General features: G+C 46.0%; 5 protein-coding genes across 10 annotated transcripts in view; 4 read left to right on the top strand and 1 right to left on the bottom strand.

Moving 5' to 3' along the window:
- The window catches only part of gbe1b (glucan (1,4-alpha-), branching enzyme 1b), an 82264-nt gene extending 46624 nt beyond the window's left edge, over positions 1–35640 (top strand). For both annotated transcript variants that reach the window (XM_076036794.1, XM_076036795.1), the window contains 4 exons: positions 6545–6729; positions 9923–10053; positions 23607–23724; positions 33183–35640. In XM_076036794.1, the coding sequence (XP_075892909.1) occupies positions 6545–6729; positions 9923–10053; positions 23607–23724; positions 33183–33245 (497 nt within the window). In that variant the 3' untranslated portion in view covers positions 33246–35640. The remainder of the gene's footprint in view (positions 1–6544; positions 6730–9922; positions 10054–23606; positions 23725–33182) is intronic.
- Positions 35641–39740: 4100 nt separating this feature from the next.
- On the top strand, positions 39741–48914 carry LOC142895590 (high affinity cationic amino acid transporter 1-like). Of its 3 annotated transcripts, none has more exons than XM_076036771.1 (12): positions 39741–39856; positions 43127–43538; positions 43624–43782; positions 43908–44079; positions 44174–44307; positions 44401–44623; positions 45220–45356; positions 45562–45664; positions 46391–46572; positions 46653–46804; positions 47121–47229; positions 47349–48914. In XM_076036771.1, the coding sequence occupies exons 2-12, from the start codon at positions 43169–43171 to the stop codon at positions 47507–47509; spliced, it is 1902 nt and encodes a 633-aa protein (XP_075892886.1). In that variant the 5' UTR covers positions 39741–39856; positions 43127–43168; the 3' UTR covers positions 47510–48914. The 3 variants fall into 3 exon arrangements, with proteins under 3 accessions (XP_075892886.1, XP_075892884.1, XP_075892885.1); XM_076036769.1 differs by lacking the exon at positions 45220–45356 and adding an exon at positions 44753–44892; XM_076036770.1 differs by lacking the exons at positions 39741–39856; positions 45220–45356 and adding exons at positions 42549–42799; positions 44753–44892.
- Positions 48915–49316: 402 nt separating this feature from the next.
- mtus2b (microtubule associated tumor suppressor candidate 2b) lies at positions 49317–67812 on the top strand. 2 transcript variants are annotated; one of them, XM_076036766.1, is made up of 15 exons: positions 49317–49494; positions 51758–53655; positions 53966–54143; positions 54306–54494; positions 56879–57004; positions 57714–57803; positions 58348–58529; positions 62206–62272; positions 63042–63256; positions 63338–63443; positions 64094–64167; positions 64258–64356; positions 64462–64581; positions 64710–64807; positions 65157–67812. In XM_076036766.1, exons 2-15 carry the CDS (start codon positions 51976–51978, stop codon positions 65362–65364), a joined length of 3432 nt encoding a protein of 1143 aa, XP_075892881.1. In that variant the 5' UTR covers positions 49317–49494; positions 51758–51975; the 3' UTR covers positions 65365–67812. The 2 variants fall into 2 exon arrangements, with proteins under 2 accessions (XP_075892881.1, XP_075892880.1); XM_076036765.1 differs by having other exon boundaries at positions 64707–64807.
- Positions 67813–67903: 91 nt separating this feature from the next.
- On the bottom strand, positions 67904–72077 carry stoml3a (stomatin (EPB72)-like 3a). 2 transcript variants are annotated; one of them, XM_076036768.1, is made up of 8 exons: positions 70770–72077; positions 70512–70733; positions 69718–69821; positions 69344–69416; positions 68894–68976; positions 68610–68813; positions 68251–68385; positions 67904–68149 (listed from the first exon to the last, which is right to left on the bottom strand). In XM_076036768.1, exons 2-8 carry the CDS (start codon positions 70588–70590, stop codon positions 67958–67960), a joined length of 870 nt encoding a protein of 289 aa, XP_075892883.1. In that variant the 5' UTR covers positions 70591–70733; positions 70770–72077; the 3' UTR covers positions 67904–67957. The 2 variants fall into 2 exon arrangements, with proteins under 2 accessions (XP_075892883.1, XP_075892882.1); XM_076036767.1 differs by having other exon boundaries at positions 70774–72077.
- An 816-nt stretch (positions 72078–72893) lies between these two features.
- On the top strand, positions 72894–100161 carry foxo1a (forkhead box O1 a). The gene is made up of 4 exons (XM_076036760.1): positions 72894–72988; positions 73109–73983; positions 95417–95608; positions 96213–100161. Exons 2-4 carry the CDS (start codon positions 73339–73341, stop codon positions 97413–97415), a joined length of 2040 nt encoding a protein of 679 aa, XP_075892875.1. The 5' UTR covers positions 72894–72988; positions 73109–73338; the 3' UTR covers positions 97416–100161.
- Positions 100162–109301: the final 9140 nt, after the last annotated feature.

The following is a 109301-nucleotide window of genomic DNA, read 5'->3' as shown; positions in this document are numbered from 1 at the left end:
CAATTCCAGACAGACTGGCTCACATTTTTAAGCAATTAAGCCCCCCATAAAAATGATTTGAAAGCGCTCGTGACAAGAGAACAATTTCCACCGGTCTGTGTTTCCCACTATGTCCTAAATTACGCTCTGGGTTTTAAATTTGCAAATTTAGATTTAGATTTTGGCTGTCATCCAGTTGTCTGACTTGTAGCAATAGAAGTAGAATGAGTGATTAAAGTTGTTTGCTGTCTCAGGCTTCATCTTCAGATGTAGAAAATTCCAACATGTTCAACATGTTATAAATAAACCCTTAATGCACCTTTAATGCAAGTTGCCGCTATCGTCTAGTTTGACGGTGGGATTTCTGTTCTCTGTCGCTCTTTGACCTCATTACAGCCAGAAAATGTAAAACAGCAGCCCTACTAATCTCTCAGTGATACATTTAAAAAAAAAAAAAAAAAGCTGCGTGCATTTATATTCAGTACCTCATCTATCTTAGATAACGGTGACCCCTAAGCAATACATTACAAGGCGCAAATGATGATTTTATTTATTGGCGTAAAGTTGTTGGAATCCATCATGCCGTATTTCATCTTTGTACAGAAAGCGCTATCTGCTTCACTTCAGCTGTGAGGAGGCGGTGGGAGGCTATTAAAGTGGTGATTAATGCAGGCATGCTGGAGGAGCAGCGCTGCGTTATCATTGCCGAGAGGGAAATGATTACCTAATGGAGGTGTGTCCAGTGTTTTTTTTTTTTTTTTTTTTTGTGAAGCTAAAGTGAAAAGGAAGGAAAAAGCTTCCACGGACCACTAAATCAAGCTGTACACAAAATCAATCATCTCCGCAAGTAGACGTTATGAAATAATCATACTTGAGCGTCTGGTTGCACTTACGCCGTTAAGATGATGTTTAAAAAAAACTTTTATCAAGGCTCCAGCCTGCTGCCGACAGATACAAGACAGTTATGTCCTTTTTAACCTCTGTGTGTATGTGTGCGTGTGTGTGTGTGCGTGTGTGTGTGCGTGTGTGTGTGTGTGTGTGTCCATCTGTCTGTCCGTCTTTTTGCATATTGCTTCCTTTTCTGTCCATACACTCCCAAGTAGATTGAAAATATGTTTCATCATGCAAACAGACGTTCACTTTAGCATTTTTAATAATAGAACAGTGTGTCTCCAGCCTGTCGGCGTGGTAAACCCCCCTATGCTCTCATAACTCCACCCCAGCACCCCATTAGAAAAGAACCCATTACCTTTTCTGTTTGGTTTCAATCGGCCCTTTATGATGTCACAAAGGATACTGGTACTGCTCCCTGCATTGGTGGCAACACCCTCTGCCAGATCGTTGTCCCACACTCAGATACTGACTCACACTGTTGTCAACAACGAAACATGGAAAGTCCAACGTTTGTGCGGCAGGCTGTAAACAGCGGGCAAAATGCGCTGCTTTCTGATGACATGTAGGGTGTTTTGAATGCAAGGCAAGCAGGGCTGCTCTGAGATGACCATGAGTATAATATGAAACCTTTGGATGTGTTTAAATGGTCAATGTCTTGGCCAGTGAGGAAAATTTTAAATCCAGGTGTATTGTCTGCCATTTGTTTTCACTGTCACAGTACAGCTTATATAATGGGTTAGACAGCCCATACATATTACATATTATCTGAAGACATTTACAGGAAGAAAATGCAAAACACAAACAGGAATTGACTTTGTGGGTTAATTATAACTGGAGTAAAATAAGCTGCGTTGTGTTTGGAAATATCTAAAACATCACACATCACAATGACTGTCTGACTGTCTTTCTGGTCTGAAGAATCAGAAATCTCTCCGTGGGGGGAAAAGAAATAATAAAATATGGAGTGAAACGAAACATTCTCCGTTCCAGTGAGCTATTCTGGATCTCTGGCAGATGCCAGTCAAACTTTATCTTTGGAGAAACAAAAAGCAAACACCTTCTTTTTTTCCCCCCTTTCGTTTTCACCCTGAGATTTCCATTGCATCTTTTTTTTTCCTTCCTCCTTCCCCATCGTCATTATTCAGTTTGTTATACTTTTTTTGCCACTGAGAGTAGCTTCACCGTTTCCCAAGGGGCACTGAATGTGGAGGGGGGGGGGGTTGGGGGGAAACATGTCCAAGAACAGCCTAGCAGGACTCGGAATTCCAATATCAATGCTCTGTGTCCTCAAAACCTGCTTTAAGATTGGCTGCAGAACTGGGACACGGCCCCTGCATAGACATAGTTTGAATACCTGTGTGATGCATCTGCAGACTTCATGAACATGTTCAAACGGCGCATCGCAGTCATTACACATCCACGCACCGATGGATTCATCCCACTTTCTGCATAAATTGAACAATACACCGGATGCAGCACAGCGTGACGCACAGAGCCCCGTTCCCTCAGGTGCGACAGAAGTCTTTCAGAGGTGGGAACGCTGGAGGTTGGGGTGGGAACGTTGGAGGGTGGGGCGGCACGCCCACTGGAAACGTTCCCTCAGATTTCTCATGCAACCTTCTGGTAAAGAGTTCACAGTAAACAAATTCAAAAGGTGATTGGACGATCGTTCACCCGGTTACATTCAAGTGGACCAATCGGATCTGTTTCTACCAGCTCTATGGCCTCCTATAGCTGTAAGGAGTGACGTCAGCCACCACTTACTGTGGCGTTACGTTCAACCTGTTTGGGTGTTACATAGAAGTCTTGCCAAAGCCAGTCAGGAAGAACCTGGAAACATGTTTCCCACTGAGAAAAGCCTTCAAGTCCATGTACCTGCGACTCTAACAATGCCCATGAATGTTCATCCTTCCTTTCCATCACAATGGGACCTCTCTCGCCTCTACTCCCATGCCCCTTTATCTCCAAGGGAAGCTCATATCTCGTGGGATCCATAGAAAATTAATTGAAGCCCTGCTTAAAAGGCTTTCTTTGGCGTTTGGCCCGATGGATGAGCCAGATTTCAGGGTTGAAATCTGAACGATCCAGCTGTCAAGCCAAGCGTGGTCGGCCCCAAAGTGAACGCCGCAGAATTGTAAATGATGCACAGAAAATGGCGTGTTGGCGGCAGTGATGGAGTGTTTCTGTGTGTGGGAATTTTCCCTCTTTGAGCACAAGCTCCTCGCTGGAATCGGTGGATCACACGACTTATTCTGCGTTGGCCTCTCAAACCCCGAGGTCGCTGTTGTACAATGTTCTTCCTCTCTCCTACCTGCCGTGCCCATGAATTCTAGATCGCCAAGCTGTATACGATTGTGTTTGATCGAGGGGATTACGGTTCTTTTCTGGACGTTGGGGTTTTCAGAATGTAGCTCAGCTAAATCAAAAGCAATTCAAAGAAAAACTGAGAGTCAACATACGCGGCAAGGTTTTTCAGCACTGTAACTATGAGTGGAGGTCTCATATTTGGCCCGAGAGGCTTGTATTTTCCACTTTATACCAGCCGTAGTCCAGTAACCATTAAAGCAGGGACGCAACCAGTAACCTGCCGCCCCACACCTGGTAATGTTGTAAAACAGAGGGATTGGGACGACTAAAAACCACAGTTGCACTTAAATTCTGCCCGCCTTAGGCCCGCATTACTGTCAGGAGAGGGTGGGCTTATAAACCAGCCTGAATTTAGCAGTTGCGTGCGCATAAGGTCAATCAATGCTATAAAACTGTCACATAATAAGTCCGAGCAATTTTGCTTATTGGGCTGGTCCGGAATAATATCACACTGACTGCACAAACACAACTCAACCTTATTGCTGCGCTGCAGAAACCGCTTCACGTTTGGGTTTTCATTTATTCTTTTTTTCTAAAGGAAAAATGTAATGCCTTAAAGCTTTAAAAAGTTACTTAGGTCCATGAAAAAGGGAAGCCATTTAATCCAACTCGGGAGTGTCGAACGAAGCATTTGCAACTCCTCAGTATTCTCCACAAGTTTATGGCTGAGATGCAGGCCAAGGATCTGCCGGCTGCAGAAATTCTGCTCCTGAAGGGAAAGTGTTTTGTCCATAAATAGCTTATAAAGAAAGCTTAGTGTGCTCATTACGCCGCAGCAGCTTGGCAGTCTGCCTTATTTTAAATTCACACCATGGCTGTGTTTACAGGGATTTGATGTTCTGTTTTTTTGTTTTAATCTTTATCTATATTATTCAAGTGCACAGTGTAAGCGTAATATTCATTTTTTGGGGGGGGCATCATATGCAGAGAGGCTTGGATGCTGCCGCCTACCGATTACAGATGCGCGATTTCTGCCACCCTGATAAAGAAAACCTTTTGAGTTTTCAGTTACCGACAGCTGTGTGCATCCAATGAAAGGAAACCGCGGTGGCGACACTGTGATCATCTCACATGGGGAGAGGCAAAGTTTGCCTCTCAATCTGCGATGTGACGCTGGCATTTTCATAGTGCTCAGCGGCAGTGAGCCCAGAGAATAGATTTAAAATCACTGCGGTTGGTGTTGCGCACAGTCGCCGTCGTAGGCACGTGTGTAAACAAGACGGAGTAATCAGAAAGAAGGATGGTGGGGGTTATCACGGATAAAGGGATAAGAGTTACCACGATTCTCTGCATGTAAACACCGAATCTTGAATCAGATCAAAACGGAGACACGGCGCACCGCAAGAATTCTCAAGTCCTTGGAAATGAAGCTGATGGAGCAGGAAATTAATCTGGTATTTTAGAAAGCGTTCGCGTAAAGAGTCCACCTAGTGGCGAGAGAGGGCAATCAGCAACCGGCTGTGGAATTTCCAGATCTGTGAGCCTTGACACAATTCGCTTCTTGCAACAACATCTGTGCTGAAATTGCTCTTCTCGCCGGCAACTCATGGGAACCCGAACCTGCCGACTCCTGCACTCTTGGATTTTTTTTTTTTTTTTTCGAGGCATTGATGTGATGTAACCTGAGGTGGATGTGTCTCGTAGGGAAACGCAGGGATGAGCCAAACATGAAGCGTAATGCTGACGGAACGGTCCTCGTGAATGTCTTCCTTCTTTAATGTGTGCACGCGGGGGGAAAAAATATAAAGATATTTTACATTTAATTCTGAAGGATATTCAAATATCTCCCATGCAGTCTGCGTCACACATTGAATTCCACATGCTGTCAATCTGATGGAGCACAAGATATTTTCCGTGCTAGTATTTAAGCAAGTGTCATTGGAAAATGTGCTCGGTTCCCTCTCCGACAACAACTCACTCAGAAATGGAACAAGATTGAATGCTACATAAACATGTGGATATTTTGCGGTATGCAATGTAGGTATAGACAGATTTTGATTTATATAGATGAAAGTTGCATTGATAGATTTTTATAAAGATGTGTGTGTAAATTCAAATTGAACAAAAGATCTAGATGGATGGATGGATAGATGGATAGATGGATAGATAGATAGTGCTGCTAGTTCTGCAAGTGTGAGGTGTCATTTTTTGCTTTACATTCCAAGTTCAGCTGTGTGGGCGGCTTGTAATTCATGCAGATGTCACAAGAAAAAGCTTCCTCTCCCCTCTCCCTCCTCCTCTTCCACCTCTCCTTCTCTCTCTCTGCCCTAATTCTCAGGCAGAAGTTTTTTTTTTCCTTCCCGACTTGTTCTGATGGCAGCCCCTGCCTCATATTGTTTGTTACTTCTTTAACACCTACATAATGTATTTCATTTGAATCCGCTGCCACTTCCTGTCCGTTCCAATTCATCCCGTGCCCGTGCCTGTGCGTGCATGTGTGTGCGTGTGGAGCGAGGCTCTCTGAACACCACATGAACCACCAGCCTGTATTGTGCTGTCGCTCCTGCCTCCTTCTTCCTCCCTCTGCTGGGATTTCAATTACCCTGCTGTTGTCTTATGATGCCGTCATGACATCTGATGATGGATTCATTATCTCCGCCGCTGGCGTGACGACGCAGTCGCAGCACGGCCATTGTTTCACGCCGTAAGCTTTGCGTCCGCCTTGTGGAACTTGTTCCACTTTCGCCTTTAATTGCAAAGCGTCTGAGTTGATAATCAGCCTTTCTTTGCAGCGTTATTAAGTGTGAAGTAATGCTGAATAGGAGTCAGAATTATTGACAGGCAACATTTCGAGAAACATTTCTGCTGATTTTTCTTATTTCTCATCTGCTTGCTGTGCTTATGAATATGTCTGTGCATTATCTCCGTGTTGCCGGCTCCATCTTTAAGAAAAAGAAATGTGCAAATGTGCGAATATAACCTGATCTGCTCACTTCCACATCCAGCTCGAAGCGACGGGGGTTTTTTATTTGCACAGTGCGTCGACTCGTGTTGTGCTGTTTGTGTTGCGTTGACTTCGAGGTTGAAAGTTGCAGGGTGATGGGGAGGTTGGCTCGCTGTTGTTGTTCCAGTTTGAGCTTTGTTGCTTTGAGCTTATTAACCTCTGCGGGGGTCACCGCGAGGCCGCAGCGCAGCCGGATTGAATCGTCTTTTCTCGACTTTGTTTAAACTTTGCGTGATGCCCGAGCTCCTGGGCGGAGCCTCCTGTTACTGTGCACAACGGAGCTGAATTTGAATTTGCCAAAAAATTCCTTTGCCGCCCCCTCTTCCACATCGTGAACCTTCTCTGCTGTGTGTGTTGCAGGGAATGAGTTTGGTCATCCCGAGTGGCTGGATTTCCCCAGGGCAGGGAACGACCAGAGTTACCACTATGCACGGCGCCAGTTTGACCTGTTGGACGTGGAACACCTCCGCTACAACCAGCTCTACGCCTTCGACCGGGACATGAACCGAACGGAGGACAAGTACGGCTGGCTGGCTGCCTCACCCGTAAGGACACTTCACAGCTTCACGGCTTCACGGCTTCACAGCTTCCGTTCGTTCCGTCGCAACATTAAAACCAAAACATCACGACGGCAAAGAATTATTAGAGCGTCCCAGCCTAATTCTGGCGAATTATTCCGGTCATATTGGGTTCATATTTTTAAAGCTAAAAAAAAAAAAAAAGGAAAATCTCTCCCGGGCACATCCCTGTTCTCCACAATGAGGAGCTGCTCTCAGGCAGCTGCAGATAAACTGGAGCTCGTTTGAAGGAACGGCCTGTTTCTGTGGCGACTGTCAAGGTAAACACTGAAAGATTTGACTCTCATCCTGCAGCTTTTCTTGTAGCCTGAATTTGAAACCCATGGGAGAGACAAAAGATGGTGTGTTTTTTCCCCCACCTCCTTTGAGAGGCTTCTGCGATGGAAAAATACCAGGCAGCAGAGTTTAGCTACAGTGGCAGAGCTCTTAAAATCCCTTCTTTCCATTGCAGCCCTGTTTATCCACCTTTTAGCCTCACTGTGCTGCGCTTTTAGACGCTTATTTCCTGTTTACAAACTGCTCAAAATGGTATTTTTTAAATATGTATATATACTCTCCTATTATTAACGATCCATCAAATGCACCTGTGAATTCTGCCGCAATGTGGCCACGTGGCTTACGAACCGCTCGTCCTTCAGCCACTCTGGCAGATTTGAGCTTTGCGAAAAGTATTACGGCCGATCTGTTCAAATCATCTGACACTGCTGCAGGTGTCTGTAGGCCTTCTGCGACACCCTAAATTTTTACATTTCTGTCACCCATTAAAATTTATATCGGAGCCACTCCTGCTGCTCAATTCCCAAATGTGCAACTGAAGCTAACGACAGCTCTCCATCAGCTCCGGCCGCTCAAAGTTTTCCTCTCCCTGTTAGTGCAGCGTTTCTCTTGCCCCCGTGCTGCTTTTTAATCACGTTCGCCACCAAATCTGCACACTTTGCTCAAACTGGCCATTTTCGCACACAGGCAGCACAGACGGTCACCGCTTGTCTCACCTTTCCACTCACAGAATGATTCTTTGGCACTGGCTCTAATATTTATCACATTCTGAGGCGACGGACTTCCCTGCTTATTTTAATCCCGGATAAAACGTATATTTTAGGGAGTTATTTTTTTCTGCACTTTGTTGCACTTCGGGTCAGTCGTAAGGCAGGACAGCGTATCATTGACATTGGGGAGGTAATCGTGCTTAGTGAGAGAAATATATGTATATATATTTCCCGCCGTAGTTGAGTTTTTTTTCGCTGGGATTCAAGGGCGTTTCAAAGGTAAAATTAAAAAGCAAAGAGGGTCTGTCAGCAGCTCCCCCTGTTGTCTCAGGTGTATGTGGGAAGAAATAAAAATGCCAAATGCCAAAATCTTTGTGGATACGCAGCTGCTTGCTCAGAAAACAGAACTTCAGGTGTAATTTGAAGTTTCTGTTCAGAGAAAATGCCACAGCGCTTGTCAGAGCAAACCCTAGCAAGCAGGCTTCATATTATTCTGCTTATAATTAATGAGGAAGTAATAACAACAGTATCCGTCACTGCTCGGTTACAGGGGAATTAAATGTGCCGATTAGACCATGTAAATTTGGACTTTTTAAGTCCCATAATCAAATAAACTTGTTTTCTATTATTGATGCAGTCCAAACCTGAAAACCTAAAATGTTTGTTCGGGATCCAAGGCCAGAATTCAAATTAGGTTTGGGCACCAACAGTGCTGGCTGCAACTGAATTAACTGGAGTTCCAGAAAGTGGTGGAGATTTCTCTCTGAAAGTAGACTGATGAAAACAAGCCAACTATAAAAAAAAATAATAATAATAAAAAAAAAAGCCAACAGCAACAGTGTAAGGTCATAAGATGGAGCTGCTTTTGTTGTGTTACGTTCCATCCAAAAACTGTTTCAAATGGAACAATGCTGCAGGCCTGGACAAAAACAGCCTCTTGGATCTGATGCCCAACTAAGAGATGCAGCATCCAACGTTTACAGGGTTTCGTGTGTTGTTTCTTCTTGCACGCAAGACACATTTTAATTAGATCATTATTAGAATTTTTCAGACGAACCACAATGAAATCAGAAAAATCTCGATGTCGGTCGTGATCTGTGCATCTTGTCCCAAAATCTGCCCACTTTCACCATGGACTCCAGTGGAGTAGCCTGATGCATTTATAATTTCAGAAGAAAAAATACTAATCTCCAGAAAACCTCTGGTCTGTCCGCAGCCCTTCTGCAAAACACAAGTTTTACAATTCAGCAGCACATTTCATGGCCATTTTCTGTTGTTGTTTTCCATCCAGCACCACGTACAAGAGACGCAGCCCAGCGCAATTAACAAAATCAAAACAGAAATCATTTAAAACCCAATGTTTGCCAGTAAACTGCAAATTTAGAGGGGGCTGGACGATTGCCATTTGTGACATCACAAAGGGCTGATTTTGAGTACTGTGTTATTTACACCAGCAGAACAAGCAAAAGCAGAACAAGCCAAACAAGCAAAGGAGGGACTTTTGTCATGACCGACCAGACACCACGTGTCATTGCAGTAAATTGTCCTCATTGTGGGCCCTTTAAGTCACATTTCAAAACATCTCCACAGAAGTTTCACCGTTTCTCCGCTTGAGTAACTGGACTTCAGCTGACTCCCCCCCCCCCCCCGGCTGCCCTCTCTCTTCTTCTCTGACCTTTATCCCTTCCGCCGGTCCACTTTTTTTTTTCCCCTCCGCCGGCGCTTATCTCGCCGTTCAGCCGTGAATATGTCGCCCTGAAATTGGCTGGGGCGACTGGGCGCCACGAGCGCGGGAGGTGTGGGAGGAGCAGATGGGAGGGTTGGGTGACGGTGATAATCTCTGCTAATGACACGTTAACAGTGGCTGGCTGCACGGGAGAGCGGCCGCCGTCTGAAGCTGACAAGCGCGGCGGCAGCAGACGTCCAGGCTTGCCGGCCGCCGCCTCCTGCCTGCCTGCCTGCCTGCCTGCCTGCCTGCCTGCCTGCCGCTCCTGCTGTGATTCTCAGCCTGATTGGAAAGCTGCGACCCCCCCTGATATACTGCACACATCCCCTTGTACCCCCCTTATTGCAGACCTCTAAATCCGAGACGACGGACGTAATGACTATGCATGAAGGAATATTTCATTAGCTTTCCTCTCTCTCCACCTACCCCTCCCTCGCCCCCTCCACAGGCCTTTGTCAGCAGCAGGCACGAGCAGGACAAGGTCATCGTGTTTGACAGGGCGAATGTGCTTTTTATCTTCAACTTCCACCCCAGCAAGAGCTTCCAGGACTACAGGGTGGCGGTAGGAGCTCCAGGAAAGTATCCTTTAATCGCTCATCTGTCCTCTCGCCGCCTGCCCACCGCTTATTTCCCACGCGACGTGCTCCCCCCTCATTTCTCGCGCCGCGGTTTGACGGCTGACATCGGGAATAATGGTCTAATTTTATGCAAAGGACGCGACTCAGTTTTTAAGGGTCGACGAAGGCCGGGTGGCGCATTTTAGCCGTCCGCCCAAAGGGTGGAAAGGAGAGCGAGAGATCAGGATTCTGAGCTGCAGATCAAGTAGGTCCACAGGTGTTCCAAACCAATTGGTTCCGGTGCATCTTTTTATCCAGCAAGACTTTTGAGTAACCATTCCCATTTACAGAATGAAGGTTTTTGTTCTCACAGTAAAACTATCCATGCATTGATCCATTTTCAATACCCGCTTCTTCCTGAACTCAGGGTTGCAGGCTCAGTAAAACATTTTTTATTCTATTTTTTGGGAAAAAATTTAACCTTTTCTTCTTTGGGAGATTTTGGTGTTGCTTTCTCCAAATGCGTTACTGTGCAGGAAGGTCTTTCACCTCTGTCGAGCTACGCTAGCTGTGTCCAGCTATGACTCGACTGCCTCTGTCAACCGTTTCTCTGTAGTTGCCGCTCTGAAATGCTCTGCTTACCTCACTGACAAGACACGTCCACAACCGCGGTGATTCCGTTCCATTTCTTCCATTAGAAATCGAAACTCTCTCTCTCTCCCACCTCCACGCCTGCTTTGTAAAGGAGAGCGTGGACAAAGCCTCCTTCTTTTTCTTGGAAAAAAAAAAAAAGCAATGACGACAAAGTCCTCACTCTCCTCACTGAGTCCTCATCACTGGAGGGTGAATCTCCTCTTTGAAAATCCCCCTCGCGTAAATTTCGGGGGTTTTCTTTCAAATCTGCATTCATGCGTTCAAAAATCTGGCCCTTCTGAGTTGTGCATTTTCTTAAACATCCATCGCATAAAGACTTCGAACTTCAAAGATTCTCGAGACCAAATGACCGCTTTGGCTTTCAAGCATCTGCGCTCTGTAGCGTCAAAGGGGCGATATTGTGCGAGTGCCGCTGGTAGCTGTATAGGTTTCCCGCTCAACTTTCTGGCTCCATTTAAGAGGGGGAAAAAAACTTCTGATATTTATTTTTGATCTTTGACTTCAGTGGCGGAACTTTTCATTACCCATAATACAAACTGTGTAGGTCTTTAGAGGAAAAAAAAAATCACACTTTTTCATCCTGCCAGGTATGTGAAGGTAGAGAATGTCGGCGACTGTATCCCACCTGTCAGAACGTATTTTCCTCGCCGTCCACAAAAGCAGCGGGTGTATAAGGAGCCCAGTCGTCCTTTTAAACTCTCAAATGCCTTTGTGAGATTGTTTGCATAATCCTTTGTGCATAATGAACGGGAGCAAAAATCGGCTGTGTTTTAAAGGTGACCGTGCACTTCGATGTTTTTTTTTTGGGGGGGGGGTTTGGTTTTGGTTTTTACATTAAAAAAAAAACAAAAAAACATAACTGTCCTTTGCTGATACACATCGATGATGTTTTTGTTTTAATGTTTTGGGTCACCTTCAGAGTCGCATCATTCAGAGTTGAAAAAAATATTGCCAACCTGACTAATAATCAATTTCCTTGTGCGTTAAATTAATTCAAACTGTTCGTGCACATCGCTTAAAGTTTTCTACTTAAATTTGAGGATTAAATTTTGGGAACGGGGGCTTTTTGTTAACAAATGGAACAGTCACGTAACTTCAAACGGCTCGCTGTACAAGTTGGTGCGCAAAATGAAAAACACATCTCAGTGAGGACAGAGATAATTAAATAGACATGGAAAACTTGTTGACACTCTTTATCAGAGAACATGGATCGCTCGCCTTCCCTTGCTTCCTTTTTTGCTATTTTATTTTTTGCTATTTCTAACTTTACTGAGTTTGCTGCTGGTGATAACATTCTGGTCCTGAAAGTCGAGTCAAGGCGACTGGACTGTTTTTTGGAAGCATGAAGACGTTTCGCCTGAACCTGTGATTCATTCGGCTGGGGACACGCTTAAGAATTTTTAAAATTTTTATCAGACGGGGGCTGAATGGATTATTTGTCTAACCTCATCCTCAAATGTGTGACGTCAGTACAGTTATTTTACTGCAAGTCAAGGAAGACAGCAGATCGGATCGCAACTTTCTAAATGTGTTTGACAGTTGTTTACGAAGGTTTAGCATCAATTTTTCGGATGTGTCCCAGTCTTACTGTAGCTTTTGGGTTAGAGTGACCGTACAGCATTGTTGATTCCATGCTGAGTGGCAAAGCCACACACACACACACACACACACACACACACACACACACACACACACACCGGAGGCAGCCTTCCTTCAACTTCTTGATCGCAGATTTCCAATGTGGGAACTTTTTTCCTACCGGGGGCCCAAACTGCTCCTCGCACTGTCAAACCTCCGCGGGAGACTCTGCTTCTCCACCTTGAGCTCGGAGATTGACAGCAGCGGTTCATGGCTGGTTAGTTCTGACTGCCAGCTTGCTTTTCCGGGCTACGGTGAGCGCCGGTCAGTCTGTCACACCGCCGGAGTGTCAGTGTCTCTTCACCTCTCCTCATACATCACACTCCTCGCTGGCACAGGCACAGGCACAGGCTCCGGCATGCAGGGCCGTTTCAGAGAGAAAATCACAGAAGCCGGTGATGAATTGTGGATTGGAAACCAGACAAATGTGTAGGATGGCTTTGCTTAAGGAGAGCATATGATCGTCTTCTCGAGGACACAAGAAGAAAACATTTAACATGGGGTGAATCTAGAAAGATGCTTCGCAAATCAAGCCTCTGCTGTGCTGATTCACACACGCAGCCTTTGCTTGCTTTGTTTTCCAGGTCAATCAGCTGTGTGCACACAGGTAGACACGGTGCTCTTGATGCGGCCTAATGGGCAATGCAAATGTTGGTCCTTTATTTTTTTTACAAGGCGACTGGAAGCCAGAGGTTTATTGCTTCCACCGCGATGCCTCCTGCTGTAAACACAAAGCGGTTAATGGATTTCTGGCCGTCTTTGTTGCTGACCTGCGCTTGTGTGCAGCCGCACTTTGGCGCCACTGCACACTTGCGCGCTCTCGTACACTTCACTCTCTCCGTGCGCGTTGCGGCAAATCTTTTAGGCTGCGTTCAGACTGCAGGCGAATCTGATTCAAATCAGATTCCTTCTCAAATCCGATTTATCCAATTTAGGGCTGACTGTCCACACTGTTTTTAGAAAGTATCCAAATGGGATCTGGCTCCACGTTTTTAAGCGATTTGACAGCTTGCTGTAGTAACGGCGTCGGATCAGAGGCGTCGTCCAGCGCGTGTAGTGTGTTGACGTCATATACAGCGGCACTTGTTGCGATACATGCCCTGGAGCTTGGCTTGAATGGAGCCATCTCCCCACAGACTGATGAGCCAATGAGTTTCCTTCTCGTTCCATTACGTTCCAGCTCCGCACCTGGAATGGCGCTCTCTGGTGGCGCATTGGGTCTTGCATCACCTACAGTAGAGTGACGTCACGGACAGTCAAAACCGATCCGTGTGTTTGGAGCTGTTCACACTGAGACACATCTGTCCAAATCCATTTGAAACTACCTCCCGAAGTTGGTTTCAATCTGTTTTGCAAAAATGTTTTGTAAAATATATAATGTAATTTGCGACTGTTCAGACTACAAAAAAGCCCCCCTGTTTCAATCCAGATGGGCTGAAAATCGGATTTTGGTTGCCAGTCTGAATGTGCCCTTCGAGCTGATCGCTTATTGGTTGCTTCCTTTTTGGTCGGAATGGGGCATTCGCTCAAGACCACTCCCCCTACAGGCTTTAGGTTGTATTGATCAAAACACAAAATTCTTAAAAATGTGTTTGTTAATGCTTGTTACAACCAAATTAAAGTTTAATTTTTAAAGATTAAAGGCTCAAGAAACTCATTTTCTTGCTCTTTATGAATTTCAGGTAAACTTTTAGCCCACCGCTATGCAAAGGGAAAAACTGCAGACGGAGTAATTATAGTCTGTGGAAATGTTTTCAATATTAAATGGATTATTATGCAAGAACTGTCACTCTTTAGAAAAAAAAAAAGAAAAAATTAAGTCAGCTTAGCTGGATCAGGTCTCCTAACAGCCTGTCAGACCTGTTTAAAGTGAAGGTGATTTGTTAGGGCCCGCAACTTTAATCACAGCGTTCTCTCCGAGGCTTATGTGATGTAATTTCTGCGGCCGTCGTGCAGAGGGATATGAGTGCTGTTGTTATACTATTAGAGAGAAACAATAGCAGAGCCCAGTGATTCGGGAAAGCGCCCTCTTTAGCAGCGTCGGCTGTCTGTCTTCCCAGCAAGCAGTGCGGAGGAATTTAATGAGTCCCACAGTTGTAATTGCAGCCGGCTTAATGACCAGGAATGTGTGCGAGACTGAAGGCTGACAGATTTGTATTTGTTATAATGGACACCATTCTCTGGTGGCGCCCACTGAAGCTCATGCCAGCAGTTTCCTGGATGGGTATGAAACAGCGCTGGCTTTTTTTTTTTTTTATTATCATTATTTATTTATTTTTCCCCCCAGCCTTGACTTAAATAATTGGTGATACTGAGTGGAAGCCTCGACGGAGTTTGTCACTTTTAACTGTAGTCGCTGATGCTTCAGATCACAATCCATGAGCTGTTCTGCCTCCAATTATAATGATCCAATTGGCCAACGAGGAGAGTGTGAAACTGCTGTTGTTAGATTGATTTTTCTTGTAGTCTTGTTTCTTTCGGGCCATTTTGGAGGCTGACTTGACGCTATCCGCAAATGATTCATTATGACATTAAATTAACAAGAGGGGAGCTTCCATTTTATAATCAGAGAGGAATTTGCACCAATTTTTTTTTCCTGGTTAGAGAGTTTATAACTGTGCGAACCAAAAGTTCTAAGTGAGATTTTAAAGGAGCTAAATCTGAAAATCGGTCTCCCGCCAGACTTTTGGAAAAACGTTATTTCCCTCGACAGAACTGCCGACGTCTAGACATCGAGACATCTAGCAGTAAATCACATCTTAGCGCCCTCTATGTGTGTGTTTTGTCCGGCGCATTGTATCCCTCTTCGCTCCAGGAAGTAATGCTGGCCAAACTGGAGTCCACTGAGGACGTGCAGGGAGGCGGTTTGTTTTTGGATTTACTCGCAATGCAAAACAGGATCTAGTGGCAAAATAATTTTGCATATATTATGCGATCCTAACTGAAAAAAATCTGACTTCTTTGGCTGAATTAAAGGCGCAGTGCAGAAGATTCAATACCTCGTAAAGGCAAGACTGTGTTTCGGCAGGGTCATTGACGTTATTCTCAGTTTCCTGATGTCCAGCTGCTTTATTCCATTGAAACAAACATCATTTATATTCGTCAGTCTTATGTAAAGCCATCTCTGACACTCTTTGATTGGTAATGGGGGGAAATCTCTCTTTACAAGCTTCCGCAACTATTCTTTCCTGTTATTTCCCCGAGGCCAGGTTTGGCTCAGGCACATATTAAATCCACTTAACATGGTGTTTTCAAATGTGTTGATGATCATTGAAAGAGCATTAAAAGGTCGTATTTTGCCTTTACACTCGCTTTTCTCAAATCAAACACACCAATTAGCTGCATCATGTGGAAATTTTTAATGTGACAAATAAGGAGGCAGGAACTTTTTCATAACACTTTGCATAATTAAATGTAAATAATGAGAGAGAACAACAATCACGCCTAATTGGCATTAAATAAAAAAAGCGAAATAGGAAGCGCTAATCTCGTTATACCGTGTTGTTAATTGTGGGCTCATCTGAGGCAGAACAAATGTCTGTTGTGCCGTTGTGGTTTCAACGACTAATAGCTCTGATGCGGAGTCTGCAACACCGTTTTTCTAAGGATTTGTTTTCATTTGGATGGAGCTACATCTTCTCCCAGTACCGCTTTTGATGTTTAAGGAGAGGCCTCAGACACCGGGTGGGTTGAGAGAAAATGCAAATAAATGAGAGGCTAAAGCTCTTTCTGTCATTATGCCGCCGAGCTGTAAACACATAGAGGCAAACGTGTGTGTGTGCGTGTGTGTGTGTGTGTGTGTGAAAAGGTACATGTGCCGTGTGTGTGTGTGTGTGCCGTGTGTGTGTGTGTGTGTGTGTGTGTGTGTGTGTGTGAAAAGGTACATGTGCCGTGTGTGTGTGTGTGTGCCGTGTGTGTGTGTGTGTGTGTGTGTGTGTGTGTGTGTGTGTGTGTGTGAGGAGATGCAGATCCTCCAAAGGGAAAGTGTGCAGAGGATCCAATTAGGGGAGAAGACAGATGAAAGTGCCACTCAGTGGCAGAGGAGCTAAACAAGACCGGCTCAAAGAGTCCAAAAGTGCTTTTTCATTTCGCTCAGCCGTCGCACACTCTCACATTTCTGTTTCTCTCCCCCCGACCCCACCCCACCCCACCTGGGTGAGGGCTGGGCATGTCAGTCACAGCGGAGCCCACTGCCCCCCCCACCCCCGCCCGACCATGTTGGTTAACTGAAAATGGATCTAAACGAGAGTCGTTTCCTGTGGCAGTGAGCCAGATGTCTTCTTGTTGAGCAGCAGTCTGTCTCTCCTGGTAGAGGTTTCCTGGTAGATGGGCCAGGTGTTTTGTTTCCCTTTCACTATTTTAGAGAAATTGGGTATGCTGGTCAGTGAAGGGAGGGATAGGCTGGTGGAAGGCTGGATGAATGTGTAAAGCCTAAAGTAAAACCCAACTTCACTCCTTAAGACTGCCTACTCACCGTGTGATTCTCAGCTGTCACAGAAGGAACCAGAGTGAGAGAAATGTGGCAATATCTTGGTCTCGACTCTGAACCCCTGGTTCCACGTTGTGCTGTGAGACGGCAAATGAAATTTGGAACGAGCGTCTCACTGTGTGACTGCCGCTGAAACGTGTGTCAACCAGCCAACCAAACCAGCCAACCAATGGAATTGGGTGTGAAATGACCTGCAGACCAGCACCACACCGGCTCTAAAGCCAAAACGGTGGTTTGTCACTTGACGTGGAGGCGAAATATTTCATGTAAAAGAAATAAATAAATTGTGGGACGCAGGTAAAGAGGAGAACCTTGCAGAGTCGAGAAGAAAAAAAATCAGCTTCTATGCCATTTCTTTCGAACTGCCTGGTCTGGAGCCTTGCCAACATCGAGACAGATACAACATGTGTATATTTACACATACTGTACGTGTGTGTGTGTATATATGTGCACTACCAGTCTAAAGACATCATATGATCATACATCATCCTACATTGTCGCTGGCCGCGAGTCAGTTTGTTTCCATCCTCAAGTCTGCACACAGCAAACTGGACGTCCAGTTTATTAGATTGCTATTGAGCAGTGGAGCACAGGCTGCGAACTTATGAAACTGTTGAAATCCCACAGCGCGTAGCCGACCCCACACGGGAATATTGGCTCTTTGGCCTCCTCACACCTTTAGACAAGCCTCTCTTTTGCTTTTCATTTTCCCCTTTTAAATGTTTTCTTTTTTGTTTGTTTTTTTCCCCCGTCGTGCCTCTACTGGAACAGGGCACAAAGTAAAGTGAAGCAAATTGTCCAAAAAAGGCTTTGAAATACAGTCAATATCATATTGTTGACAGGCTCTCCATCAGTGTTTTTTTTTTTTTTTTTTTTTCACTATTGTCATTATGTTCTTTGAAGTTTTGGTTTCCACGCGGCTTTGTCCGTCTGGTCGGACTATTTGAAATTCCAGTTGGCTTCCATTGTGATGGCTGTAGCTGTCAGGGCAGATTGGTCTGTGATTTACACCGTGCCAATACTCGGCTCAGACTGTGTCAGGTCATCCCTCTTCCATTCTGTCTGCGCTCCTCCTCGGATGTCATTTGGAATAATTAATTAATCCACAAGTGCTCTGACAAGGAGCCCTGCAAACCAGACTGAAATTAATGCTTCCAGTCTCGCAAAAAAAAAAAAAAAAAAAAATCTCGAATTCAGCAGCCGAGGTTTTTCTGTGGATGTTTCAGGTAGAGACACGGTGGAAGCGGTACACAGTATACAATTATTTTTATTTCAAATTTCCTGATGTCTTCGACTCAATCAGATGTTGACATCAAGTCAGAGGTTTAATCTTTCATCTGACTCTTATTTCTTTCTAAAATGGTGCTGACAAGTAATTGAGCTGTTTTTGCAGCTGACGGTGGCAGCGGCAGCCTTGACTTGTTTTTTCGGCTTCTATGTGGAAGGTCCAACTGTGCATCAGTAGTAGGCTAAAATTAGCATTTTTGATAAGAGGCTGTAAATATGCTGTTTACCTCAGAGTGGTTGATTTTTTATTTTTTATTTTTTTTTAATCTTGCAAGGCTCCACAGGAGTCAGGGGTGACAAATAAAGATCTGAAAATGGGCATAATGTGGAACCTTTTAAGTTGCTCGCATGCAAAATAACCCACTGCTGTGCTGATCAATATCACCCGCCGGGAGAGAAGTGGAGGGCAAAAGCAGCGAGCAGGTACCGCAGGCGTGAATGCAGAGCTGCTGAATACATTATGACTTTGCTCTTATTTTGACGGTTTCGCCGTCGGCCCCCTCGCACTCGTCCTTGAAATGAGGCGTAAATTCACTCGAGCGCGTTGTGTTCGTTCACTGCACAACAGCCCCGATCAAACAAAACATATGTATTTTCCATGTTGAGCTCATCGTCCAATTCATATCACTTCCACCGTCATAAAAATGAGCAGCAAACTTTTGCCCCTGGTCTTGGTTCAAAATAGAGGTTTTTGTGGGGAGATTTGTACAATTGAATTAAAGATAAAAGTTGGGCATATTTTCAAAATATTTGCAAAAACACAGGTAATATGTGGCAAGAACAAACTCTTTTCAAAGTGCAACAATCTCTAGTTTACATCCTCTTGTTGCTCACAGCTCCTATCAAATTTAAATAAGCGTGTTCACAGACATCAATTAAGAGGATGAGGTACAATATTGAATATGTTGTTTTTGTTCCATGTTCAAATGAGCACACTTTCAAATGACTGGAAAATAATTGAACAAAGGCTCCCAACAATTATTTTGAAATAAGTTCTTTTTTCAAAGAGAGTCAGCTTGACAGCCTTGATCTCCTGTCATTTGTTGTATTTTTGTTTTTTCCTGCCTAAACAGTCGGTCTTGGATCTTTGAAGGAAACCGTGATGTTACTCGCGCTGACTTTGTGATACCGATGGAAAATTTCCAGTTTTAATCGGTGAGATGACTGCATTTAGATTGCTTTAAGAGACCTTGCAGCACGATTCAGAATTACACTCGCAGCCAAGGGTTGTTATTACCTCTGTGAGGCCAGGAAGAAAGAAAAAAAGATAGAAAAAGAGAAAGATGGAGGAACTAAGTGTTAGCTTGGTCCGCAGTCACGTTCAAGGGCGGGTTGTTTCCAGGCTCATCAATGCATCAAATCACCAGTCTTCAAACTGTCTTATTTTCTTGTTTGCGCTTGATTGTGGTTTTAAATAACCCCCCTGTCAGGCCCCACCAAGAGACAATTGATCATAATACCTTCCAGCTGAACTGTTTCCTGTTATCTGGCCGCAAACAAAGCCACGATGAGCCTGAACTCCCCCCGGCCGCAGATTTGTGGTGGAGAATTTTTCCAGGAAACTTAAATTTCACTCGCAGGGTGCACACTGTGCGACGGCCGTCAGCAGCACAAGTGAAGCGCACAATAATGGGTGTGATTTTATGCCACTGTGTGAGCGGCACTCCAGACTTTAAAATGACAAATCTGCTGTTCGCCCAGCCCCACGTTCAATGGAATCACGTGCAGAGTGTCTTGTCTAGCTGCGTTTCCATTGCAGTTTTCGCAAGATAAAAGGGATATTTCTAAAAATTTCGACAAAGTACAATTGCAATTTGCAGGCGTTTCCATTGAATGGGGTGAAGCCCATAAGGCGTAATTCTCGTAAAATCTCGTCCCGCGAAATTTCCGAGAATTGCGTTTTTTTTTGTTTGTTCGCGTTTGTTTGCTGTCAAGAATGGTTGTTACGTTTTTACCTGTGATTAAAATATTCTGTCTCCTTCTCCGTCCAAAACATAATGCTCCATTTTCACTTGAAGTGAACTGGTCACATGACCCCTGTAAGTCACGTTCGATGACGTGTAAATGTGAAAAAAGCGATATACCTCTATATCGATGCGACTCAGAAACCACCTCATGAGAGCGTCAGAACCTTTTAGCCATATTTGAGAGGTTTTTTTTCGAAGTTCAGGAGTTTCCATGACCAGTTTTGATTGCGGTATTTAGTTTTCGCGCAATTCTAGGGGTCATGACGGGCGTGATTGAAAAAGTCTCACGTTTCATTCCAGCGGTGAGATGCCGCGAAAACGGGTTCGCCGACCGTCATCGAAGCAGCAGAGACTCCAGGCGGGTTCACAGGGAGCGCGAGACGGGTGTCGCGGGGGGTCTTCCTCTCCCAGAGCGGAGACAATGCGACGGGGCTGCGCCCCCGCCCCTTCCTTTTAATCTTTGCTATCAAAGCAGACAAGCGAGCAGCAAAAGTGGAGTTTTCCCCAGCTCCGGGGCAGAATGAGGCAGCGTTTGAGGATCACACTGGCACTCAAGAATACTGCCGACGGTGGGGGGAGGGGGGGGGGGAGGTGATTATTCAGCCAGCCAATTAGGCGCTGTTTGCATGTCGGCGCCGCTCTCCTGGTGATTGTTACAGTTGCGGCTCCTCGCAGCAGCGGCAGCAGCAGCTCCCGTCCCAGAGAGAAATATGGCACCGGTGCATTTTTTACCTAACACGTGGAAATCAGGCCGGTGCCCATGCACCACCGCTGTAATTTCCAATTTGCACAAGCAAGGCTAAAGTCGGCTCAAGGGGATGAGTTTGTTCACGTAAACACAAATTTACATGCCGCAGGTTTGCCACGGGCGCGCAAGTTCTTGCGTTTTTTTTTCCCCCACGTGTCACGCTGAAACGAGGCAGGAGGCTTTTTGAGAAACGTTCTACCCCATTGCCCCCCCCCCCCCCCCCCCGTCCCTGTGTAATTATTTGCGTTATTTCTATAGCATAAAAGGCCTAATTTGTCCCGCGGCCGATGTAAAACGAACCACTGTTCTTACCAAAGTGTAAAATGGGGGAAGCTTTCACTGTCACCGACGGGATGATTTGCATATTTCAGGCAGTGTCTCTGCATCTGCAGAAAAGAACATATTCCATAAAACGGAGGTAACCTTATTACGGAAGCTGTCATCTGTCAGCTCCTCATAACCAGAGCGCCGAGCCCACCTCCCCCATTCGGAGGCACCGCAGAGAAAAACAGACGTCTCACACTCACGCTATACACCTTTACTGTAAGTGATCAAAGGATGTTGTAATTTATTTATTTATTTTTTGTATTTTTAACTCTATGTAGCAAAAAAAAAAAACATGTTTTGTCTGGCATCTTTTAATCTTTTTTTTTTGTGAGGAACCGATGAAAAGCAGCGAGGCGAACGAAAGCCTGATCTTAAGTACAGACAATATACACTTTAGGTCAAAGTTACTGTGTTTTGCGAGCTGTGCTAGAACACTTTCTGACTCAAATATGTCCGAGATAGTGTCTGATAGTCTATATTTAAAAGTGTGCAAGCTGCTTCAAACTATATAGTTTATTTTCCCCTGAAATATTTCCCCATGTTATTTCCATTATCACATTAAAATCTGTCATTGTACAGTCCAGTGGAGCTGATTCTCACGATTGTCTGTCCAAAAAGAACACAGCAGAGTCCTCGTCAACATCATATGTGACCCTCTGTTTGCAGCCTCCTGTGAAAATGTATTGTTTTAGCAACCTGCTAAAAGTGCTCTGTTGTACCTGACACGTGCTTTGTTACGTTGAGACCAAGTGCTCTCAGCAGCCAGACCTGCTAGAGGGGCGTTGCCAGTGTCATAGGGGGATGAGTATGTGCCCCTGATGACATCATAAAGGGCTGTATTTCAGAATTGCAAAAGGTTAAGGCAGACAGACACTGACTGGCTGGATACATGGATTCATTCATTTAAGTCTAATATATCGACACGGTGAAATTTTTGCAAAGACCCCCCATGCGAAACCTTTTAAGATGTTTGTAGTTTGTTGAAATCAGCGCTCTTTGTGCGTGCCTTCGCTAATTCATCACCTTCATCACTCTAATAACCTGCCTGCTGTTTAAAACGGCCAATCACTAATCTCCCAGCTGCCCCGGCCTGCTTCTGCCAGCGCCCCTCTGCATCCGGGCCGTCCTTATCTTGATGCACAAGTTGTTCCCCTTGGTGTTGGACCTGGGGAGGGCGAAGGGGGACAAAAAAAAAAAAAAAAAAAAAAAGAACGTACCTGGAGTGCACAGACGTCCAAAGTCGGCGTGAGATAAACGGCCGAACGGCAGCGCGGTTCACAAAGTGAGACGCTGCCAGAGGGTTGAGTGGAGGTTATCACCACGCAGCGTCACCGGGGCGGACCAGCAGAAAACAAATGTCACTTCTCTCGCCTTTCAAACCCCGAGACACTTAAGCTCGTTTGGAGACATTTAAAGGAATGTGTCTGACGGAGATATGAGTTTCAACCGGCGCGCGAAAAAAAAACAATCAGCGGGAGAAGAGATTAGGATGGGAATTAGCGGCGTGTCAACTTCGCGTCTTTCTGCCCTCAACCTTCAAAATACAGGTAAGCGGCACGCAGATGTGACAAAAAGCCAATCTAGCGGGTGGATCCTAACAAGGCGTCGGCGTGTTTGTTATATTAGATGTTACTGCCGTCGTGAGCACTTCCATCACATTCTGTCCAAATAACAAGTTTGTCGACCAGGTCTTCCCACCTGTCAGATATGACGTGTTTTTTTTTTTTTTATTAATAATATTTGTTCTAGCCACAGCCAAAACACAAGAAGCGTAGTGGTGGAACTCAGGTACCAACGGCAACAAGAAACGGCTGCCCAATGATGTGTGTTGCGTTTTAGTTTTGCTTCCTCTTTTTTTTCTTCTTCTGGACCCTGAACCTTTATAAACAAGCAGAAACAAATCTGACCGACCCGGAAATGCGCGCGGCCCATTGGAATAATTCTCCCCGACCTGTAATCTGCGTCAGAAAACCTTGAATTATTTCATTGCAGCACCTCAGTGTGGCGAAAGAGTCGAGCACTAAAGCGTCCCGGGGAGCGGATACTTTAGCCGTCGCTCAGCCGAATCGCCGCCTCTTTTCCCGTCTAAATTCATTATTTTTTCTTGGCGCGTGGAATTAGGCCGTTTAGAGAGGCAGGCTGGATGGGCTGAGCCACGGCTAAAACCCCCTTTTCTGGCATTCATGTTCACTTGAGGCAGTGTTCTCTTTGTCTGTCAGGTCTACGCACTGTCACTTTGAAGAGCTATGAAGGGGAGCTGAATGCTGATGGATGTGGGGATTTCAATGAATATAAACTAGCTGAGTACTGCTAAAACCCCGTCCGCACACCCCAAGCAGCGCTGATAAAGCCTTTTCTTACACTTCTCATGTCTCATATCTCATAATCTAGTTTCCCTCTGCTTTATTTTTTTTTTCATCCCTTTTTTTTTTTTTTTTGCACCTTAACCTCGGCTTTTTGATCAGATACAAAATCAAGCTGGATTCTGACGCGGCTCAGTATGGAGGTCACGGACGGCTCAACAACAACACCGAGTTCTTCACCGAGGCCCAACCTCTCAACGGACGGAACCACTCCATCCAGGTAAATATTTCTTTTGACACGTCTAAGGTCATCTTTTGTTTAGTCCCAAATATGAAGTGCACTTTAATTTTTTTTGATTTTTTTTTTTTTTTTAAATTTCCCCCCCTACAAAGTCCAGGGCCATTGTAGTCAAGTCCGGCCTCTGAAGACCGCTCTTATAATCGCTCGTGTTGGATGTTGGTCGCACTTCGCATACTAATGGCGCCGCCGCCGCTGCCGTACGTTGCTGCGGACGGAGTTCCAAAATTAAGCACGCTCCAAAATGTCAGCGTGCATACGAAATGATGCTGGAGTGCGCTGTTGACGGACACACTCGCCCCACAACGGAGCGCGCATATGGCGCCGAAGAGATGCTCGTGGAACGTCAACAGCACTTGAGTGAGCGGCGGTGAACAGCACCAAAAAAAAAAAAAAAGTATCCTAAAGCAGGAAATATGGGTCTGTACTTTTTAAAAAAAAAAAATGTTTACCTCGCTTTTCAGGAACTTCATTTATATAAAATCTATGGAATATTTTCCCCGATCGGTGATGCGCATTAGTTCAATTTTGCAGATTGAATCGCAAAATGTTGTGCGTTGTTGCGGAGCAAGTTGCTCCGATCCACGTTTCAATGGTTTTCTCTCTTTTCTGTGTATTTTTTCACATGAAAAATGTTTCATCATCATCAAACGTGAGTGGCGTAAAGCAAGTGAACACAAGAAGCAGGTCAAAATGGTGGTTTTACAACAGCAGTGTCGGTCTCGACTGCTGATCCTCAGCTGAGGTTTGTTGAATTTAGATTCATCGCCAATATATTTGCAGGTCACAGTGCTGCGTTCTTGTTTTCTGCGATCCAGTTGCCTGAGACAAAAGCTAAGTTGCAAAAGCTGAAACTCCCACCTCCTCGGCCCGAGGCAATAATTCATCTTCTGTCTGATTAATACGACAAGTTTATCAAGCGGAGACCTTAAAATTACCAATCAGCTGCAAGGAAAAAAAAAAAACAGGGCTGCGTTTGTCTGTGCGGGCTGCTTTCTTGATTCAATGAGAACTCTGTGTTCACGAGAACCATATTTGGCGCCTCTGCGTGTCGGCTCGCCCGGCTCGGTCCATGTCCGAGCCGGAGTTTTTGGCTTTTGCGTGAATTTGAACTCTAAGCAGCGTTCGGATTTTTCTGGCAGACAACGTCCATTATTCATGCATTTTAGAACTCGCCTTTTCATACAAAAGCCTCTTAGACTCCCCTGCTGCCGTGGTGGGAAAATAAATCTCTGGCAATATAAACCGCAGGGCCTCCATTACGGCGACGGCTTTGGGCCAGCCGCTCGAACAAGGTTAGGCCTTGAAATAAACATGGCAACACCAGCGTGCATTTTTGAAACGGAGTGCTAAGAGGACCTTCCCAATGTCCGCCTCAGTTATGTTTTTATTTCTGCTGTATTTTTTTTCTCTCTCTCTCTCTCTCTCTCCTCGTGATTAAAATGCTTGAAGGCATTGAGCTGTTAGTTGAGGCGGTCAGAGATGAATTAGTCAGGATTGGCAACGGTAACGCTGCACTCCAAATCCTTCAGCTGCTAATAGCGTCTTTTGTTAATAAATCATTATAATCATTATTTTATTTACAAGGTTATCCTGCAACTAAATATCACATTGGTGTCGAGAAACATTTTTTCCGCTTGTGAAATACAGGGTATAATATTTGTCAAGACTTATTGGCAAAAGTTTAATGTACTACCCATCAAAACACTTGTGTAGGTGTACAATCATTGTCAAACAAAAGTAGTTTGGTTTTCCTATCCATGGAATATAACTGCAATGTTTGTACAGCACTCGGTATGGACAGTCACTCCTGATAGCCTGTTTTGTATTTAAGACTTGAGGTTCGCATCATCATTCAAGAACAACTGGTTATTTACTGTCGTTGAAATGCGTTGAAATCTTTTGTGCATATTGGGCATAAATACTTAACTGGCTAAAATGACATAACCTATATGTACAATTCACCTTTGACGAAGTTCAATCGCCATGGTTACTGTTGCTATGGCTAGCAAGCTTTCACTTCCACTTCATTCACGTCAGATATTCCCATATGAATCATATCCAATTTCTGAACTAATGGTTCGGAAATGTCAAAGAGAACCAGACAGAAGGAACCGATATATGCATTTGAGCAGCGGGGTTAAGTGAAGGAAGTGCTCGCACAGGCGAGCAGCGCTAGCACTGACCTGCCAGATGCTCGCACAGGCGGCTGGCTAGCTGCTAGCCAGCTTACTGGTAGCCACGTGCTGCCAGTGTCAGATAAATACTTTGTTTCACTGTCTTGCGTGACAATGACTATGAATTGTCAAATAGGTGCATTGATGGAGAACTCGACCCACTTTCCTTTTGAGGACATCCTTTACGATGTGCGACGACCACCATAGTTCACTGGAAAGCTCGGAAGATGCAGAGTGAGCGAATGAGCTAATCAATCTAAAACTCTGAGCCCTAGATGGCAGGATTCTTCACACTGTACCATTGAATAAAATGTTGCTTAACGATAAGAAGATATTTGGGGTGGGGAAGTTAGTACAGTTTAGTACAAATGTGAAAACAGACATGGACAGGATTATACTACTTTACCATCAGATCCCTTTTCTTTAAGCAGCAGCTAACCCGGCCAAAAACTTTAAGACTTTGGAAGTTTGGAAAGTCTTCCGTGATATACGCCTCAAGCTTCCCAAACTTCTGTGAGGCCTCCATTGTCCTTTGTGTTCCTCAGTATAGGTGACACATTTTCAAAGATGGATGTGTCTGAACTGCAGGCGGGACACTCCCGTACTTTCAATTTCCTCAGACTGACTTTTCCAAGGTGCAAGGTACTTGACTTGAAATTGAGCAAATCACAAAAGGAGGGACACCAGCTGAGTTCCCGTAAAATGTCAAGCACGTTTTAAGTAAACTTTCAAAGGTTTTGATTGAAAGGAAAGGAAAGAAAACCCGTGAGTGTTGTGTTTCCATTAAGATATACGATTTAAATAAATTGGGCTAAGTAGAGAGTAGTTACACCACAGGGGTGGCGCTGTGAGGCAACTGGTGGACCAGCAGAAGAAAGGACAGAGGGTTTCAGACAGTCACTTCCTGTGGTCTGACAGACCCTGCTCCAAACTGCCGACACTGTTTCCCAAATTCCAACGCAACGTGATGAATTCACTGAAAAAGTCTCCAGTATTTTAATAACGATTGTTTTTATATATATATATATATACATATATATCAGGCTCCAAAATTAGCTAATCGGGTTCTAACTGGAATTTGTAGACGCAGCAATAAAAACGTCCTGAGCAGTATTACCCCCCCAATGGAATCATGTTGATTTATAATGCAGCACTGCCTGGGGTATCAAAGGTCAAATTCATCCGCCGATAATTGTTGGGATTTTTTTTTTTCATGCAGAGATTTCCTGAGGTCCTCCAAACCTTTAGATGATATATTGGGCTCTCGCTGATGAGAATTGCTTGATACCGCAGGATGAGAAACTGTTGGACTGTTCGCCCCCAAGGATCTTCCTCCATCAATCCAATAACGCGAAGTGATAAACCTTTCCTCCCCCTTTATGTGAAGTGAGTCTTTGGGGCTGCCACTTTCAGTGTGTCACGACAGTATCACCTGTTACCACCCGTCCTCCTCACTTCCCAAACGTTCCAATCAATACTTGTTTTTTTTCCCTTTAATTCTTCCGGCATTTTGCACGCTTCCAACTCTAAAAACACACCACTTTTTTTTTTCCCGTGAAATGGGATATTTGACCATATTTGTTGATCTTATAGGAAAAGCGTTGAGTTTCGTAAAGCTGCATTTCACAGTGCCCTTCAACTGTTTTGGTGCTGCAACATTGGAAAAATGAAAAATATGTATTTCTTAAGGCAGCGCTTTTAAGCCGTAAATATGAAGCGATCACCTGAGGAGGAGTTAGTCCATCCTGAACTCCACTCGAACCCTAAATCAATACTGGAAGCACTTTTAGCCAGTAGATGGAGGATTTTTTTTTTTTCTTTTTTCCTTGGGGCGGTGGGGGCATATTGAACGTCAGGCATCAAAGCTGCTTCTGGCGAGGCTGCCACTGCTTTTAACAGTATTAATTTCAACATTATTTGGACTTACAAAAAAAAGAGGACCCTTCCTTTTCTCCCCCCGAAGAGCGACTCTGCATCGTATTAGCATGAGTTTCATCAGCAAATGACTCCAATTCCACATGCTCTCAAATCTCCCCCAACTCTTAATAATTCAAACAGCGCTGCGTTAACCCCCACGCCCCTCCCAGCCACTGTCTGAGCTTGAGTTAACAAGTCGTCCGCTAATGTCAGCGGCGTCGCAAGTTAATGGGCAATGAAAGGGAGCGAGAGGGAAGTGGCTGAGGAGGCAGGCCGTGCACCCTTGTGCATATACTGTAGCTGCTTTATAGATCCCCCCCCCCTCCCCCCCGCTGGAGATTGCACCACGAGACTGTACTCTTGCGTAAAGGGCCTCCCTGCTTCTACTGCGTCTACTGCGCCAAAGGGGACGTACGGAAAGAAGACCCAGATGCAGACTTTGACTGCAGAGCTGTGCGGCTGCAGGTCAGAAATATTTATTCGACACGAGAGCGCATAGCTTAGAGGGGATGGTCGGCAGGTAGGCAGGGAAGGTGGGAGGGAGCCCGGACCAGAAATCTGTAGCAGAAGACGAGCAAAATCCGAAAGGGAGTTGGGCAAAAAAAAATCAAAGCGCAACCAAACAAGCAAGCGAGGTCTAGAATGCATTCATGAGAAGAGTGAAGACCTGGAGGAAATAATAAGAGATTCAGATGGGAGGAGGAGGATGAGTACATATGTACCTTTTAAAACAAGAGTTGCATCAAACTTGGAGCTTGGAGTTGTTTCGTAGGCTGATAGGATGGTTTCAAACAGTGGCACAGAGTTGGAGACTGCGGTGGGTCGGGGGGGCGGGGGGGTTGGAACAGCAGCCACCAGGAGTGTTCTGCGAATGTGTCACCTCACATCAATAGGCTCTGAGTTTCTGCAATATTTATGTAAAAGCATAAACAAGTTGTTGTTGTTTTTTTATCCCCCCCCCCCAAACAAATCCAGACTGACAGTGATGTGCTTTGTTTGGCTTAAGAAATCCAATGCACACAGTCTGAAGTCAAGGGCCAAACTCCTCCTTTTCCTCGTCAACACGTAAACACGGGGAGGAGGTTTTTTGATATTAGGCAGTGTGCGTTACAAAAAAAAAAAGAAACTGCACGTTGCCATAGTTTTCAGCAACACCATGACCAAGGTCAGCAAAGTCCCTGGAGGCGCCTCAAAGTGTGCAGAAAATACAGGTTTCACTGTATTCCATTTGCAATTTAATCTAAAGGATTAAATAAATTCTCCTCTCCCGGACAACTCGTGCAATCTCGCCAGCTTGACCCGTGCGATTGTGCAGTTGTACATTGTACTTCACACAAGGTTGAACATGCTTCCATACACACCGTGCTGCTTCTTTAATCATCGTTTCTTTTATTTCGTTTTTTTGCCGCCTTCTTCCACAATCTTGACATTTTCACGTCTTCTTTTGAAACAGTCGACCTGTGAAATCTTTCAGATTTTAGTGTTTTTTTAAATCTGCGAGTCGATGTTCCTCGGCTAAGATCTTGTCATTCAACTCCGTTTTCTTTCATTGTCAGCTTGAGGAGAAAATTTGCAAACTGTTCACTTTGGTTTACGGGGGTTTATCTGCTGGAAGTTTTATCAATCACCGCAAGACCGTTGGTCGTAGCCGTGTAGCAGAGTTTGAGCATTGGGTGGAATGTTATTTAATGCAATGAAGATAATAAGGGGCGGCAGTATAAAAAAAAAAAAAAATGAATCAGAGCCGGCCTGTGAAAGTGGAAAACAGATACTATCTTTTAATTAAGACACTCTGTGTTTTTACCTCGTCACATCCCGGCTCTGCTTCACGTACGACCTGCATGTAGCGAGCGGCTTAAAGGGAGATGATCCTTGTTAAGTGAGTAATGGAGCCGAGCTGAGACACGTCTGGAGACTTTAAGTGCTCGGCAAGTCAGACTGTGTTCTCGCCAGCCAGCCGGGGTCAGGAGACAGAGAGCCGCTGGATGATATATTCCTGTGAAGCGCCTCATGAATCCTTCATCAGCGCATCTGAACACTGATCAGATTGCGTATTAGCCCAAAGGCTGGGCTCGAGAGAAGAGAAAATCCGGCTCTTCACACGAGAGCAGGCGGGGCGATGCGAGAGCGGCCGCTAAGACGGAGGCACAAGAGAAGCGGCCCAGGTTAACTTTCGTCTTTTGTGCAGTGTGGCCGTTGCTTGAAACAATAGGGACCTTATCGTCACGGGTTTGTTGCAAATCAAACTGCTTGGCATCAAATTTAAAGGCGTCTCGTATATATTAATGCCCACCAAGTGGTGAGGAATCCTCCAAGGAGGAGTAAGCCGAGGGTCCATGGACGATATCACACAAACTGGGATATTGAGATACTGGATGACGAGGATGCTAACCCTGTGCTGAACTGAGCTCTGACGAATAACGTACTTGGAAAAATCCTCCATGCAAATGTTCTGTAAGGGCAATATGCATCAATCAACACTGGCAAACATGAGTAAAGTGCATTCTTGCTTGCACCGCATTCCAGAAAATGTTCTAAAGCACCCGACTCTGAAAACCAGCTCTTTGTGATGTAACAAAGGGCACCTCACGGCCACATTGTTGTTCCCTTCCAAACACCTGTTTTTTTTTTGTTTTTTTTTATCAGGCTGTAAACAGAGTTCTGAATATTCTGTTCTCTTGTGATCTATGTAGTTCTGTTAAAAAATTGAGCAAGGCTGGTCCACTCGGGAATTTTCCATTTTCGAGAATTTTGCATTTTCCTGGAAAATGGGAAAATGATAGGACCTTTAACAGAAGCGGATCCTTTTGGCTTTTCCCTCCAGGGGTCGCCACTGCCAGTTGATTATCATGTTCACTTTGGCTCAGGGTTTTACGTCGGATGCCCTTCCAAACGCAACCCTTGTATTTGTCCGGCCTTGACGACCAGGCTCGAGGAGCGCCCCCTTGAGGCTGAGCCTTGAGGCTTGACTTGGAGTCGACCTCGGGACCCCCCAGTCACCATGTGTTTGACGATTAGGGTATAAAAACAAATCTTTGCATTTTAGAAAGTCCTGGAAAATGTCATAATCCCCCTTTTTTTTGGGGGGGGGGGGGACTGCAAATCCAAACTGGAAAGTCTCTGCGGTCAAATTGTGGATCTCTAATTCATAATGCCTTCAAGACGGAGGGAGTAATTCACCGTGTTAAGCAGAACGTCTCGCACTAATTGTTGTGCCAACACTTGGGACCCTCTGCTGCTGCTCCCCGGCTCGCGGATTTATTCAGAGTTTGTCACGAGCGCCGGCGACACATTGCAGCCTGGTCGCAGTTGTAGCTTTTGTCTAAACAGGTGCACCGATTTATTCTACACTCCCCCGCCCACCCCACCCCTCTCTCTCTCTCTCTCTGTCTCTGTCTCTCTCTCTCTCTCTCTCTCTCTCTCTCTCTCCCTCTCCCTCTCCCTCTCTCTCTCTGCATGGACTCTCTCCCACTGTGACTGTTTAATTAGTCACCAATGTCTGTGTCAGTGTTACGCCGCCGCCGCTGCCCGGAACTCCCCCGGTGACAAACTTGTTGCCAAAGTAACACACGTCTGCAGATCCGCTCGATGCCGATGGGGGCGGCTTAAAGAGTTCAGGGGTTGATTGAATTGTTTACGGCTCCGCTCTTGCCTACCATCACCCTTTTTTTCTTTTCTTTTTTTCTTCTCCCTTTTCAGTTGGGAAATATAGCATCGTTTATGTCGGCGCAGCCTCTTTTTCCTCTTTGGCACGTATCTGAGATGACTAACGGTGCAGACGGTGGCTCGGCGCCTCCAGACGACACTGTGAATATCAAAAGGATTGATCAAAGCCTTTATTAGCTACACCCATATAAATTGACGCCCTCACTTGGGCTCCTTTGTACTCTTTTTTTTTTTTTTTTTTGGGGGGGGGGGGGGGAGTGGGGGTGTGAATCTGACATTTCCAGCTCTGCTTTCGCGTATTTGCTAATGACATGTTTTTGCTTTTTTTTTTTCCTTTTTCTTTTTTTGACCAGCCGCTGAAACTCGTGTGATTTTTCTCTTTCAATTTTTTTTTTCAAGCTCAGCGTAAACCCGCTGGCGGGTTGTATCCTCGCAGAGACTCCCAGCGTTAAAGTTAGACACAGCGCAAGCGTTAAGAGACCATCAAACAAACGGCGACTAAAGTGATTGGAGAGTCCAGATTTAAAAATTCTATTTTCTTTCCCCTCATCTCTCGCTATTCTTTATTTATCCCCAGTGTTTTGCTTGGGGTTGAAATTGTTGTTGTTATCGTTTCATCATTGCTCGATATTAGAATTACTTTTCAAGCTGGAAGGAGCGTCTCGTGGCAAGACTGCACATTGCACAGAAATAACCACCGCGCGTTAGCGCGTATCATATAGCATGGTGCCTTTGCTCATGCCGTCAATTTATCTCCAAAAAAAAAGTAGAATTGCGTTCAGACTGGCAGGCGAGGTGATGAAAGAAGGTGACTTCTTTCTGCCACTCTGCAAACATTTTTCACTCGTCCGCGTCTTCCATCTGGGAAAGGCCGCCCTCATGTTAATTCTCGTTTTTCTCATGTCCCACCTGATCTCAAATCTTTCTTCTACCAGCTGCCACATCAGAGTAAAAAAAATCCCTGAGCAGATCCACGTCCTCGACGGTCTCCATGCAAGAGAACCTGCTCTGTATGTAAATAGAAGTGCTTATTATTAGTAAATATACTAAGCTACACACACCAATTGGTTTTCTAATCCCGGGTTGTTGGTTTTTTCCAATTGATTTGTGTGACTGTGTCACACTGGCAAGACCAGTTTGCAGGTCCAGCAGCAGTGATGCACAGTCCCCACTTTGTTTTGGAGCTCTATCTGAAATTCCACAGCAGTTTCACGGACAGGCATGACTGTGCTCTTCCGCCGGCTACACTGCCCCCCAGAGGCCGCTCAATGTAGCTGCGCCTCCGTCGCTGATTATACCTCTCTAACCTTGACAGGCCTCTCCGATCAAGGCTGCTGTGTTTATGCAACTTGTCTCCTTCCGAAGAAGTATTTTTCTGCTCGGATCTGAATATCCCTCTGAGTGCAGCTCTTATCCTCTCCATCCAAATCCACATGTCTCACATCCCCTCGTTCTTTGTTTGGCCGCGTTGACCTTGGTTTGCGGGGACACGGTCTCATCAAGGTGCGGACAAGTGCCTCCGCGTCTGAGGCTTTTTCCCTTTTTTTTTTTTTTTTTGAGAAAGGGATAAACCTGGAGTCGTCTCCAGCATGTGTGATCTCTTTAACGTCATTAATCTCCAGTTGTCATCTCTTCCTCTCTCTCCCCTCTCGTTGTCTTTCTCTCACTTTCCCCTCTTAGGTCTACATCCCCTGCAGAACAGCCATTGTCCTGGCCAACGAGGAGATAGATTACTGTTATTAGAGGGCGATTGTCTCCAGAGACACCAGCATCGGGAATGGATTTCAACCACAAACCGAGTGTTAACAATCACCTTCATCTTCGCGTCAGCCTTCTTTACACACCGACTAACCGACTTTTTGGCGTTCGCTTCTTCTTTTCCCGAATGGCGGTGGGGAATTGAAAAGGGGGGGGCGGGAGGGGAGGGGGGGGCGTGTAAGATTCTGTGTAACCCCATTTACAATTGATTGCTCCATTTGGGAGAAGTCCAGCCTAACTAGAAGCTCGACGCTAAAACTCACAACCCTGCCAAGTCCATCCACCAGTGGCCAGCAGCTATTTATAGGCTATGTTGAATTTCGTGTGTGCGTTCGCGCGCGCGCGCGTGCGCGTGTGTGTAAGACAGCTAAACGGAGGGGAGCGCGGCTTCCCTCTGCCACATCCTCAACACATTAATGCTCAGGAGAACAAGATCATTTCTGCAGTACATTTATCTGAGTTGAACCGTTTTACTTGGTTTTTGTGTTTAAAAATGGGAAGAAAAAAAAAAAGTCAAAGATGCAAAGCGATTTATGCCAGCCTATTACCAGGCTTTCAATCACAACCGAAGCATCTTGGTTAATTTACACTGTGGGACTCTGTTCGCACAAAAGTATTGTAATTTGCACAACGTAATGAGTAGTTTAGAATTTATTATTTTTTTTTTTTTAAAGAGTTTTGATGTTCGGATTTATGCAGCTACAGGGAGCATTTATTGCATTATTTATAGCCTCGTTATTAAGCGATAACTCGCAACAACTGCGTAGCGATAAATTCATTTGGATCTTTCAACGTGTGTTGCCTAATGGCAGTTTTTTGCTGAATGGCCCTCTTTTTCTTTTCTTTTTTTTAACAACTGATGAACTTTTCTCCAATAGTAACTTTGCCAACATGCCAAAAACAAGTCAGGCTTAGGCGCCGGCGATCGTCACATCATTCTTTTGCGCCGGAGGGCGGGAAAATCAGAGTGTACAATCCACACCCACACACACACACACACACACACACACACACCTACACACTTGAGTACTTGAAAGGCGGCGGCATTAAAGTTCACTGCATCCCCACCCGGGATTGCTGCCACGCGGAAAACCAACCCAAACTCTCAGTCGAGGAGAAGACGCACCCTCTGCCAATTAGCTCCAGCGACACCCGATGATTGAGCGTCTGAGGGAACAGCTGCGATGCTAATCCCGTCCTCCCTGTGTGAGAAGGTTATTGATTAACTAAAATGGGCGCGAGTGGAGCGACATCGCTGATGCGAGGTGACGGTTACGCTGTTCTTGCCGAGCTCACTCATTCTGGCAAACATCATTAAAACGGCCTCTCACAACACGAGGTCCAATTGTTTGGGGGTGTTTTCTTCTTTTTTTTTCAATGCAAATCACTGTGATTGTTGATGCGTTTCCAACTTTTTTCTTTTTTTTTTCCCCCCTGTTTCAGCAGTCTCCCACCCAAAAAAAAAAGTCCCTTGTGGCCTCACGAAAGGATGGCTTTTTGATCATTTTCTGTATTTTCTGCTTCCTCCCCCCCCCAATGCATTGCTGTTGTATTTGAAATGTGAGCTGATTTTGGGCATCCCAGATAAAAGCCAATGCCTTGATTTACTGCCACAGATACTGTAATTCTGTGATCCACACCTCTAGTACAAGTGCAGATTTCCAGCCATTTAAGTGGCGCATTATGGCATATGGCTGGTTTTGATCTGCATCCCCTGCAGGTGAGGAAAACAAAGTAATATTCAGGGCTCATCTTTTCTGTGTTGATCCAAAACCATCACGAACATGAACGTTTCTTTTTCTTTTTTTTTCCCCCTTCCATTTCTTTTTTTTTTTTTTTTGCACAACAACAAAGCATTCTAAAGCGCTTCCTAGAAAAGCGCAGAGTACAATTTCTCTGCATACATTTCAAACGACGATGATGATTTGGGACTGAAGTGTACGGTGTAATTGTCTCTCATCTGACCCCATGTCACCGTCACTTTATCACCGTCAAAATCAATTGTCTGCTTTTCATTCCCAAAAGTAAAAATGACTCACTTTCTTTTTTGGGTCATGTTAGTAAGAATTATTATTTGTGTTTTTATTTTCCTATGCTGCACAGGAAACACAAACGAGCTCAGTCTGTCCTCTCTTGCACCTTTATGGAAATGTGGACACTTCATCCTGTAGAGTATATTTTTATGGTATTCCATCACCAGAAAATTGTGTTGTCCTCCCCTCTCCCTTTCTTTTGGTCCTCATAGTCAGACACTCGGATGTTTGTTTTCACTGGTCACCTTTTTTGTTGATGGTACTCTGAAATTCTCACAATGGTGTTTGAGGCCTGTCTGTCGACGATGAGAGATGCATATAAAAATAAAAAACTGTATATCTAGCCATCTCAGACGTGTGTGGTCGTTATTTTCGTGCTGTCAACACTCCACGGCCCTGATGAGGAACTTCAGGTGTCTGAGAGAATAATGATCTCGCAATTAGCGAGTTGTTTCAGCCTATTAAGACTTTATCGCTTCAGATTTTGTAGGTACTTTAAACTTCCCGAGCAAACTTTTCAGAGGCTAATTAATTAACTAATGAATAACACAAGGCTGCGTGAGCAAACAAAGGCACTTGCACAACCCTAATAAACGCTGTTCGAGATGCTCAAGAGGCTCCTTTAAAATGGCGATAACAGACCTTGAAATGTCACTCTGCAACATTTATGGTGGATTGCTGGGGGGGGGGGGATTCAAATAAAGATTGTGAAAAACGACAAAAGAGAAGTTTCCTCCCCATCCGGTGGCTGCGGAGGCTGTGAAATGCAATGCGACTTACCTCAGCGATTCCCAATATATGATGTAAGCGGAATGAAAGACGGCTCATCAGACCATAATGCTTGCCTTTTTCCGAGGCGTCTGGACTTTGTGCTCTACTTTCACTTTGTGCGCCGGCCGGCATCGACGCTTCTGTGACAGGCAGTTGGGGGGAGTTCACAGTGTTTGCCAAATGCGCTGATTCAATGCTGTGGTAATTTTTGTGGCGTTTCCGGCGCTGAAATATCCAATAAATGCAAATCCTCACCTCCCTAGGAAAAAAAAAAGAAAGAAACAACCCTATGACCACTTCAAAAATACAATCCACTGTTATTTGATAATATTCAGGTCCTTTGACCATGGATTTTTTTTTTTTTGTGAGTAATACTGTCAAATTCTCCACTGCAGAAGCCTCATGCAACACCCTGCAAAGTGTGACCTAAGGACTTCTGCAAGTTCAATCAACACCTCTCTGGAACAGCCTCTCGGTGCATGAACGTCATGTTACTCAGACAAGAGGTTTTATGCAGCCGACAACAACCCACCGAGGCAGGGTCGCAATTCACTATGCGGGGCATGAGCACCAGTGTTTTGTTGCATGTGAGAGGTTTTCACCAGCAGCCCTGAAAGCACAAACTGTATTCTGTGTTGCAGCAGTTTGCCTTTTTGTAGTTGTTTTTTTTTAATATATTTAAGGTAGTAAGGGAGGAAAAAACACCTTGAGGGAAAGATTCCAGAAAATGCAATATTGTGGAAGGCAGGATTGGGGGCAGAGATGCAGGGAAGAAGTGCGTGTTTGCACAGTGTGACCCATGAGCCTGCGTCAGTCAGAAGGGTTTTTCTGCATCGACTGCTGCAGCTGCAATAAAAGCGAGCTTGCATGATATTCAGTGGCGCTTTCCATACGGACAGCAAGCACAGGCAGATGCAAGCGTCTGGAAATAACAAACGTTCATTTTATTATCGCATATTAATTATTGAAATGCGTCTTAGGTGAAGTCAATTTTAATCTGCTGCCATACTACAGAGACAATCGAGCTGACGAGATTCTAAATTGCGTGGGGGGGGAGGTGGAGGGGTGTGTTAGAGTTTAACATCCATTAAAAAGCAATAACGTTTTACTGGAATGTGTACTTCTGATCATTAGAACTGACTTATAACAGTCTTTTAAATTAGTATAATGTAAAAAAAAAAAAAAGAAGAAAAAAAAGTTCAACCATGTTCTGTGCACACCTTCTGTGCAGGCAGCAGGTGTGTCATCAGACATAAGGTGATTTATCCCTGTAAATGGGAGAACTATATAAATATTTACTACAACCCCTGGAATGTTTGATGTTTGGTTTTAACTACTTTTTGCACATACACACCCTGTATAACCAGCAAAAAAAAATAATTTCAGTAACATCGAGCTACAGTCAAGCTTTCAAACTGGGATCGATCGGCTGTGCTAAGAAACTATAGGAGCCTTTCCTCTTTGGACGTATGTGAACACAACAATCTCATTCTCATGCGGAACAGAACAGCTAAGCCAAGTCGGTCGTCGGCTTAATTCTCTTCGAACCCTGGAGCTGTTTGTTTTGCAGTGAGAAGACAACCGACACCGCAACTGCAACAAATAGCCTCATCCTCTGCCTGGGAGGATCCCTGGTCAGTATGGACAACATGGTCAAAAACCTCTACGCAAAGACTTCACAGCTCCGCATTGCTTCACCCCTTCTTGATTTTACAAACTTTGGAAGGAATGAGAGGAGCCCAGCGAGGGTGAGGTGTTTTCTTTTTGTTGTTGTTGTTTTTTTTTACCTAGTCCATTAATATGATAAGGCCTCCTCTTATTAGCTCATGCTACACATAGAGTAAGAGAAGTTAAACCAAGTTGAAGGATTGTTGGGTGTTCAGAATTCCTGTTCTAATGATAATGTAAACATACTGTGCAAATAATGGATGCACATTGTTGAAAACTACGTTCCACATGTACAGTTTCCAAACAGTGAGTCATTTCCTTGCAACCTGAGAAATATAATGATTGTCAGGTGTTGATATGCAGTTTATAGACACCGGCAGCATGTGACTGTCTATGTGAAACGGTGCAGCTATTGGCCCAAGAGGAGACAGTTAATATTCCGCGTTATTCATCTCTATGCAGAACACTTTCACAGGGGACCCAAAGTGTTGCCCATTCTCCATCGCACGCTGTAATTTAGTGAAGTCTCCCGACATCTTACATCTATTCAACCCTCATTTGTTACAGCTTGAATGAAAAGTGTCAGTCCTTTAACCCCCCCGAGTGTGTGAGCTGCCAAACACTAGATATGGCATTGTGAAGAATACCCCCTCATTTCTCACATCTGAGGGTTGTTAAGTTGTTAAGCCGGAAGAGGATACACAATGCGCCGCAAGCGTAACGTATCTACGCGTGAGCGAAATCTTATATTTTCGGGCAAACATTCCTTAACCCTCCATCTCTCGGTCCCACGGGAAGCGCATTAGTCTCAAAATCACCGTCGAACACCGGCCCCTATTTATCAAGGCAACGTGCAATTGGCCCACAGGGTGGGCAGCACTCAACCATAAATCTGGAAATGTCAGCTAAGGCGGCGAACAGCACTTCTTGTACCAATTATGTCTCTGTACTTTGATATATGTAGCGGTTAAAGCAAGAAGGAAGTCATGAAGCTGCACATACAGTATATGCAGATCTCCACAGTAACTACTTCAGTTTTTTGTTTTGTTTTTACTACTGTTCACATGTGACCTCTTGCTTTTGTTTACTTTATGCTCTGAGGTAAAGTCTTTGCACTGATCAGTTTTTAACCACGGTGGTTCTTCTTAGGCCACGGAGTGCTACTGAAATAAGGATTAGGTCATCATGGTCTCACAGCAACGGCCAGCCAGCCACTACTTTATAGTAAATGTCAAATTTGCGGTGACCTGACGTCCATCCACCTTCTATCACCACGGCACCAACAACAAGAGACAAATATTTTAAGATAGTGGTCTGTCTATCTATCTATCTATCTATCTATCCATTCATACTGGGCGACAATATGGCACAGTGGTTCCATGCCAGGGACCGTTCTGTGTGGAGTTTGCATGTTTTTCCCTGTGTCTGCGTGGGTTCTCTCCGGGTTCTCCGGCTACCTCCCACAGTCCATAAACATGAATGTAAGGTGAATTGGGAACTCTGAATTGTCCATATGCGAACGGCTGTTTGTCTCTATGTGGCCCTGCGATGAACTGGCGACTTGTCCAGGGTCTACCCAGGGTCTACCCAGGGTGTACCCAGGGTGTACCCAGGGTGTACCCTGTCTTCGCCCAATGACCCTGAGCTCAGCGGGTATTGAAAATGGATGGATGGATATTCTCACACCTAGAGACACTTTGGAGTTGCCACTCAACCTGGACCTGCATGTCGTCAAAGCCAGTGGTGTAACTGGGAGAAGATGCAAATTCAGAAGTTGGTCTTTTTCTAACAGTGCCAGCAGAATTGCCTCAAAATACCTGGATAGCGGCACATTGTGTTACCCACCGTCACCGCCTGAGCTGAAGTCGCTGCCTTGAAAGTGAATGGGCATTTCTTTGCCAAGACCGCCATCTTGCGGTAACAGCTCGTCGTTACAAAAAAAAGGGAGGGGGGGGGGGCGTTTTCGTGTCCTCAGACTGAAGCAAGCAAGGCGGAAACTCCATGCGAGGAGCTAGTAGTTCACGTCCTCGTTTTATCTTCCAGCTGTGGGGCGGCTGACATCATGGGAGTTCGGTGCTGAGTGAGGGAGCCAGCTGCGTGGGTTTGGTGTCGCTGCGGAAAAAGGTAAGACTTTCCCACACGTTCGATGAACACTCAGAAACTCTGTCGAGACGCCTCGAAGCCGGGGGAGCAAAACGTCGACGCGGCTTCCCCCGAGAAAGGCAGAGTCAGGTCGGCGCACATGGCGGCGGCTTTGAAAGACAGACGATTCAATGAAGCGACCTCAGACCGTTCCCTTTCGACCGTGTTCGCTTTGGCCGATTAATAACAGCGCAGAATTACCTCGCCGACAACGCGGAGATGCTACAGAAGAAGAAGAAGAAGAAGAAGAAGAAGAAGAAGAAGACTTTGTAGTCACAAGAAGTTTTGACATTTTTATCGTGGCATGTCTGCTCGCATGTATCTATTCTACTGTTAGGATCGTTTTTTCACGCGCGCTTTACTGTGTGTGTGTGTGTGCGCGCGCGCGCGTGCGTTTGTGTGTGGACGGTGTTAAAACGAGTCTTACTACTTAGTCTTAGTACTGTTCATTCAAAGTCAGGGACGTAAATAGAGGGGCGGGGTTGTTTGCGCGCCCTCCCCCCTTTACAGGCGGGGGTTTCTGAGTTCCTATCTGAGATATCAACACAACGTGGACTTATTTCTACGTAAAGAAAAAGAAAAATAGATGTTTCCCTCCAGGCTTTCCTTTCTGATCACCTACTCAAGTGGCTCCTCTGTCTCACTCTAATTTGAATCAACACACGGCATTAATCAAACAATATGGACGCACCCGTGGCAGTGCACGTTGTGGGAAAAAAACAAAAACAAAAAACAAAAAAAAACCGTAAGAACTGGTTTCTGCACGACTTCCTGCTGTAGAAACAACACGACCTCCTTCTTCAAAAACGTGGTTATTAGCTGTCAATTAGTCACGGTGTTGACACCTTTGAGAGATTGATAGCAGTTTTTGTTCATCAAAATATGGCCGATTATTTATATATATATATGTATATATATAATGTAAACACTGGAGGTTTGAGGCAGCATCATGGTAGCGTGCCATCTGAGCTTTAACAGGGCGCCTTTTTTTGACGTTGACATTGGCAATAATAGGATAAACGATCCTGTTATTGCCTGTGAAGTGTGTGCGTCTTATTCTAAAGTATAACATCCCAAAAGCGCTAGAAAAAGTAGTTTGTGTCAGTGTTTATAAAGCAGGCTACCGGCACAATTTCTTTTGGTCCCTATTAATGTTCAAGTTTTATTTGTTGGTTGTTGTTGTTGTTTTATTGACTTTAAAACGTCTGTTAATCATGATTTGGATCATTTTGTCTGTGAAGCTCTTGAAATTTGCAAAAGCCGTTGTCCCCCACATCGTTTCCGTTGTGTTGTTGATGTTGTTATTGTCGTTGTTACATTCTGTTCTTTGTAGCTGTGCTGCTACAAGGTCAATGTGGCTCACAAGGTGTCACCAACACGCAAATCTTGTTTTGCTTGCACAAGCTGCCTGCTTTACGATCTCCGTCATATGGCCTCTGGTTTGATCCCTCCCCACGAATACCACTTGGGCAGGTGGGCTTTTTGTAGTGCCTCTAAATAGCTCTCTCATGCCAGGTGGAAGCATGGCGGTCCCGTGTAACTCACTGCTGTTGTGTTCTTCAAGTGGAAAACGTGATCACAGATTTGCAAAAAAAAAAAGAAAATTAAATGACAAACTGAAAATCATTTATTATGCTACATTTATGGTGGCATTGCTGTCCCCATTATGTTTGCCGCTCTTTTTCAAAGGTTTAAAATTTAGCCAACACAGATAAACTGGTCCAATTGCAATGTTGCTTTGTTTTGTTTCTTCATTGATTCTTGGCAATACAATAGAATGGGTCTTCTATGTGGTGAATTCAAGGCTGCAGCTGGAGCTGTGCTCTGCAGTTATCTGCCAACTTGTATGAATTTGTACTTTTGCTGATTGTATCGCCTTTGCCTTCTTATATCTCAAAACACAATGTCCAAGCTAACATTGAATGAGCGCAGGTATTTTCCCCAAAGGTCACATAGTACTGAACATGTGACTGAGTACGAAAGCAAATTAACGCAGATGGCCTCTTTGTGTCAGAAGCAGGTGGCGAGGCCACTGATTGGCTGAGGAGTGGGCCGGGTCCTATCCTGCCCACCTTCCTTTTTTAGCTGCAGCAAAGCATGTCACATCTCATGCAAGTTTCCAAGCCGCTGGCTGTTGGCGGCGATGTGCCAAATGATCTTGTTGCACAACATATAAGGACTTGTTGTTGTTTAATGTTGTGCCTTTCACTCTAAACTATTACAGATATTTTTCTATTATAATATATGGAATTATTTACCTCTGGCAGGTTCACTTATGGTTATTTTAATTTTTTTTTTGTGTGTGTCTAAGTCTTATTTTTTTGGCATGATTGTTAAAGGAAACATTTGGCCCAGCGGAAACTTTGACTCCATATTCAGGTCATGGTAACCTGCACTGGCCATTCAAAGGTATCAAGTTCAAACTTTCACGGGCATTATTGGCTGAATCTTCTCTTCGGTTACTAGAGTTTTCTCTTGTCACACCAACAATTGTAAAGGCTGTAGAATTAACGGTGTTTACATTTAGAAGATTAACAAAATATATATTTATATTTATATATATTTATTTTCAAGATTTTATTTGGCAAATGATGTGATACAGATCAGACTTATGATCAGCTCCAGAAAAAAAATATGTTGTGTATTTTTCTTAAAAATATAACAACAAAAAAAACTCTTTGTTTGCTGTCTTAAGATTTCAACAAATGCCCTTTTTTTGGCTGCATGTGCCAGGCCATGTGTCACTGTTCTATTTGTGAGCTCGGCTCGTGAATGGTCTAGGTGACATCTGCGTCACATGTCAAACAGTACTTGTAAATATCTGGCTCAGCTCTATTCTTCTCAACCTGACTGGAAATTAGTTGATAGCTGCTCTCTGGGGAAAGTTGCTGCAGGACTTCTTCAGGACGACAAAAGAATCCTTGCGTAAGTAGGGACAAAGTAGGGCTGTTCTTTTTAACAATGTTGTAATAAATGGGAAGCGAAGGCATTGGTTAGATGTTTTTTTTTTTAATATTGCTCTTCTGAATATAACAAAATCTGCAAACGTGTTGCTTTTGTATCTCCTGCCGCTCTGCTTTTATTTACAGTAACGTTTGTCAACTCGGTAACCTTGAAAACATTGCTTAAAGTTGACATCCATGCTTTTATTTGTGACTTAATTTGCACAGCTATTTTGTAGTGTAATCATTAGCCACGCTTTCTTTCTGTCTGTCTGTCTGTCTGCCTGCCTGCCTGCCTGTGTGTTTGCAGGTCACCCCGTCAGTTAAAGCTTCTGGTGCGCCGCGCTAGAAGATGATTGCGGCAACGTTAAAGAGCATCGGGGCGCAGCTCCTGCGGGTCAAAGTTGTGGACTGCAGCACTGAGGAGTCCCACTTCTCCCGATGCCTCAACACGTTCGATCTGGTGGCCCTGGGCGTGGGCAGCACGCTGGGTGCCGGCGTGTATGTCTTGGCAGGGGCGGTCGCCCGGGACAGCTCGGGACCCGCTATCGTCCTCTCCTTCTTCATCGCTGCCTTGGCCTCGGTGCTGGCTGGTCTGTGCTACGCCGAGTTTGGTGCCCGAGTACCCAAGACCGGCTCAGCGTACCTCTACAGCTACGTGACGGTCGGCGAGTTGTGGGCTTTTATCACCGGCTGGAACCTCATCCTCTCCTATGTCATTGGTAAGACCCTTTGGAATATTGCTAAGCGGATGGATTTTTCACTTGATGGTTTGTGTTTTTACGTGAATGCCTGCCTCTTATGCAGGAACTTCAAGTGTGGCCAGAGCTTGGAGTGCGACCTTCGATGAGCTGATAGGACGGCACATCGAAGACTTCTGCCGACGGTACATGACGATGAACGCACCGGGAATCCTGGCAGAGTACCCAGACATATTTGCCGTCTTCATCATATTCATTCTTACAGGTGAGGATTTGTTGTCTGATCTGTTCTGTTCTAACTTAAAAAAAAAAAATCAAATACATAATAATAATACATTTAAAAAAGTGTTTTAGTGTTTTAATTTCTATGTTCTCTGTTCCCTCTTGCAGGACTTCTTGCATTCGGAGTAAAGGAGTCTGCTTTTGTGAATAAAATATTTACCTGCATTAATGTGCTGGTGCTGGTCTTTGTGGTCATCGCTGGCCTGGTCAAGGGAAACATACAGAACTGGAGGGTCGTCCCTGAAGACGTTCTCAATGCCACCACTAACTTGGACCTCAAGTGAGTTACTCGAAGAGCTTATTGCCACAATGCTTTTGGCCAAATCCTCCAATCCTCCAATCCATCCTAATGTTTTACTTCTTTGAACTTTTAGTATTACCTATCCCTTGATACCGGAGGAAAGCCTCGGTGTCGGTGGCTTCATGCCCTTTGGCTGGACGGGAGTCTTGTCCGGTGCTGCCACCTGTTTTTACGCCTTCATTGGATTTGACTGCATTGCCACCACAGGTAAAAAAAAAAAAAAAATTAGAAACGCGTGAAAACAGACGGATGTACGTGTCAGTGCCAACTTCCTCACACCCTCTGTTTGTGTTTACTCAGGAGAAGAAGTGAAGAATCCCCAGAGGGCTATTCCTTTTGGCATCGTAGCGTCGCTTCTCATTTGCTTCGTGGCATATTTCAGCGTTTCCGCCGCCCTCACTGTGATGATGCCCTACTACATGCTGGACAAGAACAGTCCGCTGCCGGTGGCGTTCAAATACGTGGGCTGGGAGGGAGCGACGTACGCAGTGGCCATTGGCTCTCTATGTGCCTTGTCGACAAGGTAGAAGACTCTCCTGCTGGCTTTTTGGCATGGGATTTTAATTGGCTTTAAATTGTCTGCTTTTCACGCAAAGAAAGGATTACATATGATATACCTGCATGGCATGCTTTTTGTCTCTCCCCAAACTAGTTTATTAGGCTCCATGTTCCCAATGCCCAGAGTGATATGGGCCATGGCAAAAGATGGCCTGATCTTCAGATTTTTGGCTAAAATCAACACGCGAACCAAATCCCCTGTAACAGCCACAATAATCTCAGGTGTCGCGGCAGGTGAGGTTCCCAATCTTAATTTACTAATCTTCTACTAACCCGTCAACGCTCCTGTCAAAACCCCACAGGCCTGGTTTGGTGCACATGACCTCAACTAAAGCACTTCATAAAAACAATTTACAGTTTTAACACCAGAAAAAGGTCAAATCTTTACCATCTGGTACAGAATGTAATGAAAGCATCCTGACCAGGGAATGTTGATAATGTGAGTCAGGACAATGGAGTGGAAAGGTCTTTTTGTGGCCCTGTGCAAAACTTTTCTTCCAAGTTTTAAATTCTCTGCCTCCTCCTCTTCCTCCTCTTCTTCCTCCTTCATCTTCGGCTTAGTCTCCTCGGCTCCATGTTTCCACTTCCACGTATTATCTTTGCTATGGCTCGAGATGGCCTGCTCTTCTCGTTTCTGGCACGTGTCAGCGAGAGGAAGACCCCCATCATCGCCACCATGATGGCAGGGCTCTTGTCTGGTACGTAGCTGAGGCAGAGGCCGGTGATGCTAACTGAAGGAGGATTGTAGCTTATGTTTTCAGAGTTATTAACAAATGGGTCAGTGCAATATGTCTATTTTGAAAATATGAATATCTGTCTTAAGTTTTATTTGTATTTCTACACAGTGAGGTCAGCTTTGAAGAGTCTTGTATGTTGAACACGCTGCTTTTCCTCTGTCTGCAGCTGTCATGGCCTTTTTATTCGACTTGAAGGACCTGGTCGACCTGATGTCCATCGGCACTTTGCTGGCCTATTCACTGGTGGCTGCTTGTGTGCTGGTTCTAAGGTATGGTTTACTCCTGGCATGACGATTACAGTTCAAGTTAAACAAGGAAGTTCACACATGTTAAACTGTTATAACCGTGCCAGTGGCCCTGGTCACAGAACCAATAATCCACACAAGAGCTGCAGTTGTGTTTATCTTCCCATCTCTGACAAATGGAGTTGAAATATGCCTTGGGCCAGATTTCATGCGTGCCCAGGCGAATCCAGGCTTGCCACTGACTCGGGTCATTCCCTCACTAGCTGCGTTCCCATTACACCTAGAATTGCGCAAAAACTAAATATCGCGATAAAAAAACAAACAAATTTTAAATATCGCTATAAGGTTTTGACGGAGAAGGAGACGGAATGTTTTTTACAAGTGATCAAAGACAAATTTCCATTCTTGACAACAAACAAACGTAAATAAACAAAAGCAAACGTAATCCACCATTTAGTGAAAACACCTGTAAATCGCAATTCTTCTTTGTCGAAATTAAAAAAAAAAAAAAAACTTTTTTTTTTTTGGCGAAAAACTGTCATGGAATCGCAGCTACTGATAGTTTGCTACGTAGCGATTTCCTGCCTCAATAAAAATGTCTTGTTCGATATTCTGCTCTTCTCTATGAATTCATGCGAGGTCACGGTGTCCTCGAACTCGGTCAGGTTTCAGTATAAAAGCCCATCTGGTATGAAAGCGTCATTGTGTTTCTAAATTGTGTTTTTTGACTGTTTGTTCTGTCATCTGCAGGTACCAACCTGAGAACTCCGTCGTGGCCTATGAGATGGCCAACACTGGGGACGAGCATGAAGACTCCAATACTGAGATGCTGCCGGACGACCGGTTCAGCATCAAAAACCTACTTTGTCCTTCAAACACAGAGCCTTCCCCTCAGTCCGGCTCTGTTGTCAATATCTGCACAAGTGTACTCGGTAGGTGAAAGTCCAGGAAGACGTGGCTAAGGTTACTGAAACTGTACTGACAGAGACGTCCTGATCTGTCCCCGCTGCAGGCGTCTTGGTGTTTGCCTTCAGCATCGTAGCTGTTCAAGGACGGCTGCAGACCTGGGCCGTGTCCGTCCTCTGCGTTATCTCTCTGCTCTGTCTAATTCTCACTGTGGTTGTTTGGAGACAGCCGCAGAGCAAGGCCAAGCTTGCCTTCAAGGTAAAGTCTTGTCCTTTCTTTGTATATTTTCTCACAGTCTGTGCAAACCTTCACACAAAAAAGATGTGGGTGAAAGGATGACTTTCTGCAGTAGCACTTTCTTTTTTTGTGTTTTCCTTGTGGATGCCACCTCTGACCTTTCATCTGTCAAATAGAAGAAGACAGACGAGTTAAAATCAAATCATATGATAAGTTAACAACAATAAAATGCTTTTTTCTACTTTTTTTCTTTTCAGTTGCATTTTGTCTTTGCCTTTGCTCTGCAAACATAATGCACAAATAGTCTGGTTTGATGGGCCGTCCTTTCTCCTCACAGGTTCCCCTGCTGCCCTTCCTGCCTGTTGCAAGCTTGTTTATCAACGTCTACCTGATGATGCAGCTTGACAGGGGAACTTGGATGCGATTTGCCCTCTGGATGGCCATAGGTACATCAACAGTTTTGGCCACTGATACGGCATCGTCTGTCTTTTCCGTCAGTGTGTAGGAGAGGGTGGAGTTTTTTTGTTTTTTTTAATCCAACACTGTTTTAATTATGTTTTTGCAGGTTTCCTTATCTACTTCAGCTACGGAATTCGCAACAGCTCTGAGGCAGATTTGAACAGGTCCGGCACGCCTGCCTGCACGATAAAGGGCGAGCCTATGGTCACAGAGAAGGCGGCCTTTCTTCGTAATTCGCAAAATCCGGACGATGATTTAGAAGCTTAAAGAAGCGGGAGTTGCATTTGATGGACGTTTTCTACACAACACTTTAAACAGAGTTTTAATCCCTCGTTTCTGGTAAAAATAAATAAATAAAAAAAATAAAAAAAAAAGCGGGAAGACCTAAAAACTTTATGAAAGGCAAAGCTTTTATGACTTCAGTCTTGGAAACAATTTTATTGTAAAAAATTTAAATCTACACAAAGTTTTGTTTTTTCTTTTTTCTTTATGCTTTCTTTATACTTTATAGTTTCACTATCGTCGACTTCACTGAGTGCATTAACTGCCGCGGAAGGTACAAGGTTTCTAAAACACATATTGTCCGTTAACTAATTTTCAGCCTTTTCTGTGTGTTCATTTTTGTAAATAATGTAAATTACCACTACTTTGAGACCTGAGATGATTTAATTCAGACAGAACAGCAACTTTTTGTGCACATCTGAATTCCTTCAGATGTTTTAAAAGATTGTCACTTTTGGTGTGGGAGCGGGGGGGAGGTATGAGGTCAGGAAGCAAAATGTCTAGTGTCATAATTTTGAAGTCTTCATATTGACTTACGTTTGGAATTGGCAAGCAGCATCTCTCAAACTGAAACAAGATATTTTCACATCGTAGGCTTTTAAAATGGCTTCTTTAAATGAGGCGCCACGATGGCCTTCTGCAGACCGAGAGTGCACTGCTATTAAATTAATGTTGTCTCCTGTTACGTTTATGCCAAGTTGAGTTTGAATGAGTTTCCGTTTATGGTTTTTATACATTTTAAAGTAAATTATTATAAGCTCATGGAATTTTACAAAAATATTTTTGAATATAATGAGAAATTTTAACCGTGTGGAATTATTTATTTATTTTTTAATTCACAAACATCCAACCAATTTGTGCAATCTCTGAGATACATAAATTGTTCTGCTGTTACCTATGGCATTAAGAAGTCCGTCTAGGGCAGTGCATTACTCCGTGTAACGGATTCTGCCGTGTGCACATGCCCAAGGTTTCCCAACACATTAACCAAATGCTTTGTTTATGTTTCTGAAATTCATGAAACATGTTTTATTGTAAATAAACCCAGCTTGCGGTTTTCTTTTTCCTTTTTTCTTTTTTTTTTTTGTTTATTTTTGCAGTTTGGAGTGCGGTACTGAACGCTTGGTTTGTCTGACCTTGCAGTCAAATCGACCTTGGCTGTTGGCATATTGAGTATAGCAAATGCCACTGGTTCAAGCACCGGCTCCGATTTTGAAACCGGTTTCTGTTTGGTGGAAAAGAGGAACATGTCCTTATTCAAGGAGTTGATATGTTTTGTAAAACTTGAAGAACTGGGGGAAAGGTTCTTTGCTCAGCACGTTTCAATCTTGGTTGGAATATTGGATTGTTTGTATATGTTGTTATAAATTAAATTCTGCTGAATAATGAATCTTTGATTTTCAGACGTCTGACTCATTTTCTTTAACGTATTCTGATCCTCTTTTTTTTTTTTTGGCCTTATGAGAAGAAACTATTAAGTGTGCGTGCGTGTGGAATTTCCTTTCCTCACAACTATTGTCATACGATGAGGAATTATTTGAACACAAAAATGAACGAGTAGAAATAAAGGTTTGGTAATTTTTTTTTTCTCTCTGCTAAAATGTTTCAAGCCAAGCTAATCAGGCTAAACCGGAAGTTAGAAGCCAAAAAAAAATTACAGTTTCGAACAAACCAAAGATAAGTGGGTTTTAGTTTGTCTCACTACAGAGAAATTTGAGCGCGAGTTTAGGAGGGGTGTGGAAGTGACCGAGTTGTGCCACTAGGGGGCGGCTTGTGGTCGTGCGGGCGCGGGCGTCGAGTCGAGCCTCTTCATCCTCCCTGTTTCACGGCTACGCTGCAGATGGTGTCCTCCACACAACGGCTCATCGTGAATGTAAACCTTCTCCCACTTCTCCTTCCCCTGCTTCATCCTCTCCTCCTCCTTCACACCATCCATCCCTTCCTGCGGAGGATTTGCTCGGATCCGAACGGTAAGTACCTTCCCTTCGCGGATGGTGGGCGTGTGCGGTCGGCCGGTGGCTTTATTGGTTCTGCAGGAGAGCGTGCAGATGATCGGCCCCTTGTTGCAGGTGTCTGGCATATATAACGTCACGATTGTCAAGTCGTCGTCCTGCTGTGCACTGCGATGGATGCAAATTCTGGCGCAGTTGATGTAACATTTCAATGTGTGAATTATCAAAGTGTGTGGGAGGGTTGCTGGTTCACCTGATTCATGTAGGAAATCCACTGCCTCCATTATTAACAGCATCATTTTGCTTGTGTAGATGATTGCAGACCACTGGTTGTATAGAAAGGATTTCTCCTCATATCAATGGTGTAGATGCACTTCGAAAATGTTAAGTCAACAATTGAACATGAAAATCATCATCCCTAAAATTGAAGATTGGCTTTTTGCTCCAAAGGTATTGACCCTTCCCTCTGAGCCTGCAGCCAGATGTAGACTTCAGGGCAACACTCCCTTTTCCTACAACTCCAGCTTGATCCTGATAAGCTTCGGTTGGTTGCACAAAGATGTCGGGGACCAACGCCTCCATTTTCATCCATCCTCAATATTTTATGAGGGTCCCTGTTTAAGCGTCAGGCGTACAAAGGTCCTCAATCTGTGGTGTGTCTCTGCAAAGCCTCAATGATTCCAGGGTCCTTCACGAGAAGACAAATTGTTTTAGCTTCCTTTCCCAGTCACCTGCAAAAATATCCAGGTTGTGTAAGAGAGCCTGGAGAAAGACTCCACACGGTGGTGTACATCAGGCGGCAGGTGGCGGCGGGTGAGAATGCTGAGCAGAGGGGGGATGGGGAACCGTGCTCAGGGAAGCATGTTGGGAGGGAGGGAACATATATTTCCTCAATTTCCCTTCTGCTGCTGCGCTGTCAACACGCTCTCGGCTGCTGCAGTGAATATGAATAATGGGTTCAAATGAAGAAAGATGTTTGGGGAAAATAGAAGAGTGGATGAGCAACACAGACATCTGGTCTGTACAGTAGATCAGTGGCAGGGTAAGAGAGGGTGGAAAAGGCAAATGGAGTGGAAATAAGCCGTCGGCCGGTCTGGGTACCCAGGCTGCACTTCTCCTCCTCCACTACCAGCCTGTGACGTCAAGAGTTCCACAGCGTCGTGTTGAAGGTGAAATAAATTGAAAGCGTTTGATAATCTCTGCACTGCCAAATTCATTCAGCAAGGAAGGGAAGTCATTGACTGTGTGGGAGCAGCGGTGTGAATTTAGTTCAGCACACTGCCGCGGTTGTTTCCACAGGTTAAGCAGTAATGTTCAGGACGAGTTGTGTGTTTGGGTTTCTTGGAGGTTAAATGTTAAAAGCTGCTTCAAAGGTTGATTTTGTGGTTGGACATTAACTGTTGTTGTTGATGATTGTGTTTATGACATTTTTGTAACAATTTTGATGTGCAGTTTAATTGTCAGTAGTTTACAGCTCTTTGGCACTTGTGGCTACTGAAGAGCTGAAAGAGCAACAACAACACAAAACAACACTCCTGTTGGCAGGCCGCACTTCCTCCTGGGGGAACGACTTTATTCTCCCATTTTTCATCTCTCGTCAGGCTGCTTGAGGCATCCCACGCATAAGTATCATTACTGGAGCCTTGCTTGCCGGTTGTTTGCTCGCCCCACGGGGGTCTTTCATTTTATGTGGTCGAACAGCAGCTCTGCAGTACAGCAGTCAGTGTACAGGGAGGCTGGTTGCAGGAAGGCAGGTGCAGAGGAATTTGATTCTTCGCACCCTGTTCTGCAGTGCAGGTGCTGAGGCAGCATTTGCAACGGATGTCGACCTGTCGGCCAAAAAAAAAAGCGCTGTCTACACGTAAGTGTAAAGTGCTTCCAGATTCCAGATTCAATGGTGGCTTTAAGAGGGCTTACATATCAAATGACACTGACCTTGGTTAGAATTGATGAAAACCTGAGACGATCCAGGCTCATAACATGGAGCGATATCTGTTATCACACTGCTCAGTTTTATCTTCATAAGAAGGCGAATACATAATTTGCTGCAGTACAGTTTAATTTAGGACTTAATTAGGAAGTGATGGGATCAGAGGGATCATCAGTCAGCCAAGTCTCTCAGCAATCTATGGCTCAAACTAATTTCAGCTGATATATTTGCTGCAGCAGAGCTTTTTTTGATTGTCTGAAAAAGAGCAGAAATCTCTATTATCTGTCACAGGCTATTTTTCACATATTCATCACATTTTTTATTATCTGCTTTGTCTTTTTTTTGTTGCAGGATCTGGACTCTTGATGTCACACAGTAAAGATCAATGTTTCTCCCTTGACATGCTGATACCCCAGTATGTTTCAGCAAAATGTGAAACTCAGTTTTAGACACTTCAACCAGTGGAGAGACTTGTTCTTCTTGGTGGACTTCATGGATGCTCCATTTGTAAACTGCTCCTGAGGGCTTTTTTTCCCACTCTTTTTTTTAAACTCAAAGCTGTTCCCAGAATGTGTGAGCGACGAGAACCCTTCCAGAGCCAGCTGAGGAACAACAACGAGGAGGACGGAAGGCTGGCTGATGGAGATGCCAATGCTAACGTCCCCGGAGAGGACGACAGGAGGACGCTGGACACCGGCACCCTGTCCGAGCAGGACAAAGTCATCGTGTGGGGGACAGACTCCCAGTGCGACGACCCCGAGCTGGCCGAGTTTGAGATGCTGGAGTGTCAGGAGCTGGAGTCCTACGTGATCGAGGAGGAGGAGGATTTCGTCGGCCTTGCAGACCGGAAGGACGTCCGGGTCGGATCTTCACCCCGCAGCAAAGCAGCGACGGCGGAGGAGGAGGCGTCAAAGCTCAGTAAGACCAGAGAGGAGAGAAAGTCAAACCTGCACGGTGCCGGCGAGCAGGATTCCAGCGTCGTCCTCGTCTCCGAGAGCACGGAGGCGTCCAGGGCGGAGTTGAACTCGGATGCGGACGTTTTTCATTCTTGTGTGTCCACCATGTCAATCGTGGACAACGCCAGCACCACTCAGACCACTGACTCTGCGCACAACGTCGAGGCCTGTCGAAAAGCTGATCAGCATTCCCTAGCAAAAAGCACAAAACGCAATGAGGACGTGGATGTGAATTTGAATTCTGCGGTTCAGCCGGAGGCGAATGCGAGGAAGGAGAGTGCTGACGAGTGCCGGGTGAACAATAATAAGAGAAACGAGGCAGGAGCCATTGTTTGGGAGAGAGCCTCAGAGATGGGGAGAAAAACTGAGCAGCAGGGCCGACAAGCAGAAAAACTCACATCGCAGAGAGAAGCCAGTAAAATGGATAAAAGCACGCAGGCTGACGAAGACGCCGAGGCGAACTGCAGCCCATGCAAAACAAGTTCCAGGGGGACGCAGTCGTCGCTGGAAGCCAGAGGCGTGAAGAAGCAGGGGTCGTTCGACAACACGCTGAAGAAGCAAAACTCCTTCGACAGGACCCTGAAGAAGCAGCCGTCCTTCGAGAACACCTTCCGGAAGCAGCACTCCTTCGACAACTCCCTGAGGAAGCAGGGCTCGTTCGAGGGCAGCGTCAACTGCGGCTCCGCAAACCGAGAGGGCAGGAAGCCGTGGATGAGCCCCAGTCGACAGGTGGCCCCCGCTTCCCCTCGGACGTCCTCCTTCTCCCCCAACAGACGGCCGCCCGGCTCCCCGGCCAAGGTCCCGGCCATGAGGGCCGTGAGTTTGGAGCGCAGTAACTCTCCTCAAAGAGGCCAGGGGCTCAAACCGCCCGCCAGGGCCGCTGTGGGCAGCGGCATACCCAAACCCGTCCCGGTTCAGCAGCAGAGGGAGCCTGAGCCCAGGAAGTCCTCTCCTCCTCAGAGGCCCAAAAATGTTCGGCCCAAAATTATCACCTACATTCGGAAGAATCCCCAAGCTAACGTGAGCGACGCCGCCGCGCTCGAAGCTCCGCCCCACCCTCTGAGGCTCTCGTCTTACGCCAGCCCGACGGCTCTTAAAGATCCCAAAGGCGGGTATCAGTCGAAATCCACACCTGCACAATGTTCCCCCGCCGCGCCAAACGACTCGTACAGACAGGAAGTGCAGAGGGCGGCTGCCACCGGGATGAAGCCTCCGGGTGGCGCCGGGCCTCAGAAGCTGGGTGGGAAGTCAAACAGTTTTCATAAGGACACGGCTGAAAGAATTCCCCAAGAGGTGAGACGATGCAATCCAGTTAAACAACCAGTATTGTTGGTGCTTTAGTTGTGGTGGTGAAGTTTCCCAATTTGGGATCATTAAAGTACATCTGTTCTATTTTATTCTTTAACCAGGGAATGCATGTTCAAAAAAAGCTGTCATATGATGACGACTGATGATGATGATGATGAGTGGAAATGATACAAAAACATAAGTCACCCTTTATTGTGCTGAAGGTGCTATGAAGCATTTAAGCTAACAGCAACGCTAACTTTAAGCAACTGTGTCAAACCTTTTCATTTTTTTTCTTTAAAATTTCCTTCTCCAGTTTGAGGGCAGCGGTGCCTTCCGTTCACCCAGGGCTCTGAGGCCTCAGCTGGGGTTAGGAGCTGTCAACAGGCAACCAGCAGCCAAGGCGAGGGTTCAGCAGCTGGGTCAAAGGTCAGCCCCAAACCAATCGGGTCATGCAGCCGGAGTCTCAACTCACAGATACCAGGACCACACAGGTGAGACGACTTCGACATCTTAAAAATTTAGATTAAGATTACACTTTCAAAGATTAAACTATTGTATTAATACAACTGTTGTTGTTGTTTTTGTGTGTGTGTGTGTGTGTGTGTGTGTGTGTGTGTGTGTGTGTGTGTGTGTGTGTGTGTGTGTGTGTCCAGGGGACAAGGGTCCAGGGGACGGGGCCCCTAAGAGCCACCTGCTGAAACCGGGCCAGTCCGGTCTGCGTCCTCCAGGCTTCTCCTCCCTTCCAGCCCGACTCACTGCTTTTGGCTTCGCGCGGAGTTCCAGCGTCTCGTCCGCGTCCAGCAACCAATCAAACGACAGCGACCGCTGTCAGCTCCCTCAGGGTGAGTCACCAGCTGTTGGACAAATCACACCGCTTTTCGCCACCCGGCTGAGAACGTGACAGTGTAAAAAAATCAAACAGCTTTTCTTCTGTGAATATTCTGACTTTCTGAAAGATTTTATGCAGAGATGCTTCTAAATCCCTTTAGTTCCTCTGTAACAGCGACAGCCCCTGCTATCTTCAGTTACTATAGTAACCGCCCTTCAGTTTCCTCTGAGCTGAAAATATGCTGTTCAGCACAAGTGACTTTTCCTCCCCTGCTGCTTCCGTGAGACTGTGTCCTTCACACTTCCAGACTAAATAGCTTAAGACATGCAACAATAATATTATGACTGCCAGAATCTCGTGACTTCCACGCCACCTTCAAACTTTTCCGCTGGCCCGTGTCCACCGAGGACGAGCGCGCCGACTGACTGACTGACTGACTGAATCCAACCCGGCTTGAGTAGATAGAGACGCCTCCTCCAGAGTGCAAACAGCTGCCGGCTCAGCCCGCACGCAGGGACAGACACACACTCAGTCACATGTCGGTGGCAGTTCTTCTCTATTTATAATCCCTGGAATAAAGAAGTGGTGCGAGGCGGCTGGATGCTGGGCGTGTGTGCGTGTGCGTCAGGAGGAGACGGAGTCTGGGAGTGCCGGGATAATCTGGGAAGCTCTTCTCTTTCCCCCCCGGTGCGTCTCAGCGCACGCACTCTTGAGATCTGTTGATCTCCATCTCGAGCCGGCTGATGATCCTCCTCTCTGCGAGCTAACGTACTGTACACTCTGAAGGCTTCATTTGGCCCCAGCTTCGGCCCTGCTTCACCAGCAGCTCAGGGTGGAAAGCAGTATTTGGTTGACCAGCATTAATCCGAGACATGTTGAAGTTGTTTTCCCCTTTTTTTTTTCACTCAGCAGAGAATCGAAGCCAGATTGTCAAGCACTCGCGGGCTCATTTACATTACTGGCAGCTTGGATGTTTATGTTTTCCTTCTGGCTGTTGGCTCCGACAGTCGGTCTTTGTTAGACTGCAGACATGCCGACACGGGGGGGGGGACTCACTCCAGCGAAGCGTTTTGAAGGAGAGCGACCGCATCCTCTCAGAGAGGAGGTTTCTGAGGAGGACACTCATCGGTTTTGCTCAGGCTGCTCTAACCACAGCCTGCTGCGACCCCGAGTTCAGTTCTCCAAGCCAGGCAGGGGATGACTGCAGCGACTGCGGGTGGGGTGGGGGGGGGGGGGGGGGGGGTGGGGTGGGGGGGGGATTTGTTCTGTAACTGTGGGAGAGAAAGGAGGCAATTTAGCAGCGTGAGTCATCCGCCGGTCGCCGTCCTCGTTCGGCCGGCGTCTCTGTTGTCATCTGCCGGGTGAAACGTTCACAGTGTTCCGTCGGTGTTTTCCTAGATGAGTTCCTTTAAAGGAGCCACGTCGGAGTGGACAGTATGTGGCCAATATGTGGAGCAATCTGCCATTCAATATGTGTTCATCTTGATGTTTCCCGCTTGGCTTTGCTGAGAGTCGTTTCGAGACTGGTTTCACCGTCTTGATGTTCCAGTTTGTTGTGCAGCGCCATTTCCTTGAGAGTGCTATCATTACCCTGTGTGACATCACAAATGGCTGATTCCAGCACACATTTGTAAAGAGTTGTAGCAGACCAAAGGTCTTTGAGACTTGAGACGCCTGTTTTTTTTAATAGAAATGACTGGTGAATTATTATTTTGTCTATGAAAAAGGGACCTTTCACTGTCAAATTTTTTTCGAGATTATGTTTGGGTTCAAGGACCTTCAGCCTCTGGGACTGCTCAGTTACTTCAAGGTGCAGCACTGTCATTGACTAAGCTGCTGAATTTTGCATGAGGGTAACAGGAGCCGTCCGGTTTACTCTCGAAGCAAAAAACCAAAGTGTTGAACTCTCTGTACAGTAAAAGTCATTAACTGTACATAAAAAAAACCTTTCTTGATTCCACCTCTGTGTGTATTAATCATCACTGAGCCTTAAAAACAGCCATAAATACAAGCCTTTCATGTTTGCCGAGAGCCAGAGGCATAATACCAGCTTTTCTGAATAATTAACAAGTTTGCAGAAATATCCATTGGTTAAATTTCCCCAGTTGAGAAAATATTCTCCAAGGAAATGCAGTAGCAGCAGAGATCTGCTGCTACTGCTGTGCAAAAGAAAAATACAACATACAACAACATTCTAGTAAATTGATTTTCAGCAGCTGGCAGAGAAAGTGAAATTTAAGAGAATTTGTTGCACATTAATGTTTTAGTAGCTGGCCAACTGATCGATGGTAGTTAAACTATAAATCCTGATTATTTTTTTCCGCCATCAAAAGGCCTGAAAAACATCTGGCAACTCTCTCTCTCTCTCTCTCTCTCTCTCTCAATCTGTTTCTCCAGATCCTGGCAGCGGCGACATACTTCTCACCAAAGCCAGCGAGGCCTCCCAGGAGAACTGGTCCCAACCTCCCAACGCTCCCAGCCTGCAGCGCCGCAGTCTCCCGCCGCAACGCTCCTCTCCACTTGGTGAGTGAACGTCACAGGCTTTGAACGGAACATCATTCCAGGTAGGGGAGAATTTGGCAGACTTCGCCTTTGAGGCCGCGACGACGTCACGTGAGACTGAAAGGAAAGTGAATTGACGGTAAAACACTGTTGCAGCGTTGTTGCATCACTCGAGGAGGAAGACGGTGCGAGACGAATCTTCCTTCACTGCTGCCTCTTACGAGTCTGCATCCTCATTCGGGGGACTTGCCGGTGATGCGGGATTAGCACCACCCAGTGGTCACAGAGTGGATCTGCGGGGCATGTGCAGGCTTGTAGCTGCTGCAAAAAAAGAAAAAGAAAAAAAAGAAAAAAACAAACCACATGAGCAGGAGAAGCAGCAGCTCCACCTAGTGGTGACTAGGGGAAATTGCATTTTTACTGAATCTATTTCAACGCTACCATATAGCTTTTTTCATAAAGTGATGTTTTGAAAAAAAACTAAAAATATTTATAATTATAATAAAATCATATAATGTATTTTAGGAAAAACAAATACTCTGTACACGCCTAGAAAATCTCTGTCTTCTCAACATTGCCAACGGATCGAAATGGATCTTTTTTTATTTTAATTGTGCTCGTTCACTTGTTTTTCAAGCCGAGTGTTCTGGTGTTTCAACATATACTGTGACAGTGATAGATGGTCGCAAATATGTGTGTTACATAATGAAAGGACTTTCTCGTCACGCAGCTTCTAGAAGAGACGTGCAGAGAGAAGCTGTGACACCTGCCAAGTCGTCCAAACGATTTGCAGTGATTTCCCCCAAGCCACAGTCTCCTGGTGGGTGACACACACACACACATACACACACACACACACACACACATCACAACATGTGTACACAGTGTTTTGTTTTGTTTTTTTACTCAGAGTAAATGTGTGGTTAAATTTTTTTTTTTTTTTTTTTTTTTGAGGCAAGAAAGACCAGATCAGCACCTTTTCCTTCAGCGTCTCCTGTCTCTTTAAAAATCTTCCACTCCCTCCACTTTATTACAGGGCCTGTGGCAGCAGCCTGCTGTTGCCATAGCAACAAGAAGGAGAGCCTATTAGGCTTACATGGCTCCTTTGGTGGAAATTCTGCTGGGTCAGGTTACATTGGAAAGTCAGTCAGCATATTGCCCCTCTGTCCTGCTGATAACATAAGAAAATAATATAATATTTACCGAGAGGTAATTGGATTTATTGGTGGGTCGTTTGTGAGCGGAAATAAACACCTGCAGTTCCGAGACGTGCAGTTAATCTGGGCATGTCCTTCGACAGCAATATGCCGGCCTGTGGATGACTCTAAGTGAGTTTTATTTTGACACAGTGTTCTGTTGTGCAGTGCGCGGGCGGTCGGCCAACCAGACTGAGAGGACCCAGGAGCTGGACCGAGCTCTGATCCAGCAGCTGCGGGAGCGCTGTGAGCAGCAGAACCTCCAGCTGCAGATCCTGCAGGCCCAGTTCAAGAAGGCCTCCATGTGCCTGGATGTCTTCAGCATCACCACGCAGCACTTCTGTCAGAAGGTAGGCAAGCGGTGGGAAATCAGGCAAACACATTCTCAGTCAGCTGCCAACTTCAAGCATCCTCTGCTTTAGATGGACTTGTTTGTCATCGTCACACATTCATTCATCTTTCAACTAAAAGGCTGAGTGTGAAGAGAACAATGTGGGAAAGGTACTTCAGAGCCGAAGTGTCGCTTCTGTGTTATTTTGATGTCAGCGTCGCTTTGTTCACAAAGCCTGTTGCTTGCTTTGCTGTTTGGAATCCTCCCGTGTGGTCTCCTCCCTCACTGAAGGCAGTGATGGGGAAATACTGATGAGCCGGTGAGCAGAGCAGAGTAGAGGAGAGTCGTCAGTCTTGTCGTTTGTCGTTGGGTTGCGTTGGATCTCCAGAACCCGCGCTGTCCTCCAGCTTCTGAAGTACCGCCTGTCTGCACTGAAACTCCTCCCTGCCGGATTGAAGTGTCTGATTGTCGGCTTTACCTGCTCCTCCGCTTGCATTTAATCAATTTGTCAGCCCCGCCCACGGTTTCTGCTCCGCAACAGGCGGCGACAGACAAGATTAGAGCAGAACTCTTCCAGACCCGACCTTGCCCTCAGCCAGAGTGACTGTCAGACAGACTGTGACTGGCAGAACACCCGCTGTCGTCTCATATCGGCACATCTGGGACGTCTTACACCAGTGGACGAAAGTTTTCGGACACCCCTCGAATTTTTGATTTGGGAAAAATCATTTATGTGTTTGAAGAGCTGTGGCTGCATCAGATGGATGGAGTGTTTTGGTGAGCCACCTCACAGGAGGAAAAAATACACCATGGGATATGTAGAAAACATGTTGCTTTAATATCAGTTGAAAATGAACCAAAGCAAAGTTGCAGCCAAATCAGTGTCTTTGAAGCCCCACAGTGTTTAGCTCTTTATTGAAAAGACTCCATGAAGAAAACATGGAGGAAATACAGACTGATTATTAATGTAGTAGTTTGCCCATGCCTGTATCCCAAAAAAATGTCCACTACTTGTCCCACATCTTCATCCTCTTCATCACCTTATAATTCAACACCGCAGCTCTCTTCCTTCGTTCTCAGTGTGTGTTTTATTATTTGTTTTGCTGCTTTGCAGCTTCCAACATGCTTGTTTCTATTTAACCCCACCTACTGTATGTGCAGAGTGATTTAGAGGCATCGTGTTGCTGAGAATATAATTGGCCGCTTATTGATCATCTCCCTTCATCCTCTTCTCCTCTGCCACTCCTTTTTTTTTTTTTTTTTTTTCCATTTCAAAGATGCAAAAGCCCTCGACGTGTGCATGTGTGTTGGTGTGTAGGCGTGTGTGTTGGTGTGTGTGCATGTGTGCTGGTGTGTATCTGTGTGTGTTGGTGTGTGTGAGTGTGTGTTGCTTCCCAGCATGCCTGGTGATCCAGGGCGTGTGGATGGGGCGGTTTAAGGGGAGGAGAGGGAGGCAGAGCCGCCAGGCGGCTGCCAGTCTTTGTTCCAGCAGTCGTAAACGCCGGTCGCAAAACCACGAGATGAGGTGAGGCTCTGCTCGCCAGCATCCCTCCTCCTCCTCCTCCTCCTCCCCCTCCTCCTCCCCATCCTCCTTTTTCCTTTCCTCTCCTCGCTCCCTCCCCCACCCACGCTCTGGCATTCGCGGCCACCGGCTCCTCACTCGGCTCAGGGATGCTGCCGTCCGCTAGCATGCGATGGTCCATTGCTGCTGCTGCTGCTGCTGCTGCAGGCTGCATCTCCTCCCACTGCGCTGCGTGCGGCGAGCGGTAAAAGGCGCAGCACCTTCTGCAGGCGGCGGGATGGTGTCGGCATCCAGGTTTTTTTTTTCCTTCCCTTCATGTTCAGTGTCGTGCTGGTGTGCGCATGTGTGTGTGTGTTTTGCACGGTCGCAGTCAAGCGATGGTGGTGGTGGTGGTCAAGGTGGTCATTGAGTTCACTTGCGTGCAGGGAGGGAGAAGAGCGGCGGGTGAAGGATGTGCATGATTGTGCTGAGTCAAAGCGGCTCTGCGCTGCCTTGCAGCCAGAGGGATCACACTATTTATGCTGCCTTTGTTTGGTTCTTTCTCTCTCTCTCTCTCTCTCCCTGTCCCTCTCTCTCTCTCTCTCTCTCTCTCTCTGTCTCTCTCCATCACTTGTTTGTGTTTGTGTAACATGTGTGCGTTTGACACTCCAGGAGCGCTTCATAGCGACTTGTTTGCCGGTTTTCCTGATGCAGCTGGATTTCAGGTTGCTTGTTTGGTTCCCTGTTTGTGATCTTTTTAGTCACAGCTTAGTGAGTTAATATTTGAAGCCTAGTCCAGCAAACATGTTGCTGTCGAGCGAGATGTTGTGATGGCAACAATTATAACTGATCTGATTGCAGAATAAAGAGACTGGGAAGCTTTTGTTCCGCATGTGCTGTACTTTGATCCAATAATTATTGGACTGGCTTAAATGATGTTTTAGCCAACTTGAGGGTGGCATACATAGGGGAAATAATTTCCTTATAGTATTTTATTGTCCTGAGGACTTTCTAGTCACCTGGTGGCTTTCATTTTGCACTATTTTCTTTTTTTTGGGGGGGAGTGGTGGGGGTGGAGGGGGTATTTTTCTCTCTTTCTCACACTAAACACTTCCCACTGTAACTGACAATATAAATGGTCATTAGTCTCCTTCCCAGACATGGATTAGGTTGCCGTGGTGAGGGCGGAATATCAGATGGGGACATCAGAATGCGTGTCACACTGCTCCCTTGAGAAATGAATAGGTGGAGGAGGAGGAGGTGGAGGTGGAGGATGGGCAGGACGGAGAAGAATGACGATAAAGGGCAAAGGTGGAGCTCTCAGAGCTTCCATCCATCCATTGTCCCTCGTGATGTCACGGCAGCCTCCCTGGGGGGGAGTAAATCCTCTTCCTCGCTGGTGATGACATCACCAGCTTGGAGACACGCCGTCCACTGCCCTCGTCCATACTTCACCCAGCACTCTCCGTTTGTCAGCTTCCCTCCCGGGAACGGCGAACACAGCCGTCCCACACCGTTGAGATCAGAAGTTATTTCCTCATTCGGCTTTTCCTTCCGCTGTGAGTCACATTTAATTTGAGGACGTCACGTCATGAGGAATCGCCACTGGGGGGCAGATGAGGACTGTTCGAGCACTGACGGTGATGGTGTTTCATACACGCTGCGTTTTTTTTTTTGTTTTTTTTTCATATACTGCCGCAGCCATGATAACTGCAGTTCTACACACATGCATGATGAGATTTCAACAACTTTGAGTCAACAACAGGTTTTAGAATTTTATCTTTCTTACTGACAAATAAATAGACCTGTATGTTGGGATCCTGGATTTAAAGGAACCGGAAAATATATTCAAGAAAGAGAAAGAAAAATAAGGAAAATGAGTATGCTGAGACTCCTCTCTGACTGTTATCAAAGCTGGAAACCACAGCAGGAGCATTGTTTGACCTTTCCCCCACCACATTGCACCAAATCATCCTGGACTTTACAGCTGTTTACTAATGAGATGCGGCTGCAGCCATGCATATCATCCCAGTGTGTCCCGGACGAGGACAGAAGATAATTGGTGCTCTCCTCCTCCATTCTTCCTCGCTGCTCTTGTTCCAAGTTCATCTGCTGGTCAAACTATTGCATTCGTTACACACTAGTTTAGACCGAGCTAGACATCTATTGATGGCTGTGTGTCTTTGCATTGCAGAGTGAGAGTGCCATCGTGAAGGAGAGGGAACTGTCCCTGGAGCTCGCCAGAATCAGGGATGAAGTGGGTAAGTGGGCTACAGCACGACAGTCACGGCTCCGCAGGGAGTCACCCACCTCTGTCTGGCATGGCACGCATGGCATGTTTAGACAGTGTCCCGTCACAGAGGTTGGGCACCAGAGAAGCCACAGAAACTCTTTCAATGAAAACTTTGCATCTCCGTAAACGTCTTTTGTTGTGACTGATTAATTTCAAACAGGAAACGAAAGAGCAAAACAAATGTAGAGGAAGGGAAGGACAAATGTAGAGAAAGAGAGAAAATAAATATAGAGGAGGAAAGCGAAGAAAATGTGGAGGAAGGAAGGGAAGAATTGGAGATCAAAGGAAAGAAAAGATTAGGAAAAGTATAGAAAGGAGAAGCAGCGGAAGGTGAAGGAAATGAAAAGTAAATGGAAGAAGGAAACAAACAGGAAAGAAAGGAAGCAAAAGAAAAGTGAAAGGAAGAATAGGGAAAGGACAAAATGTAGAGAAAAGAAGAAAAGGGTAGGAAATTTAGAGGAAAAATGTGGAGAAAGTCATTTAATAAATACAGAGCAAGAAAGGAAAGTAAAAGGTTGAAATAAGAAAGAAAGAAAGATGAAGTAGAAAAAGAAAAGGACAGGCAGGAAAGGTAGAGAAAGAGGAATGCATAAAAAGGAAATGCAAGAAGGAAGAGTGAAAGAGAAAAAACAAAGACCTTTGGAAAGGAAAGAAAAATGAGTGAGACCAGCACCCCTTTGAGTTTGTGACTACGGAAGCCTGACGTGAAGCTCCTTGTGTCCTACATTGTGCTCCAGCTTTCAGTGTGGCAAACTGGGAGCAACTGCAGCAGGAGAAGCAGAAACAGGAGAATCGTTTCGAGGCTGAGCTGCGGGGTCTGCGGGCTAGGCAGCAGGTCGAGCTCAGGGCGCTGGAGGAGCGGCTGAGGGTGCGGCACATGGAGGAGGACAAGAGCCTGCGGGCACAGCAGCAGTGCGAGCTGGAGGATCTGCGCTTCAAGCAGCAGGAGCTGGTACGTTGCAGGATGTCTAACTGCTCCCCCTCCTGACTGTTGCTATGATCTGTGACCATTCTGACCATCCACTGGCTTCAGGTGGAGGACATGAGAGAAGACCATGAGGCTTCCTTGGTGGAGATGGAGATGACCCACGGTGACACGCTGGCCACGCTGCAGGAAGAGCACGCCAGGACTGTGAAGAGTAAGAGTTAACCCTGTCACTCTTCCCCAGGCAAGGGTTGGAGTTGCTGCTGGGGTTCAGATTTGGAGCTGGGGTTAGTGTTGGGGTTGGAGCTTGGGTTAGGGTTGGGGTTGGGATTGGCGTTGGAGTTGGGGTTAGGGTTGGGGTTGGAGCTGGGGTTAGTGTTGGGGTTGGGATTGGCGTTGGAGTTGGGATTAGGGTTGGGGTTGGAGTTGGGGTTAGGGTTGGGGTTGGGGTTAGGGTTGGGGTTGGAGCTGGGGTTAGTGTTGGGGTTGGGATTGGCGTTGGAGGTTGGATTAGGGTTAGGGTTGGAGTTGGGGTTAGGGTTGGGGTTGGAGCTGGGGTTAGGGTTGGGGTTGGAGCTGAATTTAGTGTTAGGGTTAGTGTTGGCACTGGGGTTAGTGTTGGGGTTGGAGTTGGGGTTAGGGTTGGGGTTGGAGCTGGGGTTAGGGTTAGGGTTAGTGCTGAATTTAGGGTTGGGGTTGGGGTTGGAGTTGGGGTTAGGGTTGGGGTTGGAGCTGGGGTTAGTGTTGGGGTTGGAGCTGAATTTAGGGTTAGGGTTAGTGCTGGCACTGGGGTTAGGGTTGATTGGGATTATGGGTTGGAGCTAGGGTTAATGTTTTGCACTGACAAGTCACTTCCTGCACCAGATCTGAAAATGGCCCACGAACAGCAGACCAAGTCTCTGGAGGAGGAGTTTGAAAAGATCAGACTGTCCCTGCAGGTAATGGATCTTCCGCCAAGCAAAAACAGCAATAATTTATTCTTCACAAAAAGATGTTGCTGAGCGTTTATTTTGTTTGTATTTTTTTAGGATCAGGTCGACACACTGACTTTTCAGAATCGCAGTCTCAGAGACAGAGCCAAGCGATTTGAAGAAGCTCTTCGCCGGAGCACTGATGAACAAATTGTGGTGAGTGCTGCCAGGATGGATGTGACGAAGGCTTTCGCTGCAGCCTCTCTCGCCGGAAGAATCTTTTACAAATGGCTTAACTCTAATCACATCTGCTGAAACCAGGACGCTCTGGCACCGTATAAACACATCGAGGAGGACCTGAAGAGCTTGAAGGACGTTTTGGAGATGAAGAATCAACAAATTCATCAGCAGGACCTAAAGATCACAGAGCTCGAGAAAATAGTAGGTTTCAAATTTCTGCCGGGGCCGATGTTTCCTAAGTTCATCCACAAAGCACTCGTGCACAGAAGTTTGACACGAGTTTTGAAGAATTTAATGTGGCGCTCCTCCTTCCCTGTGTTTTTGAGCAGGCTGAAAAGAATGTGTACCTGGAGGAGAGAGTGCAGGTGTTGCAGCAGCAGAACGAGGACCTCAAGGAAAGAATCGACAAGAATGTTGCCGTTTCCAGGTCAGAGAAGCTTTTAGCACATCACAACACAACCAAAGATAATTTAAGGAGCCCTGTAGAAATATTTTCCAAACCAAAGCACAGTAAACATGCTCTGTAAAGCCTAGATGTTTATATGACTGTGATATGATTTGTGCTCTATGTTAATATAGTATTACGATGTCATGATTATGATATTGTAACGATGCAAATTCCACACAAAAGAACACACAACATTTTGCTTCCACAGGACCCCAAGATCTGTCAGTGGGTGGAATATAAGAACATTAACATCTTAGATTCTAGATGCAACACGTGACACGTGGGTTGACGCCTTTTCCTTTCATCCCCCCCCCCCCCCCCTAAAAAGGCAACTCTCGGCGGAGAACGCCAACCTGCAGGTGAACGTGGAGAAGGAGAGCAACGAGAAGAAGCGGCTGAGTCGCACCAACGAGGAGCTGCTGTGGCGCCTCCAGACAGGCGAGCTCAGCCCGCGGATGTCCCCCAGCTCCTCCCCCCTCCACCGACCCTCCTCCGGACCCGGTTCTCCCGCTCGGCCACACTCCTACCATCAATGACTCACTCTCACTCTCTCTCTCTCTCTCTCTCTCCCTCTGTCTCTCTCTTTCTCAGTGGAATCACTCCCATCACACGCGTTATTTTATCTGCCACTAGAAGCCCCTGTTTGCTTTTTGCTGAATGTTGCCCAGGGCTAAAATGGGATTTTCACGGTGATGCAAACCCACCCTAAGGAATTCGACTCACCGGCTTGAACGACTGAAGAACTCTCAGCCCTCGACTTTTGTTTTTTAAATTCACCGTCCTGCTCGACAAAGCGGAAGTGCTGTGACGGCGCAGCGGACCGGACCCTCGCTCTCCGACTCCAGAGAGCAGGACAGGAAGCACAGTGCCTCATCTCTACGTTCCCGCCTCCATGTTCACCCGCCGCTGCCTCGTCATCTCGCGCTCAGGACGTCCCGGGTGCAGCAGAGTTGGGACACCGGTCGGTGCCATCGCTGTCCGTTGTCTCCCACCAGCAGCTGCAATCGAGGCACAGAACCGGAGCAGAACCGCAAGCCGAGTCGAACTCAGCGAAGGTTTATCTTGCTGGATTATTTTGAAGAAAAGAAAAAGAAAACAAACCAGGAGGGAAAGACTAGTGAGCCATCTCACCTCAACCATCCATCCCAACGACGACAGAGCAACTCATGATTCCATTCTACTGCCAACTCATTGTAATTAAGACATTGACGATGATTTTTAAAATCTCTGCTAGTTTTGCTCTCTTTGAAGCATGTCGTCTTCCAGTTAGAGTGCATTTTATTTTAGGATTACCTGAAGTTTGATGCTGAAGCAGTTAAATAGGGCAAAACAAAGCAACTGTCACAGGAGGATCCAGACCAGCCTGACCCATCATTTACCCTGCAAGTCAAGATTACTTTTGGATGTGGGTTTGGTGTTTGGACTGAATCCATCTCAGCCTATCCTTGCTATGTACCTTTAGCCAATTATTTACTAGTATGGGTTGGGTCAGGAACCATGCAGCCAATCAGAGCGCGTTCAATCCTCCTCCAGCAGATTTGCCTTCATCAGGCTGGTTTTCAGCTGGGAATTAGTGAAGCTGTGTTCCACTAGGATTCAGAGGAATTATTGGTTGGGCCGGGAGGGAAACAAACTTTGGTGTAAATTTTCTGAAAATATACTCACAATGTTATGTGACATGGTGCCCATAACTACACAATGGAGATAAGAAACAACAACAAAAAAAAATTCTGCCAAAAAAAAAAAAATAAGACAAACGCATGATCCGAAACAGAAGCCACCAAAGAGGAAGTAGTGACAGTGGTTCATCATGTACTGTAGCAGTGAAGCTGCACAACCTGCCATAAAAACCTTCAATGTCATTGCTGTTAAGATGTATGTCCTGTTTATTACATTGTTTTAAGTCTAGACGCAGAATAACCTTACGAGCAAAGTGTGATGTAAACGGCTAACACGTCCTCATTCAGTTCTCCAATTGACACATTTTTTTTTCTCCAAAAGTTTTTGCCTAAAAAAAAGTTTTAGAGAAAAGTCAACAAGAAAATTACCTCATTTCTCATTGTCGAGAATATTCTCAGGTGCTGAAGGGAATTTTCAGGCGGGGAAGTCAAACAACTGTCATCTCTGGAACCTCATGTTTACATCACACTCAGTAGGATATCCTTTTCGTCGGATGGGCTGGATGTATAGCGTATACTTAACTCTTCAAAGAGGATAGTGCAATCAGCAAATATACAAATCAACTTGAACTGTTTTATTGTTAGAATTAGTAATTTAATAATCCGCTTTCCCCCGGAAACGTGCTCGTGTGAATTTGGCAGCAGGTGGCGTCGATGTTTCACATGACACTGGCGCTTTTTAATCGGAAAACCCTGTTTCTCTCCACTCGGCCTCAGATTGCACTGACCGTCTCTGTGTCCTGTGGACATGAACGTGCCGTCCTTTACGGAACGTTTGTCGTTTGTTATTTTTTTATCTTCACATCCAGTCACTGTCACCGCTCATCAATGGACTTGTGTTGATTGTTTACAGACGATTGTATTTTGTATTTTAGAAAATCATGCTCTGGATAAGTTAAACGTTAAATGTTATCATCAGGTTACTTTTTTTCTCGGGCAATCCATGACTGTAAGGATCTGTCCAACCTCCTCCAAAACTCCCACTGTAGCTTAGAGAAAAAAAAAAAACACTGCTGTCTGTGATGAGGCATTAATGTCTTCACTGTATATGTTGCACTTTGTAAGTATTAAATGCCACAGCATAAGAGAAGAAACATCCAAAGATGGGATTTTTTTTTCAGTGAACACACTGTATATTTATTAGAAGATAAATAGCTCCTTTTGCAGATGAGGTAAAATATATTGAACGCTCTATAAAAAGTGACCATATCTAGAAGATAGACCGTCTCTAGAAGAGATAAAGCTTTCATAAGAAAATACATTTATACAACTGAAAGTGCAAATATATTGAAAGTATCGGGGCTACACGTGACAAGCATCTGATTTCTGATAAAAATGTCTTTGATTATACAAATCGGATTAACCCTTGAACTTCCTGTAAGAATTATTCTTATTCTTATTTATTTATTTTTACTTTATAGAATTCTAAGTTCTTAAACGCATTGTTTTGTCACTTGCTCTGCATGAAGCACTGCAGCATGTCGATGGGCAGCGGGAAGATGATGGTGGAGTTCTTCTCCGCTGCGATGGAGTTGAGGCTCTGCAGGTAGCGCAGCTGCAGCGCCGAGGGCGACTCGGCGATGACCAGCGAGGCCTCCTTCAGAGCTCTGGAGGCCTTCATCTCCCCCTCGGCGGCAATGATCTGAAAGAGACGCGCGCACAAAACACCCAGAACATGAGTACTTTTTTCAGCCTGGTTGAGTCGCGCGAAGCCCGGCGTTGGTGCCGTGCCCTCGTCCTGACCTTCGCTCTGGCCTCTCGGCTGGCCTCGGCCTCGGCAGCCATCGCTCGCTGCAGCTGCTGAGGCAGCTTCACGTCCTTGATCTCCACCCGCTCCACCTTAATTCCCCAAGGATCAGTGGCTTCATCCAAGGATTCCTTGCAGGGAAACATTCAACAGGTACTGAAGTATGGATCCTATGTATGTATGTATGTGTCTGCCTGTCTATCTATGTATGTATCTGTCTATGCATGTGTGTGTGTGTGTGTGTGTGTGTCTGTCTGTCTATTAATCTACCTATCTATCTGTTATCTATCCATGTATGTATGTATCTATCTACTGTATCTGTCTGTCTGTCTGTCTGTCATAGCTGCCTCCTCACCTGCATGCTGAGTGATATCCCCTCTCTGTCAGACAGCAGCTCTGCCAGGTTTTTGGTGCCCAGCGCATTCCTCAGGGTGGTTTGAGCCAGCAGCCGCGTGGACGAGTGCGCGTTGGACACGTTGGCCACAGACGAGATGGGGCAGTGTATCCGGAAGTACACGACGCCGTCCACTGCCACCGTCACCGAGTCCTTGGTCAGGATCTGCCAGGCGAAAGGTGCGAGCGTGAGGCCGCGGCGGCGGTTGATGACGAGCACTTCTCGGTGGCTGAAGAGTGGCCTACCTCTTGTGGCGGGATGTCAAAGGACACGGTCCTCAGATCAACCTTCACAAAGTTGTCTGTGCAAGGCAGAACAAAGAAAAGCCCTGGCGGGAGGTAAAGAGCTTGCTTTAGATCTTTATTGAAGTCAGTGTAAGACATTATTCTACTCATTTAAGATCAATAGCTCAGTTGAGTTCACTGACAGTCTGGAGACACATTAGAATTTTCTTATGGACCTTTTGACTGGCAACGTATTTATTAATAAGTAATTACTATTACTAATTACTACTAAAAGTAATTACTAAACTATAATAGTTTAATGTTCAAATTTCTTGAAAGAAAATGCTCCCAGTTATTTACCAGTAACCAACTGCGTCAGAAGTCGTTCTATTTAGTTCATTAAGTGAAAGTAGTGGGCAACATAATGATTGTGCTCACACCAAAGACTCATGTGAAACATTTCAAACTAACCCGGTCCTTTAGGTTTGCGGTCTGTGATCCGTCCAAGTCTAAATATGACTGCTCGCTCATACTCCTTCACAATCTGCACGTTGGACACACAATCAGCCATGCAAATACATTTAAATGTGAAGGAACAGTCTATTTGCACAACAGTCACCTGACCTATAGGCACACAAGTCTAAAAGCGGAGTCCCCTTTAGATTGTAATTTAAGTAAATACACTTTAAAACATTAAGGAAACTATTAAAACTTAGTTGAAGATTAAATCCCATTTAAATCAGTCACGTTTGAGAGCAAAAAAAAAGAGGTGACAAATACACGTATAGCTTCAGGAGGTCCAGTACACAGACACTGAGATCTTCTTCTAGTGGTAATATCCATACCTTCACACAGAGAAATAATGTGAGTGGGAAAGTTGCTGCAATAAAAAGGAGGGACATGAGAACCAGTATCCAACCAAAACATCCCAGTCTCCCAGAGCTCTTATCTGCGGAAGAAGAAAAACACGCTTCAGCTTTGACTGGAGCTCACACAGGTGCTGCTCAACCTTTGACTAGGTTCTGGAGACGAGTGCTTTCCTCTTAGGCTTCCCATCAACTTATGGTCCACTGCCATCTCCTTTATATTAAAGGGTGAAGACGCACCAGTGCCTTCGTGCATAACAGTGCCGTGCTTCATTTACCCGTGATAATGTGATTCATCTCTATTACACTGGAGGCTTGTCCAAATCCCTCCGAGTCACAGTGCGCCCCATTAGGCTGGTACAACATTAAGAAATCAGCATTGTCTAGAACGTGTACAGGCGATGATTGTCTGACCAAACAGCTGAAGGTTTTGAGCGTCCGCTTTACACATCACAGCCGTTGTTTGCGCCATGTATTTTTAAAATTAGAGTTTAAAATCAATTTTAAAAGTCCCGTTAGATGTATAGAACACAATTCCATTAATATGGGATGACACATTCAAAGGCACGCACATTCTGACACGCATTCTCATCTTTTGTGGCACGATGTTGTTTTAAACTAACACCCACAACACCAAATATAATATTGAATAATGAAATAATCATAATGATAAATAAAAAAAATACAAAAAATCACCATGGCAATGTCTATTACTAATTGACGCACCAACGGCGGTGACAAAAACACATAAAAACATCAGAAGATGTCTTTACCTTCGACGTTGTCCTCAGCGTTGATCTGAAACTTGCCCTGTGTCACCATGTTTGCCGTGCTGGAGGCTGTTGAGATCATCAGTGCGAGTGTGTCTTTGAGTGAGGGAGTGTGTGTGTGTGTGTGTGTACGTGTGTGTTTACCGTGTGTCCGAGCGACCGTCTGTTTACCTGTCTGTCCCCCCCTGAGGGGTGTGGCCTACTCCCTGTCCCTCATCACCTGCTCTCGACACACACACACACACACACACACACACACACACACACACACACACACACACACACACACACAGGCAGGCAGGGACTAGGGCTCAGTGTGTGATTCCTGTATCCAGTTATTTGTGCCGGCAGTAACTCGAGCCGCTCTGCTGAGCTGAGCTGCGCCTCGTGTGTGGCTCCGCCGTCGGAAAACTTAAAGTTCAACTCCTGTGTCGTGCTGCTGCTGCGCTCTCACATTTACGTCCAGGAGTCGAACACCTGTCGAGTGCACTTCATCAATAAACAAAGAGTGCTGGAATACAAGCCGAGCAACATGAGAGCGTACACGAAAAGGCGTGATCATGCCACTGGGTGTGCCCATGATGTCAGGATCAGCTGGCACACACAACAGGTGTCCAGTGTCATTTAGATGAATAGGGTTGTTGTTGTTGTTGTTTTTTTTTTTTTAAATACATATAGTAAGAACAATAAATTATTTACCCAGACACACTAAAAGGGACATTGTCAAACCCCATTGAACTTGTTCCATGTCTCTATCATTGAAAAATGTAAACATAAACAATCTGGAATTCATTTCTTTGGCATGTAAGTTTGAGAGATTCCGGCACTGTAAAGCTTGCAAAGTTTGCTCACATCTGGCAACCCACCCATGATATTTCATGTTTTCATGCAATGTCCATCATGATCTACGTCAATTTATGGTCACCGTTAATTCATGCATTAATTACCATGAATCCGTTGGTTATAATGGAATCATATATGAATTCATGGTAATTCACCGACCCTCTCAAGAAATTTGGGTTTCATTTTGCTGCGTGGCCTTCTCTCTGTTGCACAGTCAGGTGTGTTACACTCCTCTTGTGGTCAAATCACGCAATTGCATATCTGAAAACTATCCGATTGTCTATGTATTTAAATATATACTTTCTTATGAATGGCAGACAATCCAAAAATTATTTTAATAACTGAAGGTTGACACTAAAACACAGCTTTTCATGCCAGGGCATATTGTCAACACGTACCACCGTTTAGAAATAAAATGTTTCCTTAAAACAAGAGAATACGTATTGGACATTGGCCTGAATATTGGGAAAGTATAATCTGCCCTGTAGAACATAAATATCTATCAGATGAATTTGCAGGCTGATTCAGTTCAAAATCCAAAATATCAAAGGACTTTAATTCCTCCGACTGTGAATGTCAGGAAGGGAAAGAAACGCAGGCTTCATTGAGTTGTAATGCTAGACAATGGCCACGTGGTGGAGACTCTTGTCAAGTTCACAGTGACTTAGAGAGTGGAAGGTAAACTGGTCCGAGGTGACTCAACTCTCACGATCCACTCTTTACCACGACTATAATGTCACAGAATGAAATATATTGAAATCATTTATTTTTTATAAAGGACTGCAGGACTTTCAACCACGGTGATGCAAGAAAACCTCTTCACCATGTGGGACAAGATGTTAAGGTTTTGTAAAATAAAGCAATTAAAAAAAATGTAAAATACAGAAATTAAGGATCCATCTGCATTATAGTGGACGCATTCATGATCTGCTGTTAAATTTCAATATATTTGCAACAATACAATGGCATGTGTGTGAGTGTGTGTGTGTGTTTACACACACACACTCACACACACACACACACAGATACATATTAGTATATATACATATATACACACACAATTATATTTTATATGTACGCACGTACACAGAGACGCGCGCGAACGCACACACACACACACACACACACACACACACACACACACACACACACACACACACAGACGTATAATTGGCCTGCTTATTTCAATGTTTAATTTAAATATAAACTTAAAACAAAAAAAAAAAGAAAAAGTAAAAACCATCCACAAGAGATTTTGTCTAAGGAGGATTAAAGATTGAATCGTTAGAAGGAAATTTTTATTTATTTATTTATTTTCTCTGTTCTCACTCAGATGTTTACTAAAGAATGAAAACCTTTTTTTTTTTTTTTTTTTTTATTTCCCTCGCTACTTCATTCACCTCTTCGGACGCCGTCCATTGGCCCTTCTCGGCTGTCAGTCAAAAAGTGGGCGGCGTCAGCTGCCAAATGATACTTCCAGTAAGTCCCTCACATGCTGTAGGCTACAACAGGCACAGTCAACAGGCTGACCGGCCACACACACACACACACACACACACGCACACACACGGATCGCCGCTGCGGCTGGAGAACCAAAACAAACCAGCGGGTCGCCTCGCCGTGGACTCTCCTACTCTGTATGCTTGATAGAAAAAATCTGAATATCACTTTTCTGTTTTTTAACCATTCGTACTCGCGCTGATATTTTGTCGTCGTCCTCTCTTTTTCTTCTTTTCGACTTGGGATGTGACTGTCAGCGCGGAGTTTGCTTTGCGCGCAGACGTCACACACTCCCCCCCCCCCACACACACACACACCACCCTCTTCTTCTTCTTCTTCTTCTTCTTCTTCTTCTTCTTCTCCTCCCGGACAGATTCATCTCTGGGGGGGTCGGAGTCGCCACTTTCTTCGGTGCTTTCCCCCCCCCCCCCCTTTTTCTTACATGACATTCTAACACTTGGCCGCCGCCGTCAGCACCTCACCGACCATGGCGGAAGCTGCCCAGCAGCCACACTTGGTGGAAATAGACCCGGATTTCGAGCCCCTGTCGCGGCCCCGTTCGTGCACTTGGCCCCTGCCCAGGCCGGAGTTCATCAACCCGGGCGACTCCAACACATCGTCGCCGGTGCCCTCCGTCAAGCAGGAGCCCGGCGTGGGCAACGGCGACTTCATCAACAACCTCAGCCTGCTGGAGGAGACTGAGGACTTGCCTGACATCCTGTGCGGTGACTACCAGTGTCAGGAGAACTGCATCCAACAGCAGCAGCACAATCAGCAGCAGCAGCACCAGAACCCCCAACTTACGCACCACCACCATCAACAACAACAGCAGCAGCAGCAGCAACAGCAGCAGCAGCAGCAGCAGCAGCAGCAGGTGCCTCTGCTCTCCTCGCCGGCCGCCTCGTCCTCCTCTCCCTCCTCGGCGGCCGCGGCTGCAGCCGCTGCCCAGAGGAAGAGCAGCTCCTCCCGGCGGAACGCATGGGGGAATATGTCCTATGCCGACCTCATCACCAAAGCCATCGAAAGTTCCCCCGAGAAGCGGCTGACGCTGTCCCAGATCTACGACTGGATGGTGAAGAGCGTGCCTTATTTCAAAGATAAGGGGGACAGCAACAGCTCTGCGGGGTGGAAGGTACGTACGCGTGTGTGTGTGTGTCTGCGTGCGTGTGTGTGTGCGTGCGAGCGAGCGAGCGCGCGTCGTGTTGTCCAAGTGGAATAAGTTTGTGGGGTGTTTGGCGGGAGGGAGTGCACAGCAGCGCACAGAGGGAGTGTGTTGACCCTAATTTGGCCGTTTGGTATCAGTCACGACCCCTGTTGCCACATCACTGCACCTAATGTCATTTCGATCCCATTTGGTCACTTGAACGCCTATCTTCGAGTGTGATGTAAACTCAGTGTACGCCCACCAACCCCACATCCACATCCACTTAGTGAAATTCATCCAACACCCCCATAGTGCCACCCCCCCCCCCCTACACACACACACACACACACACACACACACACACACACACACTTTATCTCTCATATTCCCACTGATCTTCTCTCGTCCTCCAAGTATTTACTTTATGTATGTAATTCCCATTGAATAAATGTACAGAAGCGTGCACGAGGGGGGGGCTGGGGAGTACAGTAGATGCAAGAATTGCTTATGGCCAACTTGTAAAACCCATGTGGCCCCATAATTGTCTGTCCACTTAACGGCACTGCAGCAAACTGACCAATTGCTACCATGACCTTAAGGCAGTCATCTGACTTCTGCCTGCAGTATGTGATTTATACAAGTCTGCTGACTCAACAGGGTTTGCTTTTTTTCTCCCTCTCTCTCTCTATCGTCACCAACTTAGCCGCGTCGTTCTTTTCTGTCTGTGCTGCAAAAAAAAAAAAAGAAATCCTACACCTTGTATGGTGTGATTCAGACAGTTGTCCTCGTTCAACCCTTATTTTCATTCATCATAGTCTAATATACAAATTCTGATTCCAGCGGTCCATTCCCTGTGCGCTTTGAATGGAGCTGTTTTGTTGGACTTTGTTGTAAGGAGATACGAGAAGCATTCATGTGCCTTGGAGACTGTCCAAAAACATTACACAAGAAGGGGACTCAAAATTTCAAATGTCGCGTGACGGGCCCTCCCACTGAACACTACTTAAGGGCGTAAACCTCTCTCTGGAATCACATAGTTAAAGCAGTGTATGACGACAAATTGATGATAGTTGAGTCTCCCAGCGGAAAAACACACTGAGCCTGCAGTCGCACGGTGAGAGATTTAATACAGCCTCGCTCTGTCAAAGGCCGTCCGACTGGCTGAAGAAATGCAAAGGGGGGAAAAAAGTGGCTGGGTTTTCTATCTTATTTGTCGTCAGTCTCAACTGAAAGCACAGTGCTCTCTCAGAGATGTCAGATTCTGTTGCTTCAGTGTTGTGTAATACACATCCCATTGGTGTGGGAAACACTAAGACCAAGATTCTGGGACCCAAGTGCAGACACGACGGAGAGAGACGGTTCAGTTCATGGATATTTGTAAAGAAACAAAGGCTCTAGCGGTCTTAGGAAATCGGAGCAGCTCAGGAGAAGGGTAAACAAAAATCCAAATGGAATCCGGCGAAACAAATGAATTACATTAGAACGCCGACCAACAATAGAATGTGAGGGTAAAACCAGTTGGGAACGGGAAATGATGAGGGTCGAGAGCAGAGCAAAGTCATGGAATGAGACGAGGCACAAGTCAGGGACACGCACGACAAATCCAGAAATGCATTGCAAGTTGTAACAATCACGGTAATTCACAGCGCAAAAGCCCAACACATTTTAGAATAACGCAGACCAACTAGGGGATGGCGTCTGCAGACTGACTCGAAGATGACGGAATCATTGCAGACTGCAGACTTTTGACTCGGTCAGCAGCAGCAACAGCGACTCACTGCTCATTATGCCGCGCTGGACAGTTTTCTCACTGATACTGGTTACAGTGTAATTAGGACGCTATATTAGACGAGTGAAGTTAAAACATGTTCCGGCAGGAGTCGGTTAGCCAGCGCCAGCTGTGTTTGACCTGCACTGGTGGATCATTTACATTTCAGTCGCGGAACCTACAGAGTAACAGTGACAGAGACTGAACTCTGAAAGTCTCTTTTCGGTGTCGTCCGCCTAGATTGTGTGCGTGTGTGTGCGTGAGAGTGGTGTTTTGTTTTTTTTTCTCTCCCTCAAGCTGAAGTTTGGCGTTCACTCGTGTGTGATTGGCGGCTTGGAGAGGGCCACTGAGCCACCGCCTTGCTGCTTATCCTGTCATGTTGGAGGTGTGGACCTGGTAATACTGTGGGAAAGCAAAGTGCCGCTTACTGCTGCGTGGGGAGTTATTCATAGAGCTCCACACGAGGAGGGGAGGGGGGCCTCGCACATTGTCTGCAATGCTACTTATGAGCTGGGCTGGAGGCCCCGGGCAACGTGAAAAAGGGGTAATGGGGATTTTGTGGCCGTCTGTTAATTGTTTATATCGCCATAAAGTCAATTTTGCGAGAGGACAATCTATATTTAAGCGTGTAGCTCTTCCAGTAACAACCTCTCAGACACTCATCATACCCCCCCCCCCCCCCCCCCACACCCAAACAGTGTAGTGCACATTCTTCCAGTCGCTACTACCACTGGGTTAATGCATTGTGACAAATGAGAAATGAAAATATTGTGCAAAGTCCAAGGACATTGCCTTTGTGCAAAGACTCACTGCACACTCGGCTACGATTCAACAAGCGTCCTTCTTGATTCGCGGCACTAGTTGTTAAGTCGTACGGAACGGACTGAGACGGCAATTGCGGTGACTTTAGTCCCACCGACGTTCGGCTACAGCGAATTGCTCGACGCTATAAAGTGTCGGCTCACTCGATCGAAGCGTTCACCGGGGCGTCGTGCTCGCTCCGTGATTGTTTTCGAGGCCGAGCTTTGCGGATTCTGCTCAGTGGGCCGCCGCGTTCGGAGTGAGTCATTGACAGCCTCCGCGTTTCTCAGACCGTCTGGGACAAGCGTTGAGTGTCGAGGACATGCTCAGAGACGCTCGCCCTAGCGGACTGGACTGGACTGGACTGGACGCTGGCCCGAATCCTCAGCAGGAATTAAAGCAGATGGCCGTAATCGAGAATGGCCAAAATCCTCCCCCTGGGAGGCTGGTCGCTTACTGTCTCCTCAGTATGTCCTTTTCTATGTTTTCTGAACCTAGATGGAGTGTATTACCGCTGATTCATAACCAAAAGGCAAATATTTGCTGTTTATTGAGATCAATCAAGACGCTCGCAGCTTGTTTCCTGCGGACGCGAGTCCTCGGTCGGCGGCGGTAAACACGCCCACGGTAAAACGAGCCTGCGCCGCAGCAGACAAACACAGGTCAATGAAGTTTGTGTGGAAAGTGACACCAGGGTCAGTACCATGTAAATGCACCCATTGACTCCCAGAGAATTTTTTACTCTTACAGTAAACAATGCTAGAATCAGGAAAAGAATGGCCCATGAAAGGCAGCCAGACCTTCTAAAAGTCATAGCTCAAAAGTCTTGCGTGACTTTTGAACAAAGTCGTGGATCCCCGAGGGCAGTCGCATGCACCCGCCGACCTTCATTCTTCACTTTACTCCACGTTCTTCTCTGATGACTTTGCAGTCTTCCATGAACCTTATAACCTTGCCGCCCTTCCAACTCTCACAGATTCTTGAGAATTCAAAGACCATTTTCAAGAATGTGCCGATGTGTCTGGCCAAATCGCTGGACTGGGCCAATATTTGCCTTTTTCGTTAACCGCTGTCGGCTAATAGAACAGCATTGACGCAGCGGCTGAGATTTAGCTATCATTAGCTGTGTTGTGCGCGTTATTTGCCGCGAGGCCTGTTATTACTCGGCCACATCGACGGCATTCATAAAAGTCTTGGTGGTGCTTTTGAAACAAACCTTTGGAAGATTAAAGGGTTGTGAGAGTGAGACAAGGTCATATCAAAGGTTGTCGTAGAAACTAAGCAAGTTCATTCTGATTCAATGACAGTGGGTGTTTTTTCTTAGCAACAAAAAAATATATATATTTATTGGTGTGAATTAAATATAAATTTAAAAAAAAAACATCAGTGAAAATGGAAGCTTCAGTATTGGCTGTGATTTCATAATTTCCATTTCAGATTTGCACAAAGTGATATTTTAAGAATGTCAATAGAAAGAACTGTCACCTGACTTTATTTACATCATGCGGGTTAATGGATGGAAGTCATATTAAGTTAAACCTTGGCAGGTTAACTGTATTGTAAAGGTTATGTGCCGTGAAAGTCATAAAACAGTGATAAAAGTCGTATTTCTTTGATTAGATTCTTATTTTTACTAAATAAAGGGCATTGAGTGATTAACGGATTCAAGTGAAACAACACTGTTAGGTTGTTGTGTAAATTGTGCAAGCTTGTGCGGATTCACCTATTATTTTTTTTACTTGTGGCAACAAAAGAAATAACCCTTTTCTTGATAAAAAATGTAAATAACAGAAACTTAAAAAATGAACCATCCTTCATAATGGAAACATCAGAACCGGCTGCGATTCCACTTTTTCCATTTCAGATTTGCACAAAGTGATATATGACCCTGATAAATCACCCTGCAAAAAAATGAACTTGTCAGGATTTCACCACTGCCGCTCTGCTACTGCGGTGAATCATGTCTATATTTCCAAACGCTCCGAGACGAACCGGGTCCTTGACGCGTTACCTGCAGAAGCTGTCATTTTGATGGCTTTGCTAGTCTGGGAGGGCGGGGCTCAGTCTGCCTGTGATTCATGGATTCTCAATGTATTTCTCAATGAGGGGAAGAAAAAAACAAAAAACGTTAGAGGAGGTTCCAACCCCTGTTTTTTTTTTTTTTCTTTTTTCTTTCCTCCTTTTAATGTGGGTAACAGTATGCACACTGAAGTGGGGGTCATCAGCGGGGAATCTCTTTGACGTCCTGAGATAGCCCGACATCGTCACACACGACTCGTTTCTCTGCCTCTGAATGTTTATAGGACAGAGAGTTGGATAGAACAGCACTCCTCCTGTTTCTACTGGTCTGCCTCGCTCTCGCGCGCACACCCACACACACACATCCACTCTTGCAGAGACACACACACCTCTCCTACCCCCCACACACCCCCCGACCCTCCCACCTCCCCTCGAGGCAGTCGAGGAGTCCAACCTTGGCATTGCCCCAAGACATGAGGGGCAGCTGTGTTTCTCAGGCACAGAGCTGGAGGAACTCTCCTCCTCGCCCTCCTCCCCATTTCCTGCCCGCGTCGCTCGCCTGCCTCCACATTCCCGGCCGGCTCCGCTGCCCCCGCGCAACGCGGCCGAGCCCGACGCCACGCAAACGCCACGCAAACTTTGTCCCATCTGAAGGGTTACTGGAACTGGAGACCGAGCGCGGGTTCGTGAACCCCCACCGCCAACCCCCCCTGAGCTCCTCAAGAGAGAGAGAGAGAGAGAGAGAGAGAAAAAAAAGCTGGGAGTTGGAGAGAGAAAGGACAAGACGGAGCGGCCGAGTCCCAGAATGCTCTTAAGTTGAGACTGAGTGACACTTGTTAGCAGTTGCATAACGAGACATTTACTGGAATGAGGGAGCCGCAGGCCAAAGTCTGGTGCCACTGGTTAGTCAGCGGAACTGTGAGCCACTGTGTTAGAGAGATATGTGGGATGCGAGTCTCCGCTCTGTGCGCGCGCACATAACCTGGGCCTCATAATTAAAGCCCTTCTGCTGGCAGATTCACAAACACGATGGCAGACTAACAGGCAGGCCGGCGCGGAACATTCCAGCTCGGGCTTTTATATCATATTTTTTTAATTGTAGTGTGAAAATGCGGCGCGTCCTTTCCTCGCCAGCTGACTTTGATCCAAAATCTCTGTGCGACTGACTTATATCTCCAGTGTTTTCGCGCAAACGCAGCGCCACCACACTTACAAGTCTCGGGCGGGCGGCTTCTCGCACCATCACAGTATCCTCGAAAAATAAACAATAGTGTCTGGAGATTATTTTCTTTTCCAGTATTTGCGTCTGCTCTGTTGAAACAGGGTGGACACATTCCACAAGAATTGAAGGCAAGGCAAACTCAAGATTTAAAAGATGATTAAATTGTATCATCCAAAAGAAGAAAGAGGAAGGAGGAGGAGGAGCAGCAGCTCTGAACCTTTAACTTTGTTTGGTCACGAATGACTTCAATCGCTTAATGATTTTAGCTCAAATAAATGGAATAATTTTTAGCACCAGCACATTAATTTATGTCTGCGCTTTTAGCCCAGCGCCATCTAAAAATACATTGTGCTGAGCGAAAGGAAATATGCCGGGTGACGTAACTCTCGAGAATCCAACATGATTTGATTAATCAGCAGCAAGAAACTACAGGAACTGAAGATCATTTCCCAACTTCACTGTTCCATCTTCACATTTGTCCACCGCCCTTTCGGCCCTGTCGTAAACCCCTTTTTTTTTTGGCTGCCTTCTTCCATTCCGCCACCAATTAGGATTTTGTGATTTAATCACCGGCTTGGATAAAAACACAAGGCAGCAAAACAGGTCAGAGTGACGTAGCGGGGCCTTGTTTTTTTGGGCCCTCGTGTTTGTTCCAATGCGTGTGTTTATTTATGGACGCAGCCGGAGCGGCGTGACGTTGTGACACTTGAGCCTCGAAAGACGACTGAAAACCGATTCCACATGCCGCCTGTCTGGGTCAGTTGTCTCGCCGTAGGGACCGTTTAGGGCATGTTCAGGATGCCACTTGGGGGACAAGAGATCGTCCTCACTTGTTAGTTAACCTTTGCGCACGTTCCGATGTCTGGCTCTGCAAGTTGATGCAAATGAAAGACAAGAGCGACACAGAGTTATGGTGGACCTTCTGATAGACTGACAGATAAAACACCATTCAGCATTTTCGGATGATATCAACATGCTCGGGAAATGATTCAATCATTGCCTTCAGATTGCAAACTGTTTGCAGCAGCGCCTGCTTGTGAAGTAATCACTGACTTTACTGGGGTGACATGCGACCACATTTAGCAACACCGGCGGTGCTTCTTACGTACACAGCCCACTCTATGTGTCGACACAAAGGACTCTGGGAAATCCCCAGTTCCACTTTCTTTTCTTCCTTTTTCCTGCTAAATTCCGGAGAAAAAGAAATATGGCGTCCAAAGATACCGAGGTGCCTGAAAGCAGCTCGGTGTCTTTGGACGCCTTAGTACCGCCGCACTGAAGCCAGATATTTGCTCTGACCGAGTGTCCAATCTACTCGCACACAGCGTGGAAGTAACACGGTGAAGTATCTCGTGCGGCAGGACAGAGTCCACAGGTGCTCGCAGTTTCAGTCTAAAGTTAAAAATAAATTCAATTGAAAAGAAAAAAAGAATGCGGGCTGACGTGCGCCGTGGTGGTCAGGTAAACAGACGCTCAGGATGAGTCAGATTGTTTTGTTTTGTTGTGTTTTTTTTTTTTCTCTCTCCCAGTGTGGCTTCGGTAGTAGCACGCCGAGAGCACGTGACCGCCTGTTTTGGCAGCGGGTTTGTCCAGGCATGCAACTTTTTGTTTCGCAGAATGTGCTGTTGCTCCGTCTGCCGCCGTCACGACTTAAAAAATATCTGCTGTTCGCATCGAGGTCCGACCATTTTTGGTTTGTTTCGGCCTGTTTGTTTGGCTTAGTTTTTTTATTTTGTTTTGTTTAACACGTGAGCAGAAGCAGAGAAACCCGTATGGATTTTTAGGGGACTATTACACCACCCAAATGAGAAGTGAAAGCCGTGAAAAAAAAGTGGCCTCCCATCGATTTCTCACAGCTTTTTCTATGTGTGTGTGTGTGTGTGTGTCCGTGCGTGTGCGTGGACTGCACACAGACACACACACACACGCACACACACACACACACACACACACACACAGAGACACACACACAGAGACAGAGGAGGGAGCGACAAGTTTACGGGACCACTGGCTGGGGCTCTGAAACCGCAGGCATAACCCCGGCCCACATTGTTATGCAATTCCCGCCCTGCAGCGATTATACACGGTGCCTGACAGACTGGCCCAGCATTATCACACAATCGCACATGCATTGGGGCATGTGTGATTGCGTTGGCACACACATGAATGCTCGCCGGAGCGCCGAGCAGAAACGCACGCTTTTCCGCCGGCGCGCATCACGCAGCAGCAGCAGCAGCAGCAGCAGCAGCAGCAGCAGCAGCAGCAGCAGCAGCAGCAGGTGTCCCCCAGCCAGCTCGCCGTTCACACGCTAACCGTTAGCAGGTTGTTTCCCAGGACGTACAGTGCGGTGTGTTTCCGCTTTGGTTGCTGCTGTCGTCGCAAACGCAGCGGCACCTTTTTTTTTTTTTTTTTCTTATTCTCAGTTCGGTGCAGTGCAGAGCGAAGCCGTGACGTAACGTTGGCAAACACCTCGCGCTGAGTGAGGGCAGAGGTTACCGAGCGCAGAGGTTTCTGTTGACGTTAGCGCTCCCTCGGATAGATAGAGGTCGTCACGGCGGAGACGCTCGAGTGGGACCAAATAGACGAGAGGCCATTGTTTCACTCGTGGATGGGATAAAAGTGGGAAGCCATTGATCCCGTCTTCGTTTGTCCTCGGGAGCCCCTGACAGGGTCCGCAGACCGCGGGTTGGAATCCCATTGTTACAGCACACGTTGGAGAGGTTAAACTAGACTTGTTTCTAAAGCAAGTTATCATTAAGTCATGGCACACAAACAAATTAGCTGTGTTTCTATATAGATGTTTCCATGTTGTTGGTTTGGTTCCTTTATCTAATATCATGCTACCAGACTGCGTGTTTGTTCAAAGAAGAAAAGGAGACAAATAAATCTTAAACCAATTTTATCTGAAAAGAAGGACAAGACAAGCCCCCAAAGTCGTTACTGGACCTAAGCAGGCCATCAGCCGCCCTCTGGGTAGCCCCAGTTGAAATAACTGAACAATTACAATAGGGAGTATTAATTTTTAACCAAGGTTTTGAGTGAGAAGAACTTTGAGCAACTCATTTGGATTTTAAAGTGTTTTTTTTAGTTCGTTATTATACGATGTCCAACCCGTATCTAATACTATGTTTTATGACATCTCTTAAGAACATATTATTAAAGTACTTGCCTTTTTTAATCTTTTCTAACTATAGAGCATTCACCAATGCTCTCCGTTAATGTGTCCCAACAGCACACCTTCTTCCTCATCCCATAGCAACAAAACAAAATAAAATTCTGGCGCAAACGCCCTTGTCTGAAAAGAACAAAATAAAGTTTTGGTGCAAACGACCTGATCTTAAAAGACCAAAATAAAATTCTGGCGCAAACGGCTTTATCTGAAAAGAACAAAATAAAATTTGGGCGCAAACGCCCTTCTTTGAAAGGGACAAAATAAAATTCTGGCGCAAAAGCCCTTGTCTGAAAAGAACAAAATAAAATTCTGGCCATACGTCCTACGTTCAGAGCATTAGCTCGTCACAATTAAAAAAAAATCAGACCGTACTAAAAATAAAATTATTCCAAGTATCTTGCTCTTCTATGTAGGACACTTGACAGGACACTGACAACCAAACTTTAGAATGTCCAATGTGCAGAACTTTGATCTAAACAGGTGTCTGCTTTACCTTTTTTGTCGGGCTCTGTTGTCATCAGACGTCCTCAAAAGTGACCATTGTGGTGTTCAATCACAGATTCCTTAGTCCTTCTTCATCACATCGGGGCCACCAAATTGTTGGTTTGGTTCCTTTATCTAATATCATGCTACCAAACCGCGTGTTTGTTTAATGAAGAAAAGGAGTCAAGTAAATCTTAATCAATTTTATCTGAAAAGAAGAGCAAGACATTTGGTACAGAGATCTGATGGAGAGATCTCTGGAGTCGAGTCCTGGCCGTCGCCGGACTCAGACTGACTCCTTTCTCTCAAGAAAGTCCTTAAGTACGAAGACAAACAAGCTGACTGCGGATTTGAATGTCTTCTCAAGTGTCGTCCTTTGATTGGCTGTCCATTCTTCCCCCTTCGGTTGTTCGGTGTTACTGTCATTGTTTGTGAATCAGGAAGCAGGGCCTTATTTGGCCCTGAGCCAAATGGTCCATCCTTCCTTCCAGTGTGACCTGTTGAAACCAAGACTAAGCTCAAGGTGACAAGTTCCCATCCCTGTGACTGGATGGGTCGCAACACTTTATGAGGGTCGCAAAGGCAGTTCCTTCAGCTGACGACTCTCTGGTCACCCCAGGTCACTGTTCATAAGGCTTAATGTGTTACACAGTCTTTGCTTACCAGGTTTGGAACACCCCCAGGCCACAGGTCATGATCAGCAAATATACACCAAAGCACTACATATAGTAACATTCAATACATTTATACATCCAACTCAATATAATAATTCTAACATATAAATGTAATGTTACCAATATAATAGCACGATATGCTGTGATGCATGATGTTAAATGTCTGACTCCAACAATGTATACAGTTTGTGTGACCTCAATGTTTCCAGAATTCTCAGTGTTTCTTCCGCCCGTAGACACTATTGGACAAACAGGGAAACTTGGAAGGTGATATGGTCAAATCCTATGCTTTCACATTCTAGTAGGCCGCTTAATGGCCTCTCCCATCAAGACTTCCTATTGGAGGGAGGGGCAGCGCAACAGCAGCACGTGACAAAACTCTCCCCAAAACTTTTCAGGAGTAAAGTGAAAGTACATTTTCCACTGAGAAAAAAAAACTTGAATGCTACTCTACTCATCCTTCTTCAGCGTCCTCTGGCATTTCAGGGCACTTAGCCGCAGTAGCTTACTTGTTCAAGTCACAAGTTAAAGGCAGCTGATTTTAAAATTGGTTGACGAGATGAATGATCAGGCTGCGAGCTAATCCAGCTGCCTTTTGATGTTAAATGACATGTATATATATATATATATATATATATATTGCGCTTGTTTTTCATAGAAATTCTATTTGAATGTTTTGATGCTAGATTTAATTCACAATTTCAGTGCCGCCTCTCAACTTGTTCCATTCAGGGCTCGGATGTTAAATTCAAGGAAATGCCGCAGGGCCAGTCAGGCAGATTAGACGTGTAAGTACTTGTGGGCTCATTTTGCTCTCAATGAATCATCCACGTCCTGCTTGACGTACTCGATGACAGAGAGCGAGCTAAAAGATAAAATTGTGTGACCATACGTATTACACTGTTACATGAAACTTCCACTATCAGTGACCGGAGTTGGGCGATAATGCTACAACTTTTCACCTCGTATAAGGTAGTTTGCGTACACCTTCAGAGTGGTAATCGTAATAGATCAGAGTCTCACGTTGATATATCGTGCATCTGTGTAGCGTGTCTCGCCTCCGTCGAGAGGTGCAAATGTCAGCTAATGCTGACAGGAAGTGGCTGCTGTGAAGGTAGCATGAGATGTGCAGCAGCACGTTGTTGATGTCATCAGGGAGGAAGTCACACGGAACGTGCCACCAGATTTTTTGGCCTCTTCCTCTTTGAGTGTTTCCTTCGTGTTTTTTTTTTTGTCATTGTCTCAGTGGGACAACGATATAGCTATTTTTGTTTTTGTTCACAATCTTGACTGCAGGGATATTTGGACCTTGTGACCAGATGTGAGAACACAGTGGTAGTCCAGTCAAGACCTATATGTTAGAGGTGTTGTTAGGTATCTGTAAGTGCCCCCTGTGACTTCACAAGAGGCTGATTTCCCAAAGGAGGAGTCAAAGGAGTGAAAGAAGTGAAGGACATTTTTACTTTCAGCCTTGAGACACATATTGCAAAAGAAATTTGGCAAAGGGATTTTTGCACCGATGGGGCCTTTCAATAATTCATCCAAAGGGGAGCATTTAAAAGCGTTTACATTTTGCACCAGGAAAGTGTGCCGCCGAGAAATGTTCCCAGCCAAATGTTCGCAGGCCCCGAACATGCATCCGTGAAAGATGTCTGGCCGGGGATATCCCCGTGTTTACCAGGTTAAACTGGGGTGCCGAGTGTTTTAAATAGAACGGCTCAAACACGACCCCACCCTCCCCCGGGCGGCCGGTCAGCCCCTACGGACGCAGGCCACCACAAAGGCACCCGGCGTGGTGCGCACACTGCATCTTTATCCGGGCCGAGGGGGCGGCGGGGCCCCCCGACCCGGTCGATCAAAAATATCCCCGCGCTACAGGCGCAGCTCTGTGCATTTACAGAGTCACATTGTGCCGAACACAGTAACGCATGCACATATTTTAGCATAGTAAGCTCTGACGGCACAACCCGGTCCCTGTCTGCATGCCTGGAGCTGCGTGTCTGTGCGTAATCGGCGGGCGCAGGAGTGAGCTCAGCACGCTAGAGTTGCCGCTTCTCTGCTGCCGGCAGGGATTCATTTTTTTAATTCATAAAAGTTGCAGTCAATAAAAATCAGCCCCCAAACAGAGAGCAAAAGTGTTCACAGCGGGACACTCCTACCTGACTGTGCACTGGCACAGTGGCACCGGGGTTAAAAAGCTAAGTGAAAAGACGTCTAATTGAAATGAAGCGTTTAGCAATCGTTGTTACAGTAGATCTTTTGGAGCAGATAATCTGTGAGAGGTGAAGTTAAAAGGCTTTGTTGGACAAAGAATGTTGGTGATGAAGCTGCAGGACAGGAGGGGAAAAGAGCTAGGTGACAACTGTAACGCTGGATGGATGGACGGATGGGTGGACGATGGATGGACAGATGGATGGATGAATGGATGGATGGACAGATGATGGATAGATGGATGGATGGACGGACAGATGGAAGGGTGGATTGATGGATTGATGGATGGATGGACGGCTAGGCAGATGGATGGATGGTTGGACAGATGGAAGGGTGGATGGATGGATTGATGGATGGATGGACGGATAGGCAGATGGATGGATGGTTGGACAGATGGAAGGGTGGATGGATGGATTGATGGATGGATGGACGGTTGGAACAGGATGACTCCAGCGGACTGTAGGATTCATTTATAGACTCACCCCCCAAAAACTGCATACAGCATATTGTTTACAGCCTCCTGCAAAAAATCTCCTTTCCAACATCCTGCTGTTGGTCCTTCCACATTTTGGACATGGCCATGAGGTTGTATCAGATTATCGTGAAGCTGAGACCAGCGAATACGGAGGAGTAGTAGCGATGACTTTTTTTTTTTTTTTTTGCCTGATGACGATGACGATGACGATGATGATGACGGCGGGGGGTGGCTGCCGACTGTAGCCGGCACGTAGATGCGTTTCGGTGTGACGATGCTCACTCACAAAAACAGCAGGTCATAAATGAGAAAGCGGTGCAGGTGGGGGTCTCCTGAGATCTTTCCCCGCCGCTGGAATCCTGCTGAGAAAGCCCTACCTGGCCGAGGGGCCTCGCTCTCTTTCCTTTTTCCTCTTGTTTTGCCCAGTCAGACTCGGGAGTTTTGATTAGGAAGTGGCGGCTCTTGAACCTCACTCCGCCGTGTTTTCGCGCTAGAGAGCAGCAGCAGCAGCATCGGTGGGATCAGTATCAGGAGCGAGCAGCTCTTCCTGTGCGGACACAATGCGGCAGGAAGTTCGCTAATAGCCTCCCTCGCTCAGGCCAAACCTTGTCACACTATCATCCAGTGATAAAGGAGCCCGAAGTGTCTGCGAGCCTTGCTGCTCTCCTTGCCCCCCCCCACCCCACCGCCCCTCACCAGACCACATACAGACTAGCTATCGTTGTTCGCAGAGAGAGAGAGGGAAGAAAACAATCAATCTGAAGTTTAAGCAGCCGTCTTCCGCTCCGGCTTCCAGGTTCAGCTGTGTTTGTGTTTGCCTCGGACGTCTTTGCAGGGAGGGGGGGGAGCTGCCAAACTGGCATCAATAAACATTTTTATACAAACTGTCCTGTGTACGACCGGCGGCGTCGGGCCCCCCCTTTTTTTTCATTATCTGCGATCATCATCATGTATCTCTGAGGCCAACAGATTGCCGTTTTTCCAAGAGGCACTTTCCTGGAAGTTATGGACTGCCACATGGTCTGGTGGAAGCGCTCCACAGTGAGGCCTCGGTGTCCGGGGCTCACCCGTCTTTCTTTCTTTTTTTTTTCTTGCCAAATTGAGTTATTGGAAGTTGACATCAGCCGGGAAAGAAAGGGATCCTTTCTGCTGCAGCCAGAGTGCGCGATCAGCTGGAAGCCAGTAGTTTCCATTGCAATGCGTCCCAGAGAGGGACAGCCAATGAAAAAAAGGGACGATGGCAGAGTTGAAGACAAGGAAGCGGATGGAGATGGCCTATTAATGGACTCCACTGTGCCCCAGTGTCAGTTTCCATTTTTAATCGGAGGTCTTTTTTTAAAAGACAAACCGTGGCGAAACAGACTTCTTATTATACCTCCCCACCCCCCGACCCCGCTATAACAGTGACACGTTTATACTTTCCCGACCGTTCTGAACCTGAGGCGCTCGCGCTGTGTTTCCTGCTGCTAAGCAACATTAATGACAATGGACCTTTTCTTTGGGACTATTTTAATCAAAACCAAAGGTATAAATAGCGAGGGAAAAAAAGAGGGGCTCGAGGCCGTGCGCTTCCTTTTTGCCCCGCTTTGTCTTCCCACCGCCTTTCACAATCACCGCCGTCTTGACTGCGGCAAATAGGTCAGCCATTATTGCTGTTCACTTCAATTCTGCTGCTAATGATAGCTTATCGCACCGCAAACACATGAAGTCATCTCGGCGTGCTCCTATTGCCTTTGCAAATGTCTTGCTGTGTTTTTTTTTTGTTTTTTTTACTTTTATACGCGCTCGCGTGTTTGCATAAGAACGACAGAGATCGAGCGGCGTGATGACCAGCACACCCAGTGGAAAAAGTGGGTTTGTTTTGAATTGCGGAGAATTAAAAGTTATTACCCTGCACATAAGGCCGATTTGTCCGTAATTTAATAACGACTTTCTTACTGTTGGGGCCAGTGACTCATTTTTTTTTTTTATTTCCAACGAAGCAGAATTCAGTTTATTAAAAAGAAATCATGAAAACGCCCCCTCCAGCTTTTTTACATTTATTTTTAGAAGGGAAACTTTTTAAATGTCGAATTAAAGCGAAGCGCGTAGAGCAGTACTCGTTAATTTTCCACCAGCACTTTTTTTAAACGCAGAATACAAAACACTGTAATTCGCAAAGTGAAGTAGAACAGGGCTGATAGATTTGAGGACGCGTCTTTTTCGGCCTTTTCGAGAGGCTATTTAAAGTCGGGTTTACTCAGACTATCTTTAGCTGAGAGGTGACTATAAAAACAGCCATTACCTCTGCTAACCCTGTTGCTCACGTCTGCCCTGCTGTCCGCCCGGCTCCAGCTCGGATCAATGTGATCCGCTGATTAGCCGCAGGAGCCTCGGCTCCTTTTCAGATCAACCGCATCAGCCGGGTTCTACCTTCGGGGTCGCGGGCGGCACGTCAGGCGTTGAGGGGTCAAACAACCCCACCGCCGCCGCGACTCACTCCTTCGTCGATGCCTTCAAGGAGTGAAAGAGCGGCGGTCCAAACCCCCCAAACGTCGCTCGCCGCCGGCGCCTCACCGGGAGCTGCGAGCCCTCGACCTCGTGCTGTTGTTAAGCAGGCCGACCTGCTGAGCTGGTGTTAGACTAATAACGGGTTGACACGTTTTTCTGCGCTAACCACACTCCTCGAACTCAGCCAGACTCAGCAGAAAGCTCCAGACATGACCAGGCTAAAGCTTTAGGGCCTCTTACCCCCCACCCCCTCTCGGGCGGGCGGGTGGGCGGGCGGGCGAGCGAGCGACACACTCCGTAGGTCTGTTCTCTTCTTAGCCGCAGACGTTACATAGAAAATAGCCGGTTACCTTTCTGTTTCGCGAGAGTGCGCGCGCGCGCACGTCCGCCCGCCTGCCTCTGACGTGGGGAGGGAGCCGAAGTGCGATGAGGACGGCACCTTTTGCCTAATGAGTTCGGTGGAAACGGCGCACGCACACAAAAAAAAAAAACGCACCGTTTTCACCCTAATTGGTTGCACATCTCTGATAAAAGCAGTGCGAAAGCGCTCGCGTGGGTCGCTAACCTGCTGCACGCCTCCGAGCATCAAAGGGGAAGCACTGCTACACTTTGTATGTGGAGCTCTGCGGGCTTTTTGCAGCTGAGGTTTCACTTGTGGCTTCACTTGATTCAGAGCAGACCTGCAAGAACGGGCGGCCACGGCGGCGCGCTCTTCTGGGGATTTTTTTTCTTCTTCTTTTTTAATAGAGTAGTTGACATTTGAGTCGTGCACGTCAGCACCTTTGCGAGCGCGCCGCGCCTGCCTTAAAGAAAAGATGTGCAGGGCGAGGGGACGAGGGGACGAGGGGAAAATAATGCAAAGGAGGGAAGAAAGGGAAGGAGGAGAGCTTCACCAAAACACTGCGGCCTTTCTTTGGTTTTCGCCAGAGAGGAAGTTTCAGCCGGCACGCCGTGTTCTCTGCTGATCCTCCCCTGGCGCACACAGCCACCTTCTGTCCCCGGTTCTTCTGCAACGCCCGCTCGTATCGTACAGGACGCTCGCAGCCTCACAAAGCCCCGGCGGATCAGCCGCGACCCCCGTCCACTGGTGCGATTTCACCTCGGCCAGTCACACAGTCACTTGTTATAATAATAATCCATCCATCCATCCATTTTCTATACCCACTTCTTCCCAGGTTCAGGGTCATGGGGATCTGCTGGAGCCTATCCCAGCTGTCATAGGGCAAAGGCAGGTTGACACCCTGGACAAGTTGCACATTTTATTGACAGAGAGCTTTTCAAAGTTCTATAAGATACTTTACAGCAAAGGTTTAAAACCAATCAGAATAGGATTTACATTGAAAACACTCAAAAATATACAAACGAACAAATCAAATGCGATTTACAGTGAAATACAACGAAAACAAGGAGGAAATATCAATGGCAGCTAAAAACAGGTGAATAAGTAAATAGGAAGTATTAGAACTGTAGCTAACCATTAAATACAGCATGTAATTGAAGTGTTTTGAGTCGTGATTTGAATGACGGCAGATCAGTGCATCGGCGGTTGTGTGTTGGGAGTGAGTTCCAGAGGGTGGGGGCTCTGTCCCCCCGGGTTTTGTGACATAATAAAGCCTCAGGTTTGGTCGGGGGGGCTGAGGGGAGGGGGGTAAATATGCGACCCCCCCTGACCCCCTCTCTGCTTACGTTGCCGCAGCTCCGCATTCCATGGCTTCTTTTTTTTTTTTTTCCCCTCCTCCTCTGCCTCACGACGGCCGCGCTTCCTGTGGGGCAGGAAGTCAGCTCTGCTTCCTGTCACAGTCCCCTTTCATGTGGTCACTTCCTCGTGTTTTGCCCGTCGACTCACAGAGCCGCGGTCGTGTTTTCACCCCGCGGCGAGCTCAGGCAGGCAGGCGGGCGGGCGGGCGGGACCGGCAGCAGTTAACGCCGGCCTCGCGCGGCAGCCTTCGCCAACGCTTCGGCGTCTGCTGGCTTTCACAACACACTGCGCTGTAGCTGGTTTAAAAGTCAGAATTTCACATGGCGCTGTTTTCATTTCCAGAATGCCCCCGTCCTTCCAAAATAGTGCCATTGTCCAAACTGTCTCGACCATTTTTTTTTTTTTTTTTTTTTGTTACGGGTTTTTGCGGAAAGAAACAAAAGGCTCTCCTTTTTTCAGACGAGACAGTGTTATTGTCATAGTTTCATACAAAACAAGATAGGACCGCAGTCGGCTGCCGGCGATCAGAGTTCAGTTCCGTGAATTTTTAGGCTCCGTAACCTTGATGAGGAATGTTGATTGTGACGGCTGGCTGGCGGGCTGGCTGGGAATCCTGCCTTTACTGTTTCCTAAGAGATACTAGCGCGTTGGCTGTGATTACGGCTGAACTTTGTACGCGGTGATTAGCTGGAATGTTGAGATTAATGCTCACTGTGCACTGCCAGCGATATATTTTGTATCACGGAGAGTCTGTGATTTCAAAGAATACACTTTGAGCGACTGTGATTGCTGGATTTAAAATGTATCCGCGGACCAACAAATGTAGCCCGCTGTCGGAGCCACGGTCCAAACATGAGTGTTTGCCTCCTGTGTGTGTGTGTGTGTGTGTGTGTGTGTGTGTGTGTGTGTGTGTGGGTGTGTTTGTGTCTCTCAGTGTGTCATTCGGTGCTCGTGTGCGTGTCTTCATCCCGAATCGCGTGTGTTTTCAAACCACAATATCACTAACTGCACTGGAGCGAGCAACAAAATTAAAACCATATTGGGCTGCTGTTTGTCGGCTGCCATTTGACTAAAAACACGCACTGGCACACACGCAGCGGGGAGACGAGGCTTTTCCACTGGCCCCACCAGAAACCCCAAGCTGAAACTCCCAACACGGCACACCGAGTCCCTGCTTCTTTTTTTCCTTTTTTTTTCCATGGTGACCCTTGGTTGGCACTCCCCTCTCACATCAGAACTTTTAAACAGTTTTTGAAACGTCCTCCGTCATCACGACGCACTGGCCAAAATAGAAACCGGGGGCCACGGATACAAAGACACGAGCTGTTCATTTCTCCTTCTCGTCATCGGGATGATATGGGCCTGTAACGGGACATCCCGGCGTCTGCATTCGCATTGCAGTCATTCCTTGTTGCAGCACAGCTGAAATTACCAGCACTCTCAGCGGTCATGAGATAGAGAGGCTCATGACCAGACTTTGCTCCTTGCCTTTTGTCATAGCACCCGAGGAGGCTGGAAGAAATGCATTTGCTAAGCTACTCAGGCGAAGGGCTGTCTTGTCTCTCAGATCATTTCCACGAGCCAACCTCTATTGGCTGAGGCGGTCAGGTCACTTTGGTAGTTGGGAGTTTTCTTCACTGGGCGAAAGTGGCCAGTCTTCAGTAGGGCCCTCGTGTGTCCGGGAGTCTTGTGTCCTTTAGGATGAAGGTGTGCGCCGTTTGAAATTGGAGGGTAAAATATTTGGTATGACCGCATGGCTTAATTGTCCAGGGGAAAGAAAACAACAATTTACAAAGGAACAAACTTTGTGGGTAATTCTATCCATTTCAAAAATGGATGACAGTCTCCAGAGATTGACATGAGCAACCTTTGCTGGAGTACAAGACACAAAGGTTGCTTCGTGTGCAAAGAAAAAAATTTGACCAATTTTTTTTTAACAATACCTCTGTACAATACATCTGCATACTCGGCGGGAAGAACATAAAGTTCATCCTTCACTAGTTTGGCTTGCCATGGTTTTCAGAAAATATGCAATGTCACAAAGAGCCTCCAAGACCTATGAGGATGGAAATGGCAATTATAAGACAAAAAAAGTCTCAATAAGACTAATATAATCTACTTTAAACAAAAAACAATTAAGTTAATTGCTGTGTTAGACAAGCACTGTAATAACGTGTAGAAGAGCTACTGGTATCATTACTTTTCTACAATGGGAAGGACCACAGCTGTATCTGCAAACAATGACCCATGGGACACTGCAAAACCTCTAGTTGGCATCCTGTCATCATGATGGAACATTACGTGTGAGCAGCAGGAGAAGAAGAGAAAGACAGAGGACTCGAGGGTGTTACGGAAAGCCCCTTGTCAGCCTGGACTCGAGGGACCGCAAGTTACTTTGCATTCTGGGAGCGCAGAGATCTAGTTGGATAATAGGGTACTGTAAGCTTTTAAAGATCTGGTGGTGCTTTGCCATTAAGGGCTTTGTAGGAAAGGAGAAAAACCTCTTTGGGAGAGTTTTTTTTTTTTTTTCAAAGTTGATATTCACAGGAAGTTAGTAACTAGAAGCCAGAGTGGGAAGAAAATTACTTAGTTCTCTTATTATTTCTGGATAGGTGGAGGAGTCTTTTGACACTCATTAAAGCAGCAGAGGTTTTAATCAACAGTCCTGACTGGAATTATTATAAATTGAGATTTATTTATTGAATTTTTCTTCTAAGGTAGTAACAGTGTATTTTACACTGAATAGCAAAGAACACAAACAAATAAATCAGTCACAAATGTTAGATTCTTCAAGAAGTATAAAATGACATATATAGGGCCAAACACACAACCCTGCAGAACTCGCTTGCTCATACAGGCATTCATAGAAAACCCTTCACGTTTGAAATTGGATGTGATAGACAGTACTATGGAAAAGATCCACCAGTGCTGTGGCAGAGATGAGCTCTTTGGGTGACTCATTACCGAGAGTGTTTCATGCCCACTGTGCAGTCATAACTGGATTGCCAACGCTTTATTACTCCAAAGATTGGATGGGCTATTTTTAGATCTTGGCGTTACTCTGGATCAAGAGTAGCCTTGTTAAGAAAAGACAGGCTGAATTTTTTTGGTTAGGAAATCAGTATCCAAATCAGTTCAGGTATTTAGGGGATTTCCTTTGTTGCTGTGTTTTTTTATGTGTGCACACCACATGGCTGAACTACACCCAGACGTTTCTTAATTTGACATGGAACTAATTAGCACCGGCATCTGAAACTGTTGTTCTTTTGTTGCTGCACTTCACAAATACAAGAAATTTTAAGATGCTGCCAATGAATAACAGTAATTATGGTATTTTTTTGATAATGACCCTATCCGGTAGTTCAAATTCAGAGGATGGGGAATTGGGGGAGAGGGTAAAGACCTACAAGAAATGGTTCAGATGTAAAAAGCAAAGCGTAGGGCAGACTGTGAACAGATGTGAAGCAGTGACTCACAGTGGGTGCAGGCTTGATGACGTTAGCCACGATGCATGCTAAGCTCTGTGTGTGTGTGTGTGTGTGTGTGTGTGTGTGTGTGTGTGTGTGTGTGTGTGTGTGTGTGTGTGTGTGTGTGTGTGTGTCAGTGTGTGTGTGCAGGGAGTTCCAGCCCTTCTTCCAAAACAACTCGCCTTACGCATGCACAAGCAGAGCAATGTCTTACACTCATTACTTCATGTCATGGCTGTGGTACAGAGGTGCCACACTTTGAAGATAAATGGTCACCAAAACAACACTTCTGGGCCATTGAAATGTTTGAAATCACATCAGACAGGAACAGGAAAGTGCCCCCGGCAATGAAGTAGGACAGAAATGGTGTCTCGCTCACGACGGCTGCTCCTGTTTGCCTTGTTTTAACAATGCTTCACTAGCTTCCTGCTCAAAAAAATTAGTTTTTCCACCAAAGGTGTCACCAAGCAACGTGGAAGCACTCTTATAATGTGTCTGCACGAAAGGAAACATTAGTCTATTTCCTCCCTTTGATTCCCTGCTTGTTAGACACACTTGGGCAGATGAAACATCAGTGTTGGTTTAAAAGTGTTTTGCAATGGGCCCCCGTGTTTTCTGAGAAGGAAACGAAGGCCCCATACGCACTGCACGCCTGTTGATAAGAGAGTGGGCTGTTGATCTTGATCTGCTCAGAATGGATTGCCCATAGAGTAATACTCGAGCGCATGTCTGCGCACGTGTCTCCTTGGCCCCGCGAATAGCATTTGTTTTGCGATTGACCTTAAAAATGGCTCTTTTCAGCCGGTGCGAGCCACCTGCCAGCATGGATTTGCACTCGCACACTAAAGCAACTCTATGATTTGGAGAAAAGGGCAAGCACCGGGCTCTTTGTGCGTTCGCTCCTAACCCAGCTTTTCTCTTCCCGCCTCCCCTCCTGCAGAACTCCATTAGGCACAACCTGTCGCTGCACAGCCGCTTTGTCCGTGTACAGAATGAGGGAACGGGAAAGAGTTCATGGTGGATGCTGAACCCAGAGGGCGGCAAGAACGGCAAGTCCCCGCGCCGCAGGGCGGCCTCAATGGACAACAACAGCAAGTTCACCAAGAGCCGAGGACGAGCAGCCAAGAAAAAGGTGAATTGGCAAGAGAGTGCAGCTCGTGCTCTTGGTTTCCCATAGATTGCTGATTTAAAATCTGTGGAGCACGGTTGTATTTTCAATAGCCGTATTGTATGTGTACTATTCCATATACGCAATCCATTGTCTCAGCGCTGTCTTTCTAAAAAGCAATCTCCCATGTAAGGTTTGACACAAATCCAGTCATTCATTCTTTTCTTATGATCTCGTAGGAATTGCATTATATTTGTCCAGATTTGTATTTTTTGGGGGGGGGGGCTTGAAAAACAATTCAGATGTGGTAGAATAAATGAAATTATTGAATGTTGAAATGTTTGAATCTTACCTACACCCTCATTGTTTTCTTTTTTTCTGGCAAACTACTGGTTTGCAGGGCTATAATTTAAAACAGTTTAAACAATTTTATAGAGGTGTTTAGCCAGACCGTTTTAACATTGGTTGGGCCCTGCAACAATCTGATGCAAGGTCCAGTTGTAACCTCACCTTCCTTCAGTCATCCAAGGGGTAACAACACTTTGGGCAGCCTGCAGTAACAGAAAATTGTTCTGTGTTCTGTGTGACATACCGGCGTCTCCCTGACAGCATCTTTGTGTCTCCCCAGCTGTCCATGCAGGGCGGCCCTGACGGAGGTGCAGACAGCCCAGGGTCCTACTCCAAGTGGCCCGGCAGCCCCAACTCCCACAGCAACGACGACTTTGACGCCTGGAACAGCATCAGGCCTCGGACCAACTCCAACGCCAGCACGGTGAGCGGGCGCCTCTCGCCCTTCATGCCCGAGGACGACCTCGGGGAAAGCGACGTACACATGGGCTACCCGGGAGCTCCAGGCACCAAGATGACGGCCACGCTGCCCAGTCTCACCGAGATGACAGGCTCCCTGGGACACAGTTCCGAGAACGTCATGGAGAACCTCCTGGACAATCTGAACTTGCTCTCGCCCAACAACTCCCAGGTGGGGGGCGGCGCCAAAACCCCCGGCTCCTCCCAGTCCTCCCCTTCCCCCATGATGCAGCCCAGCCCCGGGTACCAGGCCTACAGCTCACCCAGCATGGTTTCCCAGCCTCAGCAGGAGTACCACAAGTGCGTCTACGGCCAGGCGGGGATCAACGCCCTGCCGCCAATGCCGCTGCAGGCGCTGCCCGAGAGCAAGCCCAGCTTCGGGCCCGCCATGGTCCAGTACAACTGCCCGGCAGGACTCCTGAAGGAGCTGCTGACCGCAGACACAGACCAGCACGGCGAGCTCATGCCCTCAGTGGACACGGTGGTGTCGCAGTCAAGTGGCGGCTGCATGCTGCCGCCTTACAGCAGCAGCCAGCACGCCGGCGGCAAGTTGATCGGCGGCGGTGGCGTCGGCGGGAACGGTCACCCACACGCTCTCTCACACGTCCACCATCACAACCTGCGCCAAGGTCCCATCACGTCGGCGGCCATGAACGGCCGCCTGCTAATGCCGCTGAACCACGGCGGGGGCGTGTCGACGTGTCTGCCCTCGGTGAAGAACCCCATGCAGATGTCTTACGGGCTGTCGGGACACCTCGGTGCCGGCGGCATGCCCGGAGGCTTCTGCCCTCTCAACACCAACGGGTACGGCCGGCCGGGTATGCCGCCGCCGCTGCACCAGGAGAAACTTCCCAGCGACCTGGACGACATGTCTATCGAGAGGTTCGAGTTCGACATGGAGACGGTGCTCCATGAGACTCTGATGGACGGGGACTCGCTGGACTTCAACTTTGAGCCCATGGTCACCCAGCAAGGGTTCCCCCACGGGGTGAAAACCACCACACACAGCTGGGTGTCCGGGTAGAAGAGGACCGATGTCGGTTCATGTTGCTGTCCGACTCGAAGCGGAACTCAGCTTGCTTTGAGGTTGCATAATCATGGCTGCAGCTCAAGCTGTAGCTGCTCCATTAACATTTCAAAATTACTCTTTTTGGCTTCTGCCAGGAGGCCAATCGGCTGAGAACGCACCTCCACGTATGTCCCTTGAACTGCTGGAGATGAAATCAGATTTTCTTGAAACATGAAAAATTCTGTACATACTTAAGTGCCAACAATTTTGCCTTAACTATTTAAAAGACAACTCTGGTTTACTAATTAAGGGGTCAGGAAGCAGTCTTATTCATATCACGCTGTTTACAGAGTTTCCACAATCACACCCGTCTGTACAGTGAAGACACGTTTTCAGCGCCTTTCTCTCAGTCACAATCTCGTTAGTAAAAGCAGGATCTTTGGACGATCTCTCTCGCTCTCTCGTTGCCTAAATGTACATAGTTTCCATTTACAAGTTTGTAAAATCAGCCTGGTAGAGTGTTTGTTTGTTTGTTTTTGTTTTTTAACGACTGTAAATACTGTTTGCAGCTTGGCAGCAAAACAAAAGCAGCATAAATGAGCTCAGAGAGAAAACTGGACCAGATTGTCTGGAGTTGACGGATCTTCTCCGTCATTCTGTACAATGGTAACACACCTTAAGGGTTTTTGTACATATACAGGGGGTTTGTATATTAAATGATGTAGTAGATGTTTACTTGATGTCATACATATATATATATATATATATATATATATATATAATTAGATATATATAGATATATAATTATATATACATTGGAGCTAAATTATTTGTGCGACATAGTTTTATGCTGGGGCGAAGCGCGCACTCAGACTTGAGAATTGTTTTTGAGTCCTTTGTCACTCTGAACCTTAATACCACAGAGGCCTATTTATTGTGCCTAACAAAGTTGACAACAACTGCTGGCTTGAAGGGTTTTCTCGTGTACATTTACGGTCCTGAAGATACTCAAACGCTGCGGGCCTTGAAGAAAAAAAAAAAAAAAAATACAGGGAACTCTTCTGTTTTGTTTTGTTTTTTTTGGGGGGGGGGGTTTTTTTGGTTCTCGGCTTGTGTTTGTGCTTCAGTGCGTTGGTGAGGTTCCCTGGATGCTTCGCAGTGCTGTGAATGTTAAGCAAGAGATTTCTACGCGTTGAACATATTCGTCTTCTCAGTGTCGAGACCTGCCTGACGTCGTCATTAAGGACACTGTGAGCGAAACCAACCCCGTTTACCCCGTTTGGATTTCAGAACTCGACTGCGATTTTCTGGCTTTGTTTGGCGGAGTCTGTGCAGCCCCGCTGCTCACAACCAGATTTTTACTCTCGCCCTCCTACCTCTACTCTGCTCTGTGTCTTTTTACACATTTCATACATAAAACAGTGGCTCACCTTTTGAAACAGTGAATCATTTTTTTTAATGACAAGTCCATTTCAATTCCCTCTTCAACACAGCCCTCGAGATAAAGTGCCACTGAGTATTAAGTATGTAGCTTGTACATTTGCATTTCCCCGCTCGCTCGCTTCTTTCTTGCGCCTGCTCGAGGTTTTTCTCCAAACATCACTCGAGATAGTTGTTGAGGCCCCTGGAGTGTGCGGCTTACTTCGATCGGTTGTTGTTATTTTCCAGACCAGCAACAGCGCATAATCTGACACTTAAGCGTAGAATTTTATGGGAAAACCGGAGAACCAGGGCATATTTTAAGAAGAGTACAAATTGTAACATTTCACGAGGCCCTGCAGAGAAGCCGTCAAAGAAGCTGCTGTTTGGCTTTTGGTGCCAGGTGTTGCCTTTTCTTACCCGACATGCCATAGTTTACTATACAGCCAAATTTGCCTTTTGAAGTGCAGAAGTGATATATTAAGCAGTTTTTTTATGATGTGAAATGTTTAAAACTATATATTTGTGCCGGTCACTCAAGTCAGGTTAAACTGTAAAGAAAATGAAAGTTTTTTTTTTTTTTTTATCCAAGTAGTGTCACCAGGTTCACTCTAAAAGTTAAAAGAGCTCTACTAAGTAAATTATATTTCTGCATTCTTAAATGATTGAATCTATGCATCATATTCCTACATTTCATGTTGCTGATGTTAGATTTCCTTTTTCCTTTGAACCTATGACAGAAACTATTTTATTGTAACATAGCGCTGTGAGATATTATGGTGTTGTTGTTGTCAAAACTCTATGTTACATATAGTTATTGGGGGGAGGGAACGGAGTTTATTTAGAAAATAGTTGATGCAGTGATTGATATACTAAGCTTTTGTAAACTTACAATGTCTTTTTTTCCCCCCTTGTATTTAGCTACGGTTTTTAGAAAACACCATCAAAAAGAAGATATCTGAAAAAGATAAGATATATTGTATTTTTAAAAAAATGAAAAAACAATATTTAGTCTGTTAAAGAAGTCCTGCATACAGATTCTGGACCAATTTATTATTAATAATAATAATAATAAAAATAATAATAATAGTATTATCATTATTATTACTATTATTATTATTCTCTTGTAATTTTATGAGTAGAGAAATGTTGCACTTTTACTTACATTTTATAACAAAGTGCTCGATGAGATATTATTATATTAAAAATAAATCTGTTACATTTAACTTATATGCAGGATTAAATTGGATTTTATGCTGTGTGATTTACAATCAATAAGATGTGTAACTTGTTCGATATTAATGTATTAAGAAGAGTTGAATAAATGTACTTCTGTGTTCAAGACTGTGTGAGACGCGTCATTGGCCTGTGGAGAAAGAAGTATGCAGTACAAGTGAGATTGGAGATGATGGATGGATGGATGGATTTGGGTTTAGTACTAATGGAAAAGTCGGAAATGGTGGGAGAGGCCTGGGAGAAGAAGGAGAACTGACATCATGGTTTCAGTTTCCAGGGCCTCTCTGCGTGGAGTTTGGATGGTCTTACCGTGTCTGTGAGAGGTCCATCTGCTGGGTGCACTGGTTCTGGTTTGTCTGGTCCAGCTAGTGTCCCTGACATGAAGGTATGAAGATCAGGATCTGGCACCAGCGGCTGAAGAGGAAGGGTCAAATGTAGTGTGACCGTACGCTATGTGTATGTGACCAGTAATGCATAAGAAACTAAAACTTAACTGACATTTTACGAGGTTGCAGAGACAATAAAGGAAGTTCTAAAATCTCTTAGCGTGTCTTTTTACTCACCTTAGAGGAACTTTAACTGGCACAGCTTGCAGCTACTGGGACGGCCCACTCTGACCTCTGACCCGTGACATCAACCAGGCATCTTCACCTCTACACGGCAGAACACTTTCTCTTTTTGGGGTCGTTCTCTGTCGAACCCACGAGATGGTGGCGATGTGGTGAAAACCCCAGCAGCTACGTGAAGTTCTCAGCCTTCACATTCACTCACTTTCTTCTCTGTTCTGAAACTGTTCCTGGACTTTGAACTTCAGCAGGTCGTCTTCATCAACGTCTGCATGCCCTGAACTCACTCGCATTGCCGCTGTGTGATTGGCTGATTACTTATTTGCTTTAACCTGCACCAGGTGTGCCAGATGAGCTCATTTCAGTTCCCTCATCGGTTTCCACAGCTGTGAACCTGAGAGTCCAGACCCTGAAGGACCCTGAAGGACCGGGATCTGGGAGCTGCGAGACGTGAGACATGTGCAAACACTTCTATTATGAAAAGATTGAAAAGAATCTCTCGGTGCGCTGCACTCGCAGTTGTGGCGTCTCGTGTCTTGCCTATAATGACTCTTCCTGGCTTTTCCTTACAGCCACATTCCAACACCATGCCTGCACCCCCACTGCTGCTGAACCCAGTCACCCCAGACGGCAAACTGCGCAGCCCTCCCAACCCCGGTGTCTTTGACTTTGAATTGTTGAGTGAAAGATAACCTTTAACTAGACAGCCCACTGGGGACTAGTCTCATAAAAAAAGGAAAAAAAATGGACCCATGGGTAAACGGTATGTCTTCACAGATGTAGTTTGGGCCGGTTCCAGGGCTTGGCTCGGGTTAAACTACGTGATGTTTCTCTGGGTAGAATGCCCGGGAACGGCGGCCAAGATTAAAAAGGAACCCGCCTAAATTTACACGCATAGCAGCAGATGATTGAGGAGGTCCTGGAACTCTGTCAAGAGGCGACACCTCCCTCGTGCTACCGGAGAGAAAAAGGGGAAGGAGAGGAGGAGTGGGCTAGGTGGGAGGGAGCGAGGGAGCGAGGGAGGGAGGGAGGGAGGGGGGAGTATTTGTATTTCTTTTCACAGAAATGTAGGCCAAGGTTTTGGTGTCAGGGCAAACTGGGGGGAGGAGGGGGGTGGGGGCACGGAGGGCGGCTTCTTTTGAGCATCCAGCCCTGGAATGTGGGTGTGGACTCCAGCCAGCGGCATATGCGATCCTTATGTTTCCCTGAGTGTGAGAAGGCCAATGGGTTTGGACGGCCGGGGCCACGTAAGGACACAGTCGCAGTGTGGGCACCGTCAGATGTCAGGGAGTTCACATGCGCCGCCGCCGCCATCGTTCGCATTCCCACGTCGTCCTGGGAGGCTCCTTCTCCTTTCTTCTTCTTCTTCTTCTTCTTCTTCTTCTTCTTCTCCTCCTTTTATGTGGCGCTGAAACAACAAAAGGTCGGTTACAAAACAAAAAACAAAAATCACTGAGTGCATTTGAGATAGAAGGAAGCGATTAAAGCCTCCAAATACCCCGCCTGGCTGTCCGCATACCTGCCTGCCCACGCACCCTCATCACCTGGCTGCCGGCTTCCCAAAAGAGGGCTTAAGAGTCGGACGGTTTTCTGGCACCGCTGGCCGACCTACCTCGTCCCCGCGTGCAGACACGCAGGCAAGCAAGCGCTTCCCCATGACTGGTCGAGGAAGAGGCTTGACAGCTGCGCGGCTAATAGCCAAGTTTGTCTGTTTACAGTCATTATGATAATATTAGGTGTTTGGGACCAAGATTACAGTTAAGACTGTTTAATGATGTGTTAATTACCGTCTGTCATATAGCAACCAAAGCCAACTCTGCTTTTTTTTTTTTTTTTTTTAGACAGCGCTTGGACAGATGAATGAAGCCAAGGTCACAAAGCCTGTGCCAAGAGCAGAGGTAGGCAAACTGTTTGACTGGTGGGTCACAAAAGGTTCTAAAATGTGACAGAGGGGCCGCAGCAGCAGCAGATGGATGGAGTGTTTTGGTGACCCACCTCATAGGAGGAAAACATATATCATGGGATATGTAGAAAACATGTGCTTTATTGCAAATGAAAATGAAAAAAAAAATGACAACAAAATATGTGTCTTTGAAGCCCCACGGTATTTAGCTGTTATTCAAATGACTCTTAAAACACTTCTTTTTTTTTTTTTTTTCTTAAAGGATGAATTACAGCTATTTTTACAACTTATTATGAATATAATTTTGTCAAGTTCAGCTGGCCGGATTAAAAGGCTTAACGGGCCTCATATGGCCCCCGGGCCGTAATTTTGCCCATGCCTGGCCTGGAGAGTCTTGCACTCCACATTTATGTTCACATGAATTTAGATTTCTTCTCTGAGAGAGTTATATTTTTATTTGCTGTGTCGTTTGAGATGAGTCCAAAGCACTGAGGTTTATTCAACATCAACTTCCAAAAACCTTGGTTTGGAATTCCATCCATCCGTTGGCAAGATAAGTGAATCAATAATGGATTTTTTTTTTTTTTTTTTTTTTTAATCGAGCTACTTCCTGCTACTTGCTAAGTTGTTGTATCACCATCGAGCTGTGCAGTCCAGCTGCACATTCATGAATAAACATGAATATACATATATAATACAAACAGGAATATTTTATTTAAAATTTCAAGGGGGAAGTATTTCCTGAAAATAAGGGCAACTGAAAGTCTACATCACACAGGGTGGTTGGATGGATTGATTTTGGAAAAAAAACAAAAAACTATGACTTTATTTTTGAAGAGACCTGGACACACTGAAGCAAGTCCGACGTAACTGCACTGAATTACAATGCAAGAACACAAAATCAATCACTCTATCAAAACTACCGGTGTACGTCCTCATCCACCGTCCGTGCAGCAAGCCCGAGCATGTGAGCTTATGTGCGAACGCTGGTTGGAGGTGTGTCTCCTGGGCTCTCTGGGTGACACAAATGAGTCTCAGAGAGACTTTGGACCCGAATGTCAGCGCGCACTGGGACCCGTAACTAGTGAAGTGCCAGCGTGGTTGGCTGAACCCATGGGTGGCCACCAGCGTGAGGTGAGCACATCTGCACTGCACTCTAAGACATTTCCCTCAGCAGAAATTCACACTTTTAACTGTGTCTTTCGCTGCCTCTCGTATAATGTTGGGTTAAATTGTGCTGAGTCACTTTTCTGCTCATCTTGTGAACTTGGTCACGTTTTTACTCTTTTGCAACTTTTTGTATTTATCTGTTGAGCCCAAACTCTTCCCTGGAGTCTTTTTCTTGTAAGCCCAAACATGCCAACGTTGACATTGCTCAAATTCAACTGGCCAAACTCAAGTGAATCCTTTCTTTTTTAGCTGGTCTTGACATTGAGTTGCCAATGAGACTAGTGATTAAAAAGGAAAGCAAATGCTCTGAGCCGCATTTTAAAAAGCACAGGAAAAGTAACTGCTAGTGAGATTTTAGTGTGGATGAGGCAGTGGCAGTCTTGGCAGAAATGGAAGGCATTTTGCCATTAAAATGACAAAGAAAGGCATTTTAAACTAACCCTTACTGAAAAAGATATATTTGCTTTAGTTTGGCTCTGGCAACAACAGTTTGGGTTGTTAGCTGTTGAAAGAAAGTATACTTTAAAAAAAAGCTACAACAATCAAATGGCAGTTAAAAAAAAAAAAAAGTCAGCTAAAAATAAAATAAACTAAAGGTTTGTTGAATAAGCTTTTTTTTGAGTTGGCCTTTCCTTACCAGGCTTTTTTCTTTTTTTTTTTCTAATGGGCTCTTTCCCAGATTGATACTTGAGATAAATCAGATTTGGGAATCATTCCATCTGGTAAGTGGGTTAACAAATGAGCTTTGGCGACATTCTTAGCATAAGTACAAGGTTTGCGTTTCAACTTTTTCATCCAAAGTAATGAGCTTTATTCATCATGTCTTCGCATGTGTCTCCTAATGGTCCGGTTCTGTCTTTGTCTCTGCGACTGCCTCGCGTCTTCTTCTGCCGGCCCTCCTCTGTTTGGCTCGAGTGGCCTTTTCGATTGCACTAAGTGTTCCTGAGTGAACATCTGCTTGGCACAAATGCCCTTATAGTGAGCACAAGTGCCTCCTTGGTTGGCTCGAGTGTTGAACTAATGTGACCCGCCGGCTAAGCCAGCTGTAAAACCTAAACATCAGCCCGTCCGGTTAACGTCACTGCCTGTCCTGCAACGCCTCCAAATAATGAATCGAACAACTGAACGATGGCATTGTCTCGCTGCGTACCAACACGATCCAGATTGGGTCTTACTTACAACGGGAAGGCTTTGGTTGTGAAAGAGGAGGGAGAAAAACAGAGAGTGGCAGTGAGACAAAGTGAGCAAAAGAGAAACAGATGAAGCTGAATTGTTGGGTAAGTTGAGAGGAGACAGCTGAGTCCCAGGGTGTGATTTGTGTCCTGACTTGACCTCTCCAGCATAACGATAAGACGGCCAGCAAGCACAACACATGCACACGCACCCACACACACACACACACACACACACACACTGACGTGACTCCCTCTCTTTCCCCTGCTGTCGTGACTGCTCCCGCTCTCGGCCATCCCCATTCCTTTCTCTGTAATTTATGCATCCCTGGAACCGATTAGCACCATATGACTTTAGCTTCCAGGTTAGTTACATTCCACATCAGTCTTTGCCCCGTTGCTGCCTTTGTACTGTCAGACCTCCCCCTTCCAAGAGCCCTCATTAACCGCCCCGACATTATTTTAGTATCTTTTACCGCAGCGTGCCCCCTCCCCCCTCCTCAACCCCCCACCCACCCCCGTACTCTCTCCCTCCCTGCCTCCGCGGGGCTCGATTTGTCTCATGATGTAAGCCAATGCTGGGAAACGGAGCTAGACGTAGCCCAGTCTGCAAGTGTTTTGTTGAAGGCTCAAAAGTGTGTCGGTGCTGCCAGTTCCTGACGTGTCCCGCAGGGGAGTTTTCACTCAAAACCCTGTGACGTTTGCAAAGGAGAGGGATTAGTTGGAATTTCAGAGCACTTCAGGGCAACCGAGAGAGATTCAGAGTTGGTTCTTAATGTTTTCTTTTAATATTATTATTGGAGTTGGCAACAACGTCGCCTCACGGGTTAAACATTCTGGGTTTGCGTGCCAGGCGCTGGGGCCTTTCTGTGTGGACTTTGCATGTTCTCCCTGTGCCTGCATGGGTTCTCTCCATGTTCTCCGGCTCCCTCTCGCAGTCCAAATACATGCACATGACTCCAAAGCCCCTTTTCCATTACGCCGCTCACCACGGTGCCTGACAGAACAGTTCCCATTCCACTAACCCTTTCGCCAGGGGGGGAACCTGGCACGCAAAAAGGGAACACTGAAGGTGTGTTCAGCTCAAAACACCACAAGAATACATAAAGAACCAATCAACAGATGCAAAGCAACAGGGTGCCTGTTGCTTCATCGACACATCACTTGAAGATGAGAAAATATAACTTTATGGGTGACATCCAGTTTCTCCTGACGCCCCTTACGTGCTGACCAGCGCCGCTGGAGGGCAAACACAGAGGAGAAGATCATCTTCCTGGAGGTCCAACGTGTGTGCCCCTCCGGAGGAAGTCATGAACCCAAACACAACAGTGATGACGCAATGGAAGCCATGATCCACTTTTGATGGAGCGACGCCACACTGACGTTTCTTGTGAAGAAATCGCACTGGTGGCTTTTGGTCGGTACACACCTTCGCGTTGCCCCTACAGTTCACAGTGGAAACACAGAGCTGACCTGAACCGTTACCGAGGGTTCCAAGGTAACGACTCACCCATTGGTGTTGCGAGAAATGTGACTAAAGCGTCTGTAGGTGTGGAAAATTTAATGTGAAAAATCAAAGCAGTGATTCATCCAGGGTGCAACCCCGCCTTTGCCCCCGAGACATCTGGGATATCTTCAGCACCCTGGGCACCCCGAGTGCAGGATGATCATTGATAGAAAATGGATGGATGGCTGAGGCTGACTTTGTGACATACAGGCACAATAGATCCTTTTTCCTTTTTTTTTCCTTTTTTCTTTTTTACGACTTCTACTAGAGGCAGTGGGGGCACAGCCTGTCATTGTGTTGCTCGGAGCTGTTACTTCATACATAATGGGAGTCTATTTATACGGCTGTTCTCTTGGGGCCCGGCTGGCCAACAGCTTGCTCACAGCCATATTCCATGATTTATACAAAAAAATGCTCCTCTCCACCCAGTTTGGGTTTGCGGCGAGCTGCGACTGGCATGCGACTCGCGGTATTTCCTCCAGAGTGATAGTAAGGGAGTCAGTCGCACACAGCGCTGCAGAGGATAAACAGGCGCCTCTCGAGAAAGGCACACAGGATGTAAACACAGAAGGTGAAGTGTGCGAGAGGAGAAGGGGGGGAAAGATGGGGAGGTGACAAGTGTGTGTGGGGGGGGGGAAGATGTGAAAGATAAAACGGACCGACGAGGGCTGGAGGAGAGCAGGAGAGTGAAGGGAGCCGTCTTTATTTTGTTTAACGTTTCTTTGACAAGATAATGACTTTGCGTGGGCAATAAAATACATCTGTTTGACAGAAAGATGGCAGAACATGAGTTAAATGGACAAATAAAGTCTGCAAGTTTGGCGCAACAACATATTGTGACATCAGAAAACTGTTTGAAGAGGGCAGCTGATCCCAAAATCGAACTTCCAACTCATTTGCTTCCCACCACTTTTGTCCTTATTGCCGCTGGCCGCCAATTCCAATCCACGCACCCGTTCTGGAATTTCAGATACGGACAGAATGTCACTCAAAGGGAGCCTGAGTCTGTCCCAAAACTCCAGAGTGGTTACATTAATGTTGCTGGAGCCATCGTCATTAAAGTGGTGGCTAGCCAATGGGTGGCATTCCGCGTCTGGGTTGAACTGGCCTTTTTAAGGGAACAAAAAGACACGGTTGTGTTCTGTGTTCTGCATTTGGATGATTTCAGAAGTGTGCCATGGGAAAAGAGAACATAAGAAGCAAGAAGTTGGAGAAGCAAAATGGAAATTAGAACGAGACTGGAAAAAAATGGTATATGGTGAGATGTGTTGAGTTGTATCTTTGTTGTGTCTGCTCTGCTGGGCTCTAACTCCTCGAAGCGCTTTTGGAACGACACACTCATTCTTTTGGAATCGTTCCTCATTCCAATTCTGAGCGCTCATTTGCATGGATAATTTATGCCGCGGGGGCCGTCTGCTCCGCACTCCTGCGTTAATTACGTTGGCCGTTTGTCTCTCCGACAATAAGTTTGTTTTTATCAAAACGTCATGGTTATTTAGCCAAAGGACAGCCATTAGTATTCATCACTGCCGGCTTGTATCTCTGGCCATAAGTCATGAGACCTAAAGTGTGAGTGATGGAGGGGAAGCGGTGTCCCGCTGCAGCGCTTGTAGCCCCGGATGAATCTACTCATGAGCGTGTTCTTGTTCGCTCGTGTGTGTCATAAGGTGTTTTACGCTTGTTTACGCGTCGTCCAGGAACATATCAGTTACCTGATCCTCCCCCCCACCCCCCTCCCCCTCTCGCCCCTCCCTCGCAGCTCGGTCCTCTGCATCCAGGCTACGCGTGGGCGAGGAGTGAGCATCAGCAGGACATTTCAAAACAACACCATCAACAACACTCGATGCTGCTGACAAACACCGGCGGCCGATGCTAACACGGCGGCCGCGTGTGTTTGGAGAGAGTCTGGCAGGCGGGGGCCGTCCACCTCTGCACGCCACGTCTTTTCATTCTGCTGACAACACCGACGACGACGTTGTAAAAAAAACAAAAACAAGTCCGGATTGTGGGGGGCTTTGAGATTTGTATCCATGCCGAGGGCCATTTTTGAATTTCATAAATAGAAATTCAGAGGGTAGTTCCAGCAATAGAAACCTCATTAGCGGTATGAGCATTTTACCAGGGCTGTTTGTCAGAGGAGCAGGTTAGATAATAAAGCATCCCGCACTGTGCTGTTTTTTCTTCTTTTGTTTAAATTCAGGTTTTTGGTTATAAAAAGTAACAGATCCCATCCGTCATTTTCGATACCTGCTTTATCCTGCATTCAGGGTTGCGGGGATATAATAAATTCATTCATAAAAACAACAATCCAGTTTCATGTTGTTGTTTTTTTTCCAGAGACAACAACACATATAAGCAATGTTTCAGTCGTGTCAGCAGTCCTTAAGCCTGCTTGGTTGCCGATCTTTGACCTTGACTCACTCTGGCCAGCACTGAATTGTTATGTACAGTAGTCATAAAACAAATCAATCCAGCAACTATTGGCAATGGGGGTCGGGGTGGGAGGTGATAATAGAAATACTTGTCTGATTCTTCCAACGAGCTAGTAAAAGACAATAAAACTGACTTTTATAAGCCGTCAAGCCGCAGCGGCGAGGCCGGCTCTCCAGTCTTTTATTGTTGTTATTTTTGTATTCTGTCTAGACTCCTGAAATGACCCAGACACGTGCGTCCAAGAATCACACAACGCCGCCGTTCTTATGGGATTTACCCCCCCCCCCCGACTGGATAAAGCTTCTCCATCGGCTGTTGTGCGTTGAGCGCTTACCGAGCGCCGCTCTCCTTTGGACGAGAAAAGAGCGAGTTCGTATTCGCAGGCCAAACGTGTGTGTTCCGAGCTACTCGCTTATTGACTTTAGTGAGTTCAGGGAGGAGCCGGTGTCAATAAACTGGCCTGCCCCCATGCTGGCTGCACCATATGGAGAGGTC

The sequence above is a fragment of the Nelusetta ayraudi genome, unplaced genomic scaffold (genome assembly GCF_046127955.1).
Source record: "Nelusetta ayraudi isolate G7.1 ecotype Tasmania unplaced genomic scaffold, CSIRO-AGI_Nayr_v1 ptg000048l, whole genome shotgun sequence".
NCBI lineage: Eukaryota > Metazoa > Chordata > Actinopteri > Tetraodontiformes > Monacanthidae > Nelusetta > Nelusetta ayraudi.
Note: the sequence above shows the minus strand (reverse complement) of the source record. Positions and strands in the feature narration are given on the sequence as shown.

Excerpts from the sequence above, each read along its gene's own strand:
- LOC142895590 (XM_076036769.1), top strand. The coding sequence starts at position 43,169 with ATGATTGCGGCAACGTTAAAGAGCATCGGGGCGCAGCTCCTGCGGGTC. Across the intron at positions 43,783-43,907 it reads CATCATATTCATTCTTACAG|GACTTCTTGCATTCGGAGTA; the intron begins GTGAGGATTTGT and ends TCCCTCTTGCAG. Across the intron at positions 47,230-47,348 it reads TGCCCTCTGGATGGCCATAG|GTTTCCTTATCTACTTCAGC; the intron begins GTACATCAACAG and ends ATGTTTTTGCAG.
- mtus2b (XM_076036765.1), top strand. The coding sequence starts at position 51,976 with ATGTGTGAGCGACGAGAACCCTTCCAGAGCCAGCTGAGGAACAACAAC. Across the intron at positions 54,144-54,305 it reads CAGATACCAGGACCACACAG|GGGACAAGGGTCCAGGGGAC; the intron begins GTGAGACGACTT and ends GTGTGTGTCCAG. Across the intron at positions 62,273-63,041 it reads CAGAATCAGGGATGAAGTGG|CTTTCAGTGTGGCAAACTGG; the intron begins GTAAGTGGGCTA and ends ATTGTGCTCCAG.
- stoml3a (XM_076036768.1), bottom strand. The coding sequence starts at position 70,590 with ATGATCTCAACAGCCTCCAGCACGGCAAACATGGTGACACAGGGCAAG. Across the intron at positions 68,977-69,343 it reads CCGCAAACCTAAAGGACCGG|GGCTTTTCTTTGTTCTGCCT; the intron begins GTTAGTTTGAAA and ends ACCTCCCGCCAG. Across the intron at positions 68,150-68,250 it reads GCCGAGAGGCCAGAGCGAAG|ATCATTGCCGCCGAGGGGGA; the intron begins GTCAGGACGAGG and ends CGTCTCTTTCAG.
- foxo1a (XM_076036760.1), top strand. The coding sequence starts at position 73,339 with ATGGCGGAAGCTGCCCAGCAGCCACACTTGGTGGAAATAGACCCGGAT. Across the intron at positions 73,984-95,416 it reads ACAGCTCTGCGGGGTGGAAG|AACTCCATTAGGCACAACCT; the intron begins GTACGTACGCGT and ends CCCCTCCTGCAG. Across the intron at positions 95,609-96,212 it reads GACGAGCAGCCAAGAAAAAG|CTGTCCATGCAGGGCGGCCC; the intron begins GTGAATTGGCAA and ends GTGTCTCCCCAG.